At 36.6% G+C, this 144,179-nt stretch overlaps 2 protein-coding genes across 2 annotated transcripts; both read right to left on the bottom strand.

The window, feature by feature from the left end:
• Positions 1–10,694: 10,694 nt before the first annotated feature.
• LOC132556895 (microtubule-associated protein 2-like) lies at positions 10,695–88,130 on the bottom strand. The gene is made up of 10 exons (XM_060221350.1): positions 83,573–88,130; positions 69,029–69,072; positions 66,036–66,195; positions 59,872–59,966; positions 57,941–58,039; positions 53,287–53,376; positions 48,805–48,894; positions 46,626–46,721; positions 46,124–46,219; positions 10,695–19,080 (listed from the first exon to the last, which is right to left on the bottom strand). Exons 1-10 carry the CDS (start codon positions 88,128–88,130, stop codon positions 18,901–18,903), a joined length of 5,508 nt encoding a protein of 1,835 aa, XP_060077333.1. The 3' UTR covers positions 10,695–18,900.
• Positions 88,131–128,586: 40,456 nt separating this feature from the next.
• On the bottom strand, positions 128,587–131,418 carry LOC132556877 (toll-like receptor 4). The gene has a single exon (XM_060221329.1). It carries the CDS (start codon positions 131,395–131,397, stop codon positions 128,743–128,745), a length of 2,655 nt encoding a protein of 884 aa, XP_060077312.1. The 5' UTR covers positions 131,398–131,418; the 3' UTR covers positions 128,587–128,742.
• Between the last annotated feature and the right edge of the window lie 12,761 nt (positions 131,419–144,179).

Below are 144,179 nucleotides of genomic sequence, written 5' to 3' on the forward strand. Positions count from 1 at the left end.
TTCAGAATTGTAATATTGGAAAGTACGACATACATTGGGTATATGAGTAATATTCAAAATTCGAATGTTGCGCAGGTGGACATACAAGTACGACATACAACATTCAGAGTGTGAATATTAGGCAGCACAACATATTACATACAACATTCTTCAGAACATACATACCTAACATCCTCAATGATAAGATTTTTTTACCAGATACATGTACGGTGTCTTCAAGTTTTATTGATGTGATAGCATTTTATCCACTTTCAGCTTATAGTAATTAGTTAACTGACACAATAAAACACCAATGAAAATGTTATTTCTGAAATGTTTTCACATCATATTCCTATAAACCTGCTCCATCCTTTTTATAACATATTAAACATCTTAAATGTAGTACAGGTCAGTTTTGTACCTGTTGTAACTTACAGGAGTATATTCCTGCTACACTGAATTACTGGCCCGAACTGTAGAACAGGTGCCCTATAACATTGTCCGTATATCTATCAGTTGTTTACAATGTTCTCTTTGGCCAATTGCACTTTAACTCTAACCAAGGTTTCCTTGTACGAAGTGTATGCGTTATAGTGATTTTCGATCTACTACACACTTTTGTAAATGGGGAACAGATTTATCCAGAATATCTCCAGTTGTCTTTGGTTGATAATACTCAGAATTTCTCCATTACTTCTTTACAGGAAAGATAAGTTCTCGATGGATTTTCGTGTTCGAAGGTCATCGCCCCATGTCCAAGTCATCCTTACTACAAATAGAAATATGAAAATATAGAAACATATATCACACTTAAAAGCTACTGGTAATGATTTACTTATGTCACAATGAAGCATCATTGACTGAAACAATATGAAAAAATCAAATGTAAGGCTATATAAGGCATTGAATCTTGCTTTTGTCGATTTCACGGGGGTGGTGAATTTAGTTTCTCTTCTGACATTAATGAACTGAGGAGCAGTTCGTGTTGAATTTATCTCAAGAGTAATTCAATTCATCATCCCATGACGACAAAAGCAAGATTCAATGCAAATATTTCAACCTGGACGTTTTAATGAAATATTTTGAACAAATTCAAGCCTGCAGATACCAGAACTTGTGCAAGTCTAATGGATTGCGTAAACAAATACAGTCCGCTATTCTAAATTAGATAATGATCAAATAGTGCTACTTAGACAAAATACGATTATGCGAAACATAACAAAAAATACAGAACAACATAATTAAATTTTAAGAATTGTTCTTATCCCACAACGACGCGGAAGAATAACATCTATACGGAGTTCTACGGTCGTCTCCCGCTTCGCTTCGATCTGGAGAGTAGCCATTTTATAATTGGCATGGATAATGTTTTGTGGCCATTCTCAGTAGTTTACAAACCCATGGCATCAACGACTTTGTCAGGAAGCAGTTGCAAGGTCTCAAGTAGATATCAAAACAAATATGTCCTGCTAAAAATTAATGTCATAGCTTGATTTATTCATTAATTATATTTTATATATCTTATATCTTTATCAATTCTTATTCTAAAATTCTCGAGTAGATTTGAATACTTTTATTTAAAATTGAACGTAAAAGGGTAAGGGCCCTTTCCCCTAACATAATATGTATACGATGTATTCATACGCCTGATCAATATTGATCTGACCAAATTCATGGACAAATGAAACAGGCTAAGTGTAGTAGTTTGAATCCAACTTTCGTGGCCATAAACCAATATTGAAGTCAAATAGTTCGATTGTGACCAACAATGAAATAGTTAAAAACAATGTTTTTTCCATTTCGGCGAGTGCGGAAAGGTAACTTCCAGGGGTTATATGACAATAATGCTGTGTTCTTTCCTGAATTTACAAGTGAGATATAAATGTTTTCTATGTCTAAGCACTGGCGGTAAGACTTATCGTCACCATTACAAATTATATACTGAAATAACAGGTTTTCGCATTACTGTACCAGGTAAAATACTACATTTGAAAAAATGTACTTTGCAAACGCCTGCCCATTAGCCTATGTAACTGGGTCAGAGTTACAGAAATTACTGTGATATATATTACTGTGGCTATGCTTGTGTACAAAATGACATGTATATCACATATAGTCTATGTCTGCAATGTATTTACTTCTAAAAATAGGACTACATTTGAGACAATGAAATTTCCAAGGGGTTTGCACGTTAGGTCATAGATTTTTTTTTCAAGAACCAATTCTAGCATCGAGAGTCGTTGAATTCATTTATTCATTACTGGCTAAAACCGACCTGAAATCTCACGTGATTAAAAAACAAATTTTCCGACTTAAAAATGGAGGCATGGTAAATGTCATCTCGATGCTCAATATAAATGTAAAATGGTATTCAGGTACGATAAAGCGCAATACCTCTTTACTGATGAATATTCTGTATCCAGTATTTAAGCAGTTCTTTTCCCACACAGATTTCGAATGTTCGGTGAACGGGTTAGACATAACACTTCCAAAGATCAAAGCTCTTATAAAAGCCATCGACAGGTCTTTTCCGGAAAGCACTAGAACACTCTGCACAAAGCGCCTTTAAGGACAATACAACGCACTATCTGACAGACATGGCAGCATTTCACTAACCAGTGAGAAAGGATATGGAACAGAAAATATTTGTTGACGGGGGTCTTATTAATGCAAATGATTCAGTCGAATCTGAAGAACGAAGCCAAGTGCTTAATAAAATATTTTGAAGATGGAAGTGAAGCAGAAATCCTAGACAACCAGTGAGTTCATAGAGAAGTTATACAGCATAGCTAAACTTCAATTCATCGATTTGAAATGTGCCACGTTTGGTTTAGGAAATTAAAATCTTTCAACGAAAAAGTATGGAAGAAAATGGACGATACTTAAGAATTTTTTTGAAAGACGTTAAACGAGCATCTGCATCAAATGGCAAACTCTCCATTTCCCGGAAGTCAAAAAGTGGGGCAAAAAACAGGTTAAAAAAAACGTCAAAGAAATGAGAGAAGAAGGACTCAACGATAAAACTTCAGAAAATTAAGACTTCCAAACTGGTGTTAAAACAAATCCTACAGAAATGGTTCTACAGAGATTTACTTCAAACTTTTACAAATAATCGTTAGAAAATGATATTTCCAGATCTTCCTTTCTTCATTCAAGGTGATGACAAGGAACGATTGATCATCTTTAATGCATGTTTTATTGGACAATTAACCAAAGTGTTGAGGTTCAATGTGGATGTCACAATAGCCCTCTATAGCCAGGATTTTTCCACATTTTCAATGTGGATTTCAATAGCCCTCTATAGCCAGGATTTTTCCACATTTTCAATGTGGATTTCAATAGCCCTCTATAGCCAGGATTTTTCCACATTTTCAATGTGGATTTCAATAGCCCTCTATAGCCAGGATTTTTTCCACATTTTCAATGTGGATTTCAATAGCCCTCTATAGCCAGGATTTTTCCACATTTTCAATGTGGATTTCAATAGCCCTCTATAGCCAGGATTTTTCCACATTTTCAATGTGGATTTCAATAGCCCTCTATAGCCAGGATTTTTCCACATTTTCAATGTGGATTTCAATATCCCTCTATAGCCAGGATTTTTCCACATTTTCAATGTGGATTTCAATAGCCCTCTATAGCCAGGAATTTCCCACATTTTCAATGTGGATTTCAATAGCCCTCTATAGCCAGGATTTTTCCACATTTTCAATGTGGATTTCAATAGCCCTCTATAGCCAGGAATTTCCCACATTTTCAATGTGGATTTCAGTAGCCCTCTATAGCCAGGAATTTCCCACATTTTCAATGTGGATTTCAATAGCCCTCTATAGCCAGGATTTTCCCACATTTTCAATGTGGATGTCATTAGCCCTCTATAGCCAGGAATTTCCCACATTTTCAATGTGGATTTCAATAGCCCTCTATAGCCAGGAATTTCCCACATTTTCAATGTGGATTTCAATAGCCCTCTATAGCCAGGATTTTTCCACATTTTCAATGTGGATTTCAATAGCCCTCTATAGCCAGGAATTTCCCACATTTTCAATGTGGATTTCAATAGCCCTCTATAGCCAGGAATTTCCCACATTTTCAATGTGGATTTCAATAGCCCTCTATAGCCAGGATTTTCCCACATTTTCAATGTGGATGTCATTAGCCCTCTATAGCCAGGAATTTCCCACATTTTCAATGTGGATTTCAATAGCCCTCTATAGCCAGGATTTTTCCACATTTTCGAAGAAAGAACATTACAGTTACATCCTCTTACATAACCAAACGTTTACATTTGACATTATATATCTGTTCAGGAAGATTTTCCAGTTCACTGGTTAAGTTATACCTAAAAATGGCAGTGTATGTTGTTCACTGTCTAATACATATATCACATATACTTAATACTTATGTATTGTTTCATTTTCACGTTGTTATATCAAAACTGTTGGTAGCATTATTCGATATATATATTTGTGGTTTATTTTTGTGTACATACTTACAATAGTGGACATTTTTCAAATGTTTCATAATAATGGCACAGTGAAATTGAATATAGATAGCTCGAGCATTCGTTAAATTTGTCAAAATGTACATTAACATATTAGTTAGATTGTGAAATACAGGCAAGAAATTTAATTTCTTCAAATTGCCCAGTCTATTGACATAACAAGTAATCAATTTCTGCCTAATATGGGATTGTTTAATCTTTGATATATATATAGATATAATTACTTTGCATCAATCCATTGTGAACTTGTTCTTATCAAAATGGTGATGTATGATTCAATAGTTGATAGTTGTTGACTCCAATGAGTCTTGTATTTACAAGATATAGTAACAAGTAGTGCATGCTTTATTTTCATTTCAATTATTCCAATTGTGTACGGATAAAGCTGGAAGAATAAAAACAGTAGCTTGGTGAAGGTCATATATGCCTTGTAATTGCAAAATTTCTAAGTTATCAAAAATTTTTATGGAAATTGTAAGTAAATTGACAACATCGTTCAGAAAGATTTCCCTCTTGATAGTTACTTTCCTAAGTAACCAGATTCCTGTCTAGGATAGCAATATATACTGTTTTATATAATTACAATATTACAGTCTTTTCTAAGTAACCAGATTCCTGTCTAGGATAGCAATATATACTGTTTTATATAATTACAATATTACAGTCTTTTCTAAGTAACCAGATTCCTGTCTAGGATAGCAATATATACTGCTTCATATAGTTACAATATTACAATCTTATTTTGCTTCAATACATTATTGAAATTTTCCATGATATTATGCAATATATTCTTAATCTGTGATGCATTGATTAGAATTCATTATCAATTAAAGTACAGAAGCAAATGTTTTATTCAAATCATTGTTGGACTGAAAAAATGATAGCATTGGTCCTTACAACAGATGCGAACATGATTCATCAGACTGGATTTTTTAATTCCCTTGAAAGGCAACTATTGACCAAATTGTATTGCATATTTTGTGTCAAATTACACCATATTTTATTACTGTTGTAACACTATATGCCAGAAGTCCAATGTAATAGTAGTTGGTGATATAAATGTTGATATGTCTCATATTACCATATCTAAAATCAAATTAAGCTGGAACTGGACTTAGGCTATTAATGAACCCACCAGGGATAACCAGACATAGTTAACATGATCCCATTTTATGAAGTGATAATTCTAAATGTATTGATTCAGCTGTTATTGCTGTTGATCGTGGTATCAGTAATCACGACGCATGCGTAGTATACTTGTCCGTAACCGTTAATCTTTCTCGTATTTATACTCGAGAGGTTTGGGCATATAAACATGCTGATTTTAACCAGTTATGTATAGCAATAGATACGTTTGTCTGGGTTACATTGTTTCAAAATTTTATTTCAGTTGATATGGCAAGCGTTTGATTTACTGGACAGTTTTTAGTATTTGCTAAGAGCTGTATTCCTATATAGAAAGTTTACATAAGACCTCATGATAAGTAATGGATAAATTCCGATCTCGGAAAAGTTATTATGTCACGTGATACTCTACATAAAGTAGTTAAACGTATTAGATCCATTTCCAATATCGAGAAATTAAAATGACAACAGAATAAAGTCAATGATAGGAAAAAGCATACCAGAGAAATGTTTTATGATAGTGGTGGTGTGTACTTGATAACCTTCACACTAGTAAACATACTGGAGATTAGTAAGGAAATTATTTAAGTAGTCTGGATATCAAGGAGTTATTCCACCTTGGGTGATCATGTTAACGGAAATGTTGAACGAGGTAATCTGGTAAAGCTAATACTTGTTTCCATGTCTACGGTTTATGATGCAATACTCCAATGTTCACCAATTGATAAACAAATGAAACACAAGTCAAATTTGAATTAAAACGAAAAGTTAACAAATAAAAAGTTTTAATTACAAAATTATATAGATTTTGATAATAGTATCTTCAACTTCTTTATTTATATTAGAACCTGCCATAAAGTTGTTGTCTTTTATTGTATTGTATATATTCCTATATAACTTGGTACACAAGCACAAACATTCCAATACATAATGAATTTTTTTGAAATATGTCAGCCATCGAGTTTAGCAAAATAACTGAGAATATACACACAAAAAAATGCTGTTAATTCTGAAGATATTTCACACAACTGTAAGACAACTAACATAAGTCATTACTACTGAGTTAAGGCATATCCAGTATTAACAACTTAATGAAATAATTTCCAGACTGAGTTGGTGACAGATTGTTCACCGCTGATTGACGTTAAGACTGGAATGTAGTAATCAACACTTATATATAGGGACTTTAGAGGACAGGCCATTGTGTACCTCCTGATTAGTTGAAAGTACCCAGCATTTTTTTTACTATCAGAGTAAATACAGTATTAAGATTGGACATCAAAGTAACTGAAAAAACACTTCTTTGGGGAAAGTATGCAAACTTAAAGCAGAAAAACGATGAAATGTTTTTGACAGTCCATAACTATATAAAACCAAGTAAACGTTTTCGCTAAGGTTTTGTGTCCATTGTTTTTAAACATGTAACTTGTCTACGGTGCGGCATCATTTAACAATATAAAATAACTTGTATCTACAGATAGATAATGTAAGGCCCCATGATTAACTACGTGTATATATGTTAATTGTTCAACTTTATTATTATTCATTCCAAATAAGAAAGGTGTTTCCAGCTCCGAACATTCATTTCTTCTTATATGTACTTGGGAAAGGAATTAATATTAGTTCTAAGCTTGATTTCCCATTCCATACGTAATATTGTGGAGCATTGCATTAAAAATATTGTTTAAACTAATAGATTTGTTAGTGACGAGTCAAATGTGAATTTTTTAAGTGATAGTTTTATTTGGAGGTGAGGGAATGTTCATTGTTGCAGAACAATAAGATATATTGGATTGAGTTGTAGGAACAAAATAAGCAAACAATTAATTATCCTTTTTCTTTTATTATTTAAATAAAATTAACAAACATTTTTAATAAATAATGATAATGATAGAATGGGCTATAATGTAGAACCGCGTCCTCTTTGCAAGGCTGCAGGAGTGACTTCCCCTAGTACAAACAAACGACTCGCGATGCTCGCCTCAATATGCATCAGACTGCAGGAGTGACTTCCCCTAGCACAAACAAACAACTCGCGATCCTCGCTTCGGTCAGAACACCTCATTTGTGGATGAAACTTGTGTATTTACAATCAGATAGGTATAAATATTGTTGGAATTAAAAAAAATAGAAATGAGACCCTAAACTAGCTGCAATGTGTAAAAATTGGAAATTTTCACGGTTTACTGCGTCATACAAGATTTCATCTCCCCGCCCCCTCTAGAAGTCACCGATTAAACAAAATCTAGAAAACGAAATTATTTCATTCAAAGTGTCAGATTTTTAAAACGTTGCAGTAGATTTAGTGAGAAAATTCAAGATTTATGGTTTTTTTAATGTTTTAAGATGCCACTATATCTCAATACTTTGGTACTCTGATACAGTTTGTGGCGAAGAAAAATTAAGAAAAAACAAAAAAAAATCAAGCCTAGGAGACGATTTTGTTAAACAATTCGGTATCAGCTTGCTGTTAAGGAGTCGCTCGGAACGTTACAAGTCTGAATTTTCTCAAACATGCATATGCCCTGGTGTTGACAAAATGGTGGCCTTTCGGAACAGTCAACAGAGATTGAGATATTATAACGTACACCTTGTGTATTTCGGCAAGTGAACTTTGCATGGTGTGTGTAGTCAGATTATTGTCGAGATGTATTCGGATCCATGTTGTATGAATTTGAAATCATATGCATTGAAAATTTTTCGATAAAATTTGCTTACCACGATCTTACATATAAGCTAATAAACTGTGATACCATTCAGTCATATAATTAGCTTGACTTTTTCATTTATCTAACCAGAAACGTTCCATAATCTGATAATGTCTTGTACGGTCAATGCGTACAAGTCATGTTGATTCCAGATTTAATACAAAGGTTTGCAATTGATGCAAGAGAAAAGGAAAATTTAGACCGGCCTCAAGATTTCATGTTGAGAGTATTATATTTCGCAATATGAAGATAGTAGATTTTCGTTGGTGATTTTAATATGTTAATTATATGTGTGGGTTCTGATTTACGGGTGATTACAGGAGAGCCTTCCTCTTTCCTAAACATATGTAATGACAAGGGTCTCGGCGTAAAAAAAAATCTCCTTTAGATGATTGTGTTTTACAAGGTAGTATTATCTTGTTGTTGAAATATTTTACCTTAATGAACACAAGTGAAATGTTTGTCCCGGGTAACGAACATGCCAAGATTCTGTTGAGTTGTAAAATAAAGTGCTGCTAGCTGTTTTACATGTATAAATGATTCATGGTAGAAGAATGAATTATGTTTACGACTACAGATTTTTTCCCAGTTTGAGATATAGTCCGAGGAGAATATCGCCAGCACGAATGTCATTTGAAATAAACCATATTTATCTAGTCTTGTTTCATGATTCTTCATTTCTCTATTTTTCGTCATACATGATGTATATCTGATGCTTTGATCATCACACCTAAAACAATTATTGATATATTTATTACTGGGGGCGGGGGTGGAGGGTAGGGATGTAGTGTGTGTAGTACGTCGTACACATCACATGTATTGATACTTAGTTTTTCAGCTCTAGAAGAGAGAGGGAACTTATGTTGTCACCCTGGCGTCGGCGTTGGTTTTTTAAATGATAAGTTTTTGGTTTAAGTGTTGAAAGGCATCAAAATCTCCTTTGTAAGTGTACTGGGGTATTGATATTTGGTTTGAGAGGTGTGGGGTTGGTTTGATTTCACCGTGCTCATACGCCTTTTTACATCGTCAATAATTTGTTTGATATTTGAATAAGACTTTTTTTTCAAATAGATAACAAAGTAAAGTATATGAATATTATATCAGACATGCGTTTTTACCAGGGACGTAGATAACAGTTATATATATCTGTCACCACACACTGCACCATTGACTATTAACTATTGTTTAATAGACGTGATTTACAAAAAAAAACCCATTTCCTTCAACATGATCAGCTTAAATGTTGTTTTTCCCACTAAAACCAGGTACATTTGACCAAGGTTTTCTTTTGTTTCAGTTTTTACATTCCGATCTTATCTCTAAGGAGTCCCAGAAGTACGAAACACGTGACTCTACCATATCTAATTCTTAATTGTGTAAATAAGTGCTATTCACTTGTGTGTCTTTTGTACAGTTTTCACCAAACGTAACACAAGAAACACCCTTACTGTTACCGTAACGTTTGAAAAATGTCGCATTGATAAAGCGATCTGGTTCTCTATGTTAGTTTGTCGACCACAGAATAATGTATTACCGCCCTTCGTTTTCACTCTGTCGGTACATTATGATCTTCCAGAGTTACCGCCCTTCGTTTGTCATAGGAAGCTCATATTGGTGTACGAGTCTACCCCAGTGAGATGGTTTGTAGGTAGGAGACAGTAATTCTGGAGTTATCATAACTAGCTGATATCACTGATTATTACATGTATGTTATCTCTAAACAGATACATGTAAATAACAATTTAGGGATGTGAGGAATGAGAGAGAAAATACATTAATTTTATTGTCAACATGTTATTCCAAACTTTTAATAATTTGACTTTTGTTACCTTGTGATGCTTGGTATTTATGGAAACATTCCGATATGATGAACCAGGATTATTAGGAAATATGATTATCTTAGTTAGGGTTAATATAAAATATGATGGCTTTGAATCTCGTTTATTAGAAAATATAATCATTTTAGGGTTATTATGAATTATGAGGACTTTGAACCAGTGTTAATATAAAATATTATGACTTTGAACCAGCGTTAATATAAAATATTATGACTTTGAACCAGCGTTAATATGAAATATTATGACCTTGAAGCAGCGTTAATATAAAATATGATAGCTTTGAACCAGCGTTAATTTAAAATATGATGGCTTCGAACCAGCGTTAATATAAAATATAATGACTTTGAACCAGCGTTAATATAAAATATGATTCTGAGTCAGGGTTGATACAAAATATGAGGACTCTGAGCCAAGCTATGGATTTACTGTAACTTCTGGCAGCTGTAAAAAGTTGGCTTTTTCTGAAGATTGATGTGTATGCAGGGACTATATCTCCAGTTGATTAAAATCTAACAATTCTTTACAATGATAACAACACCATTTTCATCAATACTATTATTTTATTAGACATACATATATCAAAGCATATAGATAAAGTGGTGCAAGGTCAGAACTATTCAGAAGTTAAACAATAAATCACAGAGTTTAGAGGAACCCCTGACCATCTCTGCCTCAACATTTCAAACAAGTGAACTACTGATATACAGAGTTTTCTGCCTGGTGCATGCAGTAAGGGTGTTATAATGCTAGAATATGCATTTCTCATGTTAATTACAGAGATCAGCTTATTGAAAAAGATTATTTCTCAGTAATTTCATCTTAAGATGTGTTTGTCATAACATTTCTTTCACGTTTTTGATTATTTTCACACAGACCTAGTCCATCACCAGTTACCATGACAACGATACAGGTGAATATACCAGCACACTACAGTAGTAAGGCCTGCTAGCCCTATATTCACCATGATTTACCCCTATATCTATCTGGTGAAGAACCACGTGGAAAGTATCAAAAGTAAAGGAAAAGTCATGACAATCACATCTAAATTATAAACAATTCATCTTTAACAATCAGCTGATCTCTGTAATCAACATCACGTGACATTACAGATTGTCAGTAATGCCAAAAACGATTCACAAGTGGTTTTACCACATGGGGTGGGCAGACAACTCTGTATACTGATAGGAAGCCATTCTGATCATATCACTTGTTAACATCATCCAATTTATAGCTACACTGACTACATAGAAAGTATGGACTTTCAAAACCATAGTATCACACAGGGGCTCCTCAAACAATCTATAGATCGCAGAAGGATCTGGGTGCCCACCAGTGCTTCATCTTAAAACTTGGATCTTTTCCTTCCTTTTCTCTTCTTTCCTCTTATTTGTTCTTAATTATACAAAATTTTAGAATTTTTTCTCAAGAAAAAAACCCAATAATTTTCAGCTATAAAAGATGGCTGCCTGTCAGTAATTTCTTTCTCTGGCAGTCTAAAAATCGAAAGGTTAATACAAAGGACCGTACAAAATCAACATATGAAGTTTTATCTGGTGCTTCTGAATTAAGAAGTAGCACTAAAATCGTTCAATGTCAAAATATAAGAATTCAGGCCCTTGTTGGCCATTTTGTTTATCCAAATTGACTGAAAATTGAAATGGCACAACTAGGGCGAGAAAAGAAACTACATATGAAATTTATGGCAGATCAATCCAGTACTTTCCAAGAAACAGCTACAATGTATGACAAACTTTCATTGTCAAAATCCAAGATGGCCATCTGTCAGCCATTTTGTTCTTCTGATCAGTCTAAAAATGGCACATCGTATAAATAAGGGCAAAGAGGTTCCTGCACATGAAATAAAAAAACAAGATCCATTTACAGAAAAAGCAATAACAAATGAATATGTCCAAATCCAACATGGACGCTTGTTCTTTATCTGTCACAAAATAAAAATGTACAAGGGACCAAAGGGTCTCTACATATGGAATTTGAGAATGATCCATCAATTATTTCTTCAGAAATAGTGACAACAAACTTTTACTGTCAAAATACATAAATACTGGCCGCCTGTTGGCCCATGTTTTTTTTAGGATCACTCCGAAAATGAGACAATGTATATCTTGGGACCCAGGGAAACCCACATATGAAAGTTGAAAAAAGATCCATCCAGTACTTCTCACGAAATAGCAATAATAAGGATTGTTTTAAGGACTGACAGACAGGAAACATGGACGCATGGCAATTTCAACAGCCCACCTTCTGATGATGGTGGGCTAATAAACATTGAACAAGAAGCTTGTAGCACCCAAAAGGATATTTAAACATGACAAAATATCATAATTAATAGTAACTAGTGTAAGATTATCAATTTGAAAGAAAAAAAACACCACTTGATTCAATCTTGCTACATAAAGGTACTTACTTGTCACTAAAAACAGTCATTTAAAATTTTACTAATATCACTTTCAAAATAACATTATATCTAGGGATCTTTTTTTCAACCTACTTAACAGGCCTTCATTCTAGCCTAACTGCTACAAATGATACACGGCCAAGGCCCTCAGCCTCTTTCACAGTTGAATAAAGAAATTCCGTACCCACAGTTGTATGAACTCCGTAGGCTTTTTGTAAGTTTGCTTCTTTGATTGTAGTTATTTGTTGCTTTTGTCAGGTGATAAATTAGGTGGTTGCATCATTCAACAAGGGAAAAGAATCCCATCATTACTTTCTAAACAATATGGCTATCATAATGACCCTGTGTCTCTTTATTAGTATTCAGAAGCAACAACAAAATAAGCATACATATTACTTGGTCTAAGGCAAGCGAGTTTAAACAATAGTTCTGTCTGATTCTGGTTCTTGCATTGTCCAACAAATTCTATTGTCATTATACATAGGCTGATAAAGAATTGTAATACCATATATAACTAAATTAATTCATTCACAAAATAGTTTAAGACTAGAAAAGAATCTTTGAATATGTATGTCTAAAATTGTGAAAATATGATGATATATGTTTTTATATAAATACCATATATAATACCAGATTAGATTAGAATATCAATTTTAAATAAATATGATTGACTTTGATTAGAATAAAATAATGTGTAAAGTATTAGAGATGTCTTCAATGGTATCACCAGATATCCATCAGGATACCCTGGGTATATATCCATCAAAACACAGGACACCCTAGGTATACACGTCCATCAGGATAACCTGGGTATACACCTCCATCAGGATACCCTGTTTGTACACGTCCATCAGAATACCCTGGGTATACACGTCCATCAAAACACAGGATACCCTGAGTATACACGTCCATCAGGATACCCTGGGTATACACGTCCATCAGGATACCCTGGGTATACACGTCCATCAGGATACCCTGGGTATACACGTCCATCAAAACAACTAATTGAGGCAGTTTCAATTTCAATTTTTGCTGAGTTGAAGAAAAGTAAAATTAGCATTAATTTGAGTAACTCCATAGTAATATTGTATTTTTCATGGAGTCAATTCCATTTCATGAGCATAGCATGTGCTGAGTATGATACTGAATTCTGATCAAGTAAATTCATTGAATTAATAATTGTGAAAAAAAAAATAAAAAAATTGAGAGGCTGTGAATTGAATTAAAAACAAAATATGTATATTTCTGGAGCTATCTTGGAGAAAACAGCTTTCTATAGACTATGTTTTGATTGAAATCGGACAATAGCTCATTTTTTCCAGCCAGAAGATTAAGTTAGAGTTAGACAATAGGCTTAAATGACTTGTTAGTTTCTAGTGGAAAGTGACATACCAGGTATAAAGCTATAAATAAACAAAAAATTCTCTTTGTGGGCCACTAATGGCAAATTCTGAGTGTTCTACACAAAACAGTTTTTATAACAACTGATGTCAACAGAATTCCCTTTATCATTGCCTAACAGCAAATCTACACAGTATAACAAACAGAGCAAAAATTACAATTGATTAAAATTCAATTGCTCATTGAAATGATCCTTAATCTTATTCACTAGTACTTTTTCTCTTCCATGATTTCCATATACTGCAAAAATGATTTTTCTTGACCACAAATAAGAATCTGGTTGCCATGTTTTAGTTCTGTTGCCATGTTTTAGTTCTGATAAACATGAAATAAACCTCTTGTAAAAAATCATCTACTGATCATTATAAATTAAGTTTGATTAAATAACATTAAAGCAAAATCTGAGTTATTAGTAAAAAAAATAGAGTCTGAAGATGGTGGTCAACTTGAATTTCCCTTTCAATGGAAACAAGACAGAAATTCAAATTCAGTACCCAGTACTGGTCATTCACATGAGCTTTCATTGAAATGTGCCAAGATATGATTACCAACCACAAACGATGGACACTAGACGACAGATGGAGCCCAACGGAATACAAACTTAACTAAGGATGCTTCAAGCCAAATTTGGACAAAATCCTGAAATTTCTATAGCATAAGAATTTTTTGGGATTTGCTCTATTTCCTCTATTTGACCGTGCCTCTCCCCAGGGGGCCTAGACCCATCATTTACATCAAATTGATTCCCTTTTGCTCTAGGACAATACATTCCTGCATTTTATCTATCCCATATTCACAGGCAAACTCAAAAGGGAACAGACCAAACACTTATGTTTACACTCGCAAAGTTTTATCACTATACAACATTACCAGATTAAAATGGGTTGGATACTAACATGGAAACATTGACCTTTGACCTTGCGTATGAAAATGTTACAGGAACTACTTTTACCAAACACATGGATTTGTTTACATTTTAATGCACATGGGTGATTTTGTTTTTCCTACTCGATAACTGTAAATAAACCTTAGAAAATAATCAAACAAATACATCATGAATATTTCTAATATAGTGAAAAAAAAAGAAATAAATAATTACCCAAAATGCATTGCTTTCACATGTTATTGACTTAAAAAATGACATGATTACTTCTTAATTCAGTTTCTCCATATTCCAACAAAAAGTCAGCTCAATGGCAATAGAGGAATTTGAGAAGAAATTTAAAATATGTTTTTCAAGATGTAGGCCATATTGGATTTTCGACTAACCTTAAATCACGAGGCCCAATGGGCCTTAATCACTCACCAGTTCTGCAATTTAGTTATACAGAAGCCTTTGTTAGTTTGGTAAGTAAATGTCTGCAAACTTTAAAGCCTGTTCATTCAGCATGCTGCTAGGCAAAAACATGAAACAGGACCATTGCTTGTTGAGAAGAAGGAACTTTTAAGTTCTTAGCACATTTATTTGAGCAAATATTGTAGTCCTTCATCCCAGCATGCCACCAGCCCAATATTTACATCTTTGGTGTTTTAATTATTTCGAAAAGACTTCAAAAGATTTTAACATATTTCAACCATGTATCCGTGAAAGTGGGTCAAGGTAATTCATTTGAACACTCTTGGTAGCAATTCATTACAGCATATTCCAAAGTCATTACCCCGGGCCTTTTCTTCTTTGAGAATATATTACTTCCAATGATATTGAAAATCTCATTTATTGAAATATACTTTGTAGCTAATCTTCCCAGCATGATACAGACCTAAAATTTCAGCACCCTAGGCCTTTTGGTCAGTGATCTTTCGGGTCAGATGTCCTAAAAATGTAATATTTCCATATAATAAACTGTACCCCTGGGAGATTCATGTGCAGTCCTAGGATCATGAAAATCAGAATTCTAATGAAGCACCTGCTCTACCATTCATGCAGAGTATTTGATCCTATCATATCTGGATGCCGAGAAGAAGGTTTTCTTTATATTTGAGTCAATTTGACCCTTTTGGCCCTGTCCCTTGGGTTTCTGGGGGTAGGGAAGGTATCATGTACTGCAAAATTTCATTGAAAGTAGTTCTGGGATTTCCAAGAAGTCAAAAAAGTTAAAATTTTACAATAAAGAAAAGGTTGATATCACAAGACTTTGTCTCAGGTAAAGTAATACTGATTGTGTTTCCATAGTGATGTTTTCAAGTGTTTAAAAAGAGTGTTAATATTGTCAATATTTCTCGTGAGTACTTGACTTTTTGTATTCACTTAATTAGACACCTATGTAAAGACTTGCTTATTTTTAGTAAATTGTGAGATATCTAAATAAGGCAAACAAATTAAATCCATCTGACTGCACCAAAAAGCCAAGCATAGAGCGTACAGCATTACATAGCCAGAGAGGGCCATTTTAACATATACAGTGTGCTGGCAATACACAACAAATTATTATAATCAAAGCCAGTTACAGGTGGTAGATATTGCTTTTAATTATGGTGAGAAAACAAGTTTATAAATAAATGGGATGAAGAATAAGCTCTGTTACACAACAATTATATGTGACTATTGGTGGAAGCAGAGTAAACACCGTAACATCACAAGCATACCATGTGAATGATTATTCTCATCAGTCTGGATCAAATACTTTATAATATGCATACCTTATAAGGTATTGGAGCATGAATGGTGCTTGATGCTAGTGTTGCTTTAATAGTTGATAAACAGTTATAGGTAATTTTTAACCAATAAAGTAATTGTGGCCAAGACCCTTACAGAAGTGTTGAATGACAATTGACTTAAATGAACCACCATAAAACGAGGGTGCCTTAACAGTCACTTGAGTTCTATAAATGCTGTTGTTCTTCTTTCATCGTATATCATCGAAATCATCCCGTTTACAAAGTCGGATGACTTGATCTACATCATACAAGTGAACTAATATTACGTGATCATCCCATGTCTATCAGATTCTAACAACACTTGAATTAACATCAATTATGCTCAAACCTTGTAAATTATGGTAAAGCCCCTAAGACCCTACCATCCATGAATGGTATTTGATTCTACCATTATCTGGGTGTTAAGAAAATGTCTGAGGTAATTTGACCCCTTTTGGCCTCACCCCTCAGACCCCTTGGGGTTGGGACCATATAATTAAAAATATTGATTCACTTTTGACCATGAAAGATTTCTGCAAATTTTGTTAAAATTGGTGCAGGGTGTTTCCAGAAGTCAACAATGTTGGAAAAATCATGATGTACAGCACTGGACAAAGGATGACCACAACAGATCACCTTGAGACTCATAATAGTCATGGAGAACTCTGTTGTAATATTTATGGGGAATTATGATATTTTTTTTTTGTAATATTCATGGGTAACTATGATATTCTATTTTGTAATATTCATGGGGAACTATGATATTTTGTTTTGTAATATTCATGAATTATGATATTCTATTTTGTAATATTCATGGGGAACTATGATATTCTATTTTGTAATATTCATGGGGAAATATGATATTCTATTTTGTAATATTCATGGGGAACTATGATATTGTGTTTTGTAATATTCATGAATTAGGATATTAGATTTTGTAATATTCATGGGGAATTATGATATTCTGTTTTGTGACATTCATTTGGAATCATGATAATCTAGGGGGTGGGTGGGGGTTGGGGAGGAAGAGGGTGTGGTTTTTATAACATTCTGGGGGGTTGGGGAGGAAAAGGGTGTGGTTTTTATGACATTCTGGTTTGCATAATTCCTGGGGGATCATGATGTTTTGTTTCATTCCTAGAGAATAGTTTTTCTAAAAAGTCATGAAAACTTTGATTATGTTGATGTAGAAGCAGGAAGGAAAACAATTTTTAATGCTTGTATATAATTGATAGTTATTGGACACTCTGATGACTTTTGAAAACTACAAAACTTTTTCAATGTAGGCCCAGATAGATGAACACCCTTGCTAACAAATTTCAGAATATCTGTATCTCAAAATAAGGTTAACCTGTTATATGCATTGGCAAAATGGTAAGAATAGTGTATGGACTCTCAAGCTTCATAACATATTGTTAAGTAGCACATTTTGTTAACTGAACCTGCTCCCAGCATAATTAGAATAATTACAAAATGTGATACAGAGTTATCTGTCCTTGACACCCCCAAACCAATTTACAAGATTATACCTGTAGCATACTTGTGGGTACATGTGGCATTATATAATTCATCTTGTCAATCCTGGTTGTGACACTGAAAGAAAGTGATTCATTGATAAACCACAATTTGCCCCACTTGCTATCTTTCCTATGTTGAAGGAACTGAGATGCTAAATTTTGATATATATGTAAGCAAATCATCTTTTTTTTTCAAAATCACTCAAAAATTCAACAAGTCCACCATTAAGTGTTACAAAGTAGGTCTATCGAGTACTTTTCTGAGGCTCTAAGTCTCTGTGATCAAAATCTAATATACTTTATTTAAATGTCACAAATTGAATTAATCCACAAAATTGCTTTGATAATCATGTATGTTAGTTTGGTCAGAGTAACAAGAGATGACAATAGCCTGCATGGAATTATGAATTCTTCATGTTTACTGAGAAGAATTATGAAAAAACTATTAAAATACCAAAATACATGTGTTTACATTGAACCTGTCAAGGTTTTTCCTTGCATACAATCATTTAAATTAATTTCTTGTTAATTCAGGATTTTCTGACCTAACTAAATTGTACTTCCTATATCACGGTTTCTGACCATTTAAAAACACAGTAAAATTCAGAACAAATTTGTCTCATGCAAAAAAGTCAAAACAATGATAACAAATTAATCTTATATCAAAAAGGTAATTTTTTTAAATAATGTCTTTACAGAGAAATCTCGAGAATGGTTTATCTTGTCTGTACTAATCTGTATCGACTTCTGTAATGATGTAGAATCACCTTAACTTTTAAATCATCTTTGAGCTGTTTTCTAAGTTGCCAGGTGATGCCACTTCCTGTTCTTGTGAGTCATGGGAGATGCTGCTGTCTGGGCGAGGTGATTTAAGGGAGGGAGGTGAGGAGACCGCTGAGCCAGTGTCTGTTCGTGGTTTTGCTGATTCTTTGAAAGTCAATTTGTAGCTCTCAATCTGTAAGATAACAAAGTTGATATCTTTCAATCAGAAATGTCTGCAAGACATGAAATGGTCCTGCTGCAAAGCATAAAATGTTCAAATAATTCTTTATAAAATTGATTTTAGCATAAGAACTTTGACACAATCTCATTCAAAATACTATTATTGATGACATTCAGGTTTCGACGAGACACGCAGCAGGCAAAACCTACATTGTCCCCATCCCCATAGCATTACAGGCAACACCTACATTGTCCCCATCCCCACAGCATTACAGGCAACACCTACATTGTCCCCATCCCCACAGCATTACAGGCAACACCTACATTGTCCCCATCCCCACAGCATTACAGGCAACACCTACATTGTCCCCATCCCCACAGCATTACAGGCAACACCTACATTGTCCCCATCCCCACAGCATTACAGGCAACACCTAAATTGTCCCCATCCCCACAGCATTACAGGCAACACCTACATTGTCCCCATCCCCACAGCATTACAGGCAACACCTAAATTGTCCCCATCCCCACAGCATTACAGGCAACACCTACATTGTCCCCATCCCCACAGCATTACAGGCAACACCTACATTGTCCCCATCCCCACAGCATTACAGGCAACACCTACATTGTCCCCATCCCCACAGCATTACAGGCAACACCTACATTGTCCCCATCCCCACAGCATTACAGGCAACACCTACATTGTCCCCATCCCCACAGCATTACAGGCAACACCTACATTGTCCCCATCCCCACAGCATTAAACAAACAGGCCATAAAAACAGGAGTTTCTTTGCTAGTGATGAAAATGGAAGTGTTTTAGTTGTAAGACATTCAAAACTAAATCATAAACAGAGGTCACATGCAGGACGATAAGTCACCTGAGTTCTATAACAAGAACCTTAAGGGACTTTTCACATGCAGGACGATAAGTCACCCAAGTTCTATAACAAGGACCTTAAGGGACTTTTCACATGCAGGACGATAACAGTCACCTGAGTTCTATAACAAGGACCTTAAGGGCCTTTTCACATGCAGGACGATAACAGTCACCTGAGTTCTATAACAAGAACCTTAAGGGCCTTTTCCATGCAGGACGATAACAGTCACCCAAGTTCTATAACAAGAACCTTAAGGGCCTTTTCACATGCAGGACGATAACAGTCACCCAAGTTCTATAACAAGAACCTTAAGGGACTTTTCACATGCAGGACGATAACAGTCACCCAAGTTCTATAACAAGAACCTTAAGGGCCTTTTCACATGCAGGACGATAACAGTCACCTGAGTTCTATAACAAGAACCTTAAGGGACTTTTCACATGCAGGACGATAACAGTCACCTGAGTTCTATAACAAGGACCTTAAGGGCCTTTTCACATGCAGGACGATAACAGTCACCTGAGTTCTATAACAAGGACCTTAAGGGCCTTTTCACATGCAGGACGATAACAGTCACCCAAGTTCTATAACAAGAACCTTAAGGGCCTTTTCACATGCAGGACGATAACAGTCACCCAAGTTCTATAACAAGAACCTTAAGGGACTTTTCACATGCATAACGATAACAAGTTCTATAACAAGGACCTTAAGGGCCTTTTCACATGCAGGACGATAACAGTCACCTGAGTTCTATAACAAGAACCTTAAGGGCCTTTTCACATGCAGGACGATAACAGTCACCTGAGTTCTATAACAAGGACCTTAAGGGCCTTTTCACATGCAGGACGATAACAGTCACCTGAGTTCTATAACAAGAACCTTAAGGGCCTTTTCACATGCAGGACGATAACAGTCACCTGAGTTCTATAACAAGAACCTTAAGGGACTTTTCACATGCAGGACGATAACAGTCACCTGAGTTCTATAACAAGAACCTTAAGGGACTTTTCACATGCAGGACGATAACAGTCACCTGAGTTCTATAACAAGGACCTTAAGGGCCTTTTCACATGCAGGACGATAACAGTCACCTGAGTTCTATAACAAGAACCTTAACAGTCACCTGAGTTCTATAACAAGAACCTTAAGGGCCTTTTCACATGCAGGACGATAACAGTCACCTGAGTTCTATAACAAGAACCTTAAGGGCCTTTTCACATGCAGGACGATAACAGTCACCTGAGTTCTATAACAAGAACCTTAAGGGCCTTTTTACATGTAGGACGATAAGTCACCTGAGTTCTATAACAAGGACCTTAAGGGCCTTTATGGTCACCGGAGATCTATCAAAGCTGTTATTTTCGTTACTGTAACATGTCATAGAAATTTGTTAGTGGTGTGATATCCTGATCTACATTGTACATGTAGTACTATTGTAAAATGTGAAGAGCATTAACTTCCATCATGTTTATAGTTCTAACCGATTCTGAATTATTTCTATTAATTAAAACAAATTATGCTGTAAGTTGTAAATTTCCTATATGAACTTATATAGTAAACTTAACCCTCTCTCGGATATAATAAGAGTTCATTATAGCATGTTAAGACACCTATATTCATGTACCATATTTGGGTCTAGAGAGAAAGATTTCTGAAATTTGAGTCAATCTGACCTCTTAATCTTGCCTCACCCATCAAAATCTTGGAGATCAGCCGGGGTAAATATGTGCCATCAAACTGTCCACATTATGGCTATGTAATGCCATTTTCACACGAGCACCTGTTTACCTAAGACAAATCATGCGTGATCTGCTACAATCCATAATATATAGTAGACACAAAGACTGTGATTACGTGGTGTGAGACGACCATGATTTATAGTTTACATACAATGTTTGAAACCTAAACATGGGAAAGCAAATGGCTGCCCAAACAGATTTGTACTGCTGGAAGAGGCCAAAACATGCAGAGGAGTGACTCATACCTAGAGTGACCTTGTTTATAGTAGCTAAGGAACAGTGCAAATTCTAATGTTGACAATGTTATTCCACAATAGGCCCAAGGGGCCTACATATGATTCTCCTGGCTAATTATGATGTTAAGTCATTTGAAAGATTTTTAGCCACAATTTATCATAATGCCAAATTTCAGTCTAAAATGATTCCATAATGTATAAAGTCCTCAGCATGCTATCTCTCTCTCTTGGCACACGGACAACCATGAAAGCGGGCCACAGCGGCACACTGACAACTGTGAAAGCGAGCCCCAGCAGCACACGGACAACCGTGAAAGCGAGCCCCAGCGGCACATGTACAACTATGAAAGCGAGTCCCAGTGGCACACGTACGACTGTGAAAGCGAGCCCCAGCGGCACATGGATGACTGTGAAAGCGGGCCCCATCGACACACGTACAACCGAGAAAGCGAGCCCCAGTGGCACACGTACGACCGTGAAAGCGGGCTCCAACGGCACATGGATGACTGTGAAAGCGAGCCCCAGCAGCACACAGACGACCGTGAAAGCGAGCCCCAGCGGCACATGGATGACTGTGAAAGCGGGCCCCAGCGACACACGCATAACAGAGAAAGCGAGCCCCAGTGGCACACGTACGACAGTGAAAGCGAGCCCCAGCGGCACACAGACGACAGTGAAAGCGGGCCCCAGCGGCACACAGACGACGGTGAAAGCGAGTCCCAGCGGCACACAGATGACCGTGAAAACGAGCCCCAGCGGCACATGTACAGCCGTGAAAGCGAGTCCCAGTGGCACATGGATGACTGTGAAAGCGGGCTCCAACGGCACACGTACAACCGAGAAAGCGAGCCCCAGTGGCACACGTACGACCGTGAAAGCGGGCTCCAACGGCACATGGATGACTGTGAAAGCGAGCCCCAGCAGCACACAGACGACCGTGAAAGCGAGCCCCAGCGGCACATGGATGACTGTGAAAGCGGGCCCCAGCGACACACGCATAACAGAGAAAGCGAGCCCCAGTGGCACACGTACGACAGTGAAAGCGAGCCCCAGCGGCACACAGACGACAGTGAAAGCGGGCCCCAGCGGCACACAGACGACGGTGAAAGCGAGTCCCAGCGGCACACAGATGACCGTGAAAACGAGCCCCAGCGGCACATGTACAGCCGTGAAAGCGAGTCCCAGTGGCACATGGATGACTGTGAAAGCGGGCCCAAGCGGCACACAGGTGACCATAAAAGCGGGCCCCAGTGGCACACGGATGACCATGAAAGCGGGCACCATCGGCACACAGACGACCGTGAAAGTGAGCCTGTCCCTTAGTTTTGGTGAATATGAATATCACAAATGTGCCAACTTATTATCCTTCAATGTGTCCACTAATCTGGTTTTATCTATAGACTTTTACTTGTTCTTGTATAATGATATATAATGTTTAATTAATATACAATATTTCACTTCCAATCAAGTGTATCGCAATAAAAAATGGATCATTTTAGAATTGTCTGCCATCTATAATCACTGTAGTAACACTCTGATTTCACCTGGACCTAGTGACTGATCACCTCATTAAATTTCTCACTCATGCATAACAAGGACTTTAACTACCTATATACAGGTATAAGGATATATTTGAGTGGTGCCACATCAGTGGTAGTGCTATTTAAATACAAAGACCTTGTTGAGCAAAAACAAATGGTAAAAGTAAAATTCTCCATGTCTATATATTAGGTTGCTGTTTTACAAGTGATGTTTACCTGTCCACCTTTACTGTGTATTACACAATCAACTCTCAACCAAAGCACTGATTCAGAAATAAATGAATAAATTAAGTTCAAGGTCATTTCTTCTTGCATACTCTGGTCAGGAACTTCCTAAATTAAGAATGATAAAAATCAACAGAACTTTCTCTGTATTCTGGGCTTCTTCATGCATTTCATATTATATAATAATTCAGGGGGAGAAACAGTTGTAAACTGTATGTCCTGGAGAAGTCCAAGAAGAGGATGACAAACTGAAAGATGCAGTTGAATTCATAATATGACTTTACTGTATCAATTCTGAATTTGTGCTGAAAGGTGCATGATATTTTATTTGTGAAAATTCTTTATAGATGTAGCTAGGTCGATTTACAAATGTTCAAGCTGCCCTGATTGCAGCATAACAGGTTTGCATTGTTATAGACTGAACAGAATGAAATATTCATATAAATTATAAAATTAACAAAAAATAAGTCTTGTGAAGTAATAAAATTGTAATCCCAGCAGAAATTTTACTGAACAACATACACATTTGTGAAATGGCCTGATACTCTGCCTTAAATCAGAGACGTATATGACATATACGTCCCTGCTTAAATCAGTGATCCAGTGACCTTTCAGTACTAGATTTACTCATGTGCTATATTTAGACAGTTAAATTGATATTGGCTGAGAGTAGTCCTACCTACATTTCCTGTCCAAACTGACCACAGGAGAAATATGTTATACTAAAAATAGCTTTCAGTGTCATTAGAAAAGTTCAGAAAAGGCAGAAATTTGGGAGGAATATCCCTTTAAAATGTAAGCGGTTCGCCTGATAATCACTGTATTTATAAAACAATCAAATGTTATATTTTCAATTTAATTGAAATATGGAAAAGTTATAAATGGAAGTGATATTTTAGTATCATGAGGCACAAGTCAGTACTGTATATAGATATAATGAAATACAATATGGAAAGCTTAATCTTTTTCTAGACTGATCTTGTACAGATGAAATACAACCCTGCCATTATATATAAAAGGTATTCACAAACAAAATATATGTAAAACGATTTCTAGATTTGTCATGTGATTTAATAATGATAACATAAGACTTAATACATTTATAAATTTGGAGTGAAGATTGAAGATCAGACATGACAAAGTAAACTACACTGATCAGCACAGGTGTATCTACAGTGTTGTTGTGTCGACTCAACAGCCTGTACATTATCAATGATTTAAAATGTTTCAGGTAATTTTACATAGCGTTGAAATGTAAGTACACTACATGTCATTGATAAACCAATGCATGTTTACAATGTAATTCAAACATCCAATGCTGCTGCTTTTTCAATTCCATATAAACTTTCTTTCTTTGTAGATTTTTTAAGATACCTACAATAACATGATCGCAAAATCCAATGTTACGAATTATGGAGAATTTCAAAGTATACCTTGAGGTACACAGTACAGCTGTACTACCTGTTATATGTTTGTTTACAAATCTGCAGTGATATCTCACCTACACATAATTGGTATGTCCATTCATCCTAAAACTGTTCTGGTTGACTGATTTATTATCTGATTGTAGGAGCAGTATGGTAGACGACCCAGAAGCTTCACTTAGAAATTGTAACAAAGCCATTCAAACACATGCTACAAAATTGATCTTGTAAAATGTTTGAAACATCAATAAAGTCAGGTAAGCATGGCAGTAGTGATCAACATTTTGGCAGTCGTGCGACGTCACCAAACTGACGGTAACTTTTGGTGAGTAAACAACCTGTTTACAAAACAAATAAACATCCTATCTACCTTATTTATACAAAAATATGGAATATGTATTTATCACAAAACCACCAGCTTCAACTATACACGTCCTCTTTTCCGTGGCCAAGTTCTTGTGGTGTAACTAATTACCAAATTGGGAATTATTGGACAGAAAATAAACACTAGTTCACACCATGGCAGAAACGAAATTAATGAAATTTCGAAGTTTTGAGACATATATAATAATTACATATACATTTTTGTAACTAAATAAGAATTATTATTGTTTATTTATGGATTACAAGATGGAAACAAAGGAAATGAAAGTCGATTGTTTTCAGTCTATAGCACATTTTGTCTCATCATCCCAGGATGAACAAACAAACACGTGTCATTGTCATAAGTCCAACATCCTAGCCTCCCTTCCTAAATTTGTATAGTGTGTATCATTCTCTCTAGAGAAAGAAATATTGATGTCCAGTTGGACATATCTGAGTCGAGTGTAGTGAAGGCTTCCATAGATAAATTCCCACTAACAAAATCGTTTTACATGAACTTGGAATATATCTTCTTCACAGCATTGACTTCCGTGCCCTCCAATCACTTAGGATGAGAAATGTCTACGTCTTCCAAATAAATAGAACTTAGAATCAGATCCAAGGCATGAGAGTACCTGGTATCTGAAAACTACTGTAATATTGCATATTACCCGCAGGCTGTACCATTTAAAACACTAGAAAATGCCTTCTCCGTGCTATCTGATGATGAGAGCTATCAGACAAATGTTTCCCAAAAACCATTAAAACTGCAAGCTTATATAAAAAAAATCTGTCAATTGTAAAATAGACAATGAAAAATACAAGAGACCCCAGGGGATCTTGGCGCCCTCCATTTGAGGATCTGTTTTCAGTTCTTGAAGATTTGTTTACTTTTTTTTTTTTTCATTACAGGTGTTGTAAAAGTTCATGAACTGGTCTTCATTGAATGTACTCAATGATGGCACAAGATATTTTTATTAAGCACCTATTAGCAAATATCATTTGAAAAATATCCCAAAGTATTATTAGATATCAGTCAGTTACAGGTGGATAATGGACAATATGCTTGTGCTGTATTACTGTCGACATCCAAGATGGCTGCCTGTGGGCCACCTTGATTTCAAATCAGTCCAAAAAAGTTACAATGCAAAACTAGGGACCAAGGGAAACCAATATCTATGAAATATCAGAAGGATCCATCCAGTACTTCCTCAGAAATAGCGGTAACAAGATTTTACTCTCAAAATCCAAGATGGCTGCCTGTCAGCCATCTTGATTTCGAATCAGTCCAAAAAAGGTACACTGCACAACTAGGGACTAAGGGGAAGCTCCCTATGAAATCTGACAAAGATCCATCCAGTACTTTCTCAGAAAAAGTGGTACCAAATTTTTCTTTTTAAAATAAAAGAAGACAGACAAGCGGCCATCTTGAATTCAGATCAGTCCAAAAAAGGTACAATGCACAACTAGGGACCAAGGGGAGACGCAATATGAAATTTGACGAAGATCCATCCAGTACTTTTCCAGAAATAGCGGTAACAAACTTTAACTTTCAAACTCCAAGATGGCCGACTGTCCGCCATTTTGAATTCGAATTAGTCCAAAAAAGGTACTATGCACAACTAGGGACCAAGGGGAACCTGCATATGAAATTTGAGAAAGATCCATCCAGCACTTTTCCAGAAATAGCGGTAACCAGAAATGTTTACAGACGAACAGACGTACCGACGGACGACGGACGCAGGGCGATTTGAATATCAGATGGTGGGCTAAAAATTCACAAAAAGTTTGCTTAAATCATCATACACACAGAATATTCAATATTGCTCTGGGATAAAACAAGTTTGTCTCAATAAAATGTGTATCAAATCTATTCCCAGCCATCAAAGTCAGACGGCTCTGAGTCACTACCAAAAAGTCAGGGCTGTTGGGAATCCAGCCTAGCAATCTCTACTGTCATTACCACCTTCCATCTCTCCTTTATTAACACTGTTCACATGTCAAGGTAATAGTACTTAGCTGTCAACCAAAATGTTAACAATGCAATGTGGAATATCCCAGGTAGTGTTACCAGCAATTCATACAACAATTAGGTAAAATTTGTAGCAGAGCAATACAATGGAGCTGGCTAACAGCAAAATCAAATTCTGAAAACAGTTTGTTTTTGATGGAGAAGACAATACAAAAGAAATTAAAGTATCCATTTTTTATGCTAGAAAAGTCTCTCTGTCCCCACTCATTACAACACATCTAATATCCTTGTCTTGTTCAATCAGGCACTTGTTCAAGGCCTGTGAAGGGACACAGTCAACAAAAGTCTGGTTGAGCAAGACCACTGATATCCAAGTGAACAGGATTTTATAGTGGTAAATCTTTAGGTGTTCCAAAGCAAATTTTCTTAAATGTAAAACATGGGTTACTTCGTAACCCAAAAGGTCAAACAGGTAAGTCACTCACGGCAGTCTAAATATCAAGCTGACCTGGTGAAATTGGTTAAGTTAGCAATACTGGATTCCAATTATGCTTCAGACCAAATTAGGGCATAATCTTGATATTTCTACAGGAGAAGAATGATTTAACAAAGAAATTCCTCAATTTCCCATATTCGGCCCTAGCTCTCCCACCCCGGAGGGTCAGGACCAACCATTTATATAAAAACCAATTTTACACAAAAATGATTTCACTTTAGCCAAAGATGCCTCAGAACAAATTTTGGCAAAATCCAATCGTTCCTACAGGAAGAGAAGAATTTGCTCTACTTTCCCATAGGCCCCATCATGTATACAAAATTGATTCCCCTTCACCCAACCACACTTCAGACAAAATTGGACCAGAATACTGATATTTCAACAGAAGAAGTTAGATTTTAAACATTTTTCTCTATTTCCTCTATTGGGTCTTGCAACTCCCGCCTCAGGGGATTGAGACCCCTTGTTTTGACAAAATTGGATTCCCCTTTACCCAACAATGCTTCAGAACAAATCTAGGTAAAATCCAATGATTCCTAGAGGAGAAGGATTTTATAAGAATTTACTCTATTTCCCCCACTGGGCCTCCAAATTCCTGTCTGAGGGGCCAAAACCAATCTTTTATACAAAACTGACTTCACCAAAGCATGCTTCAGACCCAATGTTGGCAAAATCCAGCACAGATGCCATGTGACATACGCAGTTTGCTAACCGGTTTGACAGACAGCAGGTCTTTTATACCCTGGGATGCCCGTACATGTTTCCAAGCAAGGCTTGGACTAAAATGTCTGCTAGATATCATAAGCACAGGTAAAGGTCTTGGATCCATTCAAATAAGTAATATTTTAACTTGCATTGTCAGCTTCCAAGATATCTTATAATCTTAAAAATATCCCTTCTGTACATCTACAAGGGTTATATGACACATATAGAATATGTCTTAAGTGTCAAGGAGATGTTACCATTTCTCTCCTTCATTTGATCTTTATTGGTTGTATCATGTGGTGAGGACAAGTACAGTATAAAGTCACATCAATTAAGAAGATAATGTAAGACATTGAAAAGCTTTTCCAATACAGTCCATTTTGTAAAAAAAAACCAAAAAGCTCTTTTAACAATTTATACTGGTAGTGTTGTTATCCAAAATAACCATCTATCAGATGAAATCGGTCTTAAAACACACAATCCTGGACCAATTGTAAACCTACAAATGCTTTGTAAAAATAATCAAGTATTTGGTGAAACTACTGAACACAAAAGCTGTCTGAATCCAAGATTGCTGCCTTCCAGCTGTCATTTCTTTTCCAGTTAATCACAACATTAAGCACAGGCAATCATGTACCAGTGTACCTTACACTGATGCTACAGTTACTTTTATTTAGGAATAGTTAAAGTTCACAGAAGTACACATATGCATTTCCTTGTCTACAATCCCTTCACTTCGTTAGACAGATAACTGGATGTGTTGTCTCCAGTGACATCTCAGAAGGGAAAATTGTTTTGTTTCTCATTATTTTTTTAGATCACAGTTTGACAGCTCTTTATTTGTCTCGTCAGCTTTGAAAAATAATTCGGTGTCAAAATGGCTGCTTACAACTTTACAGTAGAATATACTCAAAACATACAACAGACTGTGTTTTACTTAAGGAGATCTATAATAGCAGTAATAACCTATTGAATTGGGTCCAAACCTGTGTAACAAAATAGGGTTTATTGTTACACAATGTGGTTTGGATATTAGTGTAACCCATAAGTCGAGTAATCTTTGGCTGACTGGTTGTAGGATTAATTTGGTCAATACGTAATATCTAGTGGACTGGATGTGAATTATGAAAGCACACCGATATTTCGTAACTGTATTTACAGTGGACAGCACTGAAATCTACTGGTCCTATTAGTCTATTCTATTGACAAATACAGACATCTTTCAGACGGCAGTCTGCCTTTAAAAATGCCTGGCGTGCCAAAGATTTAACACTGGCACGTGCAATTCTCCCAGTTAACAGGTATTAAGCAGTCTAATGAACCGAAGTCCACCCTTGTATAAAACTCAACCAATGGGGCATTAGATCTTATAGAGTATGGATAAAGAAGGGGGGTTTTGGGTGTGAGGGAGAGCTCACTAGACCTATGGACAGACAAGTTATACCATGATGAAAAGTACGAGGAGTTGGTATTTTAGTGTATACCTTAGAAGTACTATTTTTATACAGGGACAGTTCTGGTACGAGACACAATGTGAAGTACTAGTATGAGTATATGATGTTGTTTGTACATGTAACATTATTATTATTCAACATGTAATAAACATGGCTATTACCAACAAGTACATAATTTTGACCAATCTCTAGTTAAACTCAGACCTTATTGATATAAAGGACAATCTGATGAATACTTAAACTGACAAATATACAGACAGACAGTCAGATCAAAAGTATGCTCCCTCACAATCTCGGAAGCTCAAAAATTAGATATGGACCTAATATCCTGTGAAAGCTTATGTTACAACAGGATCCGTTCAGTAATTCTTCAGAAAAGTGTTAATAACAAGCCACAATACATTATTGCTACTGGCATGCAACCATCATGAAAATCCATTCAAGCTCAGAACTGGCGATGAACAACAAGTAACCCTACAGACAATAACCATAAGATACCAAGCATATATCCTAAAGAAATAGCAAAAACAAACTTGAAATGTTTGACTCTGGACCAAGAGAAATCCGTAGACGAAATTCGAGAAAGATCAATGCAGCACTCCTCAAAATATAGCGACAACAAACATTCATTGCTGAAATTCAAGATGGCCACCTGCCAGCCGTTCTGGTTTTCTGAAAATTAGAAGGGCTATATCAAGGAATAAGGGAAACCTGTATATGAAATTTGAGAAAGATCCATCCAGCCCTTCTCGAGAAATATTGATACAAAACTTTCATAGCCAATGGTTGATATGATGAGATCTGATGATAGGGGCCAAAAACCAAGATGGCCACCTGTCAGTTATTCTCGTTTTTGATAACTTAGCTTACTATGTACAACTAGGGACTAAGGGGAACCTACAAAGAAAATTTGAGAATGGTCCATTGATAATCTAAGACAAACCAAACCTGTCATAATCAAAGATTGTCATCAGCCATTTTGTTAGTCCTAATGGATAATGCTTAACTAGAGACTTGTGGAATCTGCATGTCAGGTTTGAAGCTGATCCATCCAGAACTTCTAAAGAGATAAACACCATGATTGTCAAAATCCAAGTTGGCTGCCTAACTGACAGTATTTTCATTCTAATCAGAACTAACTCCTGCAATTTAAGATTGATCCATCAAGATTTTTTTGACCAATACTAAAATTGGTCATGCAAAGCCAAGGACCACATTGTATCTACAAATGAAATCTTAAAGTTGTTCTCAAGAAAAAGTGATAACAATCTCCAACTCTATAATCCAATATGGCTGCTTGTTTACCATTATAATCCAATATGGCTGCTTGTTTACCATTATAATCCAATATGGCTGCTTGTTTACCATTATGTTTTTCTGAATGTTCCAAAAATGAACTAACACAACTAGGGATCAGGAGTAACTTGTATATGTAAAAAGTCCATTCTGCCTTTCAAAAGAAATAGCAATAACAAGTTTCCAAATCTAATATGGCCACTTGTCAGCTGTTTTGTGTTACTGATTGGCTCTACTTGGACTGTGATGTCAAAATATGTCAAACACTTCAAAACCATGTCACATAGTAAAACATCTTTTAAATAATTTGAAAAACATGAAAAAAACATCAAATGTCTTCAGTATTGATCAGACATAATAATAAATAGTTCTTCCATAGCAAACAAGAGTAAAACTGGGCAATAATTCTGTTATTAAAGGGTTTCCGGCCATGAATTTGGTACATGTACACTGCATATATGACCTATGTATCCTCCAAATGTCATGATCCTAGATTTAATGCAAGCAAAGCTATGCTCTTGACACAAGATTGAAACAAAAGGCAATAACTCTGTACTGAGGGGTCATGGACCCTGACTTTGCTACACTGCACCTGAAAGTTCAATTTTATTGGACACAAAATTTTAGCAAAGGGCAATTACTCTGTAATTAAGGGGTTGCGGGACCTAACATTGGTACACTGCACATTGTCTTAGTATGATCAACGTATATAACAAGTCTCATTATCCTAGTTTAAATGAATACAAAGTTATGCTCCGTAGACAAAATTTTATCAAAGGGCAATAACTATGTAATTAAGGGGTTGAGGGCCCTGAATTTGATACACTGCACATCTCCTTTGTATGAAAAATGTATACACCAAGTTCCCAGACACGAAAGGACAGACGAAGGATGGACAGACAGATAAGGGAGTGACTATATGTTCTCCTGAAAATTTCAGAAAGCATAAAAAAACAAACACAATAAAAATCTACAAAATTGATACATGGCATATGTACACATCGAAATATATATAATTGAAGATAAAATTAATTAAATTTCTTTCAAATTGATATAATAAGGGAAGAATATCACAGTTTTTCCCAAATTATTAATAATAATGATGATATTTATAATTACGATTTTTGCTCTCTACAAAAAAAGGACTTACTCGATCATGACCTCAGCCGATCTGTGATGTTCTACTCTGGTTTCTACTCCTCCCTACATTTCATTGAAAGATATAATGCATTGGTTAGCACAATACAAACTATTGTTCTGAAATTTGTTACAGAAAGAAGTATTGAGAAACACCTTACCACTGCCAGGGTTTGAACTAGCGACCCTTCGGTCTCTAGCCGGACACTGTAGTACTTCTCTAAATGGAAATTTCCATTAGCTGATAATAGTATAGTGACATGTACTATCAACTTCTACATTACTCCCTCCTTAACAAAGTCTTTGGCCCCAAAAACACCAGCTACCTAGATTCAATATCTCCATGGTAGCATCTCAATCTCCTATAGCTTCTGCCCTTGGAGTGGTCAAAGGCATCAAATTTGTAATAGGAAGGAGTAATGAAAAACACCCTGTCACTGCTGAGGTTAGAGCTAGCGACCCTTCAGTTACTAGCCGTACACTCTGCTGGTCAACTAATGGAAAAATCCCACTAGTCGATGCTGGTAGGTAGCAAGTACTCTCTTGACACTGGAACCAGTAACTTGCAGAGCAAGTTCTTTAATCACTTTGTTCAAAACCAACTTAGATACTGATTTAAGCTCCAAGTCCTTGAGAGCCAAGAACCAACATTTATGCAAAATTGATTTCCTTTCATCCATCGATACTTATCTGCAAATTTAGCAAATAACCTTACAATTTTTCAAAAGATGAAAAATTTGAAAGAATTTGCTCTGTTTTGCCTGATGGGTACTGTCCCTCCTACACAAGAGGACTGAGACTCACCATGGCCAATGGGCGTTACCAGCCATCTGACTATGAATATATATATAACACTGGTAGTAGTAGGAACAGTCAATAAAAATTATAATGGTTCAGATTTAGAATATTCTAGTATTGAAGGCAAAAAAGAGGCCCAATGGGCCTGAATCGCTCACCTGGCTTATACAGAATACTGTATCTGTAAATTTAAATTCTTCAATCATGCTACCACACCAATTCTATATCCCAGGACCTATTGCTTGTTGAAAAATTTCAAGTGCCTTCAGTTTAGAAATGGGTCAAGGTCATTTAATAGATTAAGTTTTATAGTATTTATCTCTGCATTCCTACAGGCAATATATCAGAACCCCGAGGGTTGAAGTAATTGAGAAGAAGTAATTTCAAGATTTCAACATATTTGACTTCTGTGACCTTGAAAATGAGTCTAGGTCATTCATTTGAACCAACTTGGTTGCCCTTCATTCCAGCTTATACTACAGGGTTAATATCAGCACCCAATGGCATTTCTGGCCAAAGTTGGGCAGATTCCTGACATTACTACAAAAGAAAACAATATAGATAAAGAATTGCTAAATGTCCCCTATTAGGCCCGCCCTTTGGAACTGAGCAATACATTTTTGACCAAATTAATACCCCTTTAACCCAGACATTTTCCATATTTGGCCCTGCCCTTTCTGCCCAAGGGAACTAACACTGACTGCTTATACAAAATGGATTCCTGTTTCACCAAATGATACTTTGGACCAAATTTGAACAAATGTTATTCCTAAAGAAATAGGATTTAAGGATCTTGCTAAATTCAGAGACCAGCCTCTCTGGCACCTCTTGGCTGAAAAACCATAATTTCTGCAAATTTTTCCCTTTCTCTCCAAGATGTATACGACCCAATTTGGTTAAAATTGACTCAGTCCAGTTGCATTTTTTACGAAAAAAAGAGGCCCAGAGGGCCTGTATAGCTCAACTGGATATTTAAGTCAATAATGCAAAACTTTACATTTCTTTAGAGGGAAAACATTTCCCTGATGAGACTCATTCTACATATACAGCTTCAAATTCCCTAGGGGTGGGGACAGAGATCAGTTGTTAATCTCTTGATGTCCAGCAATGTAATTAAGTTATGGGATTGTAATATCAATGGTTTCAAAGATATAATAATCTGTCCTGGGAAGGGACCAGACCGATCAGTTTTGGACAATATCAGACAATTACTAAAAAACTAGGTAGATTTTAAAGAAATTCATAGTTTTCCCCTGCGGGGCTCACCATTTACACAAAATTGCTTCCCCCCTCCCCCAAGGATGCTTCAGACCTAATGCTTGAATAGTTGCAATATATTGTAAGAGCTGACAGACGCCGGACACCACAGTATCCCTATAGCTCACTTAGCCCTTTGGGCAAGATGAGCTAAAAGTGGATAGATGATGGACTATGCGGTATGGCATAAGCTCACCAGTTCTTTGGACCAGGTGAGCTCATAAAACTATTAGAAAAAAAAAGAATAATTCATCATATTACAGACAAAATCATCTTATAGACACATCTACTTTTACTGCCATTAGTAGACCATCACCTGTAAGAGGGGAAAGATTGTCCATGGATCCCCGTGGATATGGCCAGATTTTCATTGGGATTTTAGTATCACCACCTCCAGGTTTATGATCAATATTTGCCAAGGAATTCACTTTGGCCTTTCCCTGCCACTTTAACGTATAGGTTTCCATATCAGCATTGCCACCTCCTGGAACATGTCCAGCATTCTCCAATGATCCTACCTTCGGTTCTGCCCGCCATCTAGGAGTATCACTTACAATTGAGATATTTCCACCACCTGGCTGGTACCCTGAATTTTCAAGAGAACCTACTTTTGGTGCAGCTTGCCAATTTGTTTTTTCATTGACTATTGAAACCTGACCTCCACCTGGAACGTGTTCACGGTTATCAAGGGAACCCACTTTTGGATCTGCCTTCCAATTCAATGGTCCAGATTGTATCTCCACATTTCCACCACCTGGCTGGTACCCTGAATTTTCAAGAGAACCTACTTTTGGTGCAGCTTTCCAATTTGTTTTTTCATTGACTATTGAAACCTGACCTCCACCTGGAACGTGTTCACGGTTATCAAGGGAACCCACTTTTGGACCTGCCTTCCAGCTCAATGGTTCAGAGTGTATCTCCACATTTCCACCACCTGGCTGGTAGTTTTTATTGTCCAACGAACCTACTTTTGGTGCTGCATTCCAATTGGTCAGCTCAGAGACAAGCTGGACATTGCCACCCTTAGGTTGGTAGTTCTTGTTGTCCAATGATCCAACTTTCGCTTGTGCTTGCCACTTAAGTTTTTCTGAGAGAACTTGAACATTGCCTCCACCAGGATGATAGTCTTGGTTTTCTAGAGATTTCACCTTGGACTGTGTATTCCAGTTAACTTTTTCACTAGTTATCTTGACATGCCCACCACGAGGAGTGTAGCTAGCATTATCTAAGGATCCCACTTTAGGATTTGCATTCCACCTTGGTGTTACATCCAGAATCTGCACATTACCTCCTCCAGGCTGGTGGCCTTTATTATCAAGAGATTTCACCTTGGATTTTTTCTCCCACTGTAATCTTTCATTCACAATTTGAACATATCCCCCACCTGGAGTATGCTGTGCATTATCCATGGATCCCACTTTTGGTTTCCCATTAAATTTCCTTGGTTCTACCGGAGCTTCCAGTCTTCCTGTATTAGGATTCTCACGTACTCCTTTCCAGTTGTGTTCTATTGATCTGTTGGCATAATATTTAGGAAATATGATACTTGCTTTGTTTTCCTGATCTCTGGGGTGACTTGTCGGCCTTTTACGTGTCCGTGCGATGTGATCTGCATCCCAAGAGCCTATTTTTGATTCTTTTTTCCAGTTTACTGAATTTTTGGGGATTTCTTTATTGCTTTGTTTAGGTTTATGCTTTACGTTTTCCAGCGAGTTGACCTTTGGTTTTCCTTGGAATCCCAGATCTATATCTGGTAGCTTGGTGTACTGTGAATGGGATTTATTATCACGAGACATTGTTTTTGTTGCCATGGATATATTTCATCAAATAACCAATGGAAAACACTTCAAATTCAGAAATTTAAACAATAGTCAAATAAAGTAGAATTTAAGTCAAAAAATAAATAAAATCAGGTACATTACATTAGTACACACAAGTGTTTCAACGACTTCAACAGCAGCAAAGTAAACTACATATGAACACTCCAGTGTCTCAGTTACTATAACACCAGCAAAGTACACTCCACTGGCATATTTACTACCGAACACTCCAGTGTCACAGTTACCACAACACCAGCAAAGTACACTCCAGTGTCACAGTTACTATAACACTCACAAAGTACACTCCACTGTCATATGTTTACTGCAGAATACTTTGGTGTCACATTTTTTTTCAGAATAGACAGGTATCACACTGACTTCAGAACACTCCAGGTTCACATTTACTCAGAATGGTCCAGTCTCACATTTACTTCAGAATGGTCCAGCTTCACATTTACTTTAGAAGAGTCCAGTTTCACATTTACTTTAGAAAAGTCTAGGGTCACACTTACTACATCAGGAAAGTTATACACTCCAGTATGGAAAGTTCTGTTGGTAGATAGGCTTGAGTTGCTAGGGAGGTATATAGTAAATATAACCTAAGTGTAGTAGGACAGAATACTCCACATCTGTCGTGATCTAAAAGTAGTCAGCATGTTTGTCCAACACTCACTGTTTTAGCCTTATCTAATCCAATACAGTTTTGTCTGTTCGATACTATACCACACACTGACTGGTAGAAAGAAAGAGTACAGGTTACCTATCACACAGTCCTTGTTAGGTTGCCATCATCTCATTTCCTATGCAGATGTAATCTTCAGCTCTACAACATTTTGTTTACTTTCCAGTCAATGTTGGCTTAAATATAAAACATTGATTCTAGATTATAAATCCTCAATCTTTATGTTCATTCTAATACACTCCACCACTGTTCCGTTTGAAATGTTAGCCTGATCTCAAACTTTCCATATTTAAGGTCAGAGGTCAGCTAAATATAAAGTCTTCAGAATTTGAACACCTACAAAGTAAGTGTATACACAGAAGTTTACTCAGTGTTGTTAAGATGGATGTTAAAGTCCTATATCTGTTTGGTATACCAATACATCTATCACTTCACCAAATATATGTCTTCTTGAATTAGATGGAAAGAACTGCACCAAATGTTTTTTTTAACGGTTACCTTGTTGTCAGGTAGTATAACTGCCCTACCTGTAATCACCTTTTCATGGTCAGACCATTCAGACTTTCAGACCTTTAAAAATGTATACAAACAGCATTTCTTACAAAGGTTCTAATCCCATTCAAAACTGAATTGTTCCTTTTAATGTGTAAAGGAAAAGTTGTGTGGTTAATCAATACCTGTTTGAAGTCTTACTTACCTACCTACCTGTGTAATCACTACCTAAATCTTCATGTGTAAGTGGTTGTACTGACTTAGTTCTAGCTACTTTTGTTTCTAATTTTATTGGCTCTACACACATGTATACATATCTAGATCGTTATTCATTGTTAGTAGTAATTACATTCCACACCAATTGGCAAGTTTTGTTTTAATAGATTTGTCAGCTTGAATGCTACACAATACTTAATAATCAATCGTTTGTTTAATGGACTGGGAGTGGTCCTTAAACCTGATAACGACAAGGAAAGTAAGAAAAAGATAGAATAAATTGGTTTATGATTATTGATGATAAGGCTGATTAGCTTTAATGGAGCTAAAGTAAGCTGTGCAGATTTGATAGCAGATAATTAAGTATAGGCAGGGTGCCCATAGCTCAGTTAGTGTTACTGGGTGTCTAGGCTGTTATTATTAGGGGGTGTCAATATAACAGATCCCATGGGGTCATAGGCCTTATTATCTAACAACGTATCGGCAACATACTGTGTTACCTGGTCAAATACGCCAGGTGTGGATACTTGGACTAGTACCACCTTATCTCTATACATACCAACACTACAGGTACATTTATGTACATATAAAACATCTGTTCATATTAACACAGCTTGTACTTTGAACAACCCAAACTTACAATTTTCTTACATTACCCTCCTTCAAACAATATTGATTAATTTTTCAAATACACCAATATCATTGTTAATCAACAATAGGTACAGCCTTCAACAGTTCAACACCACTTGAAATAATTATTTGTTCAGGAGGGCAACATAACATTAAACTCAAAGGTCTTTTTCCTTAGAACTATTAGCCAACCTTCAGGTAAATTGATAGGTTACCAATACCGGTGTATGGGAGTTTGAATATCAATACAAATTATAATTTATAAGATATATAGAATGTGCAGCCTGAATTATATATTGATATAAAGGTAGCTGAGTTTTTGAGTGCAGTGTTTTATCGATGAATTGCTGAAAAATAAACTACTTTTCATTCAGTACTTAAATTTGATAATTACCAACCAAGTAAATTGGACTCCTCATGTCACTCTCATTAAATCACATAGTCTTAACAACCTGACAAAATGACCTCTCTATAAATAGTAACTGGCTATATTATCCTCAAAAAGAAGTAGTCAACAGGTTCACATTTCACTTGAACTTGAGATGCACGCTAATACACTGGATGTGATCTTTTGTGATACAGTAGAGAAATGCATGAAATGTTGACAATTAATTTGTAACATATCTTAATAAACAATACAACAAAGAAAATAACAGTATATCAACAGTCATAACCCAAACTTAAATTCAATAAAACTAAGACAAACTGTAACAAAGAAAGATTTACATGAAGACTCCTGAAAAAGTTCAATGAGAATAAGAACAGGTGTTCCGGAAGGCTAAGTATCTTCTGCTTCATCAACAATAGAACCAACAGGTATACTAACCTGTTGCTCTCAAAAAATGGAATATTTACAACAGCAGGAAAATCAAAACCATCCCATCATACAGTGTGGGTACAAGGCTGTTTCTGCTGATTTTGTTGTAGGGAAAGACGAGGTAAGTGGCCGATGTAGAAGAGCCTGCTGTCTCTTTAACTTCCTATGTGTTTGGGTATATATGATAAACAGTCAATAAATTTTGTGCTATTTAAAGATAAGACATCAATATATATCTGGGTGAAATTGAAAGACTTTGCAAGGTCTTTGTGACCAATTCTGACAAGCTCTTCAATGAATTCCTGTGATCAGTCAGCAAAGAAAGCACACAGTTTGTTCCCTTAGATATAGGTCTGTTGTAAGACAATGATATTCTCCACCAGGAATCACTTCATCAATTTTCTTCTTCTGAATATTTTTCACAAAATGATTCAAAACAGTTTACAGACACATATTTGTAACATCATTCTTCACCTTCCTTTGGAAAGAGAGATCTCATAACAAGAGGATGAATGTGTTCCTTCAACTTGGAATAGGGTAGTGTACCAAGTAGAAAAACGTTCTAATAGAAAAAATGGTTTACAGAAGCAGGTGTTCAAGATTGGTTAGAAACTCTTTGAAGTTCTTTGAAATTCACATACAAGTAATTCCACTTCTTGAGTAAACGTTATCACAATAAATTGTAGCCATGATTAGATACACTAAGAATGGTAGTAAGAAGCGTTGATAAAGGTTTGGTTGTGTCAGCAATAAAACTCTGTTTATATGGATTCTAGTACAGTCAAGAATCCAATATAAACAAAGGAGGTCTGTATCCTCATCATTAACTGGCAATGAGAACGATTGTAATACAGACCATACAGCACTAACATTCCCACAAAGACTTTTTAGTTGTGATTTTTTTTATCAATCGTTTTCCATTTGTGGTTTTTACCTCCCTTTTATTCATTTGCTTGTTTCCATTTTTTATTCACCATTTATGTTCATTGGATGTTTATGTTTACATCAGGAAATATTCAATATGCTCGTAAATCAAAGCACTGGGAGTACTGTAACCAAACATTGTTTAAAGTACAAGCACATGTCTATTCAGAAATGTTATAACAGGATATACAATCAATGAAGCTGTTACATGTTTTCTCACATAACACTAAATATACTGGAGAAAAATGTGAAAGTAAGCTTTAAAATCCTGTAGTCCTGTTTTATCTGGATAACACAACCAACAAGCAATACGTTAAACAAACATTTACAACTAATGATTAATTGATTTCCTGTAAGCTTTGCTTAATAAATATCAGGGAAACCCCACATAGTCAGACAAGTGACTCCAGATAACCAAGGGAAACCCCACATAGTCAGACAAGTGACCCCAGAGTACCAGGGGAAACCCCACATAGTCAGACAAGTGACCCCAGAGTACCAGGGGAAACCCCACATAGTCAGACAAGTGACTCCAGATAACCAAGGGAAACCCCACATAGTCAGACAAGTGACCCCAGAGTACCAGGGGAAACCCCACATAGTCAGACAAGTGACTCCAGAGTACCAGGGGAAACCCCACATAGTCAGACAAGTGACTCCAGATAACCAAGGGAAACCCCACATAGTCAGACAAGTGACCCCATAGTACCAGGGAAAACCCCACATAGTCAGACAAGTGACTCCAGAGTACCAGGGGAAACCCCACATAGTCAAACAAGTGACCCCAGAGTATGCAGGGAAACCCCACATAGTCAGACAAGTGACCCCACAGTAAGCAGGGAAACCCCACATATTCAGACAAGTGACCCCAGAGTACCAGGGGAAACCCCACATAGTCAGACAAGTGACCCCCAGAGTATGCAGGGAAACCCCACATAGTCAGACAAGTGACTCCAGAGTATGCAGGGAAACTACACATAGTCAGACAAGTGACACCATAGTACCCAGGGTAAAGCCATTTGGTCAGGCAGGTGATCCCAGAGTACCTGGGGAAACCAATCTGTTCAGGCAGGTGACACAAGTGTACCCAGTGTAAAGCCATATGGTCAGGCAGGTGACCTCAGAGTACCAGGGGAAACCAACCTGTTCATGCAGGTGACACAAGTGTACCCCTGGAAACCCCACATAGTCAGACAAGTAACCCCAGAGTACCAGGGGAAAAGTCATATGGTCAGGCAGGTGATCCCAGAGTAACTGGGGAAACCAACATGTTCAGGCAGGTGACACAAGTGTACCTGTGGAAACCCAAATAATCGGGCAGGTGACCCAGAGTACCCAAGGTAAAGCCATATGGTCAGGCAGGTGATCCTAGAGTACCCAGGGTAAAGCCATATGGTCAGGCAGGTGACCCCAGAGTATCCAGTGTAAAGCCATATGGTCAGGCAGGTGACCCCAGAGTACCCAGGTTAAAGCCATTTGGTCAGGCAGGTGATCCCAGAGTACCTGGGGAAACCAATCTGTTCAGGCAGGTGACACAAGTGTACCCAGTGTAAAGTCATATTGTCAGGTAGGTGACCTCAGAGTACCAGGGGAAATCAACCTGTTCAGGCAGGTGACACAAGTGTACCCGTGGAAACCCCACATAGTCAGGCGGGTGACCCAGAGTACCCAAGATAAAAACCATATGGTCAGGCAGATGACCCCAGAGTACCCAAGGCAAAGCCATATGGACAGGTAGGTGACCTCACAGTACCTGGGGAAACCAAGATGTTCAGGCAGGTGACCCCACAGTACCAGGGGAAACCCCACATAGTCAGACAAGTAACCCCAGAGTACCTTGGGAAAAGTCATATGGTCAAGCAGGTGATCCCAGAGTAACTGGGGAAACCAACATGTTCAGGCAGGTGACACAAGTGTACCTGTGGAAACCCCACATAGTCGGGCAGGTGACCCAGACTACCCATGGTAAAGCCATACGGTCAGGCAGGTGACCCTAGAGTACCCAAGGTAAAGCCATATGGTCAGGCAGGTGACCCCAGAGTATCCAAGGTAAAGCCATATGGTCAGGCAGGTGACCCTAGAGTACCCAGGGTAAAGCCATATGGTCAGGCAGGTGACCCTAGAGTACCCAAGGTAAAGCCATATGGTCAGGCAGGTGACCCCAGAGTATCCAGGGTAAAGCCATATGGTCAGGCAGGTGACCCCAGAGTACCCAAGGTAAAGCCATATGGTCAGGCAGGTGACCCTAGAGTACCCAGGGTAAAGCCATATGGTCAGGCAGGTGACCCTAGAGTACCCAGGGTAAAGCCATATGGTCAGGCAGGTGACCCTAGAGTACCCAGGGTAAAGCCATATGGTCAGGCAGGTGACCCAGCGTACCTGGGGAAAAGCCTTATGATAAGGCAGGTGACCCCTTACTTGTTATTGGTATCAAACCCTTGATGCCAAAGTACAACCTGACTATTACATATCAAGACACGTTACATAAAGATTATGATTGGTCATCCATTAAAACAAACTTGAAAGGTTTTCGTTCCAGCTATAATGGCCAGAAATATTGCTGCTTGGCCTTCTTTGGGCGATTGATTGGTTTATCACATTGTCAACATTCAGTATCATTTTGTGGCAGAATATCACTGTAGAACTAGTAGTGACCTCACTGAAAAATATAGCAGGCCTTTTGTATCACATCCATATAAAGCACAGTAGTACACAAACAGCCAGCTTCCCAAAAAACTATTCTCTGTGATGTTAAATCATAAAGTTGAATTCATTGACCTTTGGAAACTTGATATTTTTCCATCCCAGTATACCACTGGTAAAGTGTATCAACTAGGATTTTCAGTAAGTAATGAACTGTTTGACCCCAGTGACCTTGAAACTTGATGTGGTTTATGTTACTCAATATCAACTTGCTGACAATTTCAAAATGAAAATCTTTTTAAACCAGTGAATAACAAGAGCCCATAGGGCCTGTGTTTATTATCTGGCTTCTAGTTTGCTGAAATTAATTAATTTAAACACAAGGAAAAGTATTTAAAACACTTGTATCCATGTCAACTATTAAACCTCACCCCTCTTCTCAAACGGGGTTTGATGTACTGTTTGAACTAAGTTCTCTTCACCACCAATGTCATCAATTCCAAACAAAGGTTTTAAAGAATTTGTTTTATTTATTGTCTAAAATATTTTGGTCAAACTTTAAGCATAGGTCAATTATGAGTACAGGCCAAGGACCAAAATTAAGCAAACTGATTAAGATTTAAGCAAAAAAACTTCATTGAAAATGGAACTTTAGGCGACTTCACTTTACCATTTTCAATATTTCAAACAATTAAGTTGTTAATAGGTGTTTACATTGAATTGGGACAGACAAGACAGGACTGGACATGACACGATGGGATGGGACCAGGGATGGAATGGGACCAGGTATGGAATTGGACCAGGGATGGGACCAGGGACAGACAATGGGCAATGCTTTATGCCCTCTAATTTTATTGCAGGGGCAAAAAAATATTTGGGGGGGAGAGAAAGTTAAATGGTAAGAAAATAGTGAAACACTTCACTTAACCATAAAAATAACTGACAGGTATATACATGGTGTGTATATTACACATATACAGTCAAACTTTGATGTATTGAAAGTTCAAGGGACTACCAAAAAACCTTTGATACATCAAGATTTCAAAACTACCTGTATAGTACTGTACAGGTAAATGTTTTGTTTGAATCATGAGGTGTCAATGACTAAGTTATCGTAGCTAACTGCATGCAAAAAAATACTTCAATATATCGAAAAGTTTGATTTCTATAGAGTTAAGTTAGTAGTAATATATAGGAACTAAATTCAGGATCGGACAAAAACTTTGATACATTGAGGTAGAATATATCGACGTTTTCAAGTACATGCCTCTAGTTGATGACCCAATATTTCTACCTGAACAAACACAACAAATTCACAACTCAAGTTTAAATGAAAACATGCACATTTATCTTAAAAGAAAACATTTTATTCATGAAATATAAAAAACAAAACTTTAAAAAAGAAATCAATGAGAAATTGACCATGCGTTCTTACTCAGTAGATGTATTTTAAATATTGATTTTAAATGAAATGACCGTGTTTCTCATGCTTGTATACTTATAATGGAAAGTGGCACTTTGGGAATGGATGAAGTCATTATACAAGTGATTGGATTTCCCCCGCTTGTTTCCACCATATCATATATTAGATCTAACTTAATGCCATTACTACAATGGCATCTGTAAACATCACACGGGACGCCATTATCATTGATTAAATATCATGGCATGTAAAAGATTGTTCAAAGGACACACAAGTAAATAGCACCTTTTCATAACTTGGAGTGACATACTGTTGAGCAAATATGGTACGTAAGAAATTAAACATTAATCCATATCAAGTTATTAATTATCCTCGCTCCGCAGAGACAATAATAGCAGGCTATCGTAATCCCATTGTCAGGTAGTACTGTACAGAGACAATAATAGCAGGCTATCGTAATCCCACTGTCAGGTAGTACTGCACAGAGACAATAATAGCAGGCTATCGTAACTGGGAAATCCCACATCACTGTACAGTACTGTACAGAGACAATAATAGCAGGCTATCGTAATCCCATTGTCAGGTAGTACTGTACAGAAACAATAATAGCAGGCTATCGTAACTGGGAAATCCCACATCACTGTACAGTACTGTATAGAGACAATAATAGCAGGCTATCGTAATCCCATTGTCAGGTAGTACTGTACAGAGACAATAATAGCAGGCTATCATAACTGGGTAATCCCACATCACTGTACAGTACTGTACAGAGACAATAATAGCAGGCTATGGTAACTGGGTAATCCCACATCACTGTACAGTACTGTACAGAGAATAATAGCAGGCTATGGTAACTGGGTAATCCCACATCACTGTACAGTACTGTACAGAGACAATAATAGCAGGCTATGGTAACTGGGTAATCCCACATCACTGTACAGTACTGTACAGAGACAATAATAGCAGGCTATGGTAACTGGGTAATCCCACATCACTGTACAGTACTGTACAGAGACAATAATAGCAGGCTATGGTAACTGGGTAATCCCACATCACTGTACAGTACTGTACAGAGACAATAATAGGAGGCTATCATAATCCCATTGTCAGGTAGTACTGTACAGAGGCAATAATAGCAGGCTATCGTAATCCCATTGTCAGGTAGTACTGTACATAGAACTTTGACTGGATGTGTAGGTGCACTCTCTTCAATGACTGAGTAAACTGGCCTATATACTGACACTTTGTTAGCCATAAAGGGCTGGTAGATTATCACAAGTTGTTCCTGGTGTCAGAAGATTACGACATACCTCTAATAATGAGCTTCTGACAATATGTGATGTACATGTATATGTTTATGTTTTGTTATGCTATTGGAAGTGTTTATCAACAATTTTTCAAAACTTATTTCATCATGAATTAAATGAGATATTTTAGACAACAGGTAAAATACTAAACTGGTGAAAAAAGCTGACTTGTCTCACAGTTGAATAGCCTGAAATTATCAAAGGTTCAGTATATAGTATCTTGGGGGATTTTTTATGGTTTCATTTTGTTACACTCTGTACAATTCCAATACTTTGGATGAATTTAATTTCTAACCTTACCAATGTAAGCTTAAATATAGTTCTACATCATATTTTGCATTTTTTGAAGCACTCTGTACCTTGATTGGTTTATTCCAGGAAACTATACAATACCATAGTACTTAGAAAGAATTGATTAAGAGAAGTTGTCTGACAACAGATAGATAGCAGATCCAGCATACTAGTGTATGCTTACATGTCCAAGGGGCAGGCGAGTTAATAGAAAACCATTTAATGAAAAGTGACAAGAACACTGATATAGTAAGAGATTCTATCTAATGGCACCAGTCACTCACCTTTTTATCACCTCCTTTTGGTTTATGTGAAGCATTATCTTTTGAACCAACTTTGGATGTAGCCTTGTCTTTGAAATCTAACTTCCTTGTTTCAATCTGAAAAAAGAGCGAGGTTTTGTTAAAGATAACTGCACAAATACTTCCAATACAATGTGATGATTTTAAGATTATAATTTTGTTTCTGTGTACATCAGCATATATCTGCAGGAAAGACTTAAATCAGAATATTGGACTTTGATTGAGGAAGGATCTTAAAAATGGGGAACAATTAGGATACTGAAAGAAGATTTTAATAATTTCAGTTAATCTGACCCTTTTTGGCCCTAGTCCTCAGGTCACATTAAGTCATCAATAGAAGGTTTTGTTAAAACAGGTTCAGGAATTTCCAGTCAAAAACTGCTAAAATTTAACAATACATAGTGCCAGAAAGACATTGTTACAACAGGTTATCACAGGACATTGTCTCAGGTGGCATAAAAATACAGTCTGTTCATTTACATACTCTTTTGTCCCCGCCACCAGCTTTGTGATCTATATTATCTTTAGATCCCACTTTTGATGCAGCCTTCTCCTTAAAGTCTAATTTGGCTGTCTCAATCTGCAACACAAACAACACTGCAGGTTACACATAACTAGTTATTTACTAGTTATATAACTAAAACACAAACCATACGAGTTATATATAACAAAAACACAAACCATTTTGCTTATACATAATTAAAACACAAACCATTTTGGTTATACATAATTAAAACACAAACCATGCTAGTTATATATAACTAAAACACAAACAATACTAGTTATATATAACTAAAACACAAACCATGCTAGTTATATGTAACTAAAACACAAACCATACTGGTTATATATAACTAAAACACAAACCATACTAGTTATATATAACTAAAACACAAACCATACTAGTTATATATAACTAATACACAAACCATACGAGTTATATATAACTAAAACACAAACCATACTGGTTATATATAACTAAAACACAAACCATGCTAGTTATATATAACTAAAACACAAACCATGCTGGTTATATATAAATAAAACACAAACAATACTGGTTATATATAACTAAAACACAAACCATGCTGGTTATATATAACTAAAACACAAACCATACTGTTTATATATAACTAAAACACAGGGTTTGACCTGTTAATGTTTTGTCTACTTCATAAACTGGATTTAATGTCCTGTTTACAACGTTTGTCTGCAAGACCAAAGGCAATTAGCTCACTAATAAAAAAGTACATATGTATATGTAACGAAAAGGTACAGAACTCCACAATCAACTTTTTAGGGCATGTCAGTTCAAACCCTCTGTAACACGAAAACGTGAATACTTTTTCATCAAAACCAGGTATGGATCTGGTCAGTTACTTCTCTTCACTGCCAAAATTAGGAATTCTTTAATGAATTGGGTTACAAGCCTGTGTCCGACCAACCAAAATCATGATATTTTCTGCGTATTGTGGTCAGATATGGGTATTTTCTGTGAAGTTACAGACCATATCAATACCTGTTTTGGAAGATAAAATGTTCATCATTACGAGATATGAACACTAACTTATGCGTATGCACTGTATATCGTGAGAGGCAACTAATGTGGGAACCCCTGCATTGTGAACTCAGATCCTTCACTGATCATATTTCAATTTTGGCTGTGGTAATGAAAGTTTGCCCAGGTGATGAATCCAACAGCAAGGTCCTGATGATTTTAGTGTATATTCCCTGTTAAAAGTTTAGCATTTAGTGTAAACGCAGCACCTGGCTAAGTCATTGTCATCATAACTTGACCAAGTGGAACACTGTGTCGGGTGTCTTTGCATAGTACTTATAAGTGAGATATTACTACAACATACTGCCTCCATCACACATACAACCATACAAGCATACTCTACATCTACACATTACTTCGGCTGTTAAAAGGAAGTTAAATACACAGCCACAAAACAGGTTTTTTTTTAACATTTAGATAAGTAAATGATGGTTTAATGATACATAAAAAATGTGGTTCACAATTCACTTCTTGTGACATCACTTTGTTATTAATTGTATCATGTGACTGATGCCTAGGATTCATTTTGTCTGTAATTTATCCTAGTCATATTGTATACTTTGTATAGTCACTAAAGAGATAGCTAGCTAACTTGTAATCATGAAATATCTTTAACCATAATAACGAGATAGCACAAGTCATCATGACGAGATAGTGTAACTCATAATAACAAGATAACTTTTTTCTTTATGTAGTACTAATTCACTTTCATACCATTAATATCCCATTTTTATGTCATGGGGCCTAAGACCAACCATTCCTACAAAATTGTTTTCCCTGAAATTCCCTCCAGGAAGCTTCTAAAGAAATCTGGAGAAAAGGAATACCTGTAGCCCAACAGAAGAAGTACTCAGTATGAAGAATATACTTTTAACGGTAAATTTATATCTTGCTATAATATTTGATGAAAACGAGCCTACAATTACAGGAGTTTTCTCTATTTTCAGAATCATGAATAAAATAACTACATCCTAAGCAGCTTACATTGCACTTTAGTGTAATTTTATATTATTCTGCTGAAGTTATAAAATATCCCATTCTATTTTACATAACACACAAAGACACATTCATACACATTGAAGGAACATCAGGAAAATCAGCATACTTTAACATCGCCACCTCCGGGAGAATGCTTCATATTATCCAATGACCCGATTCTTGACTCTCGTTTCCAGGCAACCTTTTCATTCGTTATCTAGTGTAAATAAAAGACAAAAAAAAAATAGACAAAGTGTCTGATGTTGTTATTTGATATGTTGTTTTTTTAATCCATTTGATGATAGTCACATTGTTTGCAAATGGAGATCTCTTAAATAATTGGAAATTCCATTCAACATAGATGTGCCATAATTGATATATTTTTTGTGTATAATGATTTTCAGAGGCTGTATATGATTTGATTGATGGAAATTAAGTAAAACGTGAATACTTGCCATTCTTAATTGATTTTCAACACTAACTTTTCAAATTTTTTCAAACTACTTTCAAATGGTGACTGTTCTGTACTTTTTTGTTCGATACACTTTATACATATTCTATATTCAAAGTAAAAACTGTTATAAAAACAGACTATGCTATGGTTTATGAAATATACAGGAGTTTTAACTATAAAGAAAGGTGACACAGATTATAATGTTTTATACATAGAAGGTATAAATGGATTATAAGGTGTTTCCAAGTGAAAGGGAGTGTACAAGATATTTCTATAGTGAGTTGTGAGGTGAGCTTTGCAGGCAGAGGTTGTATGGAGACACAATTCTGGGATAGGGCCTGATATACAGGGATGGTTTGGGTTGTTGCCCAGAAAACCCAATGCTAGACGATATGTCCGAGGCTGTGGAGGATACATTAGACTTAATTAGTCTTTGCTCTATAGGCTGACTAAATGGCCATGATATAAGTTAATGTCAGGCTGGATTGCTGTGGCAATGTTGTGGTATTGTGCAAGCTCCTGAGAATATATTGGTACTGGGCTGGATAGCTGTGGCAATGTTGTGGTATTGTGCAAGCTCCTGAGAATATATTGGTACTGGGCTGGATAGCTGTGGCAGTGTTGTGTTGTGCAAGCTCCTGAGAATATATTGGTACTGGGCTGGATTGCTGTGGCAGTGTTGTGTTGTGCAAGCTCCTGAGAATATACTGGTACTGGGCTAGATTGCTGTGGCAGTGTTGTGATGTGCAAGCTCCTGAGAATATATTGGTACTGGGCTGGATTGCTGTGGCAGTGTTGTGTTGTGCAAGCTCCTGAGAATATACTGGTACTGGGCTGGATTGCTATGGCAGTGTTGTGATGTGCAAGCTCCTGAGAATATATTGGTACTGGGCTGGATTGCTGTGGCAGTGTTGTGTTGTGCAAGCTCCTGAGAATATACTGGTACTGGGCTGGATTGCTGTGGCAGTGTGGTATTGTGCAAGCTCCTGAGAATATATTGATACTGGGCTGGATTGCTGTGGCAGTGTTGTGATGTGCAAGCTCCACAGTATATATTGGTACTGGGCTGGATTGCTGTGGCAGTGTTGTGGTATTGTGCAAGCTCCTGAGAATATATTGGTACTGGGCTGGATTGCTGTGGCAGTGTTGTGGTATTGTGCAAGCTCCTGAGAATATATTGGTACTGGGCTGGATTGCTGTGGCAGTGTTGTGTTGTGCAAGCTCCTGAGGGATTGCTGTGGCAGTGTTGTGATGTGCAAGCTCCTGAGAATATATTGGTACTGGGCTGGATTGCTGTGGCAGTGTTGTGTTGTGCAAGCTCCTGAGGGATTGCTGTGGCAGTGTTGTGATGTGCAAGCTCCTGAGAATATATTGGTACTGGGCTGGATTGCTGTGGCAGTGTTGTGTTGTGCAAGCTCCTGAGGGATTGCTGTGGCAGTGTTGTGTTGTGCAAGCTCCTGAGAATATATTGGTACTGGGCTGGATTGCTGTGGCAGTGTCATGGTAATACATAAACCATGTGTACAGGTAAGCACTGGATTGGATAGCTGTGGCACTGTTGAAAAAAGTCCTGCTACCCGATGCTGAGCTGTTTGGTAACATTGATGGAAATAATGCACAACTTCTGGTAAAGGGACGTAACTCATGAAACCTACAGTACATGTAACTGACCTACGGCTTGGCTGGACAGTTGTTTCTATGATGAAAGTGGAAAAACAGAGAGAGAAGGATTTTTTAAATATTTTACCAAAGGGAAACAGACCTTTGATTCATACAAAATTAAATCACCTGAAACCAACAATGTTACTGGCCAAAATTTTTTCTTTTTCCTTTTTCATACCTAATTCTGCCAATCTGGCCCCAAGGGGTCTGATCCTTCATTTGTACAAAATTGAGCCCCTATAACTAGAAATGCTTCAGATCAAACTTGCACAAAAGTGTATCATTCAAACAGAAGAAGGATTAAAAAGTATTTGCTCTATTTCCATTGTTGGGTCCTCCTCTCAAATCAAGGGGGCAGAAAGTCACAGACTTCAGGACCTGTATCCTTGGCTTCATGTATAATAAAATATAAATAAAATTCATATTTTTTGCATACTTATGATATATTAATCTAACAAGTACTTTATGTTCCATAACAAACTAGAGTTACCTCCCCTTACCTGCTTTAGCCCAGATGATGGCTATAATGTATTGCAGATTTAGAGTGACTTACATAGGCATTGCCTGTTGTCTGATCCTGTTAACATATGAAAACTTAACAACCAGGAGAGCAGGAGGCCAGGACACAATGTTAACACAAAATTTATGTCCTTTTATTGAAAATAGTTCAGGCAAAATTAGGACAAGATCCAATCGTTCTTACGAAAAAGGAAGGATATTTGAAAAAATAAATGCTAAATTTTCTCTTTTCGGCCCAGTCCCTCAAGCCCTTGGGGATGGGTGGGGTTCACATAGTACACAAATGACACACAAGTTAATAAGTTAATAGCACATTTAAATACAAATACAATAAAGTCAAACAATGAATTAATCAACATACAGCTGTTTCTTCATTCTAGGACATGTTAGTGATGTTACATCATACAGCTGTTTCTTCATTCTACGACATGTGATGCAAAGTGTCTAAATTTTTAAGCACAAGAAGCGACTGAGGATAATCCAATGACCGAAAGAAATGTTAAACCTAGATGGGGAGGTGCAACAGCCACACGATTAAATAAATTTCATGACTTTCATATATCAGACATTCTCAGAGCAATGTTTAGTCCATGATAAATTCTAAACCGTGCAACTTCTCTAATGAATATGGCAGACCTAACATTTATATAACATTGAATCCCTTTCCAATAAAATTTGGTCAAATTAATGTCATCAATAACTAGCAGTGTTTTAAACTAATTGATGAGATATTCTAAACCTATAATACAGTTTATCTCAACCTCTGATAGGATCATTCAGACTTAAAATACAAGTTCTGATCATTTAATCCAGGCCTGTCCTGTATATAAAACCTCTGATCAGGTTGTCCACACCTGTTACACAGTCGGTCTAAATCTCTGTTGAGGCCGTCAAACCTGTTACACAGTCTGTCTAAATCTCTGTTGAGGTCGTCAAACCTGTGTCACAGTCTGTCTAAATCTCTGTTGAGGTTGTCAAACTTGTGTCACAGTCTGTCTAAATCTCTGTTGAGGACGTCAAACTTGTGTCACAGTCTGTCTAAATCTCTGTTGAGGTCGTCAAACCTGTGTCACAGTCTGTCTAAATCTCTGTTGAGGTTGTCAAACTTGTGTCACAGCCTGTCTAAATCTCTGTTGAGGACGTCAAACTTGTGTCACAGTCTGTCTAAATCTCTGTTGAGGTCGTCAAACCTGTGTCACAGTCTGTCTAAATCTCTGTTGAGGTTGTCAAACTTGTGTCACAGTCTGTCTAAATCTCTGTTGAGGACATCAAACTTGTGTCACACTCTGTCTAAATCTCTGTTGAGGTCGTCAAACTTGTGTCACAGTCTGTCTAAATCTCTGTTGAGGACGTCAAACCTGTGACACGGTCGGTCTAAATCTCTGTTGAGGCCATCAAACCTGTGACACAGTCTGTCTAAATCTCTGTTGAGGCCGTCAAACCTGTGACACGGTCGGTCTAAATCTCTTGAGGCCATCAAACCTGTGACACAGTTTGTCTCGATCTCTGAACAGATATTCCAAGCCTGATATAATGCAATCTGTGACACAGTCTGTCTTAATCTCTGAACAGATATTCCAAGCCTGATATAATGCAATCTGTGACACAGTCTGTCTTAATCTCTGAACAGATATTCCAAGCCTGATATAATGCAATCTGTGACACAGTCTGTCTTAATCTCTGAACAGATATTCCAAGCCTGATATAATGCAATCTGTGACACAGTCTGTCTTAATCTCTGAACAGATATTCCAAGCCTGATATAATGCAATCTGTGACACAGTCTGTCTCGATCTCTAAACAGATATTCCAAGCCTGATATAATGCAATCTGTCTTCACATCTGACGAATTAACCCAGCTCTATAATACATTTTCTCTCAATCTTCTATCAAATTATCTAGGCGTAAATATATATGCTAAAGCATTTGAATTCCGATGACCAGATTTCAAAAATGGATGTAAGTGGTGCCTACTTTGACTTTACCGCCACCTGGTGCATGTTTTGCATTGTCAAGGGAGCCAACCCTGGATTCAGCTTTCCACTCAAGTTTCTGGGACAAAATCTAGAAAGGAAAGAAAAGAGTGATTAAAAAACAATAAATCTGAATATTCTATCACAAACATTTGGAGAAAAACCAGTTGTTATATCTACCAACAAAGAAGACGCTCAATTTAATCTGAAACTTCAATGGATTCACATATTATTGCATAGACAGTGTATATTACTCCAGACTTTGGCATTGCATGGCCATATAACCAAGTCAATCTATGCTAAAAAAGTTAAAACTTTAATTGCAACAGAATTTAGTTCATGTTTTTTATTGTACATATATATTTAGTATATACCGTATCAAAGGTCTAGAAGAATCCAAATACGACAAGTCCTCAAAATTTCAATTCTTTCAACACCTTGTGGCATTTTTTTCTACTATTTCATATTTTCCTTGCTTTGAAGAATTTCCTTAAAGTTGAGTAAAAGCACAGCAGAAGACTTAATTTCATTTAGTAAATGAAAATACAAAAATGTGGAATGATCCAACATCCAAAAGGTACAGCAGGTTGTTACATGTATTAGTAGAGAACCCAAGGTGGATACCGAGGTATTCTAACAGGGCTCCATAATAGAGATAATAGGTATTAACACGTGGAAAAAGGACGGAGCATCAACACCAAGGATTCTGTTGTTGTTTAGATTGGTTGTTTCATTTATTGATTGTTATAATTACGTGATATACAATGGTTTGGAAGTTACACTAGACATTAATAAATCAATTGGCACAAAAAGTCATTACATGTAGAAATAAAATGGTGAACAGAGCAGTTTCAATTGACAGTGTTTATGGAATTTTTGATTCCACAAAACAATAATTAACACAGTGCCATTATGTTCTTAACATTTAAATTTCATTCTGTAAATAGAAAGCATTGACACTGATTATTGATTATCATCTCAAATATCAGTTCAACATTTTCATTTTTGGATAAGGTAAATGTTACAAGCAGAACCAGAAATGACAAATACCTCTAACACACCCCCCCCCCCCCCCAAAACGCATACCCCACCCCCTCCTCTACTGCACATGTTTGTAAAAAATTTCAGGGAAGCCCATGGAAAACAAATTGTGAACCAATATGAGGAAGTCAACACACAAATATGGAGGAATTATGTGTATGATAATTCATTGAGTTGGTCTGTTTGTATAAATATAATTTAATCTTATATGAGACAAGCACTTTTCTAGGCCAATTGTTCACCCAGTAACATAAAATGTCACATTTGATTTGCTAGTGCAGTGGTGTAAGAAATTTTCAAAGAAAAGAATTCTTCATAAATGTTAAAAGTAATGCGAGGAGATACAAGTTTGTGAAAAGGTGAAAAAACTAAACCTGATAAAGATTACACACATCTAAAATGTATGAGGATTATTGCCAGCAGGTTTCGTTAAAATCAACAGAGTGGTTTAGTAGAAGCTGGTACATTGCTGAGTTCCTAAAGGGGCATAAGTTGCTGAAAAGGGGAGATAACTCAATCCCAAAGGGGCATAAGTTTCCAGAAAGGGGAAATAACTCAACTTGATACACTTTTGTAATGTGAAAAGATTTTACTTTTGGCAGACATATTGCATTATATTTTTCAAATTAGGTACCGGAAATGGACTTTTTCAATTTTCGAAACAGATAAAAGTCTGATCGAGTGAAATCATGCTAATAAGGTGGATGCTCAATCAATTCAAAGTCACAATCGTTAATGGCAGCCCTGACAGTGACAGACTTGTGAACACATTGTCCTGGTGGAACTTTACGGAGTTTTCTGCTGACTTTTATATTTCCTATTAACTGCCTAAGAAGTGATGCATAAAATGTGCCATAGACTGTATGTCACTTTTGCAGATAATCTATAACCAGAATACCATTAGTATCCCAGAAAACCAAGGTCATAACCTTTCCAGCTGGTGGAACAGTCTTTGGCTTCTTGGCGGGGGTGAGCCAGGGTACTTCCATTGTTTAGACTGTTATTTGGGCTCTGGGGTGAAATGATGGTCCAACATTTCATCTATAGTCACAAAACTCTGTAGAAAGTTAGCAGGATCTGCCTCTAAAAGGCTCAGATTAGCACCTGAAAAAGTCCACCTGGTGTGCTTCTTTCTGATCAACTGTCAGAAGTCTTGGCACCCAACGGTCTGAGAGCTTTCTCATTGCAAGATCTTCCTTGTGAATGGAATGCAATCTTTCTTGTGAAATCCCAACTGTGCTGGCTATATATCTGTCTGTTACTCGCCATAACAATATTATGGTCTTTATTGACCATCTCTGGGGTCGCAACAGTGACAGGCCTTCCAGGATGGGTGTTATTCCAACACCCACCTTTTTTACTGTAGCATACAAGGTTCATAACTTATCAATCAGCCCTCATACATTTCCATTGGGGCATAATGATAATTTTCTGAAAAGTGACCTGATATTGATTATGCACATCTACAATGTATAAGGATTATAGTCATCAATTATCGTCTACAGACATACGGATGGACAGACAACCAAGCTGATTCCAGTATACCCACATTAACTTCATGTTGCCAGGGGTTATGATAATATTAAAACCTAAATATTTCTATTTTTAGCCTAAAGGTAACTGTTTCAGTGTTTTGTCAGTCTTTGGTACCAGCTGTTACTCTCCAGCCTTACTTTCTGACTGGTGGACTGATTTACCAGTGACCAGTATTGCAAACTCATCTGATTTCCCTGATATTTAGACTGCCATGAATGACTCCTCCATTATCAAATGACCAACCTTTTTCATTCCTAACGACTTGCTCTGGAATACCTCTAGTTTTTGCTACTATTAATTCCTATTCATTTGGATATCAGTATTCTCAGTAAACCAGACGTTTGTTGTCTGTACATCTATACATGACATGATCAAGCATCCGAGTGAGCGAGACAAGAGTATTAGACATTGCGTAATGAGGAGGAACAGAGAGACTATGAATTATGGAAAAGCCATTTGGAGTAAGTGTAGTATTATAACTTATGCATTCCATTGTGGTGAACAAACATGATGAGATATTTGGTGAAAATAATCATTTAAGCTAATGTCTAAAACACCCTTCATTCCTTGAATATTGTATTTATTGTGTTTCTAACTTATTCATAGTGTTTTTTTTTTAACTAGTTTATCCTTTGGGACAATCTCTGTATTTTCCCCAAGTAAGATACTAATTGCATTTGATTTGGATTTGAAATTTGGGGAATTTTACCCACAATTTATATGTATGTTAACCTTTTTACATTAATTAAGACTTGCTACAGATTTATGTGTCTGCAGGGGATCGTCCCTTTCAGTCATGTATATACCATTTTTTTCATGTATCATGTATATTATTGATAGTAGTTAGGTTAGAGGTCGTGGGGAGTTGGATTAGCCAGTCATATACGTAGTGTATAGTCAAGTTAGGCAAGTTGGAGATCAATTATCTCTATTCTAAACATAACAGGGTCGCCTGTTTCTGGCTACATACTCCACACCTTGGGATCGCAGTAAAGCTTTTTTTGGTCATCAACTAACTCTTGTACAAGTCACTGGATTGGGATCGCCTGAGCACAGGGGTCAAGCCAATCTTCTATTTTACTTATAGTTTAATAGTTTGTTTTGTTTAAGTTTGATTTTATCATATGAATACTCCTTATTGGAATATGTTATCTTCTACTCCATGTCTAAATAAGTGATTTCACCTAATCATTTTTCACCAAAATTCAATTTTGGAATCTTATGCAGATAAACATTTAATCAGTAAGTTAGAATATATTTGTAAAAAGGTATCTTCTTTATATACATTGTCTCCTACCCCAACCATGTTTATTTTCAAACCAGAGAATTAATCTGGTAAAAAGGTATTTTCCCTACTATGTGGTTTCCTACCCTGACCAGAGATTCTTGTAATAATATTCACCGAGAAGTAAGAATTGGACTCATATTTACCCCTATACCTTTACTATACTATACCTATACATTTCTTTTCATCTCTTAACCATATGCCTAGTATTCCAACAAATGCCTCAATTAATCAAAAGTACTTAAAAAAGTTACCCCCCTTTATGATAATTATAATTGAACTGAGACTGGTGTGCAGCAGTAACAGCCCAAAATACATTCTGTTTGGTTATCATTAATTTATCCTAGATCGTTTTGGTTCTACCTGTTTTATATACTGGATCCTGAAACTTGTATACAATATTCAAGAAAGATATGGGAATCCAGGTTTTGATATATTGTCTATAATAAACTATTTCACAATCTGGTAAAGTTTGTAACTGTTATAGAATTTCTATAATAAGGTCTGACATTTCTCGCTGTGTACAAGATGTTAAAAATTTTGTTTATTTTGCCCCTTTGGATGCCTCTCCCTTGGCCCCATGATCCATTCCCAAATTTCACAATTGTAAACTACATTGCCCCAAGGATGCTTGTGGTTCAATTTGGTATAATCCACTTTGTCGTTTTTAAACAGATATTGAAAATGTTTATGGACCTTGGTGATTATGGTGAATGCTGGGGGCCCATTGATGACAGACAATGACTATAGACTAATTTGTGGTGATACAGAGGCAAATACTCTGACTTGTTACCTTTTTGTCCCCGCCTTTAGGTCGGTGGTCTAGGTTAGCCTTCGACCCAATTCTGCCTTGCACTGTAGAGAAGTCTACTTTCTGATTGGATATTTTTACCTGTAAAATACATCATTTTGCTTTTCACATGCACATCTCATATCGCTGACCTACAAATTGGTTCGAAATAAAATTTATTTATACCAATTTTAAAAATAAGCATACAAACACTCATGGTCGAATGTTATTCATTCACAACTGATGGATGTTTTACAATAACTGTTGAAATCAAAGATAGTCACCTATCATCAAAGTCATTTTTCAGTCTCAAAACAAAGTTGTAGCCAGCCAAAACCAAGGGGAACAAACATGAAATCTGAAAATAATTCATCTAGTACTACTCAACTATTCAGTCATTTAACAAAGCATTTCAATATGAGAAATAATTTCTGAAATAATTTCCCTACTGGGTTCCAGCTTTGTGGTCAAACAGAAGTCGGATTCAACATTCATGTAAATCGCTTCAGATCTAACTTGGACAATAACTATGTATGGAAGAAGGATATTACAGAAGTTACAATTCTCCTATTGGGCCACATCTCAGAAATCTGACTCCTGATTACAAAATTACCAGGTAGGTTCCTTTCAACAAGTTATGTTTCAGACCAATTAGGACAGAATCAAGACATTCCCACAAGAGAAGAATTAGAGAGGATTTCTTCCCATTCCATCCAAAGGGAGCGGAGACCCATTGTTTATAAAAAAACAAATTATTCCCCTTATATATCCAAGAATGCTTCTGACCAAAATTTGGGTAAAATCCAATCATTCCTACAGGAGGGATAGGATATTGGATAATCTATTCTATTTCCCCAATTGGGCCCCACCCCTCTCACCCTAAAACCCACCATTTATGCAAAATTGATTCCCCCTTCACCCATATAGCTTCAGACTAAATTAGAATAGCATTCTGATATTTCTACAGAAGATGATGGATTTTTAAGAGTTATGTCTATTTTCCCTATTAGGCCCTGCCCCTTCAAACCTAGGGGGTTAAGACTTAAAATAAAATTATGATTAATATCTCTTCACCCAAGAATGCTTCAGACCCAATTTGGACAAATTCAAATCATTCCTGCGGGAGGAAAAGTTGGGGGTGGGGGGGATCCCAAAGACCTCAAACTTGATTCTCCTTCATTCAAGAATGCTTTAGACTGAATATGAGAAAAATACAATCATTTCTATAAGAGGGGATTTTAAATGATTTACTGATAATTCCCCTATTGGATCCTAACCATTCCTCCCAAGGATGCTGAGACCCAATGTCATATAAAATTAATTTCCCTTCATCCAAGATTGCTTCAGACCAAATTTAGGCAAAATCCAAAAATTCCTACTGGAGGAATACGATTTTGAAAAAATTTTCCCTATTTTCCCTTTAGGGTCCAGTCCCACACACCCCAAGGGGTTGAGCCCGTTTTTACATAACATTAATTCCTCTTCACCAAAGAATGCTTCAGACAAAATTTGGGCAAAATTTAATAATTCCTACAAGATGTGTAGGAGTTTAAATAATTAAGTTTATTTCCCTTACCAAGCCCCGCCAACCCTCGCAAGGGGCTGAAACCTGCCGATTATACAAAATTGATTCCCAATCATTGAAGAATGCTTCAGATCAAATTTGGTCAAAATCCGCTCAGTCATTCATAAATGCAGCAATTTATGGAAAAAATTGATGAATTGACATACAGATGGACAGATGGATGAACGGTTGGACGGTAGGACAACAGATACTATTTTTTGAAAGATAAACATAAAAATCTCATTAATGCTGGATTTTTTAGGAGATAAACAAACTTGGCGTAAACAAATGTGACATGATAACTTGCTGAAGGAAAGTAACAACTCACTTTCAATACAAACATGCTATTATGGTACTAAGTGTTACATACATTGCCACCCCCTGGAGTATGGGTAGTGTTTGCTAGTGACCCAATTTTAGACTGGACACGCTTGGTATCTGGTGTTGGTACTCTCGGTGATTTTGCTACAATAACAAAACAAAATAATCATAATTTATAACGTGTATCAGTAACAACAAACAATACATATCTACCTCACACTACACACATTGCTGTTACGTCATAATTTATAACGTGTATAAGTAACAACAAACGATACATATCTACCTCACACTACACACATTGCTGTTACGTCATAATTTATAACGTGTATAAGTAACAACAAACGATACATATCTACCTCACACTACACACATTGCTGTTACGTCATAATTTATAACGTGTATAAGTAACAACAAACGATACATATCTACCTCACACTACACACATTGCTGTTACGTCATAATTTATAACGTGTATAAGTAACAACAAACGATACATATCTACCTCACACTACACACATTGCTGTTACGTCATAATTTATAACGTGTATAAGTAACAACAAACGATACATATCTACCTCACACTACACACATTGCTGTTACGTCATAATTTATAACGTGTATAAGTAACAACAAACGATACATATCTACCTCACACTACACACATTGCTGTTACGTCATAATTTATAACGTGTATAAGTAACAACAAACGATACATATCTACCTCACACTACACACATTGCTGTTACGTCATAATTTATAACGTGTATAAGTAACAACAAACGATACATATCTACCTCACACTACACACATTGCTGTTACGTCATAATTTATAACGTGTATAAGTAACAACAAACGATACATATCTACCTCACACTACACACATTGCTGTTACGTCATAATTTATAACGTGTATAAGTAACAACAAACGATACATATCTACCTCACACTACACACATTGCTGTTACGTCATAATTTATAACGTGTATAAGTAACAACAAACGATACATATCTACCTCACACTACACACATTGCTGTTACGTCATAATTTATAACGTGTATAAGTAACAACAAACGATACATATCTACCTCACACTACACACATTGCTGTTACGTCATAATTTATAACGTGTATAAGTAACAACAAACGATACATATCTACCTCACACTACACACATTGCTGTTACGTCATAATTTATAACGTGTATAAGTAACAACAAACGATACATATCTACCTCACACTACACACATTGCTGTTACGTCATAATTTATAACGTGTATAAGTAACAACAAACGATACATATCTACCTCACACTACACACATTGCTGTTACGTCATAATTTATAACGTGTATAAGTAACAACAAACGATACATATCTACCTCACACTACACACATTGCTGTTACGTCATAATTTATAACGTGTATAAGTAACAACAAACGATACATATCTACCTCACACTACACACATTGCTGTTACGTCATAATTTATAACGTGTATAAGTAACAACAAACAATACATATCTACCTCACACTACACACATTGCTGTTACGTCATAATTTATAACGTGTATAAGTAACAACAAACGATACATATCTACCTCACACTACACACATTGCTGTTACGTCATAATTTATAACGTGTATAAGTAACAACAAACGATACATATCTACCTCACACTACACACATTGCTGTTACGTCATAATTTTAATTTAAATCCAAGAAAGTGAAATAAACCATAATTTAGTCATCAATCAGTTAGCATTACAAAGAAGTCATCTTCTAACAATTTTTTTTTTGGAAAAAGTTCTGTACAAGTTGACCAATGAAATCAATGATAACTAAACAGAAATGAAAATAACACCCTACCTATCATCATGTCTTATAATGTTTTGTTGCCAAAAGAAAATGGACACTTCACATCAACAATGTAATCCAGACGTCCATTGCTGTCAGTAAACATGTCTACCCTAAGACATAAGCAACTATGTGTACTAAAATACCTCACAAATATATAATCCAATTACACATGCTCTCAATGACTGTAAGTCTACTGATCCCATATTGTATTGATAAGCGAGACAGATAAGACACAAAAGGATACTTGATGTGTAACAGACAAATTAAACCTTAATGTGTATCAATAGACAGCTGTCTTGTATGGCCTGTAAATAAACACTGGGAAAATCAAACCTGCCCAGTGATATATTTACTCAGTAATTATCTTCATGTAGTGAATACCACCCACAAATTTAATAATATAATTTGTTTTTAACAAACAAAACACTATGCCTCACTGGTCTGTTTCATTAACATGAAGAGCTGAAGTTAGGGACTATTTTTAATGATTTGATATCTAAAAATGCTGCAATAATATGTGTTCATCAAGTGTCTGTCTCTTTTGGTAAACAGATGACCACACAGGCATGCATGGCCCCCTTGGTCTTTGCCTGTTTATTATGATGAATATCCATATTTAGAAAGTGGAAGGAGGTAATCAGTGTCATTATCAGTGACAGGCGAGCTTTTCACCTAATATGTCTTACAAATGACATGCCTACTTTCATTTACATATGTTCAAAACCATCGTCAAATTTACCTCTGTATTTGGTGTAAAGTAATGATGTTATGACAGAGCATAAAATCAAAGTACTGGAAGTACTGAGGACTTAAAAGGCAGAAAAGATTTTAACAGTGATTGATGAGGATGTTGGATACACTATAAATGTTTACATATCAATTAAAACAGGGGAAAATTAAATTGTATTACTTCAAATAGTGTTGCTGAATATCTGGAAGATGTAATAAATATTCATCATATCACAAAAATGAACTATTGTTCATCCATTGACAATTACTTGGACTATACAGTGCAATAGTGATGTTAGCATTAAAAACAAATTAGCCCCGTTATTTTGATCCCAGGATACTGAGTGGAACTTTTATGAAATGTGTTGTCCACAATATATCAATGACTATGTAGAAAATATGTTTCTGTATCAAGTTTTCTCATATCATGGAGAAAGGTTAAAGGGTCTCTTTTTGAAGTTACATCACTTGATCACAGTGTTGATGCAATACCAGAACACTTGACAATAGCAACTTCCTAGGTTAAGTGAGTCTTTTGTTCATTATACATCCCCTAATGTCTGGTTACTTTTCACATCTTAAACTTCTTCTCAAGAACTGTTGAGCCGATTTAAATCGAACATAGTTACTAGCATCAAAACTTGTGTTTCCCAATCTTCACAGTAAAAACAGAGCAAAACTTGTTTTTAGAAAAATCTTTTCTCCCAGGAGACAAACATTATTAAATACGAAATAGGGTTATGTCAAGGAGCAGCTCTAGTAAAACACAAAGCTGAAAATTTTGTTCCCTGGATGTATGATTTAGCCTCCAGCACAGGAGGAATTTTTGGACAAGCCAAAATTCTGAAACAGCAAAAAGAGATTCCAACTTGTTTGAAAACAGACAACTCTAATACATTTGAAAGTTTTAGAAATGAAGCAAATATTTTGTTTGCAAAGTTGTAAGAGTGATCAAATGTGAAAGGTTGGCAATATTTTTCTCTAAGATCTTCAACTTTTTGTATTATAAAACAGTTGTAGGGACCTGTGTCAAAGGTCATTGAGACACTAAAGTAATTAAGCCGCCGATTACTATCTCTGAAACCCTCACTTTCAAGTCTAAATCAAACATAAGAAATTTACATGCTATTGGCCTTTGAACACGCTAAATTACAAGTAATTTTCTAGCTGATAATGCCAAGGTAATCTGCACTGACTTTTAGTAAATTATAACGTAGCATACTGACTGCCAATCAATAAAGTATGTAAACAGATGTGTAATACAGAGAAATGTTTGTATGTCCAGCAACTTTCCAACAATTTGACTTCTAAACATCGATGTCTGTTGTTGGTCATGCTAGAGGACTAAAAAAGCTAAATGAGTACACATACATATATATGTATGTAATCTTGCAGCCATTCCATGTCACTTCGAAATTCACCAAAAATTTCAATCCCAGATCCCACTTTGGTTGAGAGACATATAGACCCTAGTGTTACAGGTATTTAGTACCTTATAACATTTTTAGCATAACAGTGTATGTCTGTATGAATTATACATCCTTCTTAAACCTGTTTTGTGTGGAGATTTTTGTTACATGGTATCAGGCCTATGTAGTCAATAAACTAGTGGGTTATTTAGGATTTGTACCAATAACTCATGATAAACCATATACATTGAACGTGCATTAAAATTGCTATTTAGTAGATAAACACTTTTTATATTGACTACTCTCTCCTTCACAACAAACATACTCTTGGTGATTCACTGAGATAATCTACCGATATCTACAGAAATATGTTCAATAACAATTTACATGAGTCTTCCATTACAACTGTATTGATAATAAGGCCCTGAATATTTCCGGTGTCAAACAATTTAGAATTCTGTGATGATGACTTGCTTGTTTGATTTCACAACATCTGTCATCGTTAACAATTCATGTTACTTTGTATTTGTTTACAAAACTGTAAGTTTTTCCATTTAATTTAGACAAGACTTCTATACATTTGTTGTTTTAACCTTGTGAAATAGAGCAATGAGCACAAAATAAAGAGAATTCTGCACTTTATGAAATCCTTCGCATCGGAATTCCACTTCTTAGTATTTAATTGTTTCATATACTATCTAAACAACTTAGGCATCAGCCAACTGATATTGGTTCATATGCTCCGTAAAATGTAATTGCCCATTGTTTTATTTCTTCATTTTTTCTCTCATTGAATTTTAAGTAAAATATTATCCTGATGAGCAATTGTATTTCAAAAATCTTCTCCAAACTGAGAAACTAACTGCAGAGTAAAACAAGAGGTCAAAGGGGCCTGCATTGCTGACCTGGCTAGTTTAGCTATTCAGCCATTTAATGAAGAATTTCAAATATGAAAAATAATTTCTGATATAATTTCCCTATTGGGTCCTGACCTTGGGTCAAACAGAAGTCAGATTTACTATATATAACAAAAGGCCCAAAGGCCTTAATGTAGACCTGAGCTATTTTTTGCATTTAACCGATGAAAAGCACAAATTTAACAAAACTGCCTTGTCCAACATCTAGTATACATATTAAAGCTTGCACAGTAATGTTCGCAGTAAGTGTCTTTTTACAGGGCATTGCAAAAATTCAAACAAATCAAACTGTTAAGGCCCTGCACTCAAGTTTTCAAAACATTAAACCTCCTTGACAATGAAATTTCAACCTTTTTGTAATTTCCACTGAAAATAAATGAAAATACTCAAACAGATCATCCCTCTGACCTTGAAAGCTTCGAAAAAAGACTTTGTAGCCCTTAATACCAGCATGCTACATTGCCCAATATCTGACCTCTGGGCTTTTTGGTTATTGAGAAAAAGTTATTTGAAGATTTTCACACATTTGATCCCTGTGACCTAAAAAGTGGGTGAAGGTCATTTTCTTTAACACGCATAGTTGCCCTTCACTCCAGTATGCTACAGTCCAAATATCTGAACGCTGACCTTTCTGGTTACTGAGAAGAAGTCAAAAATGTGTTCAAGACAGATTTATTTTGGTCTCGGGGACGACATTCTACAACATCTCTTCTCCACTTCATTGTGATGAGATATTGTCGCAAATGTCAGCCCTTGACTGAAATAAATCAGTCTAAAGCACATACAGATAATAACTGATTATAATATACAAAAGTATGGGATACATATAGGTAATGATTTATGTATGGTTTAAGGGGATTATACATATAGGTAAAGGTAAAGCTTCTGAATTTCAAACAAAACTTAAGTAATACTTGGTCACTAAATCAGTCAAAGCATTCACAGTTTAAGCTCATTCCTAACAGTGCAACCTTAGTTTAAAATGCATGGATGCAAATGAGTCACCATTATAAAACTTCTAATCAGGATGGAAACCAGCAACACTTTGGTCACATCCTTTCAGTCACATCCTCTCAGTCCCATCCTCTCAGTCACATCCTCGCCAGGTTTATGTTCACGATCACCCAAATGAAACTGGAGAAGTTTAAAATGTTTTACTATTTCTATCCCGATCACCTGAAATGTTGTTGCCAGGTAAACTGCAGGTATTGCAATGTGAGACTGAACTATAGCACAAGCTCACTTGTCTGCAGCATCACAAGCAATTTCTAGTAAAAGACAAACATATTTCCACTTACAAGTGGTGTACTTGTGTTGAGATCCTGTTGGGGTTTTAGAACGAGCATCAACCTTTGACCCCACATGTTTGCTTGGAACCTTCTGGTCAGTGACCTTCACATTTCCACTACCAGGTTTAGCATCAATTCCATACTTTTTCTTCTCAGAAGTAGCTGATGCCTGAAAAATTATTGCATTTTGTAGTATACTCAAAAACAGCAGGAACACTATGCTTAAAATCTGATCTTCAGACTCGATATCATACGTGACACTATTCTTAAAAACCAATAAATGAGCTGAATTCAATCCCTTCACCGAACCTTGATAATGTACAGTCAAGAAAGCACATTGTCAAACTATGTACCTAAGACAGACATCCTAGTCACACCAATGTCAGCTGCTAGGTATAACCTAGAGATACTGAGGATGTAAGACAGACATCCTAGTGATGTCAGTGTCAGCTGATAGGTATAACCTAGAGATACTGAGGATGTAAGACAGACATCCTAGTGATGTCAATGTCAGCTGACAGGTATAACCTAGAGATACTGAGGATGTAAGACAGACATCCTAGTGATGTCAGTGTCAGCTGATAGGTATAACCTAGAGATACTGAGGATGTAAGACAGACATCCTAGTGATGTCAGTGTCAGCTGATAGGTATAACCTAGAGATACTGAGGATGTAAGACAGACATCCTAGTGATGTCAATGTCAGCTGACAGGTATAACCTAGAGATACTGAGGATGTAAGACAGACATCCTAGTGATGTCAGTGTCAGCTGATAGGTATAACCTAGAGATACTGAGGATGTAAGACAGACATCCTAGTGATGTCAGTGTCAGCTGATATGTATAACCTAGAGATACTGAGGATGTAAGACAGACATTCTAGTCACACCAATGTCAGCTGCTAGGTAAGTGATGTCAATGTCAGCTGATAGGTATAACCTAGAGATACTGAGGATGTAAGACAGACATCCTAGTGATGTCAGTGTCAGCTGATAGGTATAACCTAGATATACTGAGGATGTAAGACAGACATTCTAGTGATGTCAATGTCAGCTGACAAGTATAACATAATGATACTGAGGATGTAAGACAGACATCCTAGTGATGTCAGTTTCAGCTGATAGGTATAACCTAGAGATACTGAGGAGGTAAGACAGACATCCTAGTGATGTCAATGTCAGCTGACAGGTATAACCTAGAGATACTGAGGATGTAAGACAGACATCCTAGTGATGTCAGTGTCAGCTGACAGGTATGACCTAGAGATACTGAGGATGTAAGACAGACATCCTAGTGATGTCAGTGTCAGCTGATAGGTATGACCTAGAGATACTGAGGATGTAAGACAGACATCCTAGTGATGTCAGTGTCAGCTGATAGGTATGACCTAGAGATACTGAGGATGTAAGACAGACATCCTAGTGATGTCAGTGTCAGCTGATAGGTATGACCTAGAGATACTGAGGATGTAAGACAGACATCCTAGTGATGTCAATGTCAGCTGACAGGTATAACCTAGAGATACTGAGGATGTAAGACAGACATCCTAGTGATGTCAATGTCAGCTGATAGGTATAACCAGAGATACTGAGGATGTAAGACAGACATCCTAGTGATGTCAATGTCAGCTGACAGGTATAACCTAGAGATACTGAGGATGTAAGACAGACATCCTAGTGATGTCAATGTCAGCTGATAGGTATAACCAGAGATACTGAGGATGTAAGACAGACATCCTAGTGATGTCAATGTCAGCTGATAGGTGTAACCAGAGATACGGAGGATGTAAGACAGACATCCTAGTGATGTCAATGTCAGCTGATAGGTATAACCAGAGATACTGAGGATGTAAGACAGACATCCTAGTGATGTCAATGTCAGCTGAAAGGTATAACGTAGAGATACTGAGGATGTAAGACAGACATCCTAGTGATGTCAATGTCAGCTGACAGGTATAACCTAGAGATACTGAGGATGTAAGACAGACATCCTAGTGATGTCAATGTCAGCTGATAGGTGTAACCAGAGATACGGAAGATGTAAGACAGACATCCTAGTGATGTCAATGTCAGCTGATAGGTATAACCAGAGATACTGAGGATGTAAGACAGACATCCTAGTGATGTCAATGTCAGCTGACAGGTATAACCTAGAGATACTGAGGATGTAAGACAGACATCCTAGTGATGTCAGTGTCAGCTGACAGGTATGACCTAGAGATACTGAGGATGTAAGACAGACATCCTAGTGATGTCAGTGTCAGCTGATAGGTATAACCTAGAGATACTGAGGATGTAAGACAGACATCCTAGTGATGTCAGTGTCAGCTGATAGGTATAACCTAGAGATACTGAGGATGTAAGACAGACATCCTAGTGATGTCAATGTCAGCTGACAGGTATAACCTAGAGATACTGAGGATGTAAGACAGACATCCTAGTGATGTCAATGTCAGCTGATAGGTGTAACCAGAGATACGGAGGATGTAAGACAGACATCCTAGTAACATCAAAGTCAGCTGATAGGTATAACCAGAGAAACTGAGGATGTAAGACAGACATCCTAGTGATGTCAATGTCAGCTGATAGGTATAACCAGAGATACTGAGGATGTAAGACAGACATCCTAGTAACATCAATGTCAGCTGATAGGTATAACCAGAGAAACTGAGGATGTAAGACAGACATCCTAGTGATGTCAATGTCAGCTGATAGGTATAACCAGAGATACTGAGGATGTAAGACAGACATCCTAGTGATGTCAATGTCAGCTGATAGGTATAACCAGAGATACGGAGGATGTAAGACAGACATCCTAGTAACATCAATGTCAGCTGACAGGTATAACCTAGAGCTAATGAGGATGTAAGACAGACATCCTAGTGATGTCAATGTCAGCTGATAGGTATAAGCAGAGATACTGAGGATGACTGCTGAAGAGATTTTATACAAATCAAATATGCCTGAAAAATTTAAAGTCTTTAAAATGGCTAAAAACCTTACTGTTCTTTGAGGTCTGTCCTCCACAGCACTATCAGAGGAACCATCTGCAACAATTAATGCATACATTATGACCACTCCAAATAAAAGGTAATTATAAAATAAGTGATTAACAGATGATTAAATCAATATCCTAAAATTTATTTCATTGTAATGTCAAAGGTCAAAACATAATGTCAGAGGTCACAACATAATGTCAGAGGTCACAACATTCTCAACTTCAAAAGGAAGGAGGCAAAAAAGGGTAAATAAGTGGGTGTAAAGTGGGGTACTGTGAGTATGGATAGGTAAGCAGTGTAATTTAAGAAAACCTAAGCTGTATATGGAGAGGAAATTAATCATACTCACCTGGTACCAATAAGTGGGTGTTGACATTAACCTAGTTTTACCTCAGTGTCAGGTGAGACAAATTTTACTGAGAGAGATCCCCCTGATGTGATTATCAGTAAGATAGTGTTTATCCTGTGAGTATATTGTGATTAATTCCCTCTCCATAAAGGTCACAGTGTTGTCATAAAAAACGATAAATCAGACATTATCATCACAATCCTATATACAGCACAGTCCTATATACACCACAATTGTGTCATCACAATCCTATATACACCACAGTCCTATATACACCACAATCCTGTCATCACAATCCTGTCATCACAATCCTATATACACCACAATCCTATATACACCACAATCCTGTCATCACAATCCTATATACAGCACAATCCTATATACACCACAATCATATATACACCACAATCCTATATACACCACAATCCTATATACAGCACAATCCTATATACACCACAATCCTATATACACCTCAATCGTGTCATCACAATCCTATATACACCACAATCCTATATACAGCACAATCCTATATACACCACAATCCTATATACACCACAATCCTATATACAGCACAATCCTATATACACCACAATCCTATATACACCTCAATCGTGTCATCACAATCCTATATACACCACAGTCCTATATACACCACAATCGTGTCATCACAATCCTATATACACCACAATCCTATATACACCACAATCCTATATACACCACAGTCCTATATACATCACAATCCTATATACACCACAATCCTATATACACCACAGTCCTATATACACCACAATCCTGTCATCACAATCCTATATACACCACAATCCTATATACACCACAATCGTGTCATCACAATCCTATATACACCACAATCCTATATACACCACAGTCCTATATACATCACAATCGTGTCATCACAATCCTATATACACCACAGTCCTATATACATCACAATCATGTCATCACAATCCTATATACAGCACAATCCTATATACACCACAATCTTATATACATCACAATCATGTCATCACAATCCTATATACACCACAGTCCTATATACATCACAATCGTGTCATCACAATCCTATATACACCACAGTCCTATATACATCACAATCGTGTCATCACAATCCTATATACACCACAGTCCTATATACATCACAATCGTGTCATCACAATCCTATATACACCACAGTCCTATATACATCACAATCGTGTCACCACAGTCCTATATACACCACAATCCTATATACATCACAATCATGTCATCACAATCCTATATACACCACAATCCTGTCATCACAATCCTATATACAGCACAGTCCTATATACATCACAATCCTATATACACCACAATCCTATATACACCACAATCATATATACACCACAGTCCTATATACACCACAATCGTGTCATCACAATCCTATATACAGCACAGTCCTGTCATCACAATCCTATATACACCACAATCCTGTCATCACAATCCTATATACACCACAATCCTATATACACCACAATCATGTCATCACAATCCTATATACACCACAGTCCTATATACACCACAATCCTGTCATCACAATCCTATATACACCACAGTCCTATATACACCACAATCCTATATACACCACAATCCTGTCATCACAATCCTATATACACCACAGTCCTATATACACCACAATCCTATATACATCACAATCATGTCATCACAATCCTATATACAGCACAGTCCTGTCATCACAATCCTATATACACCACAATCCTATATACACCACAATCATATATACACCACAGTCCTATATACACCACAATCCTATATACACCACAATCCTATATACACCACAGTCCTATATACACCACAATCCTGTCATCACAATCCTATATACACCACAATCCTATATACATCACAATCCTATATACACCACAATCCTATATACACCACAATCCTATATACATCACAGTCCTATATACACCACAATCCTGTCATCACAATCCTATATACACCACAATCCTATATACACCACAGTCCTATATACACCACAATCATATATACACCACAGTCCTATATACACCACAATCCTGTCATCACAATCCTATATACACCACAATCCTATATACACCACAGTCCTATATACACCACAATCCTATATACACCACAGTCATATATACACCACAATCCTGTCATCACAATCCTATATACACCACAATCCTATATACATCACAGTCCTATATACACCACAATCATATATACACCACAGTCCTATATACACCACAATCCTGTCATCACAATCCTATATACACCACAATCCTATATACACCACAGTCCTATATACACCACAATCCTATATACACCACAGTCCTATATACACCACAATCCTGTCATCACAATCCTATATACACCACAATCCTATATACATCACAATCCTGTCATCACAATCCTATATACACCACAATCCTATATACACCACAGTCCTATATACATCACAATCATGTCATCACAATCCTGTATACAGCACAGTCCTATATACATCACAATCCTATATACACCACAGTCCTATATACATCACAATCGTGTCATCACAATCCTATATACACCACAATCCTATATACACCACAATCATATATACACCACAATCCTGTCATCACAATCCTATATACACCACAGTCCTATATACATCACAATCATGTCATCACAATCCTATATACACCACAATCCTATATACATCACAATCTTATATACAGCACAATCCTATATACACCACAGTCCTATATACAGCACAATCGTGTCATCACAATCCTATATACACCACAGTCCTATATACATCACAATCGTGTCATCACAATCCTATATACACCACAGTCCTATATACATCACAATCGTGTCATCACAATCCTATATACACCACAATCCTATATACATCACAATCGTGTCATCACAATCCTATATACAGCACAGTCCTATATACATCACAATCCTGTCATCAAAATCCTATACACACCACAATCCTGCCATCACAATCCTATATACACCACAATCCTGTCATCACAACAATATTGTTATACACACAATCCCATTTATATTATTTACACTACATTACACCACAATCTTCTTAGATTCCATCTCCAGTCTAGATTGAACTTGGTTAAAATACTCTCATTCACATGGGAGAAGGACGACTGATATTGATTTTGATGCATATTGGGCTCTTTTTGTGGTTGTTTGCTCTCAGCCTGCATGAAAGGATTTGGGTGTGGAAGTGAGGCAAGGCACATCCCTGAGTATAATCAAAGGAAAATAAGGGTGGCCATCCCTTTATAGGAGAATGAATTCAAAGTGATTCCTTTAGGTTCCATTTTGAGCCTCTCTAGGAGGAGAACTTCTGACCTTTCCTCATCCATTATAGAGACCAGTCTTGGCCAATATCAATCACATTTCACAATTCTGTTAAAGTGCCTTAATATTTTATTTTCATATTATTAGGGATTTTATACCATCAAACTACGTACTCATAATGTGTTTTCATAATTTAAAACATTTTCTATTTTCATATTTTCCCATGTCTATTAATCAAGTAACGTGCCACTTGTTTTTTGTCAACTTTGCTTGTAAGAAACTAGCAACATTATAGAAACCAGTAAATAATTGAAAATTTGGCTTTGAACTTGACATTTGACCTGACAACACTGACAATTACATCATATGATTTTCAAATCAATATATCTCCCAAGGGTTTTAAACTGATAAACTGGAGGGAATGTTACTACACCAACTGATCCCTGAGGGAAACCCACCATTGTTTGATCTATATATGCTCTTGAAAGTTTGAAAGCCTGTTTTTGCTCTTAATGACAAAGACATTTAAAAATTCCTTCACAGAAATAGCAATGATTATCTTTACCTGCCAATTATCAAAATGGCCTCCTGGAAGCCATTTTGTTTTTCTGATCAGTCCCAAACTCACAGGAACCTATATATAAAATCTGAGTAAGATCTATAACGTAATTCTCAAAAAATAGTGATTACAAACTTTAAAAGTTAAAATACAAGATGGCCACCTGTCAGCCATTTTGTTTTTTTGATCACCCCCAAAATCAGTGGGCACAACAAGGGACCAAGGGGAACCTACATATGAAATTTAAGAAAGATCCATCCAGTACTTCTCAAGAAATAGCAATAACAAAAATTGTTTACGGACGGATGGACAATGGACAAACAGCAGACCACGGACGCAGACCGATTTGAATAGCCCACCATCTGATGATGATGGACTGAAAATGCACTATTTTGAAACTTTGGCATAGGGGTGAAGCTCATCATGATGTAATTTTAGCTCACAAAGCCTTGCCTGTAGATGATGCAGGTATGTTTTCAAGTTTCATCAATATATCTCAAATTGTTCATAAGCTATATCCCAGAGCGACCGAAAAAAATACTTCTCTGACCTTTGACCTTGAAGTGACCATATTCCGGCACACTTCATATGACTTGGGTATGATGCAGTTATACTTGAAGTTCAATCAAATTGTCATTAAAAGTCACGGCCAGGGCAAACACATATTACAAAACAGAACATGAAGAACCAGTTCTACGTTGAGATGTAGAAAAGACATAATACAATGTAAATCCCCTTAGACTTTCGCGTAGGAAACCTGAGCTTCTAAAGATTATACCTCTTATACCTTCAAAGTATGGTGTTTCAGTCATACAGCATAATACCAATAAGTGGTTATGATAGTAGAACATTGGCACTAGGTTTTAAGTAAATTATGTATGATAATAGACAAATTCTGAATTTAATTGATATTGTGATGTTAATTTCATTTTATGCATAACATTATGTGTTCTGTTACTATTTTCAGGCTGATCATGTGACACGTAAAGTTTTTGTATTATTTGCAGAAAATAACTTCATTAATCATTCATTTTGTAAATATGGCAATCCAATTCCACATTTATGCAAATATCATCATACCTATATACAAATAGGATACACATGGATACACATGATTTATAATTTTTTTATAAATTGCCCATATTGGTTTCTCTAAAATGATGGAAAAATCCTAACAAAACAACACTACTAGTACAATTAAATGATTAAATACCGAAATCAAGAAACAGAGTTGAAGAATGACAACATAAAATTCTTAATGCTCACTAATCTCATTCTGCAATACAAAATGACATAAAAGCAATCTAAATCCAAGCCAGGCCTATATAACTGACCACATGTGGTCAAGATTATGGTGATCACGACAAAGTGTACCTATCTGTAATGACTAGCGGAACATGTTTTTATAATCTGATACACTGTGGATGTATTTTATAAAAACATTATTGGATTGTAGTCAAATTTACAGCTTTGATCTATGAAAATATTATGCTTGTTTTTAAGCATATACTGGGAATTATATCATGAATTTTTGTTTGTCAATTATTAAAACGACAAAATTCCTTATCTAATTGCTAGCATATACATAAAAACAAGCATTCTCTCCCCATTCTAAGATAAACTAAGTCTAAATGTGTATGTATATGTAATAACTGGTACAACATAAGTCATAACTGGTACAACATAAGTCACAACAGGTACAGCATAAGTCATAACTGGTACAGCATCAGTCACAACTGATACCGCATAAGTCACAACTGGTACATCAGTCATAACTGGTACAGCATCAGGCATAACTGGTACATCAGTTATAACTGGTACAACATCAGTCACAACAGGTACAGCATCAGTCACAACAGGTACAGCATAAGTCATAACTGGTACAGCATCAGTCACAACTGGCACAGCATAAGTCATAACTGGTACAGCATCAGTCACAACAGGTACAGCATAAGTCATAACTGGTACAGCATAAGTCATAACTGGTACAGCATCAGTCACAACAGGTACAGCATAAGTCATAACTGGTACAGCATCAATCATAACTGGTACAGCATAAGTCATAACTGGAAAAGCATCAGTCACAACAGGTACAGCATAAGTCATAACTGGTACAGCATCAGTCATAACTGGTACAGCATAAGTCATAACTGGTACAGCATCAGGCATAACTGGTACAGCATAAGTCATAACTGGTACAGCATCAGGCATAACTGGTACAGCATCAGTCACAACTGGTACAGCATCAGTCACAACTGGTACATCAGTCACAACTGGTACAGCATCAGGCATAACTGGTACATCAGTTATAACTGGTACAGCATAAGTAATAACCTGTATAGCATTAGTCACATCATGTACAACTCAAGTCAAACTTGGTACAACTGAACTCACAACTTGTACAGCCCATGTCATTATTAGTAGATCATAACTCATAACTAGTAAAGCCGAGTCACAACTGGTAGAGCATAACTCAGAACTGACCAAGCTCAACTCAGAACTAACACAGCTTAACTCCGAACTGACACAGCTTAACTCAGAACTGACACAGCTTAACTCATAATTGATACAACATAAATAAGAACTGACACAGCATAACTCATAATTGATACTGCATAACTCATAATTGATACTGCATAAATAAGAACTGACACAACATAACTCATAATTGATACTGCATAAATAAGAACTGACACTTCATAACTCATAATTGATACTGCATAACTCATAATTGATACTGCATAACTCATAATTGATACTGCATAAATAAGAACTGACACAGCATAACTCATAATTGATACTGCATAAATAAGAACTGACACAGCATAACTCATAATTGATACAGAATAAATAAGAACTGACACAGCATAACTCATAATTGATACTGCATAAATAAGAACTGACACTTCATAACTCATAATTGATACTGCATAACTCATAATTGATACTGCATAAATAAGAACTGACACTGCATAACTCATAATTGATACAGAATAAATAAGAACTGACACAGCATAACTCATAATTGATACAGAATAAATAAGAACTGACACAGCATAACTCATAATTGATACAGAATAAATAAGAACTGACACAGCATAACTCATAATTGATACTGCATAGATAAGAATTGACACAGCATAACTCATAATTGATACAGAATAAATAAGAACTGACACAGCATAACTCATAATTGATACTGCATAAATAAGAACTGACACAGCATAACTCATAATTGATACTGCATAACTCATAATTGATACTGCATAAATAAGAACTGACACAGCATAACTCATAATTGATACTGCATAAATAAGAACTGACACTTCATAACTCATAATTGATACAGAATAAATAAGAACTGACACAACATAACTCATAATTGATACTGCATAACTCATAATTGATACTGCATAACTCATAATTGATACTGCATAAATAAGAACTGACACAACATAACTCATAATTGATACTGCATAAATAAGAACTGACACAACATAACTCATAATTGATACTGCATAACTCATAATTGATACTGCATAACTCATAATTGATACTGCATAACTCATAATTGATACTGCATAAATAAGAACTGACACTGCATAACTCATAATTGATACTGCATAACTCATAATTGATACTGCATAAATAAGAACTGAAACTGCATAACTCATAATTGATACTGCATAACTCATAATTGATACTGCATAACTCATAATTGATACTGCATAAATAAGAACTGACACAACATAACTCATAATTGATACTGCATAAATAAGAACTGACACAACATAACTCATAATTGATACTGCATAACTCATAATTGATACTGCATAACTCATAATTGATACTGCATAACTCATAATTGATACTGCATAAATAAGAACTGACACAACATAACTCATAATTGATACTGCATAAATAAGAACTGACACTTCATAACTCATAATTGATACTGCATAACTCATTATTGATACTGCATAAATAAGAACTGACACAACATAACTCATTATTGATACTGCATAAATAAGAACTGACACTTCATAACTCATAATTGATACAGAATAAATAAGAACTGACACAACATAACTCATAATTGATACAGAATAAATAAGAACTGACACAGCATAACTCATAATTGATACAGAATAAATAAGAACTGACACTTCATAACTCATAATTGATACTGCATAAATAAGAACTGACACAACATAACTCATAATTGATACAGAATAAATAAGAACTAACACAGCATAACTCATAATTGATACTGCATAAATAAGAACTGACACTTCATAACTCATAATTGATACTGCATAAATAAGAACTAACACAGCATAACTCATAATTGATACTGCATAAATAAGAACTAACACAGCATAACTCATAATTGATACAACATAAATAAGAACTAACACAGCATAACTCATAGCTGATAAAGCATAAGCTGATAATTTTTTACAGATATTTTAAATCATGTGCATTAATTAACCAATTATGTTGAATGTCTGTTTAAATAATGCAGCTTGCAGACCAGTAAACAACAAAAAAAAAAAGAAAAAATATTTCTTATATAGACATTGTCACATTGATAGAACAGCCAGACAACTGTGGAATGGCAAAATAGCTGATTCCATTTTGGCAGGAAAAGTTTTCAGACTTGACATTTACCTATGAGTAAACATTGATTTTTTCGGTAGCACCAAACAGAGAATACATTAACAGGATATGTAGATATACAGTAACCATAGTTACACAAAATAAACTTTTTGTTTTATATGGAAATATCTTTCTATCAAAAATACAAATATCTGCAGTTGCAAATGAAGTCTTAAGCAAAAATACGACTTTCAGCAATAGTTACCTGCTAAAGATACCTGGCATGCTGTTACATTAATGCAAAAAGAAAAAAAAATCACTTATCATGCAACATATCCTAGAACAATGCATTGCAATTACTACCAATCTATATCCAGTGTGGAGGTGCTATCTACGATGGTTAAAATTATATCTATCCTTATATAGGAAACCGACAGCAAAATTTTAAAAGTTCTCCTATGAAATCACTGATGACATGCACATTTTAAGAAACACGCTATCATCTCTATTATACAAACAGTACTGAGTCTATTTATTTACATTCATGATCTCTTGGAAAAGGATCTTCACTTTGATACTATCAATCTGCCATTATTTGATTTTAAACTAATTTCTATCTAGATTGACTTTCTATATTGTTTAGGTTATCTGGGCATTACTACAATTAAACTAAGATTAATCATATAACAGGTGAAACTGTTTCTTAACTCCACATTCATCTCATTGTGTAATATAGATTGTGTTCTCTCACCAAACACACAGATGTCTATGATTTACTTACAATTGTCAACCCAGATATTGCTATATCATTCCTACCAAATGAGTGATTTTGTTAAAACTAACATATGTCCACATAATTGTTGTAAGTCACATCCACAAAATGTAGCACATTAATATACGATTTGTCTCTGTATAATGTAACGTCTGAAACTGTCGCAACACCAAACTTTGTGTTTTTATATAACCGACTGAGCAGTACATGTGTGCACCACTGATTTGTATACATTTTGTATATTTATGAACTTTGAAAATTTAACAAGAAAATTTAATTCAGTCAGGTACAATGTGCACATCAAACTTGAAAAACAAAACATATACTTTCATAACAAAATTTCACCACCATTCTCTTACCTTTCCAAAGAAAACCAAACAAGACAACAACACTCCCTAAACAGTACTCTACAAATCAATATTCTGTACTGAAACACTGAAGTCATTATGCAAGGGAACTTTTGACACAATAAAGCAAGATGGTGAATCCTAGTAGGCATTGCAGGGGTTACACAATTACAGTGATAAGTGCAAATACTAACAACTGGTTGGGATTATATTCAACAACACAAACTGCTATTTGACAATGATTTTAAATATAAAGTATATTCACTACCTCCTCTAAAGGCAATAAAATCAATTTTAAAGTTAAAATTTCAAACTTTACACCGTAAGGAATATATATGATTCTTCCTGATCTGGAATATAAATCTAGTCAATTTCTATTGATTTATATTTATTTAGTCCATTTCAATATCATTGTCAAACAGTAAACATGCAGTGGGGAACATTGTACTACATTTCAGGTGCACACAAACAATTCATCAAAAAAGTAGTATACAAATAATCAAGCATACAAACAATTTACCAAAATGAAAATTAAAGATGTATTTATAGCAATAAAACAGACGATCAAAGAGACATCTTGCCACCCACTAATGCAAATTTATTTATAAGTCAAATCTTTTTCTGTTCTCTTCTGTTCTAAATTATATGAAGTTTGAGAATACCTCTCAAGATACAGCAGTTCTTATCTTTAACCAACAAGTCAAGATGGTTTGCAGTCAGCAATTTTGTTTTTTCTGATCAGTCTAAAAATAGACATTGCACAATTACACTGGGGACCAACAAGAACCAAAGAGAAACCTTTCAATTCATTACTTCTCAAGAAAATCGACAACAAACTTCAAATATCAAAATCTGAAATGGCCCCATTCAGCCATTTTGTTTTCCCAATTTTCCACAAAATTGACAGGGCACTACAAGGAAGTATGGCAAACCAACATATGAAGTTTGAGAAAATTCCATTCCGCACTTCTCAAGAAATAGTAAAATTTCAAACAGCACTACTGCCATCTATTTTGTTTTCACTCTCAAGGCTGAAAGGCCACTACCAGGGACCAAAAGGAATATACAGATGAAATCTTAGAATGTCACTCAGGAAATAGCTTTAATAACATTAAACTGACAAATCCAAGAATGATCTCCTACTGGCCGTACTCTTTTCTGATCAATTTGAAATTGGACAATTACACTAGGGATCAAGTCCAATGTAGAAATACCATTCGAGAATGATCCGTCCATTACTTTTGTAGGAATCATATTGAGTAATAACAAACATCAGTTGTCAGAATCTAACATAGGCACCTTTCAGCCATATTGTTAACCAGATTGGTCCCAATATCACAATGACATAACAAGGGATCGCCAGGACTATTCATCAGAAATATGAGAAATATCCTGCCTGTACTTCTCATGAAATAACTGTAACAAGATTTGTGTAAGGACTGACGGCCCTTGAAAACAGAACAACTCCAACAGCCCACCATCAGACGATGGTAGGCTGAAAAACAATGAGTACTATATATATCCGCCTATTGCACACACTCATGTGTAACACGCAGGTGGTTAACAGAGAAAAAAAACCTGAAAAAAAATCTATGGGAAGTTAATTTAGGACCTAGTAGACATTTGGCATGGTCAAACTATGTGTATGCTTATCAGAAAACGATGTTATGACAAGGTGAGCTTAGGAAAACATCATTACCAGGTAGACACTAATCAACTGTTTACACTTTGTCTACAATCTGTCATGATTGTCGCAGTCGACGATGAATCACTGGAAAATCAAGACAAATACATGACAGAAACATTACAGAGACCTGATTCCTTTTGATATCAACAATCGTCATACAATACATGAAAAACATACTTCAAAAAAACAACACTATAGTCGCAATTTATGCAAATTAATATCTAACATCTGACAAAGAACAATGTTGGGGTCTCCTAACTTTTCAGTGTATTTCTTCATGCTCATCCTAGACAAGGCTAAATATACCAAGGGCAGAAAGATATGAATATCAGAGTTAGTCAGTCACTTGATTCTTACAATGTATTTCATACATGTACTGTCCCACATAAGAACAGCTTTAATTTGTCTTGAATGTCCGGGTTCATATCCACTAGATGACAAACAACATCATGTAACAAGAGACCCATAGGGCCTGTATCGCTCACCTGGAACTTAATGCCCAGCAATAGTATACAAAATGCATGTAGGTTGGGTATTTAACATATTTCCAAATCACAGCTCAGCAACTTAACCTTTTTGGTAGAGCAAGACCAATGGGAAAATTCATATGTCATGACTATCTTTCTCCAGACATGGACCTGCACTGTTTTACCCCAGACATGGACCTGCACTGTTTTACCCCAGACATGGATCTGCACCGTTTTACCCCAGACATGGACCTGCACCGTTTTACCCCAGACATGGACCTACACCGTTTTACCCCAGACATGAACCAGCACTGTTTTACCCCAGACATGGACCTACACTGTTTTACCCCAGACATGGACCTACACTGTTTTACCCCAGACATGAACCAGCACTGTTTTGCCCCAGACATGGACCTACACTGTTTTACCCCAGACATGGACCTGCACTGTTTACCCCAGACACGGACCTGCACTAGACACAAAATGGAAGATGATTCAACATGTTTCCGCAATAACAATGTTGCTGGTGGGGTTTAAAATGACCTAGCAACATTTCCCAACACTTTCACATCAACAACATGTAATTTCTAAACAATTTCCTACCCAATTAAGCATCATTTCCATTAAGCATTGATGCAGCAAAAGTTATTTTGTGCTTTTTAGTATTTCCAGAAATAGAAAGGGTCTTCACAAAAGTTGAGTACCTGACTTTGTCTGTAGGATTCCTCAAATATTATTTTTAAAGCTAATATCTTAAATGGACATATATTTTTTGCAGAGACCCACTGTTAATGCAAAACTGATTTCCTTTTACCAAAGCATACTTTAGACAAAAAAAATGACAATATCCTGCAATTCTTGAAGAACAAGATAAATTTTCAAGAAAATATTAGATTTTCTCCTTTGAGCTCTATCCTTCTGTCCCTAGGGGGCCAAGAACCATCATTTATACCAAACTAATTTCTTTTCATAGGGGCATGCTTCAGACCTTATTTGTACAATCTTATGCAACTCTTAAAAAACAAGATAGATTTGAAAGAAATTGATAAATTTTCCCTTTTGGGCCCCATGCATCAGGCCCAGGTAGCGGGCCCAAGACCTACTTTTTCTACAAAATTGATTCCCTTCCCCCCAGGATGCTTCAGTCCAAATATGACTAAATTCTGCTGAGTCATGCATGACTAGTTGCGATTTATAATAATAGTTGACGGATGATGGATGCCATGGTATATCCCTTAGCTCACTTTCAGCTTCAGGTGAGCTAAAACAGAAGGTGTAGATTATAAGCACATATTTACAGTAGTCCTATCATAAAACGTAAAAAATAATGCAAAAAAGATTATAAAAGAAACAAAAGAGTCGAACGGCAGTCAAAGTAATGCAAACAAGACATAAAACAAGCAGATGTACAGCAAACCATGAAGTCTACAGAGTAAACGTCTACAATGATGGGAGAAATATTCTGCCATGAACCTGAAGTTGACTGATGTTTAAAACCCAAACTAAATGACAGTCAATTAATTTACTTTATCGGAGACAAGTGGTTATGAACACTTTCATTTATAGTTTTAGAACATCTAAATAGTTCAACGGCCTAACCATTAATTAAACAAAATTTAAGAAACTATGTATCTCGAAAAATACTAAAACTTAACAATAAATGGATTGTGGGAACCAATTATAGAAATATCTTCATTACTTTTAAGTTAGTCTCATCTTTCCTGTGTTTGTGTTTTCTAGGGGACACCTGTGTGTAATGTGGAGAGATACTTCTACCTGATGGTATTATTTTGAAGTCATTAGACTTTGCAAAGCACGTTTCTTTAGCCTGAGGATTGAGACAGCTCTCTCTACATCACACAGCAGTAATTGATTATTTTCAGCCTATCTTGAGATATTGAAACAGCATGTAAATTCACATTACTTTCACAAAAGATTATCTTAAGTTATCACCATCCCCCAAATCATCAATATGTTAGAAAAAATTAACAATTGACTATATAATGTTACAGTCACAATAATAATAAAAACAAAAAACATGCTCAATAGAAATAATTTCAAAATTTCGTCGTTTTTTAAGATGTATCAGACCAAAAGAAAATAAAAATAATTATTAAACATCTATAAACTTCATTTAAGTTATTTCAGTTCAGTGATTCCCACCTATACTTAGCAGAAACAATCATCTAGACAAAGTTAGTTAACATCAGCATCACTATCTAAGACAAAAGTCAACAATTCAATGGTTAAGGACATATCATCAGGGCAGAATGATTAATGACTTGTAACAGGAATAAGAGTGTGGTTAAAAGCATACACAAATGTGGCTAATGGTTGCAATGCTGTGGCAAACAGGCTGGTGAGCATGACAGAAGCACTGGCAAGAGTCAGAACATCCACTATCACAGAAGCAGTTGATGCATTATAAGAAGGAGAAAAACCTTTCTTTGGTGTGCGACTTCGTGGTCGAGACATACGCTCCAGAAATGACTGGGTTGCCTCCGGAGACCTGGCAGGGATCTTCCTGGAAGGGACTTTGGAAGGACCGGGTGTGGTTGGTGTCTGTGACAGGGGTACAACTCTTTGGTTTGATGCAGATACTGCTAGTGGAAAACGTGTGTCAAATGGTGGCTTTTCAACGCTCTGTTTTGATGGAGCAAATGAAGAAGATTTGGAAAAGCCGTTCTTGGCTTTTGTAGGGGATGGGATCTTTGAAGTATCACTTTTATTTGGAGTTCTTTCCTTTGGTTTCCTCAATGGTTTCTGTGGTGTTACTGCACTAACGTTTTCATGTTTCTTTGGCTTTTCTGCATTTTTTTCAGATTTGTCAAAAAATTGAGGTTTGCTTTCAGCAGGTTCAGCAATTTTCTTTACATCTGCTTTAGCAGGACTACTTTCCACCTTTGTTAAATGTTCTTGTATTTCACTAGTTTTTTCAGTACTCTGTTCAGACGAAGAAACGTTTTCAAGAGTAACAGGAGATTGAAGTTCAGCTGTCTGCTGACGTGCAACAGGTGATGCTGGAGTTTCACTTGTTTTTGTATGAGGGACAACTATTGGAGTATCCATCTTATTCTCTCTTATATCTTCATCTCCAGTTTCACTTTTCTGTTTCTGTACTAAAATAGCATAATCTTCAACCTCTGCAACTTCACATAACTGTTCACTTCTACCCTTGGTTTCCCTTGTTCCTTCTTCTGTGTACTCCTTTTCCTCTATTCTGCCCTCTCTGTTCTTTTCTTCCTCTATTCTGTCCTGCATGTACTTTTCTTCCTCTATTCTGTCCTGTGTGTACTCCTCTTTCTCTATTCTGTCTTGTGTGTACTCCTCTTTCTCTATTCTGTCCTGTGTGTACTCCTCTTCCTCTATTCTGTCCTTTGTGTACTCCTCTTCCTCTATTCTGTCCTTCGTGTATTCCTCTTCCTCTATTCTGTCCTGTGTGTATTCCTCTTCCTCTATTCTGTCCTGGGTGTACTCCTCTTCCTCTATTCTGTCTTTTGTGTACTCCTCTTCCTCTATTCTGTCCTTTCTGTACTCCTCTTCCTCTATTCTGTCTTTTGTGTACTGCTCTTCTTCTATTCTGTCCTGTGTGTATTCCTCTATTCTGTCCTTTCTGTACTCCTCTTCCTCTATTCTGTCTTTTGTGTACTCTACTTCTTCTATTCTGTCCTGTGTGTATTCTTCTTCCTCTATTCTGTCTTTTGTGTAATTCCCTTCCTCTATTCTGTCCTGTGTGTACTCCTCTTCCTCTATTCTACCCTTTGTGTACTCCTCTTCCTCTATTCTGTCCTTTGTGTACTCCTCTTCCTCTATTCTGTCCTGTGTGTATTCTTCTTCCACTATTCTGTCTTTTGTGTACTCCTCTTTCTCTATTCTGTCCTTTGTGTACTCCTCTTCCTCTATTCTGTCCTTTGTGTACTCCTTTTCCTCTATTCTGTCCTTTGTGTACTCCTCTTCCTCTATTCTGTCCTGTGTGTATTCCTCTTCCTCTATTCTGTCCTGTGTGTACTCCTCTTCCTCTATTCTGTCCTGTGTGTATTCCTCTTCCTCTATTCTGTCCTGTGTGTACTCCTCTTCCTCTATTCTGTCCTTTGTGTACTCCTCTTCCTCTATTCTGTTATCTGTATATTCCTTTTCTTTTATTCTGTCCTCTGTGTACTTTTCTTCTCCTGTCTTCTCCTTGCTGTTTTCCTCTTCATCTCTTCTCTCCTCTGTGTACTCGTCTGATGATGATTTAGTTAGCATAGGTTCAGACAGAGGTGATGCAGCACTGTTTATATCACTCTCGTTAAGCAGACTCGAGGCTTCCATGAGGGAGGTGGCCTCCATGAGGGTGGTGGCCTCCTGAACTTGGGATAACATGGCATCATCCTGGTATGTTGAATATTCCATACTTTCAGTAAGTGTTTTTTTAATTTCAGCCTTATCATCAATCATGAGCTGGTCATCAGTTTCCTGTGATTCTGCTGTGATAACTGACTCTCCGAGACCTGACTCTTTCAGATCACTTCCACCCTCTAATCTCTTTTCTTCATACTCCTCAATCCTATCTTTGATATACTGGTCATTTGTGGCATTTGGTTGAATAGCTTCATTGCGTACATCTGAATGCTTTGGTATACCATGATCAAAATTAATGCCTCCCACAGAAGGCAAGCCATCCTGACCACCTTCAAGGTCCTCACTGCCTCTACCTGGGACATTCCCATCTGTATCCGCTGGAGGCATCCCAAATGATATGTCAATATCAGGTTGGCCTTTCACTTCTGGTACTGCATCATGACCCACTTTATTAGATTCATTTTCAAAAGACTGAAATGCATCTTGTTTTCCTTCATATTCAGTCTGTTCCTCAAACATGTTTTGGGCATATGCAGGTTGATCATCAGGAAGAGAGATTGGTCTACCATCTGATGGACAAATGTCTTTTACATCACTTTCTAAAGACATGGGTTTTGCATCCAACGCATGTGGCTGTGGAGACCCTTCTTTCCCTTCCTGTTCTGACAATCGGTCCACTGGGTCTCTATTGTCCTCATTGTCATAGCCTACCTTCTCATTGAATTCTTGATTCTGTTGTATAAACTCTTGCTGCAGGGCAAAATCTGTTGGTAGTTGTTCATTTGATTCTAGAAGTGTTCCTGTGTCTGTACGTGTATTGTCCTTATTCATACAAGAATTATCTGCCATCTGACTTAATATCGGTGAGAAAGCGACATCCTCCAGCTGGGAGATTACTTCTGGGGTGCAGGGTGCAGCCTGGTCTTGTTTGATACCAGTCTCTGATGACTCAACATACATTACCTTTTCAGGAGTTAAACCATGGTTATCTGGTTTTTCAGGATGTCCACCTGAGTAAAACTCTTGTGGGGATGTAATGTTCTGTGGAATCATCGGTTCTGTTTGAGGAAAACCTTGTTCCAGTTGGAATGTTTTTTCCCCCTGAAATGCTATTTGCTGTTCACTTTCAGGTTCCTGTTGTGGAGCAGAAATGTTTTGATTTTCTTCTCTCAGATTCAGTTCCATTTCTTCCTGATTGAATTCAGGCTGTTTCTGTACCATATTGACTTTACCGTCTATTTGCTCCTGGCTGAAGCATGACCCTGTTTCTTCCTTGTTGAATAATAGTTCTGTGCCGCTATGATTCATTGGTGGGGATGCCCCACCATGTGTTACGTTAGACTTGTTTTCCAGACCAGACATAAGTTGGTAGGATCCTGTAGCTGTCTCCTCATTGTTGCCATCCTGCTCTGGTGTGATAGATCTTTCCTCCATGTCAGAATCAGACTCAATAGTGAATGTTTCACTCTTACATATTGTCTCTCTGGGATCCATCTCTCCCTGTACAATCTGTCTTGTCTCATCGGCCTGTTTCCCTGGTCCTTGTTCAGAAAAACTTTCACCCAATACTGCATTAGCGTTCCTACTTGGGATGACTTCTTGTTGATGAAACTCATTCTCACTAAACTCGGATTTCTCAGAACTATGATCAAAGGCCGGATCTGAAATATCATCAGCAAACATAGGTCTTACTGCAACCTCATCAGTCGTCACTGGAACGTCGTACTCAACATTTCCATTGTTCTCCAGAACATCGCCATGAACATTTTCAGCATTGTCAGAGTCTGTATAATCATCCTCGATAATCTCATCATTCTCAACTTGTGAATTAGAGTCACTTTCTGAATAGTCTTCTTCTTCCTCATCATCACCTAGTTGTGTCATGGTGTTGATGGCTGGCTCATTCTGTTTTCCCATTAACTCAGGCACATTCTCTTTACTATCCAAAACACCCTGCTCCGGTTTTTTTTGTTCGAAAATGTCACTTTCAAAAGCATCACGTGTTTTACTACCTTCCAAATTCCCTAAACGCGGGCTCTCATCAAATGGGGCCGCTTCCTTCTGGTCATGTTTTAGAAAATCAGGAACATTGTGTTTAAGTGGTGACATGTCAGCTTTGAGGTCTGGAAGAGAATCAGGATCACCATATGTTTGGAGACACCTGACATCTGGATCAGTGTTCCCATTGCTAGGCTGCAAGATAATGTAAGGATCAGGTGGGTGTGCTTCCGCAGATGCACTGAAAACGTTGCTGTTCATACATCCTTCATCAGCACTTTGATCGCTGTCCTTGGAGAAAAAGATGAGCTCATTTTTCTGGTCCATGGGGGGTGCAGGTTCAGGAAGGGCTTGAGGGGCTGGATCTACTTCCTGCTCAACCCCAAAGACAGAGAATGACTCATGACTTCCTGTTTGGGAATAAGAACTCATTTCTGAATTAAAAGGTGAGAATGAATCATCAATATTAGAACCAACATAATCCTCACATTGATGTGAAAAGGAAGAAACATCACTTTCTAAGGGAATTTCTGGCTCCCTTGGGACTGAATAACTGGGGACATCACCTGCTAAAGTATCCTCATCACATAATGCTGATGGAACCTTCTGGTCATCATTTGGAAAAAATCCTTCATCAGTTTTTTTGTCAATTTCTAACATATAGCCTTTTCCTTCCTCGTGCTTGTGAACATCACCATTTCTTGTCTCCTTGGTAACATCATGCATCAATTCACCATCAGCCATTTTGTCACGTAGTCACGGGCGTCAGCAGCTGGCCTAGGCTTCTACAACAGAAAAAAAAGTCCAAACCTTAAAAACACATCAAATAGTTTTATAAATAATATCTACTTTCTATAAATAAAACCCCATAAATACAGATAAACATTAACAACTGATGACAGAAAACCATGTCTTTCTTCATGTTGACTTATACGCACTTATTTTAATTGAATGTTACAGGAATTTAGAGCACATATTATATCATCAAAGTCTATGATTTGACAAGTCTTGAGGTCTTGACATTAATCTAAATCTATATAACTTATTCTAATTTGATTCATGAGAAGGGAGGTAAACATATAGTTCTTTACTTTCAACAGGGATTCATTCTTGCTATGATACATAATGATTTCAGCTGGTTAATGTGTAAATCTCCTATCAAAATTCATTAATGTGTAGAAGGTGCCATCTGCTACCAAAATTGAGATAAAGATAGATTTAAAACCTTTTCTATCTGAGATTTTGATGGCATGTGACATCAAAATTTAATGGGCAAAACTATAGGGATCATGGGGGATGTACACATTAAGTCTCAGAAATGGCAATAATAAGATTAACCTGTTAAAATGCCTGTTGGCCATTTTGTTTTCCTAACCAAATTCAAAATTAAATCAGCACAGCTAAGGAGTGAGGAATCCACACATCAAGTGTGTGAACCACCCATAGCATGCCAAGACATAATAGTCACAGGTTGGCCTACTGTTCACCATTTTGTTTCCAATTAAGACCACTGGGGAAAAGAAGGCTATATATTAAAGGCCATAGGACATGATTCTGAACTTTTTCTAAAACAGAAAATAAACATTTCATGAAAGCATTCAAAAAGCATGAAGTAGGTACATGCAGGTATTCAGGGTTGACCAAAATTTTCAGGAGATGCGAGGTCATGTGATGCTATGACATCACTGGTGACCTAGTAAGAGGATATCCTCTTGGAAGCAATAGGACGTGTGCCTTACATAGTTAATGTGTTTTTAAACACAGAGACATCTGGATGTGAATTATCCAATATGAACACATACAGGATGTTATTCCTTGAGTAAGAGACGTTGAATTTACTGTACTTGACAAGTACATGGCTACATACACCAGTCAATATAAAGACTTGATTTGTAGGTCTCTGTCTACATCAACAACTTCAAGAGATGAAAACATTCTTTTTTATCCACAATTGGTCCAACTGGTATACTGTCAGGACTGACTACAGTGACCAGATATATTTACAATTTGGGTGTCACTATGTCCATCTCTGTCCAACTGGCTCCACTGACCACAGTGACCACAGATATACTTACAATTAGGATGTCACTATGTCCATCCCTGTCCAACTGGTACACTGTCATCACTTACCACAGAGACCAGATATACTTACAACTAGGGTGTCACTATGTCCATCTCTGTCCAACTGGTATACTGTCATCACTGACCATAGTGACCACAGATATACTTACAATTAGGGTGTCACTATGTCCATCTCTGTCCAACTGGTACACTGTCATCACTTACCACAGTGACCAGATATACTTACAATTAGGGTGTCACTATATCCATCTCTGTCCAACTGGTACCCTGACCAAGGTGACCACAGATATATTTACAATTAGGGTGCCACTATGTCCATCTCTGTCCAACTGGTACACTGTCAGCACTGACCACAGTGACCACAGATATATTTACAATTAGGGTGTCACCTGTCACTTCTCAAGTAGTTAACAAATATATATATAGTTCTATTATGTTTAACAAGTAAATACATTGTGCATTGGCTAGATAATTAACAAGAAAAAATCAACATGGTAGTTTGCCAACATTTTCAGTCCTAGCGGCCATCTTCTGGTAATTGTTTTAATGACTTGGTAACGACATTATGACATAATCAATAGTAACAGTAGGGGAGGTAATAACATTCTACAATTTACCTGTACATCACATAATACAGTTAACGACCATTTATTAACAATTTACATAATTTTACAAACATATCCTATTTTTGATATCAGTATCTGTAAAAAAGGGAATATAGATAAAGTGTCTTCTCCAAACATGCCTATAAGGGCCCTCCATCAAGACAAAGGGGGCAAAGATGCATTGTTTATACAAAACAAGGAGTTGCAAAGCGTGGCATTATTCCCTGCACCCAGCTGTTAGTGTAAACCCAAATATGATATTTATATATACAGGTATAACAATTTCTGATGTCACTCATGTATGTATTGCTACTTGAAGATCTAATACAGAGAAAGGGCTAGTGCACAACGTAACATCTTCTTCTGTCAATTATCAATTAAATTTCCTTACATCTCCTCAACTTCCACATTATATGTATATATACATAAATATATTTAACATATCAACTTTATAGTAGTGTAAGAGTTTATACCTTGATGTAGGTTCTGTGTGTTTGACTGTTGATATTCAAATAGAGCTTGGTATTTTCCATGAACAAATTTATGCAACACTCTATAAGCTCTGGAGTTATTCATGAAGTCACAAGATATTGAAAAATTTGATGGTATCAGAAAAAAGATAATAATAAAATGTTCTCAATAAAAAAAGGCACACCTAGGGCACTAACCTAATATATACAGAAAGTTTTGTGGAGTTGAGTTGAAAAGTTTTTAATTGATAGCCTGGAAAAGCCCTCAGACAAACGGGTGGATGGACACAAAGACAGACACATGGAGGCACTGATGTACGGACGGACAGAGCCCAAATTAATATCATCAGAGAACATGTTTCGTGGGGTATAATTAATCCCCTTTAACCTAAGAAGGCTTCTGACCTTATATAGGTAATATCTAATCATTCCTACATGGAGAGCACAATTTGAAAGCAATAGTTTAATTTCCCTTCGTGGACCCCTCCCCTCACCCACAAGGGCTGAGATGCTCCCTTTATACAAAACTGATTCCCCTTCACCTAAGAATGCTTCACACCAAACATGGGCATAATCCAGTCATTACTACAGGAGGAGTTGGAATTTTAAAAAAAATTGCTGTATTTCCCCCATTGGGCCCCACCCCTTGAGATGCTTGAGACTGAATTTGGGCAAAACAAAAAAATTCCTAAAGGAGGAGTAGGAATTCTATTTTAGTCAAAATCCACTCAGTTGTTCATGACAAGTAGTAATTATGAGCAAAAAAGCTGATGGCACTTGACCAGTTTGGTTAAGATTTCCTTACTGGTTCATAACTAATAGCCATTTGTAGGAAAAGTTGATGGATGGCTGGACCACAGACAAATGACTGATGCTGCACTTTGGCACTTCGGGCCAAGTGAACCAACAAATTGACCACCACGTGGTAAATTAGAAGGTACCGCAAATGTAGGGTCGATGCTCTCTATTTCATCCAGGCAATATAGACTGTTTTTTCAGGTGTATGTGTTGTAATACAGCCAATCCTATGAAATGAAGAGCCACCATCACATGGACAAAAGTAATTCAATTAAATATATCCCCTGGATAACGGTCACTAAGCAGCTTGTAACAAAGACCAGAACATAGACACCAGCACCTTGCATGGAAATAGTATCCCTTTATCTTTATCATTACCTTGATGAAAAAGGTTTACTGAAAGCCACAACATCATTATTGGGGTGGTATGTGAAGTGAAAGGAGCCGTTCATTAGTGTTTGTTGTTTCCCGTGGGGTAATTAATCAATGTATGATGGTGCATCAAGGCCCCCACTAACATACTGTATAAGAATTTGTCATAACATTACTTTTCTCTCTTCTGTCAAGTACATGTCACTTTTAATTTCAACCAATTCAGTAAAACACTTTTTTTTCTCTTTCTTTCATGTACAATTCCTTTTCATGACAATTACAAGGGGCCTACAGGACCTGCATTGCTCACCTGGCTAATTCAGCTATTTAGCCATGTAATAAAGAATTTAAATTATTATCAATAATTTATAACATAATTTCCACATTGGGTCCCAGCCTTCTGGTCAAACAGAAGTCAGCTTCATTATTCATAAAAATAGTTTCAGATCAAAGTTGGACAAAATCTTTGAAGAAAGAATTTTAAGAATTCATGTTTCCGTCAATCAGCCACCACCCCTCCCACCTCAGGGGGCTGGGATGCACCACCTATAAAGAAAAGGTTCCCCTTCATCTAAAAATATTTCAGACCAAAATTTGGCCAATACCAAGTCAATCCTACAGGAGTTTACTCTATTTCCCTTATTCGGCCCCACCCCTTCCACCCTAGGAAGCCAAGACCTTATGTCTATACAAAATTGATTTCCTATCATCCAAGAATGCTTCAGACAAAATTTGGGCAACATCCATTCATTCCTACAGGAGGAGTATGATTTTTAAGAATTTAATCTATTTCCACTATTGAGTCCCGACTAACCTCTCTCAGGGGGCCACGAGACCCACGGTTTATACAAATTTGATTTCCCTTCCCCCAACAATGCTTCAGACTGAATTTGGGCAAAATCCAATCATTCCTACTGGAGGAGTAGGACTTTAAAACAAGAGGCACATAGGGTCTATATTGCTCATCTAGACCTTATAGTCAAGCAATGTTATGCATGTCTACAGGTTGGGTATTTCAAATATTTCCAAATTAAAACACAGTCATTTAACCTCTTTGATGGGGCAAGACCGATGGGTTCTTATATCATGACTATCTTTCTCTTTTGATTCTCAGAAGAGTTGATATGGTTATCAGATTAGTATCTCAACTATGTCAAAACGATTACCCAGAAATAATGTCCCAGAGGGGTGGGACCACACCTACAAATTAAGTCCAGAGGGGTGGGACCACACCTACAAATTAAGTCCAGAGGGGTGGGACCACACCTACAAATTAAGTCCAGAGGGGTGGGACCACACCTACAAATGAAGTCCAGAGGGGTGGGACCACACCTACAAATTAAGTCCAGAGGGGTGGGACCACACCTACAAATGAAGTCCAGAGGGGTGGGACCACACCTACAAATGAAGTCCAGAGGGGTGGGACCACACCTACAAATTAAGTCCAGAGGGGTGGGACCACACCTACAAATTAAGTCCAGAGGGGTGGGACCACACCTACAAATTAAGTCCAGAAGGGTGGGACCATACCTAGAAATCAAGCCCATAGGGGTGAAGTTATGGGATAGGACCACACCCAAGGGTCAGTCCTAACATTGTGAATGTGTTTATCTCTTGATATCAAGGATATGGTATAGGGGTTGGGTATCGCAACTGTTTCAAAGATATCACCATGAAGCTGAGTCCCTAGGGGTAGGGCCAGATTACAGGGCCAATTCTTACATCATGATTGCGTTTAACTCTTTATGCCAAGTATAAATACTAAACATGGTTATGGGATTGGGATTTAAACTATTTTCAGACACAACTCCATTACAGAGCCCCTCCCCTCCTGCATTAGAGGAACTACCACTTATACAAAATCGATTCCCTTTTACCCAAACATGATTCAGACCAAATATTCAATCATCCCTAGAGGAAAAGTAGGATTTAAAAGAATTTGCTCCATTTCCCTTATTGGCCTGTGCCCTTCATGCCCCAGGGGGCCCAAATTCACCATTTATAACAAATTGATTCCCCTTCTCCAAAAGATACTTCTGACCAAATTTGGTTAAAATCCTTACATTCTTACAGATGGAGTAAGAGTTTAAAGAATTTAATCTATTTCCCCTATTAAACCCTGCCCAACCTCTCTCAGGGGACCACGAGACCCACAGTTCATACACCCCTCAGGCCCTGGGGGGCCTGGGACACACCATTTATACAAAAATATTTATAAAAAATGTTCCCCTTCCTCCTAAGGATGCTTCTGACTAAATTTCTGTCAAAATCCTCTACATCGTTCATGACTAGTAGCATTTTGTGGAAAAAGTTGACCGACACCAGACAGCGATGGATAAGGGACAACAAAGTAATGAAGTATCCCTCTAGCTTACTTTGTCCGAATCCATTTCTCCTATTGGGCCTCTTTCCCAAGGATGCTTCTGACAAAATCAGCTAAGTAGTTTATGACTAGTGGTGATTTGCCTAAAATGTTGATGGATGGACAGATGACAGATGCTGTAGCATGCCTTTGGGCCATATGAGCTAAAATCAAAGAGGCCCACAGGGTCTGTATCACTCACCTGGCTTTCGCTAAAATTGCTGTATCAAAACAAAAAGTTTATGTCTATTTCCCCATTGTCTCCCTTATCCCCATTCCATCCACACATCTCTGCAGAAGAAGGATTCAAAGAATTAGCTCCATTTTTTCTATTGTGTCAAATAATGAAGGTAACATGGGCTAGACTGGGATACAATCATAACATTCATATAGAAAGATTTTTAAAGAATTTGAACTGTTTCCTATATTAAGTCTGGCCCCTCCTTCCCGAAGGCCAGAGATCCACAGTTTACACAAAATTAAGTCCAAATTACCAAAGGATAAATCAGACCAAATTGTGACAAAATTTATTCACCTGTAACAAAGAATGCTTCAGACCAATTTTGGACAAAATCCAATCATTTCAGAAGAGGACTAGGATTTTTAAGATTTTCCACCATTTCCCAGTTTGGGCCCCACACCTCCTACCCCTGAGGACACTGAGACACACCCATTCTACAAAATTAATTTTCCTTCACATTAGGATGCTTTAGGCAGAATTGGGACAGAATCCTAACATTCCAGCTTCAGGAGGATTTTAAGGAATTTCTTTACTTCCCCTTGTGGACCTTAATATGACTAATGCATATACCAAGTTTCATGATCATGGTTTTAATGCAAAAAAAGCTATACTCATGTTATAAAATTATAACAAAGGGCAATAACTCTGTATTGAGGGGTCATGGGTCAAGACTTTGCTTCACTACACCATGCTTATGTATAATCAATGTACACCAAGTTTCATTATCCTACCTTAAATGCAAGCAAAGTTATGCTCTGGACAAGTTAATGTAATTCAGGGGTAGAGGGCCCTGATATTAGTACAAATTACAATGTCTTAGTAAAATCAATGTATACATTAAATATCCAGATCCTGGCGTAAGTGTGGGAAAAATTATACTTCAAACATGAAAGGATAGATGGAAAGACGGACAGACAACATGTTAATGTTTTGGACTAAATCTAGGCATATCTCAACATTCCTACAGGAGGATTAGGATTATGATAATTAACCCTATTTGTACATATCTCTCAATTGATATCACACCTAACAACATACACCATCACATCTAACATACACCATCAAACCTGACATACACCATCACACCTAACATACATCATCACATCTAACATACACCATCACACCTAACATACACCATCAAACCTGACATACACCATCACACCTAACAACAGACACCATCAAACCTGACATACACCATCACACCTAACATACACCATCACACCTAACATACATCATCACACCTAACATACATCATCACACCTAACATACATCACATCTAACATACATCATCACATCTAACATACACCATCACACCTAACATACATCATATCTAACATACATCATCACATCTAACATACACCATCACATCTAACATACATCACACCTAACATACACCATCACACCTAACATACACCATCAAACCTAACATACACCATCACATCTAACATATACCATCACATCTAACATATACCATCAAACCTAACATACACCATCACACCTAACATACATCACATCTAACATACATCATCACATCTAACATACACCATCACACCTAACATACATCACATCTAACATACATCATCACATCTAACATACACCATCACATCTAACATACATCACACCTAACATACACCATCACACCTAACATACACCATCACATCTAACATACATCATCACACCTAACATACACCATCACATCTAACATACACCATCACACCTAACATACATCATCACACCTAACATACACCATCACACCTAACATACACCATCACATCTAACATACATCATCACACCTAACATACACCATCACATCTAACATACATCATCACACATAACATACACCATCACACCTAACATACATCACATCTAACATACATCATCACACCTAACATACATCATCACACCTAACATACATCATCACACCTAACATACATCATCACACCTAACATACATCATCACACCTAACATACACCATCACATCTAACATACATCATCACACCTAACATACATCATCACACCTAACATACATCATCACACCTAACATACATCATCACACCTAACATACATCATCACACCTAACATACACCATCACATCTAACATACATCATCACACCTAACATACACCATCACACCTAACATACACCATCACATCTAACATACATCATCACATCTAACATACACCATCACACCTAACATACACCATCACATCTAACATACACCATCACACCTAACATACATCACATCTAACATACACCATCACATCTAACATACATCATCACATCTAACATACACCATCACACCTAACATACACCATCACATCTAACATACACCATCACACCTAACATACATCACATCTAACATACACCATCACACCTAACATACACCATCACATCTAACATACATCATCACATCTAACATACATCATCACACCTAACATACATCATCACATCTAACATACACCATCACACCTAACATACATCACATCTAACATACACCATCACATCTAACATACATCATCACATCTAACATACACCATCACACCTAACATACACCATCACATCTAACATACATCATCACATCTAACATACACCATCACACCTAACATACATCACACCTAACATACACCATCACACCTAACATACACCATCACATCTAACATACATCATCACATCTAACATACACCATCACACCTAACATACATCACATCTAACATACACCATCACACCTAACATACATCATCACACCTAACAACAGACACCATCACACCTAACATACACCATCACATCTAACATACACCATCACACCTAACATACACCATCACATCTAACATACACCATCACATCTAACATACATCATCACATCTAACATACACCACCGCACCTAACATACACCATCACATCTAACATACACCATCACATCTAACATACACCATCACATCTAACATACACCATCACATCTAACATACACCATCACACCTAACATACATCATCACATCTAACATACATCATCACACCTAACATACACCATCACATCTAACATACATCATCACACCTAACATCACACCTAACATACATCATCACATCTAACATACACCACCGCACCTAACATACATCATCACATCTAACATACATCATCACACCTAACATACATCATCACACCTAACATACATCATCACATCTAACATACACCATCACACCTAACATACACCACCGCACCTAACATACATCATCACATCTAACATACACCATCACATCTAACATACACCATCACATCTAACATACACCATCACACCTAACATACACCATCACATCTAACATACACCATCACATCTAACATACATCATCACATCTAACATACACCACCGCACCTAACATACATCATCACACCTAACAACAGACATCATCACACCTAACATACACCATCACATCTAACATACACCATCACATCTAACATACATCATCACACCTAACATACATCATCACATCTAACATACATCATCACATCTAACAACAGACACCATCACACCTAACATACATCATCACACCTAACAACAGACATCATCACACCTAACATACACCATCACATCTAACATACACCATCACATCTAACAACAGACATCATCACACCTAACATACACCATCACATCTAACATACACCATCACATCTAACATACACCATCACATCTAACATACATCATCACATCTAACATACACCATCACACCTAACATACATCACATCTAACATACATCACACCTAACATACATCATCACATCTAACATACACCATCACACCTAACATACATCACACCTAACATACATCATCACATCTAACATACATCACACCTAACATACATCATCACATCTAACATACACTATCACATCTAACATACATCATCACATCTAATAAACACAATCACATCTAACATACACCATCACATCTAACATACACCATCAAACCTAACATACATCATCACACCTAACATACACCATCACACCTAACATACATCATCACATCTAACATACATCATCACATCTAACATACATCATCACACCTAACAACAGACACCATCACACCTAACATACACCATCACATCTAACATACACCATCACATCTAACATACACCATCACATCTAACATACACCATCACACCTAACATACACCATCACATCTAACATACACCATCACATCTAACATACATCATCACACCTAACATACACCATCACATCTAACATACACCATCACATCTAACATACACCATCACATCTAACATACATCATCACACCTAACATACATCATCACACCTAACATACATCATCACATCTAACATACATCATCACATCTAACATACACCACCGCACCTAACATACATCATCACATCTAACATACATCATCACACCTAACATACATCATCACACCTAACATACATCATCACATCTAACATACACCATCACACCTAACATACACCACCGCACCTAACATACATCATCACATCTAACATACACCATCACATCTAACATACACCATCACATCTAACATACACCATCACACCTAACATACACCATCACATCTAACATACACCATCACATCTAACATACATCATCACATCTAACATACACCACCGCACCTAACATACATCATCACATCTAACATACACCACCGCACCTAACATACATCATCACATCTAACATACATCATCACATCTAACATACATCATCACACCTAACATACATCATCACATCTAACATACATCATCACATCTAACAACAGACACCATCACACCTAACAACAGACATCATCACACCTAACATACACCATCACATCTAACATACACCATCACATCTAACAACAGACATCATCACACCTAACATACACCATCACATCTAACATACACCATCACATCTAACATACACCATCACATCTAACATACATCATCACATCTAACATACACCATCACACCTAACATACATCACATCTAACATACATCACACCTAACATACATCATCACATCTAACATACACTATCACATCTAACATACATCATCACATCTAATAAACACAATCACATCTAACATACATCATCACACCTAACAACAGACACCATCACACCTAACATACACCATCACATCTAACATACACCATCACACCTAACATACACCATCACATCTAACATACACCATCACACCTAACATACATCATCACATCTAACATACACCATCACACCTAACATACATCATCACACCTAACAACAGACACCATCACACCTAACATACACCATCACATCTAACATACACCATCACACCTAACATACACCATCACATCTAACATACACCATCACATCTAACATACATCATCACATCTAACATACACCACCGCACCTAACATACACCATCACATCTAACATACACCATCACATCTAACATACACCATCACATCTAACATACACCATCACATCTAACATACACCATCACACCTAACATACATCATCACATCTAACATACATCATCACACCTAACATACACCATCACATCTAACATACATCATCACACCTAACATACATCACACCTAACATACATCATCACATCTAACATACACCACCGCACCTAACATACATCATCACATCTAACATACATCATCACACCTAACATACATCATCACACCTAACATACATCATCACATCTAACATACACCATCACACCTAACATACACCACCGCACCTAACATACATCATCACATCTAACATACACCATCACATCTAACATACACCATCACACCTAACATACACCATCACATCTAACATACACCATCACATCTAACATACATCATCACATCTAACATACACCACCGCACCTAACATACATCATCACACCTAACAACAGACATCATCACACCTAACATACACCATCACATCTAACATACACCATCACATCTAACATACATCATCACACCTAACATACATCATCACATCTAACATACATCATCACATCTAACAACAGACACCATCACACCTAACATACATCATCACACCTAACAACAGACATCATCACACCTAACATACACCATCACATCTAACATACACCATCACATCTAACAACAGACATCATCACACCTAACATACACCATCACATCTAACATACACCATCACATCTAACATACACCATCACATCTAACATACATCATCACATCTAACATACACCATCACACCTAACATACATCACATCTAACATACATCACACCTAACATACATCATCACATCTAACATACACCATCACACCTAACATACATCACATCTAACATACATCACACCTAACATACATCATCACATCTAACATACACTATCACATCTAACATACATCATCACATCTAATAAACACAATCACATCTAACATACACCATCACATCTAACATACACCATCACACCTAACATACATCATCACATCTAACATACATCATCACATCTAACATACATCATCACATCTAACATACATCACATCTAACATACATCATCACATCTAACATACATCATCACACCTAACATACACCATCACATCTAACATACACCATCACATCTAACATACATCACACCTAACATACACCATCACATCTAACATACATCACATCTAACATACATCATCACACCTAACATACACCATCACATCTAACATACACCATCACACCTAACATACATCACACCTAACATACACCATCACATCTAACATACACCATCACATCTAACATACACCATCGCACCTAACATACATCATCACACCTAACAACAGACACCATCACACCTAACATACACCATCACATCTAACATACACCATCACACCTAACATACACCATCACATCTAACATACACCATCACACCTAACATACACCATCACATCTAACATACATCACATCTAACATACATCACACCTAACATACATCATCACATCTAACATACACTATCACATCTAACATACATCATCACATCTAATAAACACAATCACATCTAACATACACCATCACATCTAACATACATCACATCTAACATACATCATCACATCTAACATACACCATCACACCTAACATACACCATCACACCTAACAACATACACCATCACACCTAACATACATCACATCTAACATACATCACATCTAACATACATCATCACACCTAACATACACCATCACATCTAACATATACCATCACATCTAACATACACCATCACATCTAACATACATCACACCTAACATACACCATCACATCTAACATACATCACATCTAACATACATCATCACACCTAACATACACCATCACATCTAACATACACCATCACATCTAACATACATCATCACACCTAACATACACCATCACATCTAACATATACCATCACATCTAACATACACCATCACATCTAACATACATCACACCTAACATACACCATCACATCTAACATACATCACATCTAACATACATCATCACACCTAACATACACCATCACATCTAACATACACCATCACACCTAACATACATCACACCTAACATACACCATCACATCTAACATACATCACATCTAACAGACACCATCACACCTAACATACACCATCACATCTAACATACATCACACCTAACATACACCATCACATCTAACATACACCATCACATCTAACATACATCATCACATCTAACATACACCATCACACCTAACATACACCATCACATCTAACATACACCATCACATCTAACATACATCATCACATCTAACATACACCATCACATCTAACATACACCATCACACCTAACATACACCATCACATCTAACATACACCATCACACCTAACATACACCATCACATCTAACATACACCATCACACCTAACATACACCATCACATCTAACATACACCATCACATCTAACATACATCATCACATCTAACATACACCATCGCACCTAACATACATCATCACACCTAACAACAGACACCATCACACCTAACATACACCATCACATCTAACATACACCATCACACCTAACATACACCATCACATCTAACATACACCATCACACCTAACATACACCATCACACCTAACATACACCATCACATCTAACATACACCATCACACCTAACATACATCATCACACCTAACATACATCATCACACCTAACATACATCATCACACCTAACATACATCATCACACCTAACATACACCATCACATCTAACATACATCATCACACCTAACATACACCATCACATCTAACATACATCATCACACCTAACATACACCATCACATCTAACATACACCATCACACCTAACATACACCATCACATCTAACATACACCATCACATCTAACATACATCATCACACCTAACATACACCATCACATCTAACATACACCATCACACCTAACATACACCATCACATCTAACATACACCATCACATCTAACATACACCATCACATCTAACATACATCATCACACCTAACATACACCATCACACCTAACATACACCATCACATCTAACATACACCATCACATCTAACATACATCATCACACCTAACATACACCATCACATCTAACATACACCATCACACCTAACATACACCATCACATCTAACATACACCATCACATCTAACATACACCATCACATCTAACATACACCATCACATCTAACATACATCATCACATCTAACATACACCATCGCACCTAACATACATCATCACACCTAACAACAGACATCATCACACCTAACATACACCATCACATCTAACATACACCATCACATCTAACATACATCATCACACCTAACATACATCATCACATCTAACATACATCATCACATCTAACATACATCATCACACCTAACAACAGACACCATCACACCTAACATACATCTTCACACCTAACAACAGACATCATCACACCTAACATACACCATCACATCTAACATACACCATCACATCTAACATACATCATCACACCTAACATACATCATCACATCTAACATACACCATCACATCTAACATACATCATCACACCTAACATACATCATCACATCTAACATACATCATCACATCTAACATACACCATCACATCTAACATACACCATCACACCTAACATACATCACATCTAACATACATCATCAAATCTAACATACACCATCACATCTAGCATACACCATCACACCTAACATACACCATCACACCTAACATACACCATCACATCTAACATACACCATCACACCTAACATACATCACACCTAACATACACCATCACATCTAACATACACCGTCTCATGTAACATACTGTTAATTTGCATCCCTTCCCAAAGATGAAGTAAGGCATATCTTTGTGGTGACAGTAAAACGGTCTAAACATATCTCAGCTTGCTTTCATGATAATAAGACACAGGTTTCAAAATACTTACCTTGACAATTGATGTGATGACCTTCACTTTCAACTGTTTAAAAAACCTTAAAGCAAAATATGGAGCACAACAATAAGATCAAAATTTCAGGAACGTATTGCTCTGATCTATGAGACTCTGTGGTTAATGGCTGAATGTTAGATGATGAAGGCAGTCTGGTGTACCAGAATTACACAGTCCCTACAAAACTCCAGCATTGCCAGTCTGCTATTGATTTTCCTGTGTGTCAATGGTCTCCTGCTTTTGCAGGCTAGGTAGCCAGTCTTATCTGGTAAAAACTATCAATAATCCAGGCAGCCACATTAGCTATCCCTGTCAGTGTAACTCAAGTTGATCCTAACTTACCTTGTGTGAACATCAGTGTAATCTGTAAGTGAGGATGATTCTGTTACAGTTATGTTCAAAATCATTCACTCAGGCAAGCAGGAAGCAAGCAATTCTTCCCTTTTAATATTAATGAATTCACAAGGAATTCTGGGAGAATGTCACAAAATCAAGGATTTCTACTTCCCTGGGAGAAGTAATGTCACAGACACAAGTATGCCTGGTTTCCTGGAAGAAGTTTTGTCACAGACACAAATATGCCTGGTTTTCTGAGAGAAGTTATGTCACAGATACAGGGGTGTCTGCTTTCCTGAGAGAAGTAATGACACAGACAAAAGGATGTCTGATTTCCTGGGAGAATTATTAACACAGACACTAAGATGTCTGATTTCCTGGAAAAAGTAATGTCACAGACACTAGGATGTCTGATTTCCTGAGAGAATTATTAACACAGACAAAAGGATGTCTGATTTACTGAGAGAATTATTAACACAGACACGAGGATGTCTGATTTTCTGGGAGAATTATTAACACAGACACTAGGATGTCTGATTTCCTGGGAGAATTATTAACACAGACACTAGGATGTCTGATTTCCTGGAAGAAGTAATGTCACAGACACTAGGATGTCTGATTTCCTGGAAGAAGTAATGTCACAGACACTAGGATGCCTGATTTTCTGGGAGAATTATTAACACAGACACTAGGATGTCTGATTTCCTGGGAGAATTATTAACACAGACACTAGGATGTCTGATTTCCTGGGAGAATTATTAACACAGACACTAGGATGTCTGATTTCCTGGGAGAATTATTAACACAGACACTAGGATGTCTGATTTCCTGGGAGAATTATTAACACAGACACTAGGATGTCTGATTTTCTGGGAGAATTATTAACACAGACACTAGGATGTCTGATTTCCTGGGAGAATTATTAACACAGACACTAGGATGTCTGATTTCCTGGGAGAATTATTAACACAGACACTAGGATGTCTGATTTCCTGGGAGAATTATTAACACAGACACTAGGATGTCTGATTTCCTGGGAGAATTATTAACACAGACACTAGGATGTCTGATTTACTGAGAGAAGTAATGTCACAGACACTGGGATGCCTGATTTTCTGGGAGAATTATTAACACAGACACTAGGATGTCTGATTTTCTGGGAGAATTATTAACACAGACACTAGGATGTCTGATTTCCTGGAAGAATTATTAACACAGACACTAGGATGTCTGATTTCCTGGGAGAATTATTAACACAGACACTAGGATGTCTGATTTCCTGGGAGAATTATTAACACAGACACTAGGATGTCTGATTTCCTGGGAGAATTATTAACACAGACACTAGGATGTCTGATTTACTGAGAGAACTAATGTCACAGACACTAGGATGTCTGATTCCATGAGAAAAGTCATGTCACAGCAAAAGGATATCGACTCCCCTAGGAGTAATGTCAATGACATTAGTATCTTACCTGGGAGAAGTTATGTTACAGACACAAGTACCTTACCTGGGAGAAGTTATGTTACAGACATAAGTACCTTACCTGGGAGAAGTAATGTTACAGACACAAGTACCTTACCTGGGAGAAGTTATGTTACAGACACAAGTACCTTACCTGGGAAAAGTTATGTTACAGACACAAGTACCTTACCTGGGAGAAGTTATGTTACAGACACAAGTATCTTACCTGGGAGAAGTCATGTTACAGACACAAGTATCTTACCTCGGAGAAGTTATGTTACAGACACAAGTACCTTACCTGGGAGAAGTAATGTTACAGACACAAGTACCTTACCTGGGAGATTATGTTACAGACACAAGTATCTTACCTGGGAGAAGTGTCTGCTTCCCTAGGAGAAATCAAAGATTCAAGGATCTGATACCAGAATGATTGCTTCCATGCAGCTTCATTTGTATTGTGTTTTTGAAGTAAATATTTCTGAAGGAAAACAAAATAAAAGAGAATGAAAGAATAGTCAACCTAAATGTCATGCTTACAGTTGACTGCAGAAGCTCAAACTAGACAATATTTTCTCAAAGTACACATTGTAGAGATGACCATATTTCATCCCAGTATACACTGAAAGTATTGTTCTAAAATATCATAGTGATAAATGCAGTTTCTTTAGTCTCATTATACAGTGAAAATGTGTTGACGCGTGAATTTATTAATCATTAATATCTATTCACTGATACTGCTATAAATATTTGATCGTGAAAAATAAAGAACATTGACAGTATCTAATTGTTTGTATGTAAATATGTAACATTTCACATTGTATGGATATACATGTACTACAGGTGTAAATAAATGTAAAACACACAATGAACAAAAGGACCACACGGCCAGAATCACTCACCTGGATTTGCATTATGAAAACTGAGGGCAAAAACTTCTAAAGATTTGCGATTTTTTTCCCTTTTGGCCCTGCTCCTAACAATTTTGGACAACATTCTGTCATTTCTACAGCATTAGAATTTGCTAGATATCCCTATCCCTCTCACCTCGAGGGACCAACGTCAACCTCATTGTAATTACAAAAAAACATCCCTCTTCACCTAAGGATACTAATGGGACAGAATCATGGCATTTCTAGAGAAGAAGGATTTTAAAGAATTTGCTCTATCTTTTCCTATTTAGCCCCACCCTTCCCATCTTTGGGGACCAAGACCAACTATTTACACAAAGCTGGTTTCCCTTTACCAAAGGATGCTTTAGACAAAATTGAGCCAGAATCCTGACCTTCCTACAAAAGAAGAAGGCTATCAAAAAATTTACCCTTTTCCCTGTTTGGGCCCTGCCCCTCCTGCCCCAACCAGCAGATCCTCAGTTTCTACAAAATGATTTTTTTCCACCCAAGAATGCTTCAAGCCAAATTGGGACAGAATCCTGGCATTCCAAAAGAGGAAGAATCTAAAGAATTTGCTCTACTTCCCATACTGGATCTCACCCTTTCCAACCCCAGTGCCAAGATCCCACATTTATACAAAACTGATTCTCTTTCATCCATGGATGCTTCAGTCAAAATTGGAACAGAGTTGCAACATTCTTACAGAAGAAGTAGGAATTTGCTCTATGTCTCCTATTGGTCCCATCACTGTGGATGATGCTCACTGAACAACTTACAGTATACATAACTGATTCCCTTTAAAACAACAATGCTACAGATTAAGCCGAGACAGAATCCTGGTATCCCTATCAAAAAAGAAAGATTTAAAAGAACATTTTGTCTCATTTACAATCCAATATCTATGACACCATAATTATAACTTCATAATGACTTAAATATTAAAAATAATACCACTAATCTCATGATTACATGAGGCCCATACGGCCTGTACTGCTCATACTGGCTGAAAGTGCTTCATCAAAACTACAGGAAAATTAATTCTAAATATCCAAGAACACAGCACACAGGAAATCTATTTTCTCATTGTGCCCAGCCATCTGTCCCTAGAAGGACAACCAAACCAGTCATGCTTCAGACCAAACCTAGAGGGACAACCAAACCAGTCATGCTTCAGACCAAACCGAGATAGAAACCTGCCATTCAATAGAAGAGGGATTTTTTAAAATTTGGTCATTATTTCCCCTACAAAGAGTCCTGCCCCTTCAACCTCAGGTGTCTAGACCCAGCATTCATACAAAATTGACTCCCTTCACCTAAGAATGCCTCAGACCAAATGAGGCAAAAATCAAGTCATTTTTCCAAGATGAATAGAAAGAACTTTCAAGTTGATGGACAGCTGACAGATGGATGACTGACGGATGATGGACAGATGCTGCAGTTATGGCATACTGGTCTATGTGTAATTATGACATAGATTGTTGACCTGAGGTGTAAGTACTGAGTATAACAGGTAGTTTGAAAGCTGTAAATGTTGCACAGAACTGCAGAGAACATCAACTAAAATGTAGCTGCATATTGTGGAAAGATAATTGTGACTATGGTCTTCTCCTTCATCCACTATCATTGTACATCCTTAGTGACCTGATGTGGTCAGGGACTACATGGTAGCAGTGACAAAGGTAAACAGGTCACCTCATTTAATGTTGACAGTTTTCCAGTCAAGGACTAATGGCAGATGTTAGCAACCAGTTCAAAGGTTATTGGGTGCTAGCAGCCCATTGACTGTAGTAATATATCTCACTGATGACTACATGTGTGTAATCACGTGTAAACTTAGCCCAGTAACTAGTATTGAGTCAGAAACTTCAGATGGTGATTCGTTCCTTGACTGCCTCCTGTCAACATGAATTGCCCTCCCCTTAGCAAACGGCTTTTAAAGTCTATTGCTATTCTTAACCATAAAATTTCAGCGTGCGTGTATTTTTTATTGTCATGTCAACATCATAAACATCCTGAAGAAATATTACTACTAGTCATTTATGTAAAACTATGTGTTCACATGTGTAAAACACCAAGTATTTTGTGAGATGGAGTGTGCTGAATTGTTTGAAAAAACAGTAACATTCTTGTATCAAATATCAGAAAACCCTAGTGTATCCATTCATTAACTTATCGTTTTACCCACAATATCTCCAAAACCACCATATAATTAGCCCTCCCCATCTTCCTCCAGATGCAGAAGAGTTTTTAAGAATTTGCTCAATTTCCCCCTATGTTGGCCCCACTTCTCAGGCCCCATGATGCCAAGACTAACAACTCACAAAAATTTCATCCCGCTTCCCCCAAGGATACATCTGACTAAATTTGGTCAAAATCAAAGTTGTTAATGACTAAAAGCAAGTAGTAATAAAAGTGAATGGATTGACCAATGACAGTTGGACGGACACTGGATGCTGCAGTATGTCATAAGCTCACTTGGCCCTTCAGGTGATGTGAGAGATGAAGAGAAATATGGCTTCACAACATGCACTGGCTGATGAACCTATAATGTTGGCAAGAGTGTTATTTTCCGGCATGGTCAGTTTCAAATAACTTCTTATTTCATTCCATGAAAAATATATCAGAAATAATTTGATATCCAATTTCATCACAATCCTGTTATCTTGTTTCTGACAAACAGCAAAATATTTGATACTGATAATTGACAGAGGTGGTGTTATATCGAACTGACGGTATCTTGTTATCGAACAATTTGGGCGTGCGACGTTGATGTTGACGTAGATTTGACGCTGGAAACACTACGACAATATTATGTAGCAATGATGAGGTTACCAAACTGTTAACAGACACGACATTTTGCTGAGTTGTCTACATAGCTAGTTCACAACCCTTGCAGTAGACCTATTTATGAAGGCCTCGAGCTCGGAGAGATGCGTATATTATATATTAAGAGACGTGCGCGGTTGTACCTAACGTGATCGGCTGTGGAGAGTGTGAAATCTCCACTGTGTATTGTACCTACCGTGTTACGCTAGGGAGGGTTTGAAGTCTCCACTACTTCATGACAGAATTATGTTACAACCTCTTCTTCTGATAATTCTTATGGGAACTTTTCAAGAATAAAATGGCAATCTTCAAAATTCCTCCGAAACACGTATAGTCTAATGCCAATGGCATCACGCTGCGAGATGAGAAGCATTGGGGGGCCGTCTCGAAAGCCTATTATATATCTCCAACAGATCTAGATCTTGGGCTTGATGTAACTCGCTAGAACATTCCACCGCGAGACATTGAAACTTATTTTCGTTACAGAATTATATTTCTGATTTATTGAGATATGATATATTTACATGAATGATTGGCTGGACAGAAACCTAATTAGTACGCCTGTAAATATTAAAAGATTACAGTTATACACAGAAGTACACTGAACACGACCATTTACCGACTATAGTTGTTTGAAGATATAAGGAAAGTACCATTACACGAGACTAATTTTACAGAAAATAAATTCAGAACCACACTACTATCGGACATCACCACCTAATTATATATATATAAATAACAAAGTGAAACGGGGAACGGGATGGTCAAAATCTCAGAAGGGAAAAATAAGGAATATGTATAGAGATCCAATATCGTGGAAGGGAATAGTTAATATGCTTAGTGAGGGGTAATATCGTGGGAGGGAATAGTTAATATGTATAGTGAGGGGTAATATCGTGGGAGGGAATAGCTAATATGTATAGTGAAAGATTATATCGTGGGAGGGAATAGTCAATATGTATATTGAGGGGTAATATCGTGGGAGGGAATAGCTAATATGTATAGTGAAAGATTATATCGTGGGAGGGAATAGTCAATATGTATATTGAGGGGTAATATCGTGGGAGGGAATAGTTAATATGTATATTGAGGAGTAATATCGTGGGAGGGAATAGCTAATATGTATAGTGAAAGATTATATCGTGGGAGGGAATAGTCAATATGTATAGTGAGGGGTAATATCGTGGGAGAGAATAGTCAATATGTATAGTGAGGAGTAATATCGTGGGAGGGAATAGTTAATATGTATAGTGAGGAGTAATATCGTGGGAGGGAATAGTTAATATGTATAGTGAGGGGTAATATCGTGGGAGGGAATAGTCAATATGTATATTGAGGGGTAATATCGTGGGAGGGAATAGTTAATATGTATAGTGAGGGGTAATATCGTGGGAGGGAATAGTTAATATGTATAGTGAGGGGTAATATCGTGGGAGGGAATAGCTAATATGTATACTGAGGAGTAATATCGTGGGAGGGAATAGTTAATATGTATAGTGAGGGGTAATATCGTGGGAGGGAATAGTTAATATGTATAGTGAGGGGTAATATCGTGGGAGGGAATAGTCAATATGTATATTGAGGGGTAATATCGTGGGAGGGAATAGTTAATATGTATAGTGAGGGGTAATATCGTGGGAGGGAATAGTTAATATGTATAGTGAGGGGTAATATCGTGGGAGGGAATAGTTAATATGTATATTGAGGGGTAATATCGTGGGAGGGAATAGTTAATATGTATATTGAGGGGTAATATCGTGGGAGGGAATAGTTAATATGTATAGTGAGGGGTAATATCGTGGGAGGGAATAGTTAATATGTATAGTGAGGGGTAATATCGTGGGAGGGAATAGTTAATATGTATAGTGAGGGGTAATATCGTGGGAGGGAATAGTTAATATGTATATTGAGGGGTAATATCGTGGGAGGGAATAGTTAATATGTATAGTGAAAGATTATATCGTGGGAGGGAATAGTTAATATGTATAGTGAGGGGTAATATCGTGGGAGGGAATAGCTAATATGTATATTGCGGGGTAATATCGTGGGAGGGAATAGTTAATATGTATAGTGAGGGGTAATATCGTGGGAGGGAATAGTTAATATGTATAGTGAGGGGTAATATCGTGGGAGGGAATAGCTAATATGTATAGTGGGGAGTAATATCGTGGGAGGGAATAGGTAATATGTATAGTGAGGGGTGATATCGTGGGAGGAGATAGTCAATATGTATAGTGAGGGGTAATATCGTGGGAGGGAATAGTTAATATGTATATTGAGGGGTAATATCGTGGGAGGGAATAGTTAATATGTATAGTGAGGAGTAATATCGTGGGAGGGAATAGTGTTGTGGGTACAAAAACGTCGACTGAGGTAAAACCGTACCTCTGTTACAGATATGATGTGTGTATTAGCTATTTTCATTTTTCGTTCCGTTATCCGTTCCACATTTTTCTTAACTCCTGCTGATAAAATTATCCAAGTAGCTGATATTTTGTTTGTTGAGATGACCCCCGTACCAGCAGCCGTAAACTTGTCAAAGGCTTTGTTAGCTTTCAAGACAGTTTTAATAAACAAAAAGTTGTCATTCTCATTTCAATAAGTGGCAGATGTAAACCTAATTTTACCAACAATATATATATAACTAAAGTACATTTAGAATTGTAATCTGACAAACATGTATGTCCGACAATGACTTGTAATGTACCTATTCATGCGCGACGTAATACGACCACACCCAGGGAAATTTGACAAAGGGATTTTTCTATGACACTATCTTTAACTTGTGCGAAATACCAAGAAAAAATCCCTTTGATGGCAACCATATAAAATGCAAAGAATAGGAAAAATATCAAACAAATCATTACTGTAAGAAATTATAATAAATTTTAAACGTGGAATTTATGGGATGGTCACTTGAAATGTGTTAGTGTCAGGGAATAGACGCTAGTTGTTAAAGTTTCATTGCATACATTTTCTAGTCAATATTGATAAATTTACCATTATATAAACAAAACGAAAAGGTAGTCCCCTCCGTTCCAAATGGACTTCAGACCTCAGACGTCTAAACGATATCAAATTATCTATACAACGGAAGTTATTGAATAGATTTCCACATGAAAACCAGTTGATGAAATACTCAGGAATGATTTAGCCAGTGATAATCAAGGCACTAATCTTGATACACAGTTCTCTTACAAAGTCGCCATATTGTCACAGTGTACAGTTTGGCGAGTAAACCTTGTATAATGTCCCTGTGATAAACAAAATCGTCTAATTTAGTCAAGTTGTACTCATATCATTTGTAGTACATTAGCTAAGACCTATAACATAAAAATTAACGCATCCGCCATCATCTATACGTCCGGGGTTCGATTCCCCGATCGGACGTGAATAGGTGTTGGGTCACCTCCTCGACAACTAGGAATTTTCACTCGGTACTCCGGTTTCCTCCCACGATAAGATCCAATCAGGGCCAACAACATTAATAAAGGCTGATAACCTGCTTCACAATTGTATTAAAAGAAAACAAGATTATTGTTACATTCAAAAATAGCATATTGTAACGTGCGTCCCTGGTAGCCTACAGTACTGAGTAGGCGGTAGACACTGCTGGTGGACTTTAAGTCCCTGAGGTTTACCGTAACCTGCTTGCAACGTTTGAATTCACACGAAAAGTGGCAAGTTTCAGAAAATACACACGTGCTTGACGCTATTCTAATATCATCTGATGTATGAGAATTACGAAATTTATCTAATTAGGGTGCTGCACTTCTCCGTCTAGATTTCCGCCTTTTTTTGAGGTAGCAGTACACAGTTGCTCGGTGTGGCCATGGTGATATTTTTGTTCATTAGATTACCCCATTATAAAGGTTTTGATTAAAATCTAAAAAAAATATCCTGTGAAAATTGGTCTTGTGTTGTGAACAATGTGGGGTTTTATTATTTTTTTTCCCAGAATAATATTTTAGCTTTGTGTTGGAGATTACTATTTGGGTAGTCTCGAATCTGTGTCTACGCACCAAAACCAGCTTTACAGGAAGTGAAAATTTCATAGTGTTTACATGTATTCATGTTGTGAAGGATTTCCGAGTTGGATTTTGCTGAAATGTAGGTAGTTTGTTACCTGATAGTGTTGTTGATTTTAAGAGAGATGTTCAGAAATAAATTTCTTCTATAAAGCTATAGTGTTAGGTTGGAATTAGCAGTATTTTTGGCATTTTTAGCATTTTTTCAGTAGGTAACCATGGCAATCACATATGAGAAATCAGAGGAAATGTTTGATTTACACAAATTTTATATCTCTGCTATTAATGTAGTTGTTATGTAGTTTATAAATATATATACATGCAATGATATATTCTTCATAACCAAACTGCTAGACCTGCATATCTCAAACATGACAACAATTTCACGAAAAATGCAAATTGACTGTTTCCTGCTACCTTATCACTCAGGATTTTCCTTAGTTGCCTCAAAGGCTCAATGACGAGACTTAGAAGGACGAAACAGCTGTATGATGTTGTTAAATTAATTGTTTGGCTCTGCTGTATCTCACTCCAAATAATGTTAAAGTGCTATTCACTTGTTTATCTTTTGTACAATCTTTATTTTGTTTTTGCCAAGGTCGAAAGTCAGAACACAACAAAGACTGTAATTTTAGATAACAACAGGGTGAGATGCCTACCTCATCAGAAGATAGAAGTCACGTAAGAAAAAGTCATTTTGAAAACTACTTAGAGATAACTTTAACTGTTTGTAAAGGACCTGTTTCAAGGTACGTGTAATTTTGCCCATATTGGAATTTAATTGTTATTGTGTGTTATTTGTAGTACCCCAGTAAAATCTTGAGATTGTATCTTTTAAAAATTCAAGTCTCCTATGACCTGTACTATGATATATCTTATTATCTTTGTCATAGGTGTGAGCCAGGGTCTTACCCCCAAAACTTGTTACAAAATCTATGATAAATCTTTAAATTGGATCTAATCTTTTTCATTAAAGTCTGCTGCGTGTTTTGAACTCAAATTTTAACTACGTATTACAAATATAAAAAAAAGTTATGGAAGTTTAACTGGAAAAAATCATGAAAATTTCAACCAGTTCAAGTTTTGGAAAACTGTTTGACAAATCTATAGTTACTGTTCACCTACAATATTTACACATATTTACCATATATATGTACTTAAAGTACCGAAAAATTCATCGAATTCCGGGACCGGTAAACTTGTTCAAGGGACAGATTTTCTTGTGATGGCAGCATCATGAAACTAATTCAAATCTTATAAGCATGTTTTCTTTTCATAACGGAACAAAAACAAAAGGGCTTGGTTATTCCGAAGTTTTTTTTTTCTGATATATAAATTAATATTCCAAAATAATTTCTGATAATGATTGTTACTATACTTCAGGCAAACGATGATAATAAATAACAGAAACTTTTGTCAATTCAGATTTCTGTTTCTTTCATTGAGACATTGGCAGGTCAGTATATAGAATAGAATCTATATGTTTGTTACTGTGTGGTTGCATTGGTTAAGGATGTTCTAAATGCACATAACACCTCAAGTAATATATTATTGATGCAACGTAGGCACACATGCCAGAGATTCTCTTTCCTGCAGGACATAAACAATAGTATACCTTCACAGGATCGTCAGGTTCATTCTCGTCAAACTTAATCCAAACATTGTACTTCGATTGAGACTTGTGACGAGAATGAATCTGTCCTCGAATGAGATCATTATATTGCTGGTAGACCCAAATCTCATAACCACTGTTATCTGTCTGATGTTCCACAATGTAACTAGGTGACTGTTTGATTTGGTACTTTGAAAATATTTTAAGGAAGTGGATCCTTGAAAAGTACCCACTTCTTTAAACGTCCATGGTAGGACTCTACAACCCACCGTGTTTTGGTGCAACAACGATCGCTTTTGGCTGTTTGAAGGTCCCATTGTGAAAACTGTAAAGCGACGGCATTCTAGCATCATATCCTAGCTCCGTTAGAAGACTTAAGACGTCCCTGAAACCGCAATCCACAATCATATTGTTGTTTACTTGCAGCCAAGATTTCAGGACGTCGAATTTCTCCAAGATGAGTTAAATTACAGATGTATCATTTTCACTGACGTGATATGGACCAATTGTGTCTCAAACATACCCATTAGGCATCACAATGGAAATGAAATTGAAGTAGTTGCGTGTTTTGTTGCCCCCATTTGATCCCCTTTGAAATTGGAGATCTATAGTTTTGTTGAGGTAGATATAGGTACCATCTAAGATAGAGTGACCTGATCACCATAAATGCTTTGGTTAATGCAGTATTGTGTACGACAGCTTCTTGGCGTGATATGTGGGCTGTACCAGGGTATTTGGGGACGACTAATGTGTTAAGCATGGTCATTTGATTCCATGAAAGATTAGTTTACCGTTTAACCCAAAATACAGAAACATGTCTATTGAACTTGCAGTGTCACGTGAAGCGGAAACAAGGTCAGATTCACACATGCCATATCTGTCTTTAAATTGACCCAAGACCTAGCCAGTCCATGCATGGCAGTCTGAATCTGAGCATCAGGAGGCCACCAAAGTGAATATCTATGGATAAGAGAATGACGGGCAGACTTAGGAATGTTTATACAGCTACCGTTTGCTAAAAATAACTCATGTGTCATTCAATGATGAATTGATTCTAGGGAAATGTGTTGACTGAACAACAAGTCTTCATTAAATGACAGCATCAACTTCAACAGATGAATTACTTTTATAATGATTTGGCGGCATTGCTGACTAGTTTTGCTAATAAGCAACCAGGTACACAATGCAATAAGATATATAGCTGGAGACTAATGGGCACAGTTCACCAGTCCGTGACCTTCAGCTGCTTACCTCAACTTCAGCTTGAATGTTTTACGCCAGGAGAGATACCACCACCTTACTGATTCATTAATAATGCACAGAATACCGCTTTGATATACCTTTTATATCTTATAGAACAAGAGCAAGTACAGGCCATGTGAGCCTTTTCTGATTATAATCCAAAGAGGCAAAATGTGATCTATTATCATTTTTAATCAAAGACACATAGAAAAAATGAATGAAAATGAAATCAACATATATTTGGATAAAAATAACACTCTGGGTAAAATGTCGGATATAAAAGTAGGTTCTGATTCAACCATCACTAGAAAATATGTCCCTGGAACATTTTTACCGATCCTAGATCCTAGATGTTTAGATATACTGAAATACAATTACCGTGATATATCGAAATATCCCTTTCAATATTGTTATATACTGCAATACTCGCCCTTACTTGATACGATGTTCGTGATATGATTCCCGTTGGAGAGAGTAGATGTTGTGTGGTTCAACGCGATGAAGGAACTTGAAGATGTGGGCTTACCCGTGGACACTACAATATAACCGACGAAATTGTACCATCTCCATTCTGATCTCCCAGAGTTATTCCCCTTTCGTTTCACTCCGACAATATTGTATAGCGATCAAGCTGACAGCTGATTGGGGCTGAGGATGAGGATCCTGCGCTACTGATCATCTGGAAGTCTGGCACAGGTAGCTGAAGAAGAATCTACGTCACTTACACCACAGCATGAATACGCCCTCATCATCTTAGTTTTAACAGATCCGGGAACACCACCGAAAAAATCAACAGGAGGTAAATGTAAACATGAATTGTTCCGACAACCAATTGCGAAACGCCGAGTTATTTCAACACATTTCATCACTCTTATTGGCTCGGATGTAAGCTCGCGAGGAGTCCTCCCGTGGGAGGAAATCCAAGTATCCGGGGAAAGTGTTCGTATAGCAAACAATGGCAAGTCAATTAATTACCGTTTTATATAAGCTCTCTTTCTATAACCGATTTTATTTCTTGTGCAGAAAGTAAAACACGTGATTTTGATAATGTAAAAGTTCCTAATGGATATTCTTATCAAGTTAAAAATAGAAAAAAAAAAGCTTTAGAAAATCTGGTGGAATTGTAGCAATATATAAAACAGAACCACAATCAATTTTAACTTTTCATTAAACCGAATCTGAATATAAGCAGCGGTTATTTGTATCAAAAAATGACTTTAAATTGTTAGGGGGTATTTGTATTCCTCTGGAAAATTCTAAATACTCTTCGCCTGAGTCTTTTGCTGAAATCGAAAGCGAGATGATAACCTTTCCAAAATGCCCTCTTTGGGAGTTTTAATGCAAAACCTCAGAAATACCCAGATAACATTGAGCCTAGTGACACTCTATCCTAGGTTCTAGATACAGGCCAAGAGTTATATACTTACTTGTATGACTACAAAAAATAAGTTCGTTAAACATACCCCTAAGGAGATGCTTGAGTTAATAAATATGATAGTAAATTACTTGATTTTTGTAAACAGAGCAATATCTGTATAACAAACGGCGGAACCAGAGAGTATAAGTTTGTTGGGGGGAAATACTTACAAAGAAGCAACAGTAATTGACTATCTTATTGTATGATGGAATATCTTTAATGTAATATCTGATTTTGAAATACTTTATTTTCACGAATTGTTTTCAGAGCTGCACTGTAGAATTACGATTGCACTCAAATGTGTAACTAATTCCAGTTATACAAATTATGAGGACTATGCTACTAAATATACACGTAAGAGCCCCATTAAATGGAAAAATGATAAGATACAAAATTTTACTACCTTTATTTGGAAATGATACCGGAAGTAAAATACGTGATATAAACAAAAGTGTAGTGGGTGTATTGGATAAACCAAGGGATGATACAACAAGTAATGAAGTTAATACAATAATTCATAGTATAGTGATTTACGTCTTCTGGGACAAAGACGTTTGATTTAAAAAAGATATATAATGGTAAACAAAAGAGACCTTATAATGATAAACCCTGGTATACTAAAGTAACTGGGCTTAACACAGGAAAGAATTTCGTGAAGCAAGAAAAACCAAAGAAAGAAATATAGACAAGAAATGAATAAGTGTTTTTAAACATACCAGTTTAACTGTGACATACAAATCAGGCCATCCGCCAAGAAAAATCGTTAAAAAAAAAAACTGTGGGATATCTTTAACCGTCTATATCGGTTAAAATAACGTACATAGAGCAGATATTCCTATTGAAAAAAAATCTAAATACTACTATAGACAATGATGGAGAGGAGTTTGAAACTCCTAGTATACACGATCATCTACATGATTTCATTTTTAAGAAAGGGAAATTAAAAAATTATTGAAAATCTAAAATACCTATTCAATTTTTAAAAGCAGATGGGAATCGGAGTCTTATTGGGTAAAGCCATCCAATTTAAAATTACCAATTGAAACAGGTCGATGGACAGGTGTGCTTCGAGAAAATAAAACTTGTCCTCTTTGAATGTTGCGTGTAGGTGACGAGTACCATTACCTTTACAAAAGTCAGAATGAATTGGTAAAAGTTGACGCCATAGATACATTCCTGAATATTATCAGAAACCTAGTATAGTTAAGATAATGTCTTAGTCCCATACATAATGTCCATACAGAATGATTTAAGTGGTGTGGTCCGATGTATACACAGTTCATTCTCAATGTCGGGAAAACAATACACAGTGGATAAAACTCGCTATCAATTAAAAAAAATGGAATATTGATATTTTTGCATTCTTCGAAATCAGTTTGTTATAGAATATATAAATGATTGTAATTTAGGAATATACTTAGATTCTATTAAAAGAAAAGGCAAGACTATTACTTTGTATTGAGATTAAGTAACCATAATTACAAAAATCGGATAAATTAACGAGTCATGCGATATCAAAATACATTTTGTGATATTTATATTTTACAAAATAGAAAATGAAAGATGTAAGTAATATTATTTGCTGAATACCAACAGGTAATGTTTACAGATATATTTTTATTAAAGAGTCACGTATTGGTGCAATGCATAAAATACATAAGATTTAGTACATTAAAACAATTTAGAAATGCATCAATACCGTATTTGGCTTATGGGACAATATCACATTCGAGTTTACGTACGATCATTAAAAATAATGAATAATCATTTGGTAGGAAATCTTGTCTTCTTTGGAACATATATAACAATATTTTTGCTTCGTCTTTCTGTAAATTATCTGCTTTCATGCGGAATAATGATTTATCTTTACAATCTAAAACATTTGAATTTAATTACTTTGTTTCTATTGTTTACAAAGTAATTGTCTAAGATCAGAGTGAAAACAATCAATTAAAAGGTGTGTCTCATCCTCAACACAATTTGATGTACAATATTTACAACAGCGTCAGTTTGCAATAAGGTCAGAAGTGTTGTAAATATTTGCAGTTAAGCGATTCTCTCCCGCGTTTTGTAATTCTAAGACGTAGACGTGAAACTTAATTTGCTTTGATGTGTTGACATGACTCCCGTATCGTCTCGCCTTGCTGTAATGGAGAAGTTGTTTGACGAGCCAAGAACCACTCTGCAAGCTTTACATGCTATTTACAAGTGTCTATTTCGATATTCCTCATATTTCTGCCCTGTAATAAAGCACAGGCTCCACAGGGGTACGATATAACGTTTCATATACGTCAAACGATAACCTCCAGCAGATAGCAACTTGGTTTACACAGTAGATAGCACCCTACACGCTGATTTAGTAATAATTTGTACTTTATACTCGTAATCCATATATTCATTCAATGTTAAATCCTTAGTATCGCTATGAAGTCTTATAGTCAATATGATGATCCCAACATTTAAAAGCAGTAGTAGGTCTGGGGGAGTTATTTCCCCTGAAGTGTAATATTTCAGTGTTTAACGACATCCTCCACTTGACGTACCGGGACTTAACCACAGCCAGCATTTTTTGTAGATTTGTTTCATCCTCAGCAATTAATGTAATATTATCTCTGTATAGTAGTAATGCTATATTGTGTTCATTGATATCTACTCCACAAGAGAATTTATCTCCTCGACATTGTCATTGATGTAAACAGAAAAAAGTGTCGGGGATAACTTACAGCCTTGCACCGAAATTAATGTTGAAAAAGGTCAAAAAATTCGGTCACCATTGCAGACATTAGATTTTGCATGATTATTAAACTATTTAACAGATGGCAAGTACACACACACACACACACACACACAGAGAGAGAGAGAGAGAGAGAGAGAGAGAGAGAGAGAGAGAGAGAGAGAGAGAGAGAGAGAGAGAGAGAGAGAGAGAGAGAGAGAGAGAGACCAATGTACATACGTTTCATGTCCTGTCCTACAGATGTTTGATTCCTTACTGAAAGGAGTCTCGTCTTTCTTTGTAGGAGTCGTGCGTAACAAAAAAGGACATGAGAATAGGCCCAACACAACCTATAAAACACAAGCCATCGTTCAAATTCGGACTTACAAGCGCACCAGTGATGAACAACACGCAGATATCAATGATATTTTACATGGAAATACCAATGGTTATAAAGACAAAAATATGATGACAGCGAAAACAAGTAAGAAGTGAGCTCAAGATACAAACTGGCAGTGTAAACATCAGTGTAAACATTAGTGTAAACATTGTAAAATATAGAAATCAATTAAATGCTTAACATACAAGCTGGCAGTGTAAACATCAGTGTAAACATCAGTGTAAACATCAGTGTAAAATATAGAAATCAATGAAATGCTTAACACGCATGCCGGCAGTGTAAACATCAGTGTAAACATCAGTGTAGACATCACTGTAAACATCAGTGTAAACATCACTGTAAACATCAGTGTAAAATATAGAAATCCATGATATGCTTAACATACAAGCCGGCAGTGTAAACATCAGTGTAGACATCAGTGTAAAATATAGAAATCAATAAAATGCTTAACATACAAGCTGGCAGTGTAAACATCAGTGTAATATATAGTAATCAATGAAATGCTTAACATACAAGCCGGCAGTGTAGACATCAGTGTAAACATCAGTGTAAAATATAGAAATCAATTAAATGCTTAACATACAAGCAGGCAGTGTAAACATCAGTGTAAACATCAGTGTAAGCATCAGTGTAAAATATAGAAATCAATGATATGCTTCACATACAAGCTGGCAGTGTAAACATCAGTGTAAAATATAGAAATCAATGAAATGCTTAACATACAAGCAGGCAGTGTAAACATCAGTGTAAACATCAGTGAAGACATCAGTGTAAACATCAGTGTAAACATCAGTGTAGACATCAGTGTAAACATCAGTGTAAAATATAGAAATCAATGAAATGCTTAACATATAAGCCGGCAGTGTAAACATCAGTGTAAAATATAGAATTCAATTAAATGCTTAACATACAAGCTGGCAGTGTAAACATCAGTGTAAACATCAGTGTAAAGAAATCAATGAAATGCTTAACATACAAGCCGGCAGTGTAAACATCAGTGTAAACATCAGTGTAGACATCAGTGTAACATCAGTGTAGACATCAGTGTAAACATCAGTGTAAACATCAGAGTAAAATATAGAATTCAATTAAATGCTTAACATACAAACCGGCAGTGTAGACATCAGTGTAAACATCAGTGTAAAATATAGAAATCAATTAAATGCTTAGCATACAAGCAGGCAGTGTAAACATCAGTGTAAACATCAGTGTAAAATATAGAAATCAATGATATGCTTCACATACAAGCTGGCAGTGTAAACATCAGTGTAATATATAGAAATCAATTAAATGCTTAACATACAAGCTGGCAGTGTAAACATCATTGTAAACATCAGTGTAAAATATAGAAATCAATGAAATGCTTAACATATAAGCAGGCAGTGTAAACATCAGTGTAAACATCAGTGAAGACATCAGTGTAAACATCAGTGTAAACATCAGAGTAGACATCAGTATAAACATCAGTGTAAACATCAGTGTAAAATATAGAAATCAATGAAATGCTTAACATATAAGCCGGCAGTGTAAACATCAGTGTAAAATATAGAATTCAATTAAATGCTTAACATACAAGCTGGCAGTGTAAACATCAGTGTAAACATCAGTGTAAAGAAATCAATGAAATGCTTAACATACAAGCCGGCAGTGTAAACATCAGTGTAAACATCAGTGTAGACATCAGTGTAGACATCAGTGTAACATCAGTGTAGACATCAGTGTAAACATCAGTGTAAAATATAGAAATCAATGAAATGCTTAACATACAAGCCGGCAGTGTAAATATCAGTGTAAACATCAGTGTAGACATCAGTGTAAACATCAGTGTAGTGTAGACATCAGTGTAAACATCAGTGTAAAATATAGAAATCAATGATATGCTTCAGATACAAGCTGGCAGTGTAAACATCAGTGTAATATATAGAAATCAATTAAATGCTTAACATACAAGCTGGCAGTGTAAACATCAGCGTAAACATCAGTGTAATATATAGAAATCAATGAAATGCTTAGCATACAAGCCGGCAGTGTAAACATCAGTGTAAACATCAGTGTAAACATCAGTGTAAAATATAGAATTCAATTAAATGCTTAACATACAAACCGGCAGTGTAAACATCAGTATAAACATCAGTGTAAACATCAGTGTAGACATCAGTGTAAACATCAGTGTAAAATATAGAAATCAATGAAATGCTTAACATACAAGCCGGCAGTGTAGACATCAGTGTAAACATCAGTGTAAAATATAGAAATCAATGATATGCTTCACATACAAGCAGGCAGTGTAGACATCAGTGTAAACATCAGTGTAGACATCAGTGTAAACATCAGTGTAAACATCAGTGTAGACTTCAGTGTAAACATCAGTGTAGACATCAGTGTAAACATCAGTGTAAAATATAGAAATCAATTATATGCTTCACATACAAGCTGGCAGTGTAGACATCAGTGTAAACATCAGTGTAGACATTAGTGTAAAATATAGAAATCAATGAAATGCTTAACATACAAGCAGGCAGTGTAAACATCAGTGTAGACATCAGTGTAAAATATAGAAATCAATGATATGCTTAACATACAAGCCGGCAGTGTAAACATCAGTGTAAACATCAGTGTAGACATCAGTGTAAACATCAGTGTAGACATCAGTGTAAAATATAGAATTCAATTAAATGCTTAACATACAAGCTTGCAGTGTAAACATCAGTGTAAACATCAGTGTAGACATCAGTGTAAAATATAGAAATCAATGAAATGCTTAACATACAAGCAGGCAGTGTAAACATCAGTGTAAACATCAGTGTAGCCATCAGTGTAAACATCAGTGTAGACATCAGTGTAAACATCCGTGTAAACATCAGTGTAGACATCAGTGTAGACATCGGTGTAGACATCAGTGTAATATATAGATTTCGCGCCATTTTCAATCATTTAAAATTAATACATGAGTGGGCTCGTCACATTCTAAACGGAAAAAATATTGTGTCAGACAGTGGACGGAGGGACAAATACAACACATGTGGTTTGTTTATATCATTATTCGGAAAGAACGGTGCTGGATTAAAAGCAGTAGTTTTAAGAGGGGGGATTGACTAGGCTAGGCTAGCAATCGTCGCTGATTTAAGTACAACAGATAAGATGTCGCTAAGTGGGTTAGCTTATCAACCATATCAATACCAAAGACATAATCCAAGATTGCAATCCACCTGTTATCGTAAGTCGGACACAAAATGTATAAGAAGGCGACATTTTGATCTGATGGTGCACTAGCGCAAGGGTATGTTATATCGCTAGGATCGTAAACTCGTATACTTTGTCATTTTTCGCCAGCTAGTCGTAGATAATGTTTTTTTTTTGTTGTTGTTGTTGTTTATTTGTCAAGTTATGCCAGATTCCAGTTGTGTTTTTATTGTTCTAAATAAAGCACTTCCGATTGAGCTCGTTTTGAAAATGAAACATTACCTACAATGGCTCTCGTCGAAAGCAATCATCAGGTAATTAATATATATATAATAATCCCAGGGACCAATTAGATTTTGCATACTAAATATCACGTTAAAATAACGTTTCATCAGATTATAATAAAAAAAAATGTTTTAAAATCGAATACAGCTAACAACAGCGAGGGCCCCATTACTTGGCGTCTGCCCGTTTACATTTACTTTCACGGTTTAAGTCATTACTAAAGATAACAGGTTAATAAGCCTATTTAACCCTGTTTTATTAGCATTGATATCATATGATTACCTTAAAGAAGATAAGTTTTCATTTAAAATGAATTGTAATTTTCCATTTACGTAGTGAAAGTACAATGGTGAAACATATTGGCTTTTTAACATTTTTAAGCATTATTTTAAGCTCTATCTATGCTGAAGGTTTGTTTTGTATACTGTGCTGTACTACAAAAATAAGGAGGCTACGTAAGTGAGCGAAATTGTGTTCCCGCTCGTCTTGCAACCAGGAAGTAAACACCGTGCTCATACCTGATCACGTACTTATACATTATGGAGCATTTGTACATCTCACCATGTAGGACAATCTTTCTCGTTTTAAAACGAATAGATTAGAAACTAATTTAAAAACGCACTGAAAATGTGCAACATCACGTACCACCACTCTATTGCTCTCAGCCCGGAGTTAAAATTGTTTAGACATAAAAACATTTTCTTCGTCTGATAAATCCGTTGTTTATTCTCCGTTTATTGTTGATGTACATTGTTGATATTGTAAGATATTTGAACATTTTATGATGCCATAGTCCATTTTGCATTTACATCACTGAATGATGGCGGTGCACATACCTGGTGAATAATTAAACAAATATTCCATTCACACAACAAAAGAGTTCTGACAGACCCGCGACGTAAAAAAAATACTCTCATCAAAAGAAAAAATCTGACTAACACAGCAAAAGAAAAATCTATTATCCAATAATTTTCAACTTTTACCCGAAAGCTAGTTTTCTCTCCCTCTCAGAATAACCAAAAACAGTAGCATTCAATGGATCATTTTCAGACATTCATAAAAAATACTTTCATTAAACCATTATTCATGTGTAATTGGATATAGACAACTTGAGTTATGTGCTCTATGTCAAGAAAGCAGTAAAACCATAGAACCTCTTTTTTACACTTCTCCAGTAACACTGGCAGGACATACGCTGATGGATACACTTGAAAACTAACCAGCCTTTTGAAATTAAAGAAGATATTACTTTATTGGGCCAAACTTCTGATTTTCAAAAATTTATTCCAGCTAACACCATTCTGATTCATGCTCAGTTTTTATATACTTTAGTTCAAGACAGAAAACAAAATTCAAGTTTAATTGAATTGAACATGGTCATTATCGTCACGTATTATTTTAAAATATCAGATAGAGGAAAAAATAAACATAAGAATTGATAATATCATATTGAATCCACTATGGATACATGTATATAAGTTGTATATGTATGTATACATAGATGTATAAAAATCTGACACCAATAAATATCTTCCAATTCCGTCATACATCGTATATAACATGTTGTAACTACATGTATGTGTATCTGTATAATATGTTGGTTTATATAGTTTGAATTATGTATGTACATACGCATGTTCCGCGTGACAAGTTTTTGTTATCGATGATTTCCAAAATACTACAGAACTTCTGTAGGAGATAAATTCAATTTCAAAATGATGGAAGGTATAAGGAGATTTCTATCAACAAAGAACTAACCAGACAGGAAAGGCAGAAAGATTCAGAACTAAGAGGGGATACATATATGGAGTAAGAGGTCCCCCTTGGGACAGGAAAGGCAGAAAGATTCAGAACTAAGAGGGGATACATATATGGAGTAAGAGGTCCCCCTTGGGACGGGAAAGGCAGAAAGATTCAGAACTAAGAGGGGATACATATATGGAGTAAGAGGTCCCCCTTGGGACAGGAAAGGCAGAAAGATTCAGAACTAAGAGGGGATACATATATGGAGTAAGAGGTCCCCCTTGGGACAGGAAAGGCAGAAAGATTCAGAACTAAGAGGGGATACATATATGGAGTAAGAGGTCCCCCTTGGGACAGGAAAGGCAGAAAGATTCAGAACTAAGAGGGGATACATATATGGAGTAAGAGGTCCCCCTTGGGACAGGAAAGGCAGAAAGATTCAGAACTAAGAGGGGATACATATATGGAGTAAGAGGTCCCCCTTGGGACAGGAAAGGCAGAAAGATTCAGAACTAAGAGGGGATACATATATGGAGTAAGAGGTCCCCCTTGGGACAGGAAAGGCAGAAAGATTCAGAACTAAGAGGGGATACATATATGGAGTAAGAGGTCCCCCTTGGGACAGGAAAGTAAGAAGATTCCGAAAAAAGAAATAAATCTAAAGGACAATGTCAACAAACAGCAAAAATACACACAAAAAAGCATCAAGAAAGTACCAACATAGCAACATAGTCATATTCAAACTCCAATTCCACAAACTAGGGTAAATATATAAACAAAAGAAAGATGTTCAAGGAGATTCCTGAAAAACAACAAAGAGTAAACGTCTTCTACTTCATCATGTGTGTGGAAGGGGGTAGTGGTTGTGGGTGAGGGTATATGGTGGTGTGGGTGTGTGTGTGAGGTTTGGACGTGACGGTGGGGTGTATGTGTGGAAGGGAGTAGTGGTTGTGGGTGAGGGTATATATGTGTGGAAGGGGGTGGCGGTTTTGGGTTAGGTATGTGGGTGTGATGGTATTTGTGTGTATATGTGTGGAAGGGGGTGGTGGCTTTGGGTGATGCATGTGGGTGTGATGGTGTTTGTGTGTATATGTGTGGAAGGGGGTGGTGGTTTTGGGTGAGGTATTTGGGTATGTGTGGGTGTGATGGTGTTTGTGTGTTTATGTGTGGAAGGGAGTGGTGGTTGTCAGTAAGGGTATGCACGTTTGTGTGTGGGTGGGTTGGAGTGAGAGTGTGTAGTGGTGTGCTGTCTTTATATAGGATTTGCATAGTGTTGTGACACCTATAAGCCCTAGTGGGTAGTTAATAGTTTTTAGAGTTATCGCCCTTGGCAGGTTCTCGGACGAACTGTAAACCGAAAGCACGGTACTATACATTTCACCAAGTTTCACACTCATGGAGATCCACACAGTGTAAGTGATACAAATAATAACATTCTGGGATTTTATACGAGTGTATAGATACTTGATGTCGACCATATATTTGTCTGGATTCACCTGGAGTTTATCCTATATCGAAAAATTTGTATTGGACATTCCGTCCCATTTCAATCGAAATCAGATTTGTGTTTAACTCAAAACATCTGTATGGCCTATCGTAGGTTAGTTTACTGCAAATTACTGCATCATGTAATGTATTAAATACCTTGTTGTTTTTATGAAATTACAGGAGTGTAATTGTGGAATTTGAGATTCCAACGTTAATTGTCTCCACAACGAGAACACGTCGTTGTTCTAATTTTATTGTGAGAAATACCATGGTATTCATTATCATTTGGTGTCTTGCAGTCCGTCTGTCATGACAGTACAAGTATAGTTAGTCTTTATGTATAACATTGAATTTGAAACATTTTGGTTAAATTTTCACGTCTGATCAAAGTACTGAGAGTACTGAAATCCCCATTTTGTACTCAGTCATTTGAATATCTGTTATTTTGTATTTCCAGCTTTTACTATATGTAAGTTTACATATGAAAAGGATTTCTTGGAATATCTAGTAAAGTCTTATCTGTTACGGAGAGATTTGGTTTTGTGTGTAACAGAACAAGTGGTGTGTGTGTGTGTGTGTGTGTGTGTGTGGATGTAGGTGAGGGTGTGTGGGTGTGATGGTGTTTGTGTGTAAGTGTGTGGAAGGGAGTGGTGGTTGTCAGTGAGAGTGTACATGTTTATGTGTATGAAGGTATTCATTGGTAATAAAAAAGAGTGATACAGGTGTGGGTAAAAGAGGGATACATAGTGTTTTAAAATGTATTAACAGAAGGCTATAAGTATATTTATAAAGAAAGGTCTTATTTATTTCGCTAAAATTGTTTAAAGCGATTTCAAACGCAGTAAGACATGATATCTTAAAAAGATGTTTGTTCTTTACAAAGTATATTAGTATATAAGATTCCATGCTACGTATATGACGTGATTTTGGCGACATGTTGATCTACGTTTCATCAAAGCTTTGGTCTGTACCGCATATAACATACATTAAAGTTAAACGTTCAGATGATTTTCAGGAGGCTAGTGAATAAACATATAAACTGTTGATAAATATAACTGTTGATAAATATAACTAGTGAACGGTCGTCAGGTTACATTCAATTTGACAGATAAATGATTATCACATGGTATGTCATTTTATCTGTCATCCACATGGCATTTATATTGACAATAAATACAATCTGACGACCGTCCATAGGTTAAATGAAATAAAATTATTTACGTGTCAAGAAGCACATGTATGTGTTGTTAAATAAAGCAGAATTAATTGCCAGACTTTACAAATAGTCAGAGATTTATGTCCTTTTGTTAGAAAAATCCTTATATCTCATAATTTCATTTTCTAACTCGCCGAATAATTTACCTCGAGACCGACGAACATCAAAGTAATGATTTTCTCGGCAGTACATTACAACAAAATCATTCATTTGAAAATGTTTTGCGTCTAGGTCTTCTAACAACACAACGATTAGATTGTTAAATCGATTCTGAATTCCTTCAGTGACAGCAACCTCAAATTCGAAAAGACGATGAAACGACAGCATGTAGTCGTTATCTATAAAAGCCACTACACAGGCACTGTTGTTCATGGCATGAACTATGCCTGTTGTTTCCTTCAATCGGTCATCCCAATGTAACTCCGGTATGCACATAGAAACGCCTTTGTTTTTCATGTGAGCCTCGAAACGCTTAACAAATTCATTGACTGACTGAGAAGGTTCTACAGAAACATACACTGTGAATTTTAATTGTTCTTCATTTGTTGCGGCATCCTTAATATTGTTTCCTAATGGAACAATATGTTTCCTTCCCACACTGAAGAGGTACATTAGGCGAGACTTTTTATAGTAGATCAGTGATGAAAACGCAAGAATAAAACACAGTCCGCAGAACAGAAACACACAAATGAGAACTACTTCCATTGCTATGCAGTCTATTTCCATTTGTCCTGTCATGTCACCCAACGCAGCAAGATAAACAATATTACCATTGCTAGCTTTACACGTGTATCTCTTCAAGTTCCGGAACAGGAATTTTCTTACCTTCATCCACCGGAGTTGTTGTAACTGGTCACACGTGCATAGTAAAGGATTTCCGGTCAAGTCGATAGTGAAGTTTGACAACTTTACCAAATAATCCATCTCATCCATATTGATACGCGTTAGGTGTGTTATTGTATTATTTGAAAGATTGATCTCTCTTATATTTTCTAACGATTTCATTCGGAAACTTATGACAGGCAAAAAGTTTTGCTGGAGATCTAGTTGTTTCAGATTTATTTGTTTGGCAAAGACAAATTCTGGTAGATCGGTAAAACCATTATCACTCAAATTAAGATAAGTTAGCTTTGTCTGGTTGGAAAAAGTGAGAAACTGCTTGTCTTGCATGATAGTAAGACCGAGTCTGTTCCCGTTCAGAAGGAGAGTATGCAAATTAGCCATGTCACCGAATGTGTCTGGAGCCAATCGGAACATAGCATTAAAGGAAAGATTAAAAAATCTCAAGGAATGTAAACCTGACCATTTCCCATACCAGGCATGGATTCCATTTGACGACAGATCAAGAAATTCCACCGAGTTGTTTGAATCAAATGTGAAAGCCGGAACAGTCAAAGGACTGAGCTTAAGATGACTTCCGAAGACTTTCCGCATACTCACAGGTAAATTGATCACATCATTCCTTTTGTTATTCTGAGGATGTAAAGAAAAGTTCTGATATTGTCTGGTGTTTGTCGCAGTTTGTCGTGAATGCGAAATATCCCATTTTGTGGTAAGAAAAGACGTTTTAGAAATAGCATACTTGCGGACTTGCTTTGCACTTTCTTTTCTCCCGGTTGGACTTGGTGAAGGAGATACGTGAAGGTATCGTTTGTTGTTCCCTTGTCCAGCTGCTGAGGAATATTCCAGTTGGTAGCTTATATCTAACACCACGAGATTTTCCAGGCGAGGTATACTAGTCATAAAGCGTGCGTCAGTCAGTATATTGTCCTTAACAGAGAAGTATTCTAACGACATTGGAAGGAGGTCTATCACGCCATTTTCAATTTTTGTGATTTTATTGGTATGTAAAGTCAAGTTTTTAATTTTTGTCGTATTAAAATAAACGAAATCGTCTGCATTAAGCGTCCAAGGATCACTGTGTCTATTGATTGCATTTAGGTGCAGAACCTGAATATTTGTTAGGTCTAATCCAAAGCTTGCGTTCTTCATACCACCGAAAGCCATATGGTGGTTTTCAGACAAATCTAATTCAGACAAGTGTTTAAGCATTGAAAACGTTCCTGGTGCTATGCGATATATAAAGCAACTTACTAACTTCATTACAGACAATAAAGACTTGTCCAGGCTACTGAATGTTGTATTGAAAAGGTCGTTCAACACACAGAAACTGTCATCATGCTTGGCCGACATATCTAGGACAGTCAAATGTTTTAGTTTCCGGAACCCATCTCCAAATATGCTAGCTGGTAATCCATCCATGGCCAGCACTTCCAGGAACTCGAGATCAGAAAGTGCCACATCCGGGTAATTCTGACCCATGGTCGATTGTTTGATGTTTCCGTGGATATTAAGAACTTTCAAATTTTTAAGAAATCGGAATATTCCCGGAGAATACACTTCTGTTGTCATCTTGAGACTGTTATAGCTCATATTAAGATTTATCAACGACTGAAGTCCCTCAAAGCAGGAGTTTTCCAAAACTGTTATTTGGTTGTGCGATACGTCAAGTGTCTGGAGATCCGGTAGGTTTCTAAATGTCCCATTGTGAAGCACCGCTAACTTATTGTTGGCAAGAGACAGGCGTATTAAGGAAGAAGGGAAACTAAATTTGGAAGGGATTTTTTTCCAGTTAAGATTTGAACAATCCAACACTTCAATTCTCTTTCCTTTGTCAGTACATGTGCAAGGAAATGGACAGACATCTAACTCTCCTCTGGCTAGGCAGACCATGGTTAGGAAAATGGCGGCCAGCATATATGGAATTAAACGACAAGACATACTGATCAGCGTATCTGGAGTGGTAAAAAACCTGAAAATATAATACAAAAACAAGTGAATAACTGTCATATCTTTGTTTATTTTGATGTGATTTTACGAAAAAAAAACCAAAAATTATGAGCAAATCTGATATGATGATGGACTTATTATACAACGACATCATGAGAACTCTTCATTTATCAATACATTTATTACAACAGGAAGTGCGTCACAGCAAATATTATATACCGTCATCTGGTCACGGGCATGTTACCTGGTAAACATAATAAAATCACGGAACACAACTTACCGGAAGATGTATAGTGTTTCTCAAAAAGAAATGTCTACGATTAATTGTTTCCCGGTAATTACATTAAATTCAATTAACTAGTTTTATTTATTTTTTACATCGATTTCAATTACATACTCAGCTTATATATAATACAGTATTTCAATACAGCATACATATAATACAGTATTTCAATACAGTATACATATAATACAGTATTTCAATACAGCATACATACATATAATACAGTATTTCAATACAGCATACATATAATACAGTATTTCAATACAGTATACATATAATACAGTATTTCAATACAGCATACATACATATAATACAGTATTTCAATACAGTATACATATAATACAGTATTTCAATACAGCATACATACATATAATACAGTATTTCAATACAGCATACATATAATACAGTATTTCAATACAGCATACATATAATACAGTATTTCAATACAGCATACATATAATACAGTATTTCAATACAGCATACATATAATACAGTATTTCAATACAGTATACATATAATACAGTATTTAAATACAGCATACATACATATAATACAGTATTTCAATACAGCATACATATAATACAGTATTTCAATACAGCATACATACATATAATACAGTATTTCAATACAGCATACATATAATACAGTATTTCAATACAGCATACATATAATACAGTATTTCAATACAGTATACATATAATACAGTATTTCAATACAGCATACATACATATAATACAGTATTTCAATACAGTATACATATAATACAGTATTTCAATACAGCATACATACATATAATACAGTATTTCAATACAGCATACATATAATACAGTATTTCAATACAGCATACATATAATACAGTATTTCACTACAGCATACATACATATAATACAGTATTTCAATACAGCATACATATAATACAGTATTTCAATACAGCATACATATAATACAGTATTTCAATACAGCATACATATAATACAGTATTTCAATACAGCATACATATAATACAGTATTTCAATACAGCATACATATAATACAGTATTTCAATACAGCATACATACATATAATACAGTATTTCAATACAGCATACATACATATAATACAGTATTTCAATACAGCATACATATAATACAGTATTTCAATACAGCATACATATAATACAGTATTTCAATACAGCATACATACATATAATACAGTATTTGTCGAAGCATCAGTTAGACCTCTAAGTGATTCCAGGTCAGAAATACTAAATCGGACGCCACATGTTTTACATGTAGTTAGGAGATACAGGAAGTGATTGGAATCGGTTAAGTGGTTAGTGGACCGTCAAGCTAACGTTAGGAACCGAATCCATGATTAATCAGACTTGGCATGAAGCTTCATTGAATTATAATTATCATTCTTGTTATCGTGGTTTCAGCAAGCTATATGACATCTTCGATACTCCGTGGGTTACGCTCACTATCGCTCTCTACACACCCCTGGAACCATCATCGATACTCCGGGGGTTACGCTCACTATCGCTCTCTACACACCCCTGGAACCACCCTCGATACTCCGGTGTTACGCATACGATCGATCTCTACACACCCCTGGAACCATCCTCGATACTCCGGGGGTTACGCTCACTATCGCTCTCTGCACCCCTGGAACCATCCTCGATACTCCGGGGGTTACGCTCACTATCGCTCTCTACACACCCCTGGAACCATCCTCGATACTCCGGGGGTTACGCTCACTATCGCTCTCTGCACCCCTGGAACCATCCTCGATACTCCGGGGGTTACGCTCACTATCGCTCTCTACACACCCCTGGAACCATCCTCGATACTCCGGGGGTTACGCTCACTATCGCTCTCTGCACCCCTGGAACCATCCTCGATACTCCGGGGGTTACGCTCACTATCGCTCTCTACACACCCCTAGAACCATCCTCGATACTCCGGGGGTTACGCTCACTATCGCTCTCTACACACCCCTGGAACCATCCTCGATACTCCGGGGGTTACGCTCACTATCGCTCTCTACACACCCCTAGAACCATCCTCGATACTCCGTGGTTACGCTCACTATCGCTCTCTGCACCCCTGGAACCATCATCGATACTCCGGGGGTTACGCTCACTATCGCTCTCTGCAACCCTTGAATATTTCATGACAAAATTGAAGGCACAAGCGAAGTAATTTTATTGGTGTGAAGCGAGTGTCAGGAGAAAAACCCTGATCAATCACCGACTGGTGGGACTCCCGACTTCAATGCCAGTTCAACATAGTGCCATGCGACCTTGAGATTCGTTTGATGTACACCAAAGGATCAAACTAGTCTTTTCCACGAGGTGTCACGCATTCGATTCTGCCATGACATGTGTCAGTGGTGCAGAGAGTGTGACCGTAGCCAGTATAACCTTTATACAAATTAGTCATCAAGGAAGTCTGTCAACTTGCTCATACTTATCATTCAAACCATCAGGCTATCACAACACGACTTGTGGCCAGTCGTTCCCAAGGTCGTGTTAATACTGAAATTTCACAGTAAATGAATATTGAGACAAAAAATCATGTTCCCTGTATTATTTCTTTATGTGTCAATATGCTGTTTTCTGTACAAGACATAAAATTACTTCCGTGATGAAGGCGCTTTAGCTGGCTTCAACTACATTTGCATATATATATACCCGAAGGACGAGTGTGATATATCCATACATTACGAGTGTCAATTATGTATCTGTTTTATCCAATGACCACCGAGGTTTTCTCATCCACGTGCCAAGGGGCGGAGCTAGAACCTATTAGTGTCATGTGACAAGTCGATGATTTTCCCGCTATTTTCTTACCCATCCCATTTTCTGTCACAGTAATAATTCATTTCGTTAGTAGATGTCAGAGACGTCGGAGCTGGACAACGTACATGTATGAATAGACTTTAGAAACATCTACGCCTGTGTTTTCGGCGATCTCGATGATATAACATTATCACAGACCGTCGACAAGTATGTGAACTTTTATTCAATGTAGGGTTATGCAGTGTTCAGATGCTGATCTCTGCTCTCGCGTAAGTAACGCGTTGTACTTTTTTTTTTACCAGAACTGTTTAAATGTGTTAACTAAGGTCAAAACGAGAAATATCAATTTATCAAAATCTCTCTCGTTTTTTTATGTATTAAAGATTTGTTCGAAATCTTTCCTATGTCTTTGTTTATCTGTCTCGCCAGCTTGGAAATGGGCACCACCTCCCTAATGAGAAGTGGACCAATCACATATGTGATATCTAAAATATCGCATGGTATGGGATTTATCACCAGGAAAAGATCAAAGAAAAACCAAGGCGTCATTGGATAAATTGCATAATACAGAATATAAAGATACAGAGAAATAAATACCTGACTCTGAATAACGTGCCATTTACGTAACTTTAGAAAGATCAAATTGTCATCTTTCGTCATGTGATCTCGTAAAAATTAGAAAAAATCCTTTCTTTATTTTTTTAACTTGGCGTGTACCAAAGCGAATTTCACCTTAATTATGACAGTCTTGTGTTGATATCGTAATGCTCACCTGTTTTGAAGCTCATACGAAGATGACTTGATTCAGGGACGTATAAAACCCCTCTACTCCCTACCCTCTACCTCTCTACACCCTACCCTCCACCGTCTACCCCTCTACCCCTCTACTCCCTACTCTCTACCCCTCTACGCCCTACTCACTACCCTTTACCCCTCTACTCCCTACCCTCTACTCCCAACCCTCTACCCCTCTACTCCCTACCCTCTACTCCTCTACTCCCTACTCACTACCCTCTACCTCTCTACTCCCTACCCTCTACCTCTCTACCCCTCTACTCCCTACCCTCCACCGTCTACTCCCTACTCTCTACTCCCTACCCTCTACCCTTCTACTCCCTACCCTCTTCTCTTCTACTCCCTACCCCTCTACTTCCTACCCTCCACCGTCTACCCCTCTACTCTACTCCCTACCCTCTTCTCTACTCTCTACCTACTAGTCCTCTACGCCCTACTCTCCAACCTCTACTCCCTACTCTCAAACCACTATCCCTCTACTCCCTATTCTCTGCTCACTACTCTCTACCTTCTACTCCCTACTCTCTACCTTCTACTCCTTACTCTCTACCTTCTACTCCTTACTCTCTATCTACTCTCTACCTCTACCCCCTATTCTCCAACCTCTACTTTTCTACTCCCTAATCTCTACCTCTACTCCCTACTCTCCAACCTCTACCCCTCTATTTCCTACTCTCCAACCTCTACTCCCTATTCTCTACTCCCTACTATCTACCTTCTACTCCTTACTCTCTATCTACTCTCTACCTCTACCCCCTATTCTCCAACCTCTACTTTTCTACTCCCTAATCTCTACCTCTACTCCCTACTCTCCAACCTCTACCCCTCTATTTCCTTCTCTCCAACCTCTACTCCCTATTCTCCAACCTCTACTCCCTACTCTCTACATCTACCCCTGTACTCCCTACTCCTGTACTCCCTACCCTCTACTCCTTTACTCCCTAACTCTACCCTCTACTTCTCTTCTCCCTACCTCTACTCCATACTCTCCAACTTCTTACCCTCTACACACTTCTCTACTCTCTACCCTCTTCCCGTCTACTATCTACCTCTACCCTCTTATCCTCTACTCCCTACTGTCTACCCCTAACTCTCTACTCCCTACCGTCTACCTCTGCAGAATTTCACTGAAATTGGTTCAGTGGTTTCCCAGAAAGTGTCGCCAATGAAAAACACAATTATAGACGCACGAATGAAAAATAGGATCGCAACAGGTCGTTATGACTTGTTTAAAATACTGTGTTTTGGGTATGGGGTAGGGGTAGAGGGTAGGAGGTAGAGGATAGGAGGAGGTAGGCGATAGCGGGTAGAGGATAGGAGGAGGTAGAGGATAGGGGTAGGCGATAGTGGGTAGAAGGTAGAGGATAGGGGGTAGGCGATAGCGGGTAGAGGATATGAGGAGGTAGAGGATAGGGGTAGGTGATAGCGGGTAGAAGGTAGAGGATAGGAGTAAGCGATAGCGGGTAGAAGGTAGAGGATAGGAGGAAGTAGGGGATAGGGGTAGGCGATAGCGGGTAGAGAATAGGGGTAGGCGATAGCGGGTAGAAGGTAGAGGATAGGGGGTATGCGAGAGCGGGATGAGGGTATGAGGTATAGAGGATAGAAGGAGTTAGAGGATAGGGGGTAGGTGGTAGAGGGTTGGAGGTATAGAGGATAGGGGGTAAGCGATAGCGAGTACTGGGTACTAGCATCAGGCCTGTTTACGTCATACCGACTATATCTGAAAAAATGTAGACAAGCTCGTGAATCTCAGGTGGTCATTCAGCTGTCCTGTTATTAAACCACAATCTTAGCCCGACAGACTGAAAAGACGAGAGAATAACTTACCTTTTCGACAGCGTTAGAACACCAAAGCTGATAAATCAGACAACGGGTTCGACGATCTACTTCCGGTAGACAAATTTATACCACCTCGACATATAAGATGAAGTGTGTTTTCCTGCTATACTTACAAGATGTCTGTCAAACGTTACCGGTAGTTATGTTTATCTAAACCACTTGTTACTAAATGTGGATCTCAAAGCTTATATTACACTTACCCTATAAAATCACAAAGCGTGCAAATATTTCGTTTTAGGATTAAACCACACTTTCATCAGGGACGCCCCAGCTTTCATCTACATTTTTTAACACTTCCATATCATCCAAATATTTTAAATTTGATAGATTTCAACCAGTGTCATTTAACTGGAGACCGATTGTGAATGTCTACGTAGTTTAATCACTTATCATGTCCCTAAGACAGTATCACTCACATACATATATACATCTGAGGAACTAAGACTTTGTAGAGGGTTCAAATCTCCAAATCTCATAAGTGATCCCATTTGTGCTTCTGTATCCGCAAAAAAGAGAGACCGAATTGGAAGTGTTGCTCACCTAATTAATTGACGTATGATAATTTCGGTTAACTTTTGGTCTATATTATACAGGGGCGTAGCTAGCCCAGCAGAAATGTGTAAGCTCAGGCGAGGGGTATGGGAGAAAATGAATTTCATGATTTCAAAGATGTTTTGAATCGTTTTCTGAGATAGTTTTTTTTTAATTTATTTAACAAAAAACTTCAACCCCTGACTAAGTCAAAGTGAGAGTGGAGCGCGAGACGGATGTGACGTTTGTATTTGTAAACCAGTTTGTCCAGTCTGTCTTGTCTATTATTAGTATATTTACTAATATTGGGTTATCTATGAGCGCACTGGTCATTTTGGGCAGAGCGGCCGATGCGGCAACATCAACAAGTTACCTAGAGTCATAATTGCTATTTGTGGGACACTAGCTGTAGGAGTAATGTAAGTACCCGATACTTAATATGGTACTGTAAGTATATTTTAATGTAGTATCTATTTAATAAAATATTTAATTTATGTAATAGCTTATAGTAAAAGTAAATGGTTTCGGAATCCGAGTAAATTCAAATATTGAGTGTGGCCAACTTACATTTTGTATAGGTCTATAGTTTTAAAGAAGAAGACTTTTAATGTGTATCGTACTTTCCTTTTGTATAGTGTAAGCTTCGAGCCAGAGTTGGTGCTCGGCGGACTTCGTGCGGAAAAAAACCCACTTCGCATTGAAGAGGTGGGTATTTTATACGTGTGTATTAATGTTTAATATCATATATGCGTTAAAATCTCATTATTAAGCTGTAATTTTTGTGCGGAAAAAAACCCACTTCGCATTGAAGAGGTGGGTATTTTATACGTGTGTATTAATGTTTAATATCATATATGCGTTAAAATCTCATTATTAAGCTGTAATTTTTGTATAATTTGTTCAATAAATTTTTTTTATACTGTAACTGACTACGGTCAGGATGACATTAATTGATTGTGTGATATTCTTAGTGTGTAATAGGTGTGATTCGTAGTAATATATGTTGTATCTGTTGCAGGTTTTTTTTTTATTAATATCTGTGAAAATAAATGCTAAAACGAACCCTCGGAGTTGCGGTTTTTGGTATGCGAAGAAACACGACTACTACACTAACTTCCTATTCTTTTGATTCGCGAAAATATCCATGACAATATCTGTATCGATAGGAATTTCCCTGTGTATGTGAAGTAGTGCCAATGATGACAGACGATCTTGGTTGGTAGTCGATCTGAGATATATCTTGATTCGCCCAAGAGCACTGAAAGACCGCTCAGCTGTGGCAGTGGACACTGGGATGGTCAGCAGAATCACCAAAATATCGCATATTGATGGGTAAATTTGTCTTGCTGTGCAATCTCCCAACATTTCTGCCATCGCTTCTTGAACCCTAAGAAATGTTCTTTTACCAATGTCTCGCCACAATCGCTCACTTCTACAAAACGAAGACACACAAACAATTGTTTCTTTGGCCTTGTCTGTTGTTTCATCCGCAAGCAACGCGAGAATCGAGTTCTCAATTTGCTTACCGCATATTTCTAAAATTTTGTTTTGTATATGTGGTGGGTGATGTGTATTTATAAGTTGATGTTATAAATGATAAATGATGGTTTGCAAGGATCGGGTCATCCTTGGCATACGTGTGGAGAAATGCCATGAAATTGCTGATTTCCTCAATATGTCCGCAAACATCAGAACCCATCTCTACCATGTAAACGTTGCAGAAAAAATAACGCTCCATCACAGCATCATGCTGACTCTGTACCAAAGTCATAGGATTCTTGGTTATTGTAAAGAAGTCCATTGGAGATTTTAACAAGTTTGATTCCAGTCATCCCTTGAATGTGATCAAAGCAAGTTCATCCCATCATGTCATAGGTTATATATCAGCACCCAGTAGCAGGAATAGGTGTGCTGATTGTTGATTTGACCCCTGCATCAAGTTTATAACATACATTCACTTTAACAAACTTTGTAACCTTTCGTTCGAGTGTGCTACAGCCCCAATATCAGTACCCTAGACATTTTGCTTATTGAGAGGAAGTTTGAAGATATTAACACATTAGGCTTCTGCAACCTTGAAAATGGGTCAAGGTCATTTATTTGAACAAACTTGGTACTGTCAACCTTCAACTTAGCATACTACAAGTCAACTATCTGCAACCTTGATTTTTAGTCATTTGGAGAAATTTGTTTGCAGGTTTGACACATTCTACCCTTGTGACCCTGTAAAATGGTCAAGGTCATTGCAACAGCATTGAAAAGCCCTTCATTCCAGCATGATAAAAACACACAAATAGAGATTTCTAAGGAATTAAATATGACTGTTCCCAATCTGTGACAATTTGTGTTTATCATGAAGCCGAGAAACAAACTACACTGTGCCGATATGGTTATGTGCTTGGGCAAGACACTTTACTCTGTTTGTTCTGGATAACATGCAATGGACCTCCTGTATGGTGTTCAAAGTGGTAGCAAGCAGCTAGAAGCTACTATAAGAAGACAACACCTAAAAATGACCCTGGCTTTCCCCAGGGTGATAAACCAAGCAAACACACAAGATAAAACATATACAAAATATATATAGCATAGTTTTGTGTAATTGGCATTTAATTAGTATAAAAAGTGAATGATATTAGAAATAACATGCAGAAAATTTGAGTGGACAGAATGAAAGTACAGGTGTTTTGTAAAATGTATTGGATTGACCAAAAGATCAAAAGGGACATCATAATCATGGCCCAGAGATCAAAACTGTTTCATGCTTTCATCATAATGTACACATTCCTCTCTTTGGATATTTTAACACCTTTGCCCCTTAGACTTAAATGAAGTTCAAATCATTCTTTAAATTATGCTACTGGTCCAATATGAAACGGGGTTTTTCTTTTTTTTCTATGACATTTTTTAAAGATTTCACCTTGAAGTGAATCAAGGTCACTTTTTTAAACAAACTATAACAACTCATGCCAGCGTGTGACTGGCCACTGATACCATTATACCGTGCCAAACTGCCAATTAATCTTGAAAAAGTTGCATGAAAAATTAAATGCATTTGAATTTCATAACCTTGAAAGTAGGTCAATGTTATTTCATCAAATATGACAAACCTTCACCTCAGCATGTTTATAAACATCATGTATGTTGATATAAGAAACTGTTTGTAGATTTTAACACAGCTAACTGCTGTGACCTTGAAATTGGTTCAAGGTCAATTCTTTGAACAAAGTTGAAAGTGCTTCATCCCAGCAGGTAAAATGTTGACTTTGGATATACAGAGAGGCCATTTTCTGATGAGGACATCAGAGTACAAGCATGTTATAAGTATTTGGGCTAGACAGCTAAAAACAATGATTTATCATAACAAAACAGCGAATATATTTTCAAATTTGATTTATTGATTACCATAAAGTATGTAGCAAAACTATAAAAAAAAATACACTTGCACATTAAATGTATACATGATGTTGATACAAAAGCGTATATATATATAGATATATGTTTTAAAATGATAAAAAAAGATAAACAACTTGGAGAGTAAATGTTATTTTGAATAAATTCATTGTAACATTAACACCTTCAATTGATCAATATCATATCCACTTTAAATATCACTGTACTCAAGCTAATTAAAATTACTTTTAACATCCATGTACCTTCAAAGCATTTAAAGGGCAAAAAAACAAAGACAAACTACTTTTTTCTAACATATGTCCAACATATAGTTTATAAGATGCTAATCATGAACAAGCACACTTAATGAAAATTCAGACTACAACAGTGTGTCGATCGATCTTTGCTTACTTGTCATTGATGCTAAATCGATGTTTTTATTTTCTTCAGGTTGGTTATGTCAATAGAATTAAGTTCTTTTAGCACAACCAACTGAAGATTTTAATGTGAAGTTTTGATGACTACACAGTCCGTTTCATCAGAAAAATGACTTATGTGAAGTGATTTAGGACTGATGAATGTAGTATTTGAGATTGTAAGGAGTCGACCAACCTTCCACTGGGTGTGTAATAAGAACTTCTATTCAACACTTAAGTTTGCTTGATTATGTACATCAAAATTGCTCCAAATGGAGATATAGTTCCAAACTTCAATTGTTACAACAGTAATTTCATGAATTTCCCTCAATAAACTTGTTTTTTACACCAAAAAAAACTCAATCAATGAAGCAGTTGTGTAAAATTTTAGTCAAATTAATGCATGTGCTCAATGAAAGCCGTTTTCCATCAGTAAAAATTACAGCAAAAATGTATGATGCAGGTACATTCTACCAACAGCAGCACCATTTGCAAGATAAAAAAAAGTACAACATTTGACAATGGGGATAATAGGCCTTAAGGGTCATCTCACTATAAACGCCTATATACGGAAGTGGACTATATAGGCCTAAAATAAATTGCTTAACTACACTACAGCTAACATAGAAGATATTGGTTGAATCATAAAGACATTTTCTGCAAACTTGAAAACATATTCTTGATACATGCACTACACAAATGCCATTATTCTGGACATATTACTTGTTGAAAAACCGTGCTACAGGCCAAATATCAAGAAATGTGGCCTTTAGGTTATTGAGAAGAAGTTGCATATGCATTTCAACACATTTGACACCTGTGACCTTAAAAGTAGGTCAAGGTCATTTACATTAAAAATCTTGGTAGCTCTAACTACAAGCATACATCTTGCATGATATCAGCACCTTAGGCCATTTGGTTATTGAAAAGAAGTTTTTTAAAGATTCACACATATTTCACCCCAGTGACCTTGAAAGCAGGTTAAGGTCATTTACATTAACAAACTTGGTAGCCCTAACTACAAGCATACATCAGGCATAATATCAGCTTTGGCCTAAAACTACCTTTCCATCAAATATCATGCTTCTTCATACAGCCAAATATCATGGCTTTAGGCCTTTTAGTTCATAAGAAGATGTTGTTTAAATGTTTGAACAAATCTGACCCCCTGTGACCTTGAACATAGATCAAGGTAATTTCTTTTCCAAACTTTGTCAGGCTTCATCTTAGAACATAACAGCTAAATATCAAAATATTTGGTCCATTGAGAATAAGTTTTTAGAGGAAAAATTTGACATCAGACAGACAATGGTCATCATACCACGGCATAAGCTCACCTAATGAATATTCATAAGTTAAGGATCAAACATCCAAAAGTCCTGTAGTTTGTGATGTCCTAACTTTATGATGTCACAAGAAGTCGTATATGACATCTGATGATGATATGATAAGTTTAAATTGAAAATCCCTTACAATTGTAAAATCAACCAGTAAGAAATTTTCTATTATCATTAAGAAAGAACAGAAATGTCATATATCAAACATGAATTTGTACATATGAAATGTGATTTACAAAAAAATGAAAAAGAATTGTACAATGTAATAGCTTACAAAATATATGGTATTCAATAAATTAATCCATTTTTATAACATAGCATGGAAGCAAGAGAATGGCATATTTATAAACATGTGTAGTGTTAAACTATATATATTTCATATGGTTGATGGATTAAAAAAAACAACACATTTTCATATTGCACAGCATGAGAAAAATCAGCACCGGTTTGACAACCTTAATTACAAAAATTCAAAGCAGATTATTATAAGGCAGTATATAATATAACAATGCATCAGATACGTGTGATATAAACACGACAACAGTATAAACATTTATAGGACTTTTATTATAATGTGTTTATAGAAATGTATACATCACCAGCAAATTTTAAAATATCACATTCCTTATACATAAGCAAACATTTCATACCATATCAAATTATTTTGATGAGGTTTGACTTTTTCTTTTTTCGGGGAAAGAATGAACGTGCAAAAAGTTATATACATTGAAAATAAAATTGTAAGTTAAAAAAATCGTCAGCTGCATGACACCATGAAAAAATGCTTCAAAGTTTTGGTTAAACGGTAAAATCTTAACCATTTAAATAAAAAAAATACAAGAATGATATCATGCCATGTTACTTATTTGTACAAATAAAATGATTTAACAGTGTAATTAGATAAATGACAACCTGTTTACTCTTGACAATTATCAATGAGTTAATGAGTTATAGGGATTATTTGTTGATCAAGATTATCAAAACTCAGCAATTTAAAATAATTTTGCCTTAATTTGAAGAAGTCTACAATGATAAAGTTGTATTAAAAAATAAATAAAACAAATCATCAATATATAAACCTGAGCTTAAGAACTTACACCTAGAAAGATCGAAAACTTTATCAATTCAATGCATTGCATTTCTCAGTTATAATTGGTCCTTGTATTCTGCTATTGTTTATCTATATGTTTTACTTTTGATTTTTTGTACTTTTACTGACTCCCTATGAGCAAATAATATGAAAAATGTCTAAAGATCTTATGATGGGAACATCAAAAATCCCATTATTCCAAAAATTTATGTTACAGTCAATTTCGAAGGTGGCAGGACTGTTGGAAAACTTTCAAGTTATCTAA

The sequence above is a fragment of the Ylistrum balloti genome, unplaced genomic scaffold, assembly GCF_031769215.1.
Source record: "Ylistrum balloti isolate Yb309-2 unplaced genomic scaffold, AGI_CSIRO_Ybal_v1 Utg370598, whole genome shotgun sequence".
Lineage (NCBI taxonomy): Eukaryota > Metazoa > Mollusca > Bivalvia > Pectinida > Pectinidae > Ylistrum > Ylistrum balloti.

Excerpts from the sequence above, each read along its gene's own strand:
- LOC132556895 (XM_060221350.1), bottom strand. The coding sequence starts at position 88,130 with ATGTTAGAAATTGACAAAAAAACTGATGAAGGATTTTTTCCAAATGAT. Across the intron at positions 69,073-83,572 it reads AAGTCGCACACCAAAGAAAG|ATGGTTCCTCTGATAGTGCT; the intron begins GTTTTTCTCCTT and ends TAATTGTTGCAG. Across the intron at positions 53,377-57,940 it reads CTAAAGGCGGGGACAAAAAG|ATTTTGTCCCAGAAACTTGA; the intron begins GTAACAAGTCAG and ends TTTCCTTTCTAG.
- LOC132556877 (XM_060221329.1), bottom strand. The coding sequence starts at position 131,397 with ATGGTCTGCCTAGCCAGAGGAGAGTTAGATGTCTGTCCATTTCCTTGC.